This window comes from Sander lucioperca, chromosome 3 (genome assembly GCF_008315115.2).
Source record: "Sander lucioperca isolate FBNREF2018 chromosome 3, SLUC_FBN_1.2, whole genome shotgun sequence".
Taxonomy (NCBI): domain Eukaryota; kingdom Metazoa; phylum Chordata; class Actinopteri; order Perciformes; family Percidae; genus Sander; species Sander lucioperca.
The window spans coordinates 31,411,890-31,556,068 of record NC_050175.1 but is presented as its reverse complement, the minus strand read 5'-3'; the positions used below and the strand labels follow the sequence as shown (position 1 = coordinate 31,556,068).

The 144,179-nt window shown below is 39.1% G+C and overlaps 1 protein-coding gene and 1 long non-coding RNA gene across 3 annotated transcripts; both read left to right on the top strand.

Annotated features, from left to right (window-relative positions):
- Nucleotides 1-38,455: 38,455 nt before the first annotated feature.
- pcdh17 (protocadherin 17) lies at nucleotides 38,456-106,979 on the top strand. 2 transcript variants are annotated; one of them, XM_035999650.1, is made up of 5 exons: nucleotides 38,456-39,174; nucleotides 39,961-42,544; nucleotides 66,352-66,410; nucleotides 66,882-67,054; nucleotides 102,166-106,979. In XM_035999650.1, exons 2-5 carry the CDS (start codon nucleotides 40,259-40,261, stop codon nucleotides 102,861-102,863), a joined length of 3,216 nt encoding a protein of 1,071 aa, XP_035855543.1. In that variant the 5' UTR covers nucleotides 38,456-39,174; nucleotides 39,961-40,258; the 3' UTR covers nucleotides 102,864-106,979. The 2 variants fall into 2 exon arrangements, with proteins under 2 accessions (XP_035855543.1, XP_031162086.1); XM_031306226.2 differs by having other exon boundaries at nucleotides 38,458-39,174; nucleotides 39,961-42,754.
- Nucleotides 79,908-80,910, top strand: LOC116054599. Its single transcript, XR_004106104.1, has 3 exons — nucleotides 79,908-80,028; nucleotides 80,163-80,164; nucleotides 80,900-80,910. It is a non-coding gene; the product is annotated as an uncharacterized LOC116054599 (long non-coding RNA).
- Nucleotides 106,980-144,179: the final 37,200 nt, after the last annotated feature.

Here is a 144,179-nt window from a genome sequence, read left to right as displayed (position 1 = left end):
ACCATCATCATTTCTATCCGTCTTCAAAACCAGCATTGATTTGCTCATATGCACTCATGCTACTTGTCATACAAATAAGGTTTTACCTCCATCTTTTTCCTCAGTCCTTGTGAAACCTCTCTCTAGTGTTCCATCCTTTTTAAATAGAAAGAAACAAATTAACTTAACATACAAATTTAATTAACAAACACAAAAGGAGAGATGGGGGAGTGGTATCTGTCACTGGCCATCAAATATGTCACCACTCATCAATAATTCTCAAAATGTCGCTCTCCTTCGCTACTTTAATCAGATCCTGCAGTAACACCACTCAATTTGTCTCTCAGTTTGTAGTCTATATCATTGACGTTCCACTTCCGGGATTGCTCCGGTGCTGCAGGAAATTCCGTCCGATGCATGTATTTTCCGTTTCCTTCCACTTTCTTTGTGTTGGAATTTTAAATTATGTTGATTTATGAGGACTATTTTTGACTGCTCCTCAATTAAGACAACTAGCTAGACTATCTGTCCAATCTGAGTTTTCTCTCGCACGACTATTTCGCAGCGGCTCTTTGCGGAGCTTCGCGCCGCCCATCACAATTGTGATTGGTTTAAAGAAATGCCATTAAACCAGAGCACGTTTTAGTAGCCAGACCCCCCTTCAGTGCGCTTTGGAGGAGGGTCTGGCAAAGCGAGACTACTCAGTTTGTCTCATCAAGCTGGCATGCTGTGAGTCATGCAACAGACCCCATTTAAGAGCTGCGCAAACTAATATACATCCATCAAAACCAGATGATCAGTAGTAAATATATGTACCTGTGACCAAATGTCCTTCAGCAGGAACAAACAGACTAACACATATAGCTGAAAAATTGGGTCACATTTCACATTTTATCTGCAAAAAAAAATGACTGCGATGTTTATTCTTAACCATCTAGTTTGGGTTCTGTAATTAATTTGTGAATTATGCAAAATTCAACTCAGGGAACCCTGAAGCTGCACACAATATGATATTTACATTCTACGCAGTATAATGTGTGTGTACTGAATAGTGCCGAGAGAGAGAGAGAGAGAGAGAGAGAGAGAGAGAGAGAGAGCAAAGTTAATAACATAAATGAATCAGAGATCTACCATAAGCCCTTTAAGAGTTATTAAGTTATTGATGAGTGTGGCTATTGATTGACAAGTCCTTCTGTTTACTCCAGTTTGGCCAGCCTTCAGACCGCTGTTTATCAAACTAAGCCTAATCAAAATAGCAGCAAGTAGTGAGAAAATATTTTAATTCCTCCTTATATTTTCAGGAAAGTAGAGCTCCATAATTGAACAATATTAAAGTTTGAAGCAGACAACTGGAACCTTCTTTAGCTGCCACCGGTGTTACACAATTACAGTAATTCCTCAGCACTGTGAGAAGTTCTTACAAACACTTCTGTGTATTCAAAAGCCTGTTTCTGAAGTAAATTATTTTTGTGTCAGTTTCCTTTTTATTTGATTGTATCAAAATATTGTCCAAAGCTTGCATAAGCATAAGGAATATTCAACAAAGATTTCACATTTACATCCCATAAATGGTGTGAAAACACTGTGAAGACACAGCCTAGTAAATGCAAGGGATAATGAATAACAGGAATGTAAGATGAAAAAGATCTCTGGTTAAAAGGTCAATGCTAGCCTGACAAGCCAGACCCACATCAAGATGTTTCTCAAAGAAAAGCTTAACTCCAAGTCTCCCAGAGTCGCGGCCAAAGCCAATTCGAAAGGCCGCTGTTCCCAGCAGCAGCAGCAGTCATTAGCCCGCCCACCGACTCTATACACAATGCGACTGGCCCGGCCAGTTTGGTTTTTCCAGCCCGCAAGCCAACGGAGAGTTGCTAGACCCCCTGGCTGCAAATTACATTTGCTGCCGCTAGGGTGCGTCTAGATTTCTAGGCTAGGTCAATGCCTGAAGATAAAACTTTTAAGTAAGATGTTGTTTAAAACATAGAAAGGAAAGAGCACTCATTATCAAGAAACCCTAATTTAATCTTTTTGGAAGTGAGGGAAGAACAGGGATTGGGACGCATCTTTTGGCAAGTTTTGGGGTCTGATATGAGTATATAACTTATGCAGGATATCATCCCAGTTTCACAGCTTACTTCCAAAACAATCTATCTTCAAACAACAGACAATCCATCATGCGTTTTTAGGCTATTCTGTACACACATAAGTGGGGGAGTAACACATCAGAAGAAGAGATTAGAAAGATGTGATCTACATCTGTGCATCCAAACTATTAATCAAAGATTAATTTTCCCCTTCATCAAGAGGACTGTTAATTCCTTTAAAAGATGAGAGCATTACTACTAACTTGCCTCTGTAAGCTCTTCATTTCTGCAGATTTAAAACAGCATAGTGTCAAAGCTCACAACAGACCGGGAGCTCCACTTTGTTCTAAAAGCATTAGTCTCCTAATCTCCTCTTTTTTTATGTGTGGCAACAAGAGTGGTGCAACTAAGCCACAACCACTCGCAAAGTTAAGATGGTGAATAAATCAAATCTGCTCAAGCAGCTCATAGATGTGGCAAGATTGCAGGGAATGTTATTTCTGCAAGAGTCCACTTTTGCTTGTTAATCAAATGTGTGTTTCTTCAAGGATTCTGTTTTCTAGGTATTGTGCATAATGTGTTTTGAACAACACAAACAACTGTCAGTGTTTACTGATTGCTAAGCTGTTATTGTACTGATAAACCATTTTACACACACAGAACAACAGGTAGGACTCTTTTCCATCTCCACAATTAGAGAATAAAAGAAAACAAATTCTAAGAAGCTTTATTATTCTTATTGTTAAACCCATCTTAGCTGGACTAAATCTATGGACATAGCTGTGTTATATATACAATGCAGCAGTTTGTTTATAATGTTTGCGCCATTCTGTGTACTCAACCAATAATTGCAAATAGCACTATGTTGGTTGGGAGCATCTTGCAATTGATTGTTTTAGTCACAAACTCTGATATGACTGTTAACATGTCACTGTGACACACAAGGACAATTATTTATATTTGCCATGCACATATGGGGTAGTTAGTCAGCCAATTACAAGCGGGCGCCTCTGTCCTAGATCTTGAAGGATAATAGAGGCAGTAATTATGATGTGTTCATTTTAATGGGGTTTTATTGACAAGCATGGTAGCGGCTCAGCCTTATAGCCCCCAATTGTAACTGCTTGTGGAAACAGCTTTGCAACTCAATTAGATTTGACATTGTATTTGACTTCATGAAAACAGAAACAGGTAAACGACAACGAGAGCAGACATGCTGGAACGATGTGCAATTGAGCTGTTTAAAATTAGTCATAATGGGGGTGTTTAAAAAAATGTTAACACAACAGAAAACAGATACAATTTTGCTGCATGCGTACATTAAAAATATAACATTAACAGAATTAAGAGAGAGCACAAGAAGTGTCAAAGGATCATATGATATTAATTATTTTATTTTTGATTTATTCAATTATGTACGTGATTAAGGTCACAATGTTGTATTTTTTTAACTTGACAACATCCTAAAATAATCCTGTAGAGAAAAAACAATTGTCAATTGACTTTTCATTTACCTTTTCTTTTCCTATTCTCTCTCATGCTCTCTATTAACCTCTTTATATATTTTATCATCAATTTGACACCCTCTCTTTATCATTGTGGCTCATTCTGGACAGTATGTCTTTAACCTCCTTTTATATCACACTTTTTCACTCATCCTTTTCTTGTCCTGCATATCCTGTAGTATTCATTACTACAGGATTCTACTTCTCATTCCTTTCTTCCCGCTACACTCTTTGTTTTTGTTTTTTTTTGTTTAGGGTCATGGTCAGCCATTTATAACCATGTGCTTTAAATGCTGTTTAACCTTATCTCTGCATGCTTTATGGATGCTTCATGACTGATGGAATAAAAGCCTCAGTACTCTGCTGCAACAAGACAACAGCTCTCTCACTCTCCCCCCTCTCCTTCTGTCAGTCTATCTGGGTCTCTCATTGTCTTTCTGGACGGTATTTGTTATACTCAGCTCTCATGCATCAACCCCTCTTCTCAGTATACAGGTAGGCACGCTACAGCCGAGACTCTGACAAATGGAGATAGGGATGGCCGATCACATGATTCAGCTAGCCCACATCCTGTGTGCTCGCTGTCGAAGGACACTGACGTCATGGGTAGAACCAGAGCTGGTGCAATGACTGTGTCAATGTCACCTTATGTTCTGCTTAGCTGTTAGCATAGTGTGCTGGGCGCCGCTGCTCCTGTCGTTACTGGCCTGGCAGCCTTGAGTGTAGCAAGATGGAGGCACTAGAGTGAGTGACAAGTCATCCTAAACTGCCACTTTAAAACCTGCTGTGCCTAATGATGTGTATCTAAAAGTGGCATGTGTGTGCGAGTTTATGTGTGTGTGCGTGCACATGGTAAGTGCTTGTGCACCATTACATCAGTGAGTGTCGTTTTTAATGTGTTTTCATTTAGTTTAGCTATAAAGACATTGCCCATTAACCTCCTAATATAAATTTAATCTATTTTAACCCTTTGGTAAAGGTCAGAACGAAGAATAATCTAAATAATGGCCAAATAATGTTGTTTGGCATGCATTTCTTCTTCCATTTCATGAGCATACCACCCATTCATATTAGATTACATGTTCATGATGTTCTTTAGCCCGAAGGAGTAAGTGTTGTGTATGTTTAGGGACAATTATTCCTATAAACGTAAGATGTTTTAAAACTTCTCTTGTGAAGTGCAGAGTCCCATATTGGTTAGGGTTAGCTGCTCTCCATGCAAAACGGTTTACAAAAGCATGCACATTCAGAAGATAAATGCTAGGTGCTGGACGGAGATAAAATCTAAAAGATGTCAAAATAAAGTCTGTACTCTAGATAACCCTTCAATGAACATATATTTAATTATGACCGAAAGCGTGAGTTGCTCTCCACCCCATTGAACTAGATGTAGTGTTTATTGTTGTTAGTTACCAAATCATCTGTAAAATCAAAAAAGTAGTGGCCGGGTTAGTTCAGTTGGTAGAGCGGGTGCACATATATAGAGATTTACTCCTCGACGCAGCAGCCGCGGGTTTGACTCCGACCTGCGACCCTTTGCTGCATGTCATTCCCCCTCTCTCTCCCCTTTCATGTCTTCATCTGTCCTGTGGATATAAAGGCCTAAAATGCCCAAAAAATAATCTTACAAAAGTAAATAATAATTTATGAGTGTTTGTGCATGTGTTTTATTGTAATCTGAAAGCACATGTGTTTTCTAAACTTCTATCTGCACAGCAAAATGCAAATGGTATTGTAAATGGTGCAGCCTAATTGCACTTCATTGTCAGGGGCACACTCCACATCAAAAAGAGACCAATATCCTCCTCTGGAAAGCACAGAGAGATAATAGGTGGTGTGTCAGTGTGAGTCAAAGTATTGTGTTCATGAGTATTTGTGTGTGTGTGTGTGTGTGTGTGTGTGTGTGTGTGTGTGTGTGTGTGTGTGTGTGTGTGTGTTTGTGTGCGTGTGTGCGTGCGTGCGTGCGTGCGTGCGTGCGTGTGTGTGTGTGTGTGTGTGCACGTGAGCATGTCTGTGAAAGAGAGAAATAGAAAGAGGACTGCACATGCATGTTTGTGTGTATGTGGTGGGAATACTAAATAACAGTAGCGAAAAGCCCTCCAGCCACTGTCAAAATTATCTTCTATAGCAAGTCCCTGTAGCGCTGCTTGGCTCTATCAAGAGCCCGTGGGTTGGACTCACAGTTACGGCTCTGCTTGCAACGTGGACAAACCGCCAGTCTCAGTCTCACCACAAAGTTACACTATATGTCCTCACCAAATAAAAATAAGACACAAAATAAACAAGTAGATCAACAGTCATAAAGTCAAATTTAACAAATCAGTTATGGCAGTGTGTACAGGCCTCTCTCTCCCTGTCTCTTTCCATTTCTGCGTTGCCATACCCAGTTGCCAGGATACCACTTCTGTGATGCACAGTCCTAATTGTTTTGACTGACTAACAAGCTGTTTAATAAAGGCACCTTCTACAACGTTGTGATTCAAGTCATGCACAAGCTCAGTGGATTAATTTGACGATGGGGTGGTTGGTAGTGTCAGCTGGTAATGGTGTCTGTCAGGCTTTCCCCATTCACTGTTCGTACATATATGTACAAAATGCAATGCACAAAAAATTGCATATAACCCACACAGGCTGTTGTTATGAACCATTCATAATATAGTAAGCTAGGAAAAGTAATGCACTGTAATACGTATGTATTCCACATGTTTATTAATGTAGGCTCCACACATGACTGCCATTTTATGAGACCGTGAAGATCCTCATAGGCAGGAGGTCGGGGTGGATGACATGACATAACAGTCAACTTTTGCCGGCTAAACTTAACTGAAAAGGCCGCTGTCACGACCGTCACCTACGGTGCCTGATACCGGCTCACAGTCACCTTTTTGTCGGCTACACTTAATTGTAATGACTGCTAAAATGTCATGTGACCAGTGTGGCTTTGTCACATGAACGGCGGTCAACACTCGGCGGATGGCTTAATTTCGTAAAATATTATACAAATGGTTGTGCATCCGTTTTTGTACTCATGAGGATGCATTCACCCATACGTAATCATTAACTTTTAATTGAGTATTTTGATTTTCTCGTACTTTATACTTCTTAGTTGTTTTACTTAACTATTTCATTTATAGCTTACTTTGCTGATTCAGCTTAATATAAGACACAATATTATGAATATGAATAAAAAATGATGATGTATTAAACTGGATAAAGATGAGACTTTATTGATCCACTTGTTTATAGTATAGTTACTTACTTGTTTATAGTATAGTTACTTTCCACTGCTGATAAAATGTAATGCTAATATTTACGTGTAGCAAGCCTTATTGTATATATATATATATATATATATATATATATATATATATATATATATACATATATATATATATATATAACATGTTTATCTCTGTCAGTTGCTCAGACACACCGCTGTTACCTGTTGGGACACAGATGTTGTCTGTACCATCTCTGGTTCTGACTCTGACCACGGAAACAGTGACCGGACAGCACCTTGCTTCAATGTAGCGTAATAACTCCTGAAAATAATTGGAGTAGGCCCTATGTACATCTCACAAATGTAGGATCAGTCTCTGCAGTCATCCCAACCATTGAATTCCAGCAACAGGAAATAACGCTCACAGAAAAACAAATTTTGTGCCAAAATGTTTCGCAGTGGTTAATTCTTAAAAATAACAAAACACCACTTTATTTTGGGTTAAAATGCATTGTAACTCGCGTTACTGAGATTGTAACGGGTATAATATTACCAAAATTGTATTAGTAATGCGTTATATTACCGTGTTACAGAAAAAAGTAATCCATTACTGTAATTGCATTATTTTTTTTAACGCGTTACTCCCAACACTGTTAGGCAGCAACCTCTAGTGGCTGGAGTAATTATGACGGGAGCAATGGAGGAAGTCATGTGACGTAGTATAAGAGCGACAAGGTCCACATTGGGAGGAGGTTGTGGTGATGGATGGGTCTAAAAACCTAGGACTTTAACCTTAATGTGTCCCATGTGAATCCAAAAGTTAATTGTTGCAATTGCAAGTTGTTATTTTAAGTTTTGGTTCCTAAACGTAATGTCACGGTCACATAACAATGTAACAGTCGCCGTTTTAAAACATTAAATAGAACGGTCATATTTTGTAAGATTTACTAATCATTGTATGAGAACACGTTGGAGAATATGTGTCTGCATATGTTCCTCTAAGTCAAAACAAGTACATAAACAGGTACATCAATTATGTGAGACCCAGCATGAGTGTTCATGCGTGCTTCCTGTTTCTCTCTCATCGGCTCCAAATCTCTTGTTTTATTTCCGAAGGGAAGTAAGACACATTTTAAAGACATTTGCTTCAATTCTGTAATTTATTGTCAACAGTGAATACGAATAATCAGAAAGGATTAGCTTCAGCATGTTACAATTGTTTTGAGCTATCAGAACAAACAGATCAGCTGTTACAAATGGTACCTATAAAAAGGGTCAATCTCATTATAATGAACAATTTTTTTTTTTATAACCATGTGCTTTAAATGCTGTTTAACCTTATCTCTGCATGCTTTATGGATGCTTCATGACTGATGGAATAAAAGCCTCAGTACTCTGCTACAACAGCTCTCTCACTCTCCCCCCTCTCCTTCTGTCGGTCTATCTGTGTCTCTCATTGTCTTTCTGGACTGTATTTGTTATACCCAGCTCTCATGCATCAACCACTCTTCTCAGTATACAGGTAGGCACGCTACAGCCGAGACTCTGACAAATGGAGATAGGGATGGCCGATCACATGATTTTGTAGTATCTTCCACCTCAACCCATAATACCAGCTCTTTCCAAAAGCCCTGCAAACAAGTTCACATATACACTGAACTTACTATAGAAAAGCATACTGTTTTCAATTAAGCCCAATTTAAATTAGACTCAAGTGCCTTCAGGCCAACACATACACAACACAACATCATTAACCAGACAACAAATGACCCATTTTTATCAGTTTTACAATTTCCCGTCTGACAAATTGTATATAAAAATTGTATACTTGACAATTTGCTATTTCCATCCCAGGCACTTCCCACTGTTGTTCATACTTTGAATGGTTGTAAAATTAAACCTTATAGTGTTTTATATTGATTGATATATGGGAAATGCAGTTATTTGAGAAATAATATGACAGAATATCTTACATGGACATTAGTTTTATTTATTTTTTGCCTGAACTGAAACATTCTCCAATACAAATACCCACATATTGCTCATAATGATATCTTTTAATCTACTCATATTATGGAAAGCTACAGAAAAAGGAAACTTGATGGACCCTCTGTATGAACTGCTACTACTTTTAAATATATCTACACAGACTAAATGGTGCATAAGACAGTGGGTAACTTTGATCTTGTCATGATAAGTGGTCACCACGATCTAAGTTTCTAGTAGCGTCTATAAAAATGCTAATGACAACATATTTGTCATGTAAGCACATTATCATGATACACATAGCCTAAGCCACAAGGTAAAAAGGTGTGACTGTCATTAGTTATTTCTATTTATGCACTATACTGTCAGAGGAGCCCACTCCCACAGACCTGCAAGACAATCTGTACATCATGCTGTACTTATTAAACATAAAAATGATTTTAATAAAGTATCATTAAATGTTATCATTTCCCCAGGCTTTACAGATAAATTCCACCATCTGGATTTCAGCTTCTATAAAAATGTTTTAATTCTGTAAAACATTAAATGCATGTCTGCTCTTTAACTTTCTTAAATTAAATGAAGAAAAAACTGAGGTGGTTGTTTTTGGAGCAAAAAAGGAACGATTAAAAGTCAGCACTCAGCTTCAAACGACAATGTTAAAAACAACAGACAAAGCCAGAAATCTTGTGTAGTCATGGACTCAGACCTGAATTTCAACAGCCACATTAAGACGTACAGAGAATTACAAAGTCAGTTTATTATCACCTTAAGAATATATCAAGGGTTAAAGGATTTATGTCTCAGCAGGATTTGGAAAAACTTGTCCATGCTTTTATTTTCAGTAGACTTGACTACTGTAACGGTGTCTTTACAGGTCTCCCTAAAAAATCAATCAGACAGCTGCAGCTGATTCAGAACGCTGCTGCTCAAGTCCTCACTAAGACCAAGAAAGTGTACACATCACTCCAGTTCTGAAGTCTTTACACTGGCTTCCAGTGCCTAAAAGAATTGATTTCAAAATACTTTTGCTGGTTTATAAATCACTAAACGGTTTAGGTCCAAAATACATTTCTGATCTGCTACTACACTGTGAACCACCCAGACCTCTCAGGTCGTCTAGGACAGGCCTGCTTGCTGTCCTCAGAGTCAGAACTAAAATGGGGAAGCAGCGTTCAGTTTTTATACTCCGCATATCTGGAACAAACTCCCAGAAAACTGCAGGTCTGCCGCAACTCTCAGTTCTTTTGAATCAAGGCTGAAGACCTTTCTTTTTGATGTTGCCTTTCTTTAAATAATTGTTAATTTTTTTATACTGCCCTGTAACTTTTATTCTCATATTTTATCTGTTTTTAATCTTTTAATTGTTTTTAACAGCTCTTTAATGTTTTATGTAAAGCACTTTGAATTGCTCTGTTGCTTAAATGTGCTATACAAATAAAGCTGCCTTGCCTTGCCTTACTCTCATTATAAGAGACATCGGAAAATAATAATAATTTCATGGTTTTCTTTAACAACCAAACGTCTGTTACTTTTACTTTTCCAACAAATGGTGACGTACATAATGCATACATAATCTTTTTTTATTATTCAATTTCTTTTCATTTTACCTGTAATTGAGTAGACAGGGGTCTTTGGAAACTTAATAATATACATTTAAATATGTTTATTAGCAGAGAGATAGATGAGAGGACTGATGGCAAATGATGCACTTTAACTCTGAACCTGGACGAAAGACTGATCAAAATATACAGTTTATGTTCCAAATATAGAATATAAATTAATATTCTATAATACAGCATTTATAATATTGTCTATAAAAATGTATACTAACATGATGCAATCTTTATTGTTTACATACATCATTCAATTATGACATACATATTAGTGACACCAACTATCACTATCACCACTATCAATTAGTGTCAAGTGACCAGAGCAGCACTGCACCACACATCTGTTGTTGTTGTTGTTTTATAATAAGCGAAAATCCATTTGGTCTAATTGAAATTCTATTCAGGAATACAAGCCTTTAGAAATGTAATAGGTTTCAATGTCAATGGGATTTTAGTCAGAGTATGCTCAAGTCAGTTTACTTCATTAGCAAAAAAAGTAAATGAGCAGCATGTTTGTGTGGCCTATAAGAATGAAAACAATAATACATGAATATGTTGATTAACCTAACAGGTCAAGTAAGAGTTCAGTTTCAACCTTTTACAATTGAGCCTATTTATCATTACCCAGTGCCCAGTCTGGCCCACTGTCTCCTGGGCATAAAGCTGCATTAACCCTCGCTAAACACAGTCATCAATTAGCCTATTACAGTGTTCAGCAACTACGAGCTCTAAGATATTAAATGCAACATGCTCAAAAGAGTAATAAACCATTACACTTACATTGCACAAACACTGATCATTTTCTACTAATCATAATAAACATTTACAGGTAAAGGCAAATAGTACAAACAATTACAACAATGACCACAAAACCAAACACAGCAAAGCTGTCATGCTGTGCACTGGACACTAATTAGAAATTTAAGATAATTTTTTCCTTTATTCAATAGTGACAGTGGATAGACAGGAAAGAGGGGAGAGAAAGAGAGGGGATGACACGCAGCAAAGGGCTGCAGGTCGGATTCGAACCCCGGCCCTGCAAAGGACTCAGCACACTCTACTGGGTAAGCTAGAGACCGCCCCCAATTAATGCCAACTAATGCTATGTCACCACTCAATAAACAGCAGTTTGAGTGGCTTACATTATTTGCGGGAATTTGACCATGGTGGCTGGCATCAGTATAGGTCATATATCCCGCACCCTCCATGTTAGCGGATGGGATATAGGCCAAACTAAAAATCAAAGTACATGTCAAACAACTTTTTTCCAAATACGGTTTCTGTCATTTTAGGTAGTTGTTATCATGCTGATGTTTGTTCAAGTTTTTTTTTAAGTTAAGTATTTGTATTAGTTATTTGATGGTATAAAAACAGGATGAAATGTCATTATTGTCAGCTGTGATTGACTCGCGATTGGTCAGGCGTGTGTACGGGTGGGACTTTGATACTGCGCAGACTCTGGCTCCAAAATTACTTAATTAATTAAGATGGCAGCGCCTGTATCCGGGATATTTTGGCTTTACTTTTGTACAGTGGGAGGAAGTGGAGACGCGTCGTCCATCTTTATTTACCATCTATGGTCTGAACACACTTTTACTGTGTGTGTTATTTATTTATTTAGTCGTTCTTAAAGGGCACTTGAGCCAATAGCTGGCAGCAGGGCTGTGCTTACAGGGCTTCAGGCCCGAATGTTTTCAGCAAAGCCCTGAATCTTTACTGTTCATCACACATTTTTGTACTAAACCCAGATCATAGCAGCATACTGTAGGAATCATTGTGTTTTGAACTGAATGTTCAGGCTGAAGCGCCCTTTCTATCCTCCATGTAGCCTAGTCTTTTCATTTAGCTTCTGTCACGAGAGCACCAGCGGAGATAGTTTTCCAGTGGACAGCATTTATGACAGGCAGACACATTCATAAATGAGTTTGTGACAGTAATGATGTCGTAAGGAGCATTGCCTTGCTGGGCAACCAGTAGAAGTGCACTGTGTGAAATGTTTACTTCAACGCAGGACACAAAGTTGTTTATTAAACTGCTCTAGCTAATGGTTCTGAGTGCTGTGGGCTACCTAAAGATAGAGTCACTGAAGAGACTTGAAGTCAATCTGTATACAGTGTTGTCCCAATGGAAAATAACTTCCTGTTTATATTTGTCAGTCAGTTTGAGCAAGTGCGAGTGCTGCATGCAAATGACCAGGATGTCTTTGCCTGGGCTCCACGGGGGATGCTAATGTGAGCATCGAGCTTTCTTTAAAATGCAACTCAGACTCAAGTGGAGTTCACACAAACATGAACCCATACCTGATGAGGTGAGCCCTGTCATTCAAATGCAGCTGAACCAATCAGCATGTGACAAGATTACCAACTTTGCCCTCTGTGTCTGAGGTAGCTTTTGAGAACCACACAATTGTCTCAGTTGTCATTGGATTCTAAAAAACAGCTCATATGTATTCATTATATGTTAGCATAGAAGTGTTTTCCTTCATAACAGTTCTTAATAATATTGTTTTAAACCCTGTCCAGTTTGCATTAATGGGTTATGGATTTGGATGACCATTGGATATTTCATTGACTGGATTCCTTTTATCTTAAAGCAAAATACTTCTATGAGCATTGTTGGTTTCGAATCAGAAATATCAGACATAAAGCAATAAAGATTGTATGCAGTAATGTAAATAGCTGTAATACTACAAGTATTTTTGTTGAAACACATTACTTGTTTAATTAACCAAATATTCATGAAGAGGAATGACATTTTCATGTTATCAATTGCATACTTTACAAACCTCATTTAACATTGATCATTGCTGTAATTGGTGATGATGAAAGTGATGTTACACAGATTAGTGTAGTTTTAGATTCTTCAAATGTTCCCTGTCAATGTTCAAATGACAGTTTTGGAGCCATAGTTAATTCAAGCAGGGTGACATGACAGAATGCTTTACTATTAGATATGCTCTGGGGATGACATTTCTGTGTCGTAATTGTCAGTATTCTTTCTTTCTAATAAAATGTCTGTTAAATGTAGAAGTAATAGTATGTGAGTCCCATTACATGTGTGACTGTGCTGCAAGCTGCTTGTCAGACATTACAGTACTTTTTCTTTTCAAATCAAATCCTATTCCTTTAGCTGTTGATGGTGAGATGAAATGTTGGACTGAGACCAAACTAAAATTATTTTCTGATTTTGTTTATTGATCATTAAAGATAATTATAACACTTGACGTTTTCTAGTACAACCCGCAGCTGGCATAAATTTCCAAAAAACCTTACTCCAAATGTGCTATCATGAGTGTTGAAATGGCTATTGTATTCTATCCCAACATCCACAAAGCCAGCCACTTAGATGAAGGGTGACAAATAGCCTACAGTAAGAGGGCTCCACCTGTGCTTATAGAACTAAGGTGTTTCAATGCTCAAACTCAACTTCTACTCTATTTTATACAGATGCCAGATGCCTGCACATCTCAGAATAGACCATAAACCTGGGTCATAAAAATTCCCAGTTCCAATGAACATTAAGGAAAAAAAATATTAAGCCATGACCTTTGACCATTAAGAAAAGGGACCACCATGCATCTATGGCAGTCTCTAGGACACATACAAGGATGATGGTGCACTTTCATGTAACTTGGAGAAACATAAACTGTCAAAAGTCAAGTTTCCATCCAAATGTAGCACAAATAATTTTAACTGAACGTAACAAAATGTTGTAATAGATTAAAAAATATATATTTCATTTGCTGCTATTTTCCCTTTCTTCAGTAGAGCAGGAGCGTCAGCGGACGTCTAAATCACTTGCTTCATGCACATCATGAGTTATTCACTGAGTCTGTTTACACTGCACCTTGTCTAATTCTGTTTTGTTGTATGCATACATCAGTGTTTCTACCTCTGCCAAGCATTTATTGCTTTTGTTTTATTTCCAGAATTTCCACTCAGCTTCTTTTATGAGCAAATATAAAATACACATAAAAAATACGTGGATGAAAATACACTCTAAGAGAGTGAGTAGTACTCTCCTTATGCATTTCTTCAAATATCACCACATCATTGCAGAACGTGGTGGTGGCACATTGTGGTCCATTGTAGCAAACATTTTTACAGTGTGTTGTTCTGACATCGATAAAGTAGTTCATCTGTGGGGAGAGGGTGGGCCACAATAAAGACTTCACTAAAATCAGATTATATTGATGTTACTACTCACTTAGGAAACAACTAACATTTCTGTGACCTCAAGTCACATGGTGAGATAATATTTGGACACATTGTTTGTTTGTTATTTTTTTCAAAAGTGTCTGAATTTAATTGGTTTACTTAAAATAATCAATACTGCAGAATCCCTAGAAAAAAATCTTTATTTTTTGTTCTTTGCTGGATTCGGGTTGAACAGCAGCATAAACAGCAGAGGAGCTGCATTTCCACACCATCTTGCTTTTTACTTTCTATTACTGGAATAATATTCTGAGTTGTCCCAGCCACAAGAGGACCTTGTTTACTGTTAACTGCAGTCCTTTTGCAGTAGAAAATACAAAAACAATGTGTGCAGACATAATACCCAGATGAAAATCAGCTTGAATCAACTACTCCTCTTAAAGAATCTGGATATTTTATAGTGAGTGTGCTTACTTGTATGAGGTCCATTTCCTAAAACAATGTCCAGACAGGCTTTCCCAACATGAGCACTGGCAATATTGTCACAATGATGGATAACTTCAATTGAAATTCCTCTATTAACTTTGAATTCTATTTTCTGAAAATCTCTGTGGAGTATTTTAGTATTTTGTGTCAACCTACATTCTGACAACACTGGATTCCGTGAAGCAAGTCAATTTCAGTTCAGAGTTTCTGGTAAGACAATGGATAGAGCTAAAGTTGTCACAAGTACAAGAAAACAAATCACTAACCAACATGGGCACAAAACTCGATAACACCATTAATTCTTTTTGAAAGCAAAGATAATCCAATAGAGACCTGGGTGGGCTAAGAGGCCATCTTTGCAGCAGAGCTCCTCTGCTTTTGGCTGATAAAGAGACAGAGAGACAAGGATTACTGCCATCAAAACACCTGGCTTCTCATCGTGTAAAGAGAAGCTATAAATCAGCTGAGGTCCCATTTTCGCTGCTCTCTTGTTTTCATCCATGTCATATACACCCATTCAGTTTAGATTGGTGTATTGAGTTTGCACTTGTATTGGACCTGTTAAGTATAGACAGGTACTGAAGTTTGTGTGTGTGTGTGTGTGTGTGTGTGTGTGTGTGTGTGTGTGTTCAATTTTCTTCTATTGTGGACCTACTACATGCTTAGACACTGTGGTAATAAAGATTTACACGCCGTAAACATAAAACTTAAGATTAAGTTTTTTAACCAAAAAACATTTAAAGAGCTGTCTTTATAACAATCAACAAACAGGAATTCCCAAGCTTGGAAAGTGAGTTGAAGAATATTAATTGGAAAAATGTACTACAAATTGAAGTTTTAAGTGACTGATGCAATACTCTGAGGGATACCTGATGGAGACCTGCAGAGCAGCCTCCCCACACTAAACTCCTATATCAGCCTACATTAGTCTCATGTTTTATCTGTAAGGCCCATTTTTTTGAATGCCCTTGTTCATCATTTGTAATGAGAAAATATCAGATTTCCACACAGTCGGAGAAATGAAAAGTTGCAGCGTCCTGATCTTTGTTCACTTATAAAAAAAAAAACAGAATGTCAGCTGGATAGAGTGTGGCTAAAATCTCTGCACAAAAGTCCAAAGATTGGCAACTGGCAGACATGTGGGTTTGAGTCGAGAATTACGTAAATGCTCTACTTTCCTACATCCAATATTAATACTGAAACTGATAGTTGAAGATTTTAAGGTGGATTGTCTCACAAGCGATACAGGTCTTGTGTGGCGGGCCACATTTACAAGAGGCGATACAGCTGAAGCGCAAGCACCAATGGTGGTGATATCTTCAGCAGTTATTTTAGATATTAATAGTACATACTTAAAGAAAACATGATTATACTCGAGAAATTCCATTGTTTTAATGCCAATTTTGTTTACTTTTTTTGAGCCAGATTCTCAAGCATCTAGTGTTTATTAAAATAATGATATGTGTGAAGCAGTGGTTCCCAATGTTTTTTGTTTGAAACCCCTTCAAAGGAAGTTTTTTGACTGCTCTCACAGGTTGTGATTGAGTGATTTTTCCTTATCAAATTAAAGTTTTTAGGGGCCAGATGTAAACATATCCATCAATTCGCAAGCAAACAGCGAGGCCTACAAATAGGTTTAAAAACATCAATACATTTCGAAATAACACAAATACTGTGTGTTTCGTCCGATTTCCTTTCTATCAATTGTCTCTGGACCCCTCAGATTTATCTTGTGACCCTTTGGGTTGTCCTGACCCTCATTTGGGAAAATATGCTCAAATGAATGGAGGACCAGATTCAGAAATTTGCAAAACTGGGCATCATGGTCATGCAGCCTCACATCAATAGGTTTTACCCAATACATGTTAAAATTATAAATGTAATGTGTTTTTGGTCAATTAATCAAATCAAATTCATATGTAGCATATTTATGTAGGAGACTGTGAATTATGAATTATTTTAGTTTAGGTTTACATACAGGTAGCTGACTCACTAGTGGAACGTATTTACCTTGCGCTGTATGATGTTAGTAATGTCTTTGGCAGCAACCTGAAGGTTTTTCTGTGATTGTTTTTCAGACCATCTGTGCAGAGATTTGTGTTCAAAAGCATCTGTGGTATCTCTGATTCAACCAGCAGGGTACTTTCACACAAAAGGCACATTGAATACTTGTTTTTAACCCAGATCTTGATCTAATTCAATACTGGAGTTGTATTTAAGACAGGCTCTTATCTTCTCTATCTATAGGTGCTGTTTTTCAAATAAAACTTGCTAGTTTCGTTTCAGGAATATCAATCTGAAAAGATGAATAGAGGAAAAGAGAAGACATAATGAATGCAGCGTTAATAAGCCAAACCTTGTAGCCATAGACTCTGAGGGACTGACACACTCTAATGGGAAGTGTCCTTTAGTGAGAAGTGCTAGTGATTGTAGGTGGGAGTGCAAAGGGGGACTGAAAAGTCAGGGGTAGCACCCGCTCACCTCCTTGGGCTTTGTTCTCCATTACCACTATGGTATACATTGTTCATTGCGCCACTTGCATTACACTTCGACATCAAAGAGCTGACTTTGCAGCCGAAGGCCTGGGGAAACAGAGATGCTGAAGAGGTGCATGCTCATGTTTTTGTGAGGACCGGGGTGGGAGTGTGAAGGGAAGTTGCTATTGAGGGATAATATGTGTTTTCCGTTGCTGAGGAACTGTCTGGCAGACCATCAGAATAGACCGAAGCAGAGAGAAATATCAACATTTAAACAAAACTTGTTCCAAAAGAAAGTAGTTGAACATGAGAGAAGGGAGTAAGAATATAATAATAATAATAATAATAATAATAATAATAATCCCCACAGCCTGCAGAGGACACACAAAAAGACTGTTTTAAAAGAATGGCATTCAGAATATTAGTCTTAGTTCTAGTTGGTAGTTAGTGTAGTGCAAATGCTTATGTGAGAGCCTTTGTTGTGGGTTCATTGTTTATAATGAGAGGTTAAACCTTCAGGACTTGGTTCCTTCTTTTATGTAGCACAAATTACAGCACTGAGCCATTTAAGAAACCACAAATCCTCTCTGTCTGTTTTTTCTCCCTCCAATTTTCATTCTTCCTCTGTACAGCTGGTGTAATATCAATTAATAGCTTACCTTATTAATTTCATCCTATCAATATTCATAATGACTTCAGGTTTTAATGAACAGATAGGGAACATAAACTCAAATGAATGCATGAGTTATATTTTCAATGGTGGCTTTTTGAAAATTAAATACAGATATATAAAGAAAGAATATAAAAGAAATATATACATATAAAAGAAATGTATATATTTCCAGCTGTGCTCACCATGAGAGGGCCCTATACTGTAGAATGTTACTGTAAACCCCAGGGAACAATGTTCTCTCATTGCTGGACATAGAATAGATGTTGGCATGTGGGAACATAAAATTTGAAAAATTAACGTAAACTAACATTCCCTTTAAAAATCACACATTTTTTACGTGAAAAATTGCTATAACTGCCCTTTTTTTTGTCAGTTAGGTAATATACTGTAAGATTTTAGTGTTAATTGTATTGACATATGAACTACACATTTAGAACTTAAAGGAGCCCTCTGAAGTTTTCAAAAAATGTTCTGTTCACATTCAGTGCTTCTCACCCAAATGAAGCTCAGCGTAAATTCTTTCAGGAAGACGTCATTAACCCTATCACTACTCTTTCTTCTTAAATCAAATCAGCTGTTTAGAACCGATACTTTCAGTTAAACCAATCAGACATGGCCACGAAATTCAAGGGCCAATCACAGCATTACAGCTCTGCTTTAAATCTGTTCTCCCTGTGCTGTCAGCTGTCGTTTCAGGCAAAGTGCTCAACCCTCCACCTCCCCTGCCGCCTCCGGTCATCGTGTTTCTTTGAATTTAAAATCCTTTTCCTGATCTACAAAGCTCTACATGGTCAAGCACCATCATATCTAGAAGAGCTCATAGTACCTTATTGTCCCACTAGAGCACTACGCTCGCAAAATTCAGAGTTACTTGTGGTTCCTATAGTCTCTAAAAGTAGGATGGGAGCCAGAGCCTTCAGCTACCAGGCTCCTCTCCCGTGGAACCAGCTCCCAGTCTGGGTTCGGGGGGCAGACACTGTCACCACATTTAAGAATAAACTGGAAACCCTCCTCTTTGATAAAGCATATAGTTAGGAAGTGAGGAGATCCAGAAATGCTTGGTACTAACCTAGCTCCTCGAGTCCTTGTGTTTCTTTTTCCCAGCATATTTCGTTGGATTAGGACGGTACCAAGATCTTGGTTGCAGCTGTCGCCGTGGTCCTGCTTACTACACCCTGCTACGCTCTGCGGTGCCCTGCTGCGTCCTGCTGAACCTGCTACGTCCAGCCATGCCCTGCTGTGCCACGCTACATACTGTAACGCCTGGAGTGCCCTGCTATGACTATCATTTTCTAGTCACTGTTCCATTATCTTTATTGTGACTGTTATTGCCACTGTTCATCAGATCCCCAACCGGCACCGTCAGACACCGCCTACCAAGAGCCTGGGTCTGGGTCTGGCCGAGGTTTCTTCCTAAAAGGGAGGGAGTGTCACACTAAATGCTTGCTCTTGGGGAAATTACTAGAATTGTTGGGACTTTATAAATTTAAAAGTGTGGTCTACAGCTACTCTATCTGTAAAGTGTCTCAATATAACTCTTGTTATAATTTGATACTATAAATAAATTTAATTGAATTGAAATCTCCTTCTCCGCCGCCACCAGTGTCTAGACTCCATCGGGGGGTTATGTTCCTGTTCTCTACCCCTTTAAAAATATCATTAATTCAATAGAGTCTAATCTCCAAAAGACATTGTACATTTTATCATACAGTTGTACAATAAATATTTTTGCATATATGCAAACGAAGTCTCTCCTGATTGAAATGCATTGTGTGTGTCCTTAAGCAGGGACGTGCACAGACATTTTGTGCAGCAGGGTCTCAAGATAATAGTTAATGTTATTTATTATTTTAATTATTTATTTGAAATTTAAACAAAACATTAAATATATTAACACAACTCTCAACATATTATTAGCAAACATAAATCCCCACTGCTAAGTAGCCCATAGGTAAGGTAGTCACTAAGGCCATTCACATACACAGTTCGTCCTAAGGGTTCACTGTGCTACATGTATGTTTAACATTTAAACATGATTTATAAAATCATGACAACAATTTGGAGGCTTAGTATTCTATGCAAAAAGGTATAAAGGCTTTACACATTGTTGTAGGCCCAGTTTCTTATGCAACTAATATCTTATACAAAATATGTAGTAGGGGGTCCCTGCTCCAGCTCTCTTTTAGTTAAGGGGTCCTTGGCTTAAAAAATGTTGAAGACCCCTGATCTAATGGAAGTAAAACTTCTAAAATACACATTTAGATGGTGTTTGTTTTAGGCTGCATCTGTAGATTTCTTCTAAATTAATCTAAACTAGGGCTGTCAATCGATTAAAAAATGTAATCTAATTATTTACATACTCTATGATTAATTAATCGAAATTAATCACATACATAATTAACGGTGCTTGGACCGATACTTTTTAAGATAGTAAAAAAAAAACAAGAAAAGGGTACTAAACAACAATTGGCGACATTAAAGAAGGCTTGTTTATTGCTAGGCCATATGCTCAAAATGAAATGATTTAATAATAATGTATAACAATAACAATAACTTATTTCACTAATAAATTGCTGTTGAACAACAAAAACAACCACCAGATGGGAAAAGGACATTTAACAATAACTTTGAATGCACCACAAGGCTGTAGTTTACCAGTTTCATTGAACATACTGTCTGTGTTGTTTTTCCGACAACGGCAGTTGCAGATTGTTACATCATGTTACATCAACATGTGTTGGAATCCTCTACAGTAAAACACAGTCAAACTTTACACCGTTTAGCATTAGCTGTCAGCATTTTAACCGTTTTTAATCCAGCTACTAGCTAGCGGTAGGCTAACGTTAGCTGCTGTTGAGTATAGTGTTAACTAGCGCCACGTGCAGCGGTGTTTGTGTTGCCTGTATTGCCTGTTTCAGAGCATCCGAAAGAAGCGCAGACATATCAGTGGCACCAGATTTCAGTAGCCAACCCTATTCAGGAAGAAGATTTACAAGTAAATGTTCCAATCAATGATCCAGGCAGCGCATTCTCGTCTTCCTCCTTCATTTTACAGTCGAATGGTGGCTAGAACGGCTCCGGGTCAAACGTCAATATGGAATGGATTAATCTGCGTTATTTTGACAGCCCTAATCTAAACCTAACATTTAAGGGGGAAAGACTCTTAACTCATTAACTGGGGAAGTTCTGTTGTAACATGTTTATGTTATTTTGTTTATCCTGTTCACCTGCAGTGCCTTGTCAAATGAATACAAATTAGCGCATTTTAATTAGTTAACGCCTAATTTGCATATCGATGTTGCGATTGTAATGACGTTATTAGACACAAATTTTACTGTAGCTGTTCACCTGGAGTATCTCCGTTAAGTACAGTACATTAGCCTGTAGGGCCATGATGCCTCAGCTAAACATTAGCTAACTTATTACATAAGCTAGCTCATGCATGTTAGCAAGACAGAAGTTAACTATTTGTTTTGTCTTTTGTCTAAAAAAGTTGTGTGCGTGTGTGTGTGTGTATGTATGTGTGTATGTGTGTATGTGTGTGTGTGTATGTGTCTGTGGTAAGATGAGACCATAGACCAGAGGCGGCGCCAGGGAGGGGCTAGGGGGTGCTGTAGCTACCCCTAGGATTGCCATAGCACCCCCTTAACACCCCCAAGAAATTGCTGTGGTTGATTTATAAATAAATAAAAAATCGTTAATGTGTAAATAGTATAATTTATATTTGAAAAACGAATAAATACATTAATAAAACAAACCGATTATTTTTAGGCTAAAAAACACAGGTGATCGTATTCGGCCAAAGGGTGCAGCACACAGTGGCTTATTTAGATATATTAAGTCCCTACAGATATGACTACATTCTTTTGACCATACGTGCAAGTGTGAAAACTGTGTGAGGATACATGCGCGTGTGTGTTTATGTGTGTGCTTGGCTATGGGTGGTGTATTTGGCCGGCTGCATTAATCTTCTGAGCCACTGTATGAGAGTTGCAGTAATGATTGTTTGAACCCGGCTTGTTGGCTGTCTATTTGAAATATGTTTGGTGGGCTAATCAGAGTTCTATGGTGCTGTTGTATCGGCAACTTTAAATCAATCTCTCTCGTTCGCTTGCTTAGTAAACCGCGGCGGAGGTGGGTGGGCATCTGCGCGAGTGTGTGTAACGTTAGCCTATTTGTGTCAAGGGAAACTCAAAATTTCAGAGCACCCTCACTGAAACGTCCAGCAACCCCAAAGCACCAGCAAAAGAACATCTCTGGCACCGCCACTGCCATAGACTGTTAATATTAATGGACAACGCATCCGGTTCGGCGAAGTGCTGCAAATGCAGATCTGAATTCCAGCAGGGGGAGACACGTGCGGTTGCAAAAGGAGGTCGGTTTCTGTAGAAGTCTATGAGAAAGTGATCCACTTCTCACTTGATTTATTACCTCAGTAAACATTTTCATAATGAGTTTATGGTCTCAATCGCTAGTTTTAAGTCTTCTGCAATACAGAATGATGTTCATTTTTTGAATTATGGTCTCGTTGATTTTAAAATCGGCAATAAAGCAGGGGGTGTTTTAGGGTGTGGCTATGATGTGATTGCCAGTGAAAGTGTGTAACGTAACGTAGAGTGTAAGCAGCTCCTCCCTCACTCCTCCCTCTTGTCTAAAATCGTCACATCCACAACCAGGATGGCTGCGCCCGTAACGGATAGCAGATCTCCACAAACCAATGGGTGACGTCACACATGCGCTGTCCATTAATATACAGTCTATGGAGGAGACATCGTGGAGGGAGAGAGAGAGAGAGAGAGAGCACCCTAGCCGGTCCCAGCCACAAGATCAGCACCATGGAGAGCGCTACAGTGCACAGTCTTTTTGCACGTTTTTGTAAACCAACTAAGCTGTAAACCAAGAGACTAAGATAATATATTAGATTTAATAAATACATAAATAAATAGCCAGAATGAATCATACAATTTCCTGAAATGTAGGTGTCATTCTGTGGATGTGGTGGCTAATACAGACTTTTTATAATGCACTTGAAGCTACTTCAAAGGTGGTGGTTTTTCATTCTCTGTCACATTTTTGCACTCTTTTTTTGAGAGAGAGAGGGATCGACAAAATCTCATCTCCCGATCTGATATTTTGATTTATTAATTCAAGAAATATATTTGTTTGACAGGGAAGCTGTGTGCAAACAGGAATATATAGGCTATATTTATTAATAAAAAAGGGGCACTTTCTCTCTCAAGGAGAAAAAAGGACAAGTTCTCACGCCCCTTTTGATGTCAATGTGTGCACGTGCCTGTCCTTGAGGTCTTAACAGACATGTTGAATGTGTTTTTGCAAAGCCTACATTTCTTAAAGGTTTAAAATCTGCATTGTTCACATCCATTTTCCCTTGCTTCTTTCTTCTTCCCTGCCTCTGTTGGTGCATTACTGCCACCTGTACAACAGTGGGATGGTTTGAAACCATTGGCTGGAATGCGTATTTCATTACCAGCATACACGTGCATGTGAATCTGTGTCCTTGTGCACATGCACGAGATCAAATGAAAAGGAAACCAACATTAAACATTGCCCCATGGAGTTTCTAATGGGCAAAAACTATACAGGTACCTTTAAGTAAAAGAACAAATAAGTTAGGGATAACAAGATGGCTATTGTTTGATAGTCATTATCATTATGAGCGAAACGCATATAATACCAGTTTGTCAACCAGTGTTCATACCAAAAGACAAAAAAGATTGTCACTGACCCATATGAGCATTTTCTGTGCTGGCGGTCCCATCGGTTGTATGAGTTACCCAACAAGTCCTTATACTTAAAAGAAAGTTTCTCAGTGGCTTCCAAAATAACTCATTAAGCCCTTTCAGATCTGCCAACTCATGGTTCAACAAGTCCTACAAACCATATGATGATACAGGTAATTTATTCCTACCCTCTAATACAACCCACAGGAGCATTTCATAAATTAGCGCCCCTTGCAGTGGCAGGAAATACGACCCACTGGAGCGTTTTCTGTCCTCATATCTAAACTTAACAGTCATTGTTTGAAACACATGGCTATGTTAAGGCACCACAATTAGTTAAGTTAAAAAAAAGATTATGGTTTTGGGTTAGAATTATAACTTTCTGTTAAGCATGTGACGCAGAGCGTGATGCAGTTCAGTTTGTTTCGTAAGTAACTAAATATTTACTTTTATTTTTAAACGGGACACAAACCCCGGTCTCCTGGTGAAACTCCTGTTTGTTTGACCTCTCCCTCCTTATGTGGAATTTGGCGCTCTTATACTTTGTCACCTTAATTCCAGCTTTGCTCCCATGATAAATACGGGAGGCCACTGGAAGGCGCCGCCACTATAAGCGTAAATATGAGTCATAATTGCTGCTTGAACAAACAACTTATGGGAGAGTTTTTAATGGGGAGGACAGTCTCCTATGGTTAGGATTAGGTTAAGTTAACGCTACTAAAAGTACTTGATTAAGGTTAAGGTAGGATCTTAGTTAGGATTAAAAGAAACCAACTGCAAACTACAGTCTGTTATGTCAAATTCTGACAGTTTTCTAGTATCTACCCTGACCTCCTCTCTAAGAGTTTTTGTGGGGTTATAACAACATTACACCACTTCTTCTGAGAGAGAACAATCATTATTCACATGCAAAAATGTAAACATGTTGTTTAATGTGTTTGAACAAACTACCAATGCTATAAGGATGGTGTTGACTAAAACTTCTTATTAGATAAATCAGTATAATTTTTCTGATATGTATGCAGTAAGGACCAGAGTGCAGATAAAGGCAGGAGACTAAAGACGTGTTTAACAAATGTACTATCCTGGCAAAACAAAAACACTACAACCAAAGATGCTAATTAACTACAGAGCAGCCAGGATAGCACCCTAGCCGGTCCCAGTCACAAGATCAGAACCATGGTGAGCGCTACAGTGTCTTTTTGCACATTTTTGTAAACCAACTAAGCTGTAAACCAAGAGACTAAGATAATATATTAGTTTTAAAAAATACATAAATAAATAGCCAGAGTGAATCACAAAATGTCCTGAAATGTAGGTGTCATTCTGTGGATGTGGTGGCTAATACAGACTTTTTATAATGCACTTGGAGCTACTTCAAAGGTGGTGGTTTTTCATTCTCTGTCACATTTTTGATGCAGTTTCAAAAATGTATTTGAAGGTTGTTTTTGAAGGTTGTTTTTGTTTCTAATCCAGCAGAACATGTGATTTATTGCTTCTGCTTCACGTTGCAGGCTGTAATGGAGGCTGAACCTAAAAGAAAGGGAAAGACAGAAGCTACAGCGTAATTGATTTTCAGCTATTTATACCAAAACCTGTCCAGAAGAAAATGTCTTGTAAATTTAAATTAAATACAAAAGTAATCTTGAATCTCAAGCAGTACTCAACATACTAACATTACTTAGATGATTTAAATAAGAAAAGAAAATATGGCAAACATGCACTGTGAATACTAGTTCAATAGAATATTATGTTTTAGCGTGACAAATTCACTGTAATGTAAACTGTGTCAGGGTCTACTTGTTCTTTCTCTTTCTCTCTCTCTTCCTCTTAGTATCCTACTGTGTCCACGTTTGTCTATAATAAGACCCCAAAAAATATCAGGTTGTGATTTCATGCCTCTTTCTTCCTTGTTTCCTAGCAGAAGACTACAATTACACACAGTGTCCATAAATTACTATGGTTACTCATGCCTCATGTGGCCTTCAGCACAGGCATTAGAGCACTGGGGATGGAAAAAAGGGTTGATTTGGGATAATTTTACTGGTACTTTATCAAGTGTTTCAAAGAAATCGTTAACTCCAACCCAATTTCCTATGAATTACATATTCAATAATTCTGTATTAGTGATTCCATTTTGGGAGGACATTTTGCCCACAAATTTGTCATTATATTAAAATAAATTTGCAGTGATTGCATGACCTTGGAGTTACAGTTAGATGTTGTTTGGGATACCTTTTTGCCTTTGGTAAGGTATAATAACAGTAACATTTGTGCTTATACAAAATAATTATTGGTGTATGTTGGATTTTGCAATCATTCCACTTCCACTTCATTTCCATATTTTCATAAAACACAGTCAACCTCAGAATATTTGTCAGCAGGTTCAGCAGATCTTTGGCACTGCTTTAGCTTCTAAAATCTTACAGTATAATGTATTTATTTTCATTTTGTTGCTTGGAAAAGTGAAGAAAAAAACAGAAGTATGACAAATATATCTATTATTATTTACAGTTACTGGCCTGATGAGAATTTAATGTGTTACAAATCAAATCTTTACATAATTATACGAGGGATCATTGAATTCAAATTTATGTCATACTTTATCTGTCAAAGGACGTTTTTTGCTTTGGCTGATCGCTACTTCTGCGGTCAGAATGCACCGGTGTGCAGGGAAAAAAATGAAGTATGATATATAAATATATGGAGATTCTGCCATTACATTAATTTCTGTCATGTTTAGATTATATTATCACAGTAAAGTGTTACAACCAAGTCAGATTCACAGCAAAAATCATCTGTGGAAACACTGGGATGCTGATGTAAAATCTGGTGGCAGAAGACCTCTGTCACTTTCCTACTTCTAATACCAGTATGACTACATAACAGGTATTCAATGTAATCAGATGTGCAGTATATACAGTATTTACCTGATATCTTGAATAACATCAGGAACAATGGCTTGTCCTTGTACAGACAAATGTGGACAAATTTGACCTTCAAAGTTACCAAGCTATAAAAGGCACCTGTAGCATCACACATACCGTTACAACAAATCTCTCATTGGGAAAGACTGTACTGTACCTGAGTATTCTACCAGTTAGAATCATAACAATACTCTGACCATATAATCAACTCTTCTCTACAGATAAATAACAATTTAGTTATGCAATTTGGACTTCAAACATTTAGATTTGACATGAAGTGTTATACATGAATTAACTAAGGTGCATGTTAAATAATTAAATACGTATGCCACAAAGCCAAATACATCCCAAAGAGACTGAGACAGTGGTAACATTAGCCCAGACTGATTTAATATTGACCTTACTGAACTTCAGCCTTATGTTACTGGTCCTGCTCTCACAGAGACACAACCAAATTATAACCAAATACAAAATAAATAAATAGAAACGTACAAGAAAGTAAATGGACCTCTCAAATGGAATTACCCCCCCCCCCCCCCCCCACCAGCACCACCTTCATTTTAGACATAGAAACAAACATCCAGACTATTATGAGTGACACACATCTGAAAATCCCTACAAATCACATGAGAATACCGTGGCATGTGTGCAGAAGGCTGGTTATGTGCATTGACATCTTTGATTTAGTTGGTTTGGAGATGGGATTGTGACATCCATGAGCAAGGCTTGATATTATTCTCTAAATGATCTGGCCAATGGTTTGATCTATTACATACAACATAAGGCACTGGCACTTTCAAACAGGTAAAGAGGGTTTTGAAAAAGGACACATTTGGAGATAATCACAAGAACAAACTGGAAGTGAATTCATAATTGACTTGAAATTCAGAATTCTTTTATCTGGTTAATTGGCTCTAGTTTGAGATTTCTCGTAATCAGAACACTGCAAGGCATGATGTGTGTCAGTATATAGCTACAATTTACTGCATTTTCCAGGAAGTAAACACATGTAGATAGATAGATAGATAGATAGATAGATAGATAGATAGATAGATAGATAGATAGATAGATAACGATATGTAAAACATGATGGCATACAAACTCATGTGTTTAGGTGTCTACAATGATATGCTAAAAATTGCAGTGATGAGTCCACACATGACAAAAAAAGATGTAGTAGAGAGACAGGCTCTTTTAAACTCACCACTAGATGGTGCTAATGTGTTTCCCACCCCATTCCTGTCAGCAGATGGATGTTCTCTTTGCAACACTTGAACAATTTAAGGTTAAATTAAACATATTCATTTGAAAGGTCTTAGATGAATTTCCTACTATGGTAAACAGAAGAGAAGGACATTTCAAAGATTCAGTTTAGTATGAGCTGTGTGCATCTTCTGTAACCACAGAAGGAGAGCAAAAAAAGTGTGTGGTTGCCATGGACAACCAGACATTAAAGTATGGTGTAAAGTATAGAGGGTACTTTTTTCTTATATATGGATATAATGGATAATGGAAACAGTGTAAATTGAATACAACATATCACTGTAAATTACTTCTCATCCCATTAATCTTCTGGCAGTGCAATGCAGCTTTGGCTCTAACAGATGCCGTGAATAACTCTGATGCTTGTGGGAAATGTACTGAACGTAAGTGCCACAACCCATGTTATTTTGCATGTCAAACATCATTGTGAGTAACACCTGTAGGCACATCATAGAGTAAAAAGGTTGTCTCCTGCTGTTCTGTACATCTACTGATGATGCACACAACCCATATACATACTTCAAGGCCTTGAGAGTCTATGAAGACTTGCAGCAGCTCTGAGGGAATCAGGTGCTGCACTCTCACTTCAGCACGATTCACATCTAAGTGCAGGCATCGCACTGCTCTATGGGGCTGGGTTGGAGTCTTTGTCTTGCTTTCAACCCCTTTGATATCTCCTGGTGGTAAGGTTGGGGGGCAGGCATTTGCAAGTAAAAGACGAGGGGGCAAATGCTGAAGTGAGAGAGAAAAAAGAGGGAAGGAGACAAGGAAGGTGGAGAGGGTGAGATCATTCCTCTGTTGATGGCAAGCCAAACATTTCCATCCTGTTTCACCTGTGCTGCCCAGGATCAGAGCAGGGAGTCTCCATGGATTACTCAGTACATATGTTAGCTTGCTGTTATTTATACTGTGAAAAGGAAACAGTGAAGGGTAACACCATTAATAATGAGAAGAAGATACAGTCTCCCTGTTACAGTAAATATAGAATATTGAACTCAGCCAGTGAAACCACGTTGTGAACCTTGAGACTTTGTAATAGCATATTGTGATCCTGATCCCTGTATCACAGTACTGTGCTCTGTGCCACATTATCAACTGTATGTCTATCTTTTTGCTTGCATCTACAGTACTTATTTTTCCATTAGTTATAGTGTCATGATTTTTTTAATATATTACATATTTACATTGTTTTGCTTTAAAGCTGCTACAGTAAATATTTTCATATTAACAAAGGATCAAATGGTATGTGAAAGGGGTCGCTTGTATTGTTTAATCCACAAACATTATCAGCCAACTCTGTATTTCCCCTCAGCTCTATGGAGTATTTCAGCATGTTGCAACTCAATGTTTAGGTTTACAGGCCCTCAACTTACCTTGTTTAGGTTCACTAATTCCCTAATATTAAAGCTTTTGACTTTTAAACCTGGGATATGATGGTATACTTTTTAGGAGTGAGTGGAGAATTCTGTCGCTTAGCTGCTGTATATATAATGGAATTCTTTCTGATTACTCTCGAGAGCAAGGCAGTTTGATGTGTTGAAGGAACCAAGCTGAGTCACTCTGCATTAATCTCCATACCTGTTGCTGAGAGAAAAAGGAAAGATTTCTAGAAATGTTCCCTAGGTCTGGAAAGCTGGTCACCGTTGTACCACATGGCAGTGTCACTCCCATCACCTTTAATGGTTACTCTGTGTGGGAGTCTGTCTGTCTATCTGTGTGTCTACTCCCTGACATACAAGCTGACCGAAGTGACTGTGGACCAGATGGACCCTGATGTGGATGGCTTGATCAAGTGCAGCGTTATCAGACCACCCACTCTGACTGACATAAGCTGTGAGGGCTAAGCGTATTAGGAGGCAGGGGGTCCACGGGGACCATGGAGACACTTCAGAGTAATAAACTCATCAGGAGAGAGACAGATACACCTGTTCGCTACAGGGTGACTGAGACAGAGGGCACGGAGAGGGAAGGAGACGAGGAAGATAGAAGGAGTGATTGGTAAAGTTCACAGAAAGAAAGGAGATAGCAGCTGAGGAGTGGGGAGAGAGAGATAAAGACGAAGAGACAGGGATGCTGAGCTACAGAGGATGAAACCGTGACCATCCCTAGAGTCAAAATTGCCTTTGACAAGACAAACTGAGCTGGCCTAGTTGAGTCCAAGTCAAGCCAAACACCAAAGAAGAAATCTCAAATCCTGTTTTCAAATTCCCAATCTCTTGATATCAAAATGACAATGCTACTCACATGTGTTGTTGAGTGAAATAGAACATTTAAGATGCACATTTTATGCACATTCATTCATTTTAAGATTAGTTGTTTAATATCAGGCATGATTGAGACTCGTTCCAATTCTCTTAAACAAGACCTTGGCATATTACAGGGGTGGCGAACCTGTGGCTCTTGAGCCATTTGCGGCTCTTTGCCTGCTGCTTTGAGGCTCTTACTGTGTGGCTGGGGGCTGTGTTATTGGTGGATTTATTTATTTTATTTTTTTTTTACTTTTTGAAACATTTCAGATAAGTAAAAAAAAAAGAAATGGAATGCACTTGCCAATACATTTGCCAATTATTTTAAAATAAAAAATAATGCAGCAGAGTTTTGAGGACAAATTCTGCAACCCGAGGAAAAAAAAGCTGCCACAGATCACCTTCCTCGTTAACCCTTTCACTGCTGAATCAGATTGTTTGAAAACCCCTCTAGTGACAAACGAGTGAAAGAGTCTTTTCGAGTGGCACAACCTAATTCTAGCAAGACCTGAAAAGGATTGTGGATAACAAAGACTGTCAGGTTTCCCACTGAGTCAGTCTAAGTAAGAAAACAAAACTATGAAAACTGCTATGTATTATGACTGTCATCAGATCTGGAAGTCACTGTTGCTGTTGTAGTGTGGACGTGCATGTGTTGTGTGGCTTTTTGCTATGGTGCGTGTTTTTTTGTGGCTCTTAATGCTGAACTGGTTGGCCACCCCTGGCATATTATATGAAAATCTGAGACAAGTTAATGGCTTTTAAAAAAGCAAATGTATAGTGGTTTTGTAGTAGTCTATAGCCTTGACAGACACGGGCAGCTAACACAGACAGGCAGCCATGTAGAGAAAAAGAGCGAAGACGATAAAGTCCAGATAAAGTGAGAGGAGATGTAAAAAAAGGAGAGAGGGAGGGAGAGACACACAAATCCACTCCCTCCACATACGATAAGCCCAATGAAAGACAAATATAGACACTCTACTAGGTCACCTATATAAAATTGGTTGGTAATTTTCAACAATCCTACAACACTTGTTCTTTCTGAATTTCCAGAAATAATGCAGTGACCCATATGATTCTATCTCCTCTGTATAAAATCACTTTGACCTATTTCGATGTAATGTAGTCCATGTTCTTATTTCTGCCTTTTTATGATATGAACGAATAAATTAGATAAAACAAAAGAACAAGTTTAGACATACGCTTGTTAAGTCTAGACATTATTCAGTGCCATTCAAAAAATATTATATTCATCTCTCTGCAAGAGTCTCTGGTGAACTGATGTGTATGTGTATGTATTAGGTAGGTGGAGCTTTAAGCTTAAGAAAAGGCAACTTCCTTCTCTTTTCAGAAGGTGTATTAAAGTGTTGAATCATGAATTTCAGTCTATTGTTTCTGTAATTTATCAGTCAAGTTCTACAAACAACAGACCACACGCTTGTGTCAGTTGGGTTTGTGGTGTGGCCGATCAGCTGCATATTCAGTGATATTAAAAACAGGTGTGCATTATTGTATCCTAACGGGGCAGTTAGGAAGGTTGAGGAATTCTAAGTAATGACAAACAAAACTGTGGCATGTCCACATGATTGCGCACACACCACCACCCCTCCTCCGCGCAGTTGCTAGTAGCCAAGGAGGACACGGAGGATTAAAAAAACATAATGGACTCTTCCGAAGAGGTCATTATTTTCACTCGAGCTTCTGCACAGGAAAGTCACCAGACGACACAATCTTCTGAACATAGCCAGACTGAGAAATACAGAGAGAGTTGTGTGGAGCTGATAGTCTTAATTAGCTTTGTAGCAACTCATTTGGCAATGGCGTGAATGTAACGGACATTTATTAATATCAAAAAGTTAATAAAGCTAAACTTAAAGCTTTAAGTGTAACTTAATTCTTTTGGTTTTTGTTTAGTATTCTTGGATGCTTGGATTTGTTGAGCTCACCCCTGTGCTCACCTGTGCAGATGGTAGGTTCCAGATTGAGATGACAAATGCCAGTCATTGTCTGTAGCGAGGGATAAGGTGGCAGTTCACGGTTGCTTTCATTAGTAGATTTTATTTCAGCTCAAAGTTTTCTTCGTTGAGCTGCTCATCATTTTTGTTAATAAAACGGCACCTTTTTGCATCGACTTCTGCCCTGACATGTTGCATTGCTCATCATCCCATTCAGAGGTTTTCAGTTTCAAACACTATTTCTTCTCTCTTCTGTTGTCAGCTCATCATAAAACCAGAAATGAATAAATCTTTTTTTTTTTTCAAAGTAAAATGAGTTTTGGAAACAAGTAGCAGAACGTACAATACAACATAAAAAATGTGGTTAAAGAGAGTAAAGCTTGTGCATATTTGAAATCAGATATTTCAGATGTGTCTTTCAACCGCTTTAACTTTAGACAGGTTTAGGCCAGTATGACCAAGACCCTACCTTGGAGTATTTCATATATTTGTATACACTTGAATCAAGCTTGTTAAAGGTGCTCTAAGCGATGTCACGCGTTTTTTAGGCTACAACATTTTTTGTCACATACAGCAAACATCTCTTCACTATCCACTAGCTGCCTGTTCCCTCAACACACTGTAAAAAAAGTGGTCTTTGTAGACAGCCCAGGCTCCACAAATGGCAACAAAAACAAACTGCGCCAACCTGCACCACGAAACATTAACAGTGTTCCAGCCAATAACCGACAAGAAGGATTTGGGGGTGGGGGTTGGGGGGTTAGTGCGCGGAAGGGAGGGGGAGGGAGAGGGGACGGGATGAGGAGGAGGGAGGGGCGAGCTAGCCTCCGTTTTGTTTGACAATACTTTGAACGTCATCAAGAAGTGACATCACCCAACATCGCTTAGAGCACCTTTAATATCACTATCATCCTTAGTGTCATTCAATACCTTAATTTGCATAACTCAAATGAAAATGGAAAAATTAACCTTTATTGGACTGAGTACTCTTACATTGCCTGGCCTGGAAAAAAAAGGAATCGAATCATATCCTGCTAATAAGTGTTGATGAAAAGTTATTGTTTCTCAGGGGGCCTCCTCTATCACTTTGATAAGCTCTTTATGCTTTCTAGTAAACACCTCTGTGGGTTGCTTTAATTAATCTCTCTAGTATTAATAAGCAAAACAAAATCATTGCAGGAAAAGATGTAAGTGGTCGGTGCTAATACTAAAGACGGCCCAGCTTGATTTCTTCCACAGGTTTTTAAACTTTTGTATGAAAAGGGTTTTGGCACTTTCTTTGTCACCTGTTCAAGCGAAGAAATGATGTTGGAAACCCAAGAGATCAAGATGCAGCACTTTTAAAGTGTTTCTGACTGAAGCGATCCAGAAGAGAACATATGGTTGATGGACATTTTTAATGCAGGTGTTGGTGTATCGTTTGACGCTAGGCTAACATTTAAAGGCTCACCTACAGTATGCCAAAGGGAGCTGTTGGTCTCATCTCCTTGCGTGACACCTGGCAGTGCAGGGGAGAGGAGAGGTAATTATTAGCACCTCAGGGTGAAAACAAGACATACTATAAGCATAAACATGAGCATGACTCCCGTACTGCACCTATTTTCCTGTCCAGTCTCAGCTGGCCAAATGTGATTTGGCACTTTAGGAGCACTATGCTAAAAAGCTATAGGAGATGATTACAATTTATCTCTCACTCATGTTCTTTCCAAGGAGAAAAGTGTTCCACTAAGAGCATGCTGAGAGCATTAATTTATGCATCCGATTCCAACTCATCACCTTTTTTAAGGAGTCAGTGTAGAAGTACAGGTTGTCCAGCAATTTGATGAAAAAACACGCCTGATGAAAAGCAATCTTAGTTTCCCTACAAAGCAGATCAACTTATAAACATTTCACTGAAGATTTCACAAAAATAAACTAAAGCCTTTTCACTGTGGTAATCCGTGATCCAGCCCTCCACCTGCTGAGACCTATTACGGCTCACAGTGCTGTGAGCCGTAACTGTGAGGATTGTGATAAGGCAGAATTAGTTAAACAGTGAGCACTGATCAGGACATATTTCTTGGAGACATTTGGTTGATGAACAGAAACAAGCACACAAACAGATTGTGCTTGACCATTAAACACATTCATCCTGTCCAATACGCTCAAAAGAAGCATTCATTACCTGCATCCCATGTAAAGATGAATTAGAAATCAACATATAGACATGTTTACGGAACGACACAACGTCATGTAGAATAGCATTTTTTCTATCAACCTCTTTGAATAAACCATTGTTTTTCTTGAGGCTTGATGACACTGCTAAACCAGATCATGGATTTAAGCTGCTCTGTTGCAAAGACAGCAAAGAGCTGAAAGAGAAGAAAAAAAGACAGGCTGCATATTAAACATATATCTAGATTCCCATGGCTCAAATTGTAAACTGTGACTGTGCTCATCAGTATATACCCCTATTATACCTTCTTCAGACCAACACAGTGAAGCGGGTTAAACAAGGGTCTTGGTAGTCCATCTGAATGGATCAATGCATTTACATCTGACTTGGCTTCCCAACTGTCCTCCTGACCTAGTTGTGGTTTGGACACTATTCAGCTTTGATTAACAGTCATCTCTATTAGGAATGGCCATTTTTATGTAACCCTCCTCCCCTTCCACCTCTGGTCATCGTCAACCACAGCACCCTGAGTCCCCTTCCGGCAGACAGCTCCTTCGTTCGGTCTTCAGGTTTTTTCTCCACCATCACCAGTGTCTAGGCTCCATCGGGGGGATATTTCTTGGCTTCTCTACCCATTTAAAAAAATATTTTACAACGATGGAGTCTAATCTCCAAAGACTGTACATTTCATATTATGCATATGTACAATAAATCTTTGCGTATCTGCAACAAAGTCTCTCCTGATTGAATTAACGTAACCCATCTGCGAGAGAGTGTGTCATTTGGTAGGCGTGTCCTGTAGTACTGTGGACCCACAGTGAATCCTACTTGGTTTTGTCTGGTTCCCAGGCTAGTAAAATGGAATGTAAAGAAACAGAAAAGAGACTCCAATAAGCAAGAAACAGAGAGCAAGTATGTGCAATTCTTTGCAATTCAGTTTAGGTCTATGGTTTGGAATTAAATTGTAGGGAATTACAGCCTCAACAGTCTCTTTTAGCCGCTCACGGATTATGCTTTAATAATATTCAGTATATCTATGGGGTCAAATGCAGGTTGAACTAACTTTCAGTAAAGCGTGTCATATGCGGGTCACCTGTAGGAACAAGTATTAATATTAATAGCTTAGTGCAGTCAGGCTGCATTATACATGGCTGCTGTAACTAATGTACAGTACAGAGGGCTTATGTCTTTGAAGAATGAAAGAGACACCTCTACTTAAAAATATCATCAGTGCTGTTGTCTGAGCTATATATTTATACTATCATAGGCAAAGACAACGAGTTACTCAAACTGTGGTGGAAACCAGCTTTTCTCTACTGCTGAACCACAGCAAAGTGAAGTCAACAATAAGGTGGTACTCATTATTACATTACATGTCATTAGCTGACGCTCTTATCCAAAGCGACTTACAGTTGCTACATATGTCAGAGGTTGCACGCCTCCAGAGCAACTATGGGTTAAGTGTCTTGCTTAGGGACACATTGGTTGAGGGATCACAGTGGGAATTGAACCCAGATCTCCCACACCAAATGAATGTGGCATATCCACTGCGCCATCACCACCCACAACCCAGTCCCTCCAAAACAGAGAAGAGTTAAACAGCGTAAAGAAGAAGAGAGGCACAGATTCAGACGGCCACATGGAGAGATTTATGTGGGAGACAAACAACAGGCAGGTAAAAAGTAACAGTGAAGGAGGTGACAGTTTGCTCCTGGAAAAACTCTCCATGTGTAAAAAGTCAGCTCTGATTCTTTCATTTTTTTTCTTTTCTTTTTTCCTGACAGAGGTACAGTAGTAGACAAAAGCTCACACTCAGACTCCACATTGTCCGTCTTCAATTTCTTCTAACAGTGTAACTCGTAAACTAAACTGTATTGCTCGAGGGAAGAAGTGAAATCAGAGAGTGTAGGAAAGGGAGAAAAAGAGAATTCAAAAAAATGGGTTAAAGAGCATAGGCAGGATGAGGCCTTCTCTCTCTTATTACCACCTGAAGAAAGGCCATTGCCATTAGATTGAAATTGAATTTACGAAATAGTGTTTTAATGCAGCTGTTCACCAGCAGCCCATTCCAAATACGCTTTCTGGCAGTGCATTTCCTGAGGGCCATTTAATTGGGCTAATGAAGAAAGCTGCTAATGGCTGGGTTTATCTCTGGCAGCACTGGTGACATTTCATCAAAGCAGGTGGTTTTCCAGGCATTGTTTAAGCTCAGTGTGTAGCAAACATATTATTTGAACACATTATAAAAAAAACGTGGTGGGAACAATGTGCTCTTGCGGAAAATGGATAATTCAACTTCATTCAAGAACAGATTGAATTATTTTCTCATTATTTTCCACACAAGCTGCACACACACACACACACACACACATGCACACACACACACACACACACACACACACACACACACACACACACACACACACACACACACACACACACAAACTGTATGCAGATAGAGACAGTGATGTGACATTTACCTTCATCAGTTATCAACATCTTGACATTAGTACATCAAACCTGCTGTTTAATAATGAGCTTTGGTCGCCTTCTGACTAACGAATGGTTCTGTCATGTCAGTCCCTCCTGTCAGAGTGAAAGGTCAGTGGGAAAGTCAAAGAGGTTGAGACCCATGTTTATACATGGATCGACTACAAGATTATTCTGAACAAAGCTGACATGTTGAAATTGCAATACCAAATGAAGGGCATGGTTAAACTCTGACAAAACTGCAACTCTATGACAACAGTCAAAAGACGACTACAAGTCTGCAGGGCTTTGATCTGACATTTCTATGGATGTGTAATGAGTTATGATATATTTAAAATGCTAAATAATAATTATATTATACAAATTAAAAATATTACGATTTCCTCAAATCTAAGGTGACATCTTCACATTCCTTGTTTTGTCTGAGAAAGCATTGAAAAACATATATATTCAATTTACATCACAAAAGATTTAAAAAAAGCTTCAAATCCCCACCACTGAGAAGTGAGAAACGGGTAATGTCACCAATTTTGTATTTTTGCTTGAAAAATTACATTTAATCAATCAGTAATTTTCTGACAATCACCAAATCATTTCAGCTTTACTTCCAAAGAAAAAACGTTAATGGCCAGTTTTTTAATGTTTCTTCTCTTTAGAATAATCAAATACCTGCTGCAATCGTCAAATCTAAATCTGTCATTAATTCTCATCATAATCCCAGGTAGCATAGTTAATACTTTTAATTACCTACAATAATGTTTAACAATTTGTGCTGCTTCTCGTGGGGCATAGCGCCATTAAACTACCCTGCATAACAATGCAGGGTAGTTTAATAGATACTGTATCCAGGCACTGGTACAGGGAAGTTATGTTTAATATAAAACTTAAAATTTTATTCCAAACACAAGTCTCAAAAGTAGATGGCTGCAAAATGCCAAACACACCCTAAATGAAGAATGACAATGAAAACTGGAGAGATATGTGGCTCTTAAAAACACACACAATCCAATCGTAATCCTTAAATTAAACTACAATTATACTGTAGTAGCTTTATCTAAGAATACAAGCATATTTAATCTGTGCTCCTCTTTTACATTAGACTAAACATTGTATCTCTGCTCTGAATGCATTTAAGGTGTGGTTCTCAACGTTTTATTGTGGAATACATTTAAATCAATTTCATTAAAATGAATTAATTTCCACTGAATTCAAATCCTATTGTCTGTTTTTGATAAACGACCTAACCGAAATTTCAATTTCACTTCAGCCTGGCTCCTGCAAGTCTCTTGGCAAAGCTGTCCAACTCACGGTTTCCTTTATTGTAAACAACAATGAAGTGTGATATTTGAAAAAACACAGATGCACCACCGGTGAACTACGAGCCACCAATCATTTGTAGTCTGTACCCAAAGCGGCGTTTGAATCCCTCCTTCTCTTCCCACCTCTTCAAATTCATTGGCTGCCAGAGGAGTAGCGACAATGTTTAATGCACCATGCGGTGTCCGGACTTCAGTCAGTGAGAGGAAGCGTTCTATGTGCTTATGGTTGTGTTACGTGCAGACAATACTAAGTAACGACTGTGCGCAGATATTAAAGAACATCACCATTTTTTCTGTCAGCTACAGCTAAAAAAGCTAAAGAGACTTGTGGCAGAATGTGGGGCTGTTGCTGACCACCTCCTAAGCAGCAGCTGTCTCTCTGTGTGGACTTTTACGGGGACGGCGGACAAGGACAAAATGCCACTACGGGAATCAGTCACTCAACGCTGTTTCGGACGGGGGGGAAAAACACTGATCACCTTTTAAATATCTACTTTGGATCTACCATACCACATGTCTGTTTTTTTATTAATCTCATCATAGAGTATTTCTCCGAACAGTTTTCTCCGAACAGTTTTCCTTTACTGAAGAACGGTGACTCACTGCAGGCAGAAGGCGAGCCGCTGCATCCTAATCAGACAGCGGAGAGGACTTCAGCTCATTGACATTACAGTCATACTTTTCTGGAGCACTTTTTTCACCCCACTGCGCTGCACTGTAGCCTGCGTGTGCAGCGGAGGCTTGTGGCTTTTCTTTCTGCACAGAGGAGGGAAAGAGGATACGGGTGGTACCTACTGAAGTGGTTAGGTGATGAAACTCCCTGAACCCTGCTGGAACTGACTGTTTTGATTTTTACAGTAATCATTTTTTGGGGGTACTATTGCAGTGGTTTCTTTCGGTAAGTTTACGTTTTGTCTTTTATGTTCTTTAGGGCTCTTCTGCTGTGTAATTCCCCACTGGAAACCCTGTCTGTTGCTCATTTCCCAAACGGTTATTTCACAACCATCCCTATGCATGCGGATGCAACAGCTTCTTCCAAGGACCGTTGAATCTTGCAGAGAGCGAGTGAGAGAGAGAGAAAGAGACGCACACAGACAGAGGGCATCAGTGGAGAGAATTACACGGCTGTGCTGAGATGTTGACAACTCATTACCGAATTTTTATAAGGCTCATTGTAAATATTCGGATTATACGGATTTGTTAATGCGTGTAAGAGGCTCATTTTATTCACATTTATTCGAATAGCCACAATAGGCCATCTTCTGCTGTACGCCTGCAGTGTTACCATATTATTAAAGTTGCCTATTAGGCTACAGTTTAGTCAGCATTCTCATAATGTGTGAATGTGCCTTCATCAGGCTAAGGTCAAGATGTGCATTGCATTTTAGAGATAGATTTAAAAACTACATTCTGTTTATAATGATACACGCTACAAGGGGAATCATTATTTCCCTGTGTATCTGGGCTGCGCCGAGTGTCTTCCCAAGGTTAACTAATTGACAAGCTTCCCCCATAATTGTTGAGATGAATTACACATGAGCCTTGTTTCAGTTTTGGCTCAGCGGTGGATCTGATTTCTTACTGGCAGAATGGCTAGTGTAGCCTAGTCTGTTTTTATTTGGGTGACTAATTGACACATATACATTATTAACAAATATATATTTTTTTCTGTTTTCCTTCTTAGGTGGTTTGAGTGAACACTTACAATGACTATTCAGTTTGGCGACTGGATCGTGATTATTGCTCAGATGAGTCTGGGCGCTCAGCTGAATATAAATTAGGTGTTCAGCACCACAGATTGCTGGAAGAGGAAGAGAGAGATAGAGCAAAGACAATCCACAAAGACAAATGCCAAGGCCTCAGATGATGAACAGAACTCTTTATTTGATCCTGAATAATAGAAACGCCACATTTGAACAAAATACCAACAGGTCGAAGGAAGTGTAAACACGACAGATTATAGCAGCTTTTACGGAGTGGGGATGTATCTTTCTATTTTCTTTTTCCTCCTCTTATGGGCTCAAGCCCTGACATTGAAAAACTTGAATTACTCTGTCCCGGAGGAACAGGGTCCGGGTACAGTGATTGGGAACATTGCCAAAGATGCTAGACTCGGACTCGAACAGGTTGGGCAGGGAGGACAGGGTAAGAAAGCCAACTTCAGGGTGCTGGAGAACTCGGCTCCGCATCTCATCGATGTGGACCCCCAAAGCGGACTGCTGTACACAAAGCAGCGCATTGACAGGGAAACCTTGTGTAAGAGAAACCCCAAGTGCCAGCTCTCCATGGAGGTGTTTGCCAATGACAAGGAGATCTGCATGATCAAAATAGATATTCAGGACATTAACGACAACTCACCCATTTTCCCCTCGGATCAGATTGATATTGACATTTCTGAAAACGCATTGCCAGGGACACGCTTTCCCCTGACCAGCGCGCATGACCCAGATGCAGGGGAGAACGGCCTGAAAACCTATCAATTAACACGCGATGACTACAATCTCTTTTCCTTGGAGGTAAAATCCCGTGGGGACGGGACTAAATTCCCAGAATTAGTTATTCAACGGCCATTGGATCGAGAAGAACGAAGCCATCACACCCTTATTTTGTCAGCCACAGATGGGGGGGAATATCCTAGGTCAGGTACCATGCAGATAAATGTTAAAGTTATTGATTCCAATGATAACAGCCCTGTCTTTGATCAGCCCTCCTATGTTGTGGAAATTCCTGAAAATTCACCTCCTGGTAAAGTGCTGATTGATTTAAACGCCACTGATCCTGATGAGGGCAACAATGGACAAGTAGTCTATTCTTTTAGTGGATATGCCCCAGAGAGAATCCGGGAGCTCTTTTCTATAGATTCCAGAACAGGGGTCATAAAGATTCAGGGAGAAATTGACTACGAAGAGAGCCCAGTTATTGAGATTGACGTCCAGGCAAAGGATCTAGGTCCCAATCCAATCCCAGGCCATTGTAAAGTCACTGTTAAAGTGCTTGACAGGAATGATAACTGGCCATCTATAGGCTTTGTGTCTGTGAGACAGGGAGCGATCAGCGAGGCAGCACCTCCAGGCACTGTCATTGCTCTCGTCCGTGTCACAGACAAGGACTCAGGCAGGAATGGGCAGCTTCAGTGCAGAGTGCTAGGTAATGTCCCTTTTAAACTTGAGGAGAACTATGATAACTTCTATACTGTGGTGACAGACAGGCCCTTGGACAGAGAGGTGCAGGATGAGTTCAATGTCACCATTGTGGCCAAAGACAATGGCATTCCTCCTCTAAACTCCACAAAGTCATTCACCGTAAAGATTCTGGATGAGAATGACAATGTTCCTCGCTTTACCAAGTCAGTTTACCTTCTTCAAATACCTGAGAACAACATTCCTGGGGAGTACCTAGGTTCAGTTCTGGCACATGACCCAGACCTTGGCCAGAATGGCACAGTGTATTACAGCATAATCAACTCTAATGTGAGTGGGGGTGATGTCAACACCTATGTTAATGTGAACGCTGCTAATGGAGCCATCTATGCAGTGAGATCTTTTAACTATGAGCAAATAAAGTATTTTGACTTTAAGGTTCTTGCTAGAGATGCAGGATCTCCACACCTAGAGAGCAATGCTACAGTGCGCATCAGTGTTCTGGATGTCAATGACAACATCCCTGTCATAGTTCTGCCCCTACTCCTAAACGACACGGCTGAGATACATGTGCCGCGTAATGTTGGTGTTGGCTACATTGTGACCACAGTGAGGGCGGTGGATAATGACTATGGTGAGAGCGGGAGGCTCACATATGAGATCTCGGATGGAAATGAGGAGCACCTCTTTGAGATTGATCCGGTGACTGGGGAGGTGCGAACAGCCCACCCATTCTGGGACGATGTGAACCCCATTGTGGAGCTGATCATCCGAGTATCGGACCATGGCAAGCCAACTCTCACTGCTGCTGCCAGGCTCATCGTCAAGGCCTCCAACGGCCGTCCTCCTGATGGACTGCCACGCACGAAGGACACTCAGAACTGGGACATATCCCTGCCTCTTATTGTAACTCTTAGCATCATATCTATCATGCTTCTGGCTGCCATGGTGACCATAGCGATCAAGTGCAAGCAAGAAAACAAGGAGATCCGTACCTATAATTGTCGCATTGCAGAGTACTCGCACCCTCAGCTGGGAAAAGGCAAGAAGAAGAAGATTAACAAGAACGACATCATGCTGGTGCAGAGCGAGGTGGAGGAGCGGGATGCCATGAATGTGATGAATGTGGTAAGCAGCCCTTCCTTGGCCACCTCTCCCATGTACTTTGACTACCAGACACGCCTGCCACTCAGCTCACCAAGGTCAGAGGTTATGTACCTCAAACCCACTGCCAATAACCTCAGCGTGCCCCAAGGCCACGTTGGATGCCACAGCAGCTTCACAGGCCCAGTCACCAGCACTACAGACACACCTACTAACCGCATGTCCATCATACAGGTAAGAGAAATTGCACTCCTCTCCTTCACTGTTATGCCACCATTTTCACATCACAACCCTCAGGAAGCTCCCATTTCCTATATCCACATTTGCCTCCTTGTTTTGTAAAGTGAAAGAAAAAAAGATGAGAGAGAGAGAGAGAGAGAGAGAGCGAGAGAGAGAGAGAGATTAGGAGGATTAAACAGTCATTCTGGTGCTCTCATAGAACAGAACCAGTGACATCGACACAAATCAGTTGTGCTTGAAATACGTCATGGCAGGCTTTTGAAATCAGTTTACATGTCATTTCATTCCCGTGGAATAAAGCGGACCAATTCCATTTTATACTATGTATCCCACAGATATTTGCATGTCCAAATCCGATAACTAATTCTTATTGAAAATACATAAAACATAATTGTATATTATGTTAATATACCTGTACACGGATATCTAATATTGTATCATTAGAGTAAAGTTACACCAGTGACAGATGCGTGTTCACTGTTTCAAGCCACTGTTTAACATCATATCAGTCATCAAATTCTATAGCTCCATGTGGTTAATTGTAGCGATTTTAATTCCTAGAGATTATCAGATTGTACTTATTTTCACGGCTACTTTATACGTCTTTGGGTGGAGTACTTGGGTGTATAAGCCTCTAACATGATAACTTCTCTGTGTCTTTGGCCTTAAGCCCATTAAAAGTCTGTCGTGTCAGACGGGGATTAAGGCCTGCTTAAGACAGTAATATGTAACACTGGAGATATAGGCAGTTGTAGAAAAGCCTTTTTCTGATGTTTACCTATTGTTCACAAATTAAAAAAAACCCTCATTTGATAGAAATAATAAATAGTCCTTAATGAGTTTTATTATTATTTTATTATTATTATGTTCTGCCTATTATTCTATTGGGCACAATTGGAGAATTACATTCCTTCTAGTTACATCCTGATGGACTGTAACTATTAGTCTCTCCATTAGGCTCTCTGCTGTATTTTCTATCCCACTATTCGCACTAGATGTAGATGTGACAATGACTGTGATCAGATGTGATGTGTCCCCACCAGGGAGGAAGGCCACTGTCTGTTGTTCCCACTCTCAGTCTCAGCCCTGCTTCTATTATGAGCCAGCTGCATAGGGCAAGGGTCAGCACAAAGACCGTTAAGTCTTCCTAATCAGAGGGACAGAATAATTGCTGGTCCTTTCTGCAGGCTGTTTCTCTGCTAATGTAGTGATGATGAATTAGACTGTGAGGCTGTTGCACATCTTTACTTTTCTTTCCCCTTTCAGACTGTCAAAGGGAAAACACGCATGAGCAGCAACAACACATTCCTTAGTGTCTTGTTTACAGAGGGTCCCCTTGACAATTTAGGCGTGCAGGGTGCTCTATTGTATTATTCAACAGAAACCTGTGTAGAGGGAGATGGCCTGAGGCATTACGTTTCTTCAGGATCTGTACAGAAGCGTATCACTTTTCTCCCTCCTCCCCTGCTTCTGCCTCCTCTCTCCGTTCGTGTGGACAGTAAGTAACCTGAGTCCGAGGAGAGTGGCTATGGGAAAAATGTCAGGAAACAAAGACAGAATTCCCCTTCCATCGATCCCAAGGCCTCTCAACCCATCTGTCACTATAGTTGCCACGGGAGGACAGGCTAAATAGGAAAAATAAATAAAGAGATGGATAAAACGGGAGAGCACATATCGCCTGCTCAGTCGGTTTCACAAGGGCACCTTAGTGCTGCTCTCCTCATCTGCACCTAGTGTGGCTACTGTAGCTGCCTGCAACTCCCAGTCTCTCTCCACACTACTGCTGGCCTCTAATTATGTTTTATAGTGCTGCACTGGCAGACAGGCTGGGCTTGGTCTCTAGCTGGGAGAAGGGAATAATATGAACATATCAGCAGAGCTCTGCTGGTCTTATCATTGTCACCACCGTGCCAGCAACTGGCCCAGTGGAGAGATTCATTTAATTTCTAAAGAGAATTCCTGGGATAAGGAGATGGATGATACGTAATGATGCCTAATTCCGCTTAAGGCGTTGAAGGGAATTACTTAGTGTGGAATCAAGGTTAAAACCAATCTGCTGCAAAATTCCTCAATTCTCAGGAAGAAGGGATTTCAGTAAATTGCTCCAAAGAGTGAGCCGTCTCCCACTCTGTCTTGAATACGTTTTAGGATTTTGTCCCGCATTCTGTTTAGCTTCAGCAGCTGTGCCAAGCTGTGGCTCACCGACTGGTTCATAAGTTTCTCTGCTGCTTTCTTTACACCTTTTCGGGAACATTGTTACCAAACATTTAAAGACTCCTGTGTCATTACTTTCAAATGGCCCATAATTTATCATATTGATTTGTTTTGATAAGTTTTGAGTGTAGTAATTTGATTCACCATGAAACTGTAATTAAACTGAATCCTGTCTCGGTGGGAGACCATCCATGTTAATAAGGTGCAGGTGGTACAGAGGGGGAGTCTGAAAGGCAATAAAAGCTGCCTTTAGGTGGCGGCATTCTGCCTTGTGATGGGGTGGCATTGAGATGAGGGTGTCAAGGAGAAAAGGTGCTTTTAGTCTCTGCTGACTTTACATTGTCACTTGTCACTTGGTAGGGAGGCTCCTGCTGCTCTAATGAAAAATGTCAGACATGAATACATAACAAACACGTGGGATATAGAATATTTTTTTCTGGAATTGCCTGACAGTTTGGTACAATTTTTTAAAATGGCAATTACTGAATTTACCAAGCAGACACCTAATCATAAAATCACAATAATAATCATAATATGTAAAATGTGCACACAGTTCTTTCTGCATATACATTAGAAAAGCAGGGCAGATACTTTTTGTAGCAATTGATAATAAACCAAGGTCTTTAAATGGATTCTAAAAATTACTGGTAGCCATAAACCTATTGAGGGAATTTAAAGCATGCTAAAAAAAAGCAGTTAAGAGGTGTGGCTGTGATCATTTAAGCGGCACATATACAATATAGAAGATACAACGTTCACTCCTTTGATCTGTTTAGGTTGAGCATGTGCATGCCAACAATGTAGCTGGAGCAGATGTGGAAAATGGGTGCTTCCAGGAATGGTCTTACTCTGCATAATTTAGTGAGATTGTGTGTGTGTGAGTCTGTGGGTGTAGCGTCATTGTGTATTCCAGGCATGTGATTTAAGCCTTTAGCTGGCAGGCTCCGTGACAGAGCCCCTCTCTTTTATGAGCGGGACAATCTTGCATTTGTCCGAACCTTGAAACACCCTTCCTCCAAGAAACGCACACACACACACACACACACACACACACACACACACACATACACATACACACACACACACACACACACACACACACACACACACACACACACACACACACACACACACACACACACGCACACACAGATGCACATGTAACCGGGCTTCGACTGTTTTTAAGGATTCTACCGAAGTCTTATCAAAGCCTCCGCTGTATATTGTATTGAAATTGCTCCCACACTTCAGTGGCCACTGAGGCAATGAATAGAAAAACACTCTTTATTTCATTTCTCTCCCTCTCCCTTCATCTTTAGATAACTGCTTTCCTCTGGAGCTTTCTATGGAATGAGTTTGGTAAACCTGTATGTACTGAAGCCCACTTGCTGACAGGATTGAGCAGCTCAGCAACTAGATGCAGTCTCAACAGTCATTTATAGAAATGAGAGAAGGTTCGAGAAGCCATTTGTAATTTGTGTACTTTTGTCCCCCAGTTGAGCTCTTCTGGGCCACTAGGCCAGATTTGTTTTGAGTTTGCCAGTTCAAAAAAGAAAGAAAATTATCGGCTCGCCTTCGGGTGTGTCCTCATATTTCCTCAAATAAACCTTCTGCTACTGTACATACCACTACATGCTGAAATTCTGAATTATTTATAGGCAGTATTATTTTTCCTCATCTTCCCCAAGCTCATACTGTAGATACAACTGAGAGGAAGTGCAGTCAGACCACAGAATGTTGCCTTGGGGAACAACAGTAAATTATGTTATCTCTATATAACCAAAATATATAATTGTTGTCATTGAATGTTTGGTTTATTAGCTGCCATTAGTGGTATTTCAGTTTGCAGAGGAGCTTGTTTCAGTGCAGATGCGTCAGTATGTGTTGAAGCCTTAGCAGAAGTATAATGCACAGCACAAAACGGCAGCTATATTTGCATCCTCTTTCATTAATAAATCATATGTTTAACAAATCGGAGGGAAGCGGAAGATGTCACGATAAGCATCAGGTCTCTGGCTACACATTTGTGAACATGATACAAGCAGAATTTGAGTTTGAATTAATTTACTTTTCCTGGGTCTGTTAGCAAAATTTGAGACAGCATGAGAGAAAAGTGGGGATGACTGTAGTAATCTGTCACGTAGCCGATTCTTGTCCTCTCAACACCTCTGTGGTAATGACGAAGAAAAAGGTGATAAACACACACCAATGTCTTTATCTTTAACTTGCCACTATTTCCATTAAAACCTTTTAAAGCGACGCAGGTTGAAGATTCTTCAAGAAGATTGAAGATTTACCAAATTAATAGTTCATTTGCAGAAACGTATTACGAGTACCCAGAACATTTGTTTGAGATCGGAGCCAGCTGTGGAAGTGAATTTTTTATTTATCGCAAGTTTTCAAAAATCCAAGTAACCCTGCTAAATAATTGAATGTATATGTAGCCCCCTGACTATGCCCACCACTAACCCTAACTTGAGCAGAGTCAAACTGTAGATAGATAGATAGATATATTATGAATACATCATATTGGTCTAATTGGTCAGCCATTATAAAACCTCTCAGGCAGCTGTTGCGCATTCATTTGGACACAGCACTTATCTGTGCTGCATAGCGCATAATTTCATTATTGTAACAGACCTCCCGACCTGGCAATGCAGGGAAACAAAGAGATTTTTGTTTTTTTTCCAAGTGTAGAGAAAGAGACAGGATATGAGAGCACAAGTTGACCTCCGTGATAGCCAGATTGCCCGGACACATTAAACCAATTTGCCTGGTTCAATAGGAAGCGGCCTATTGGAGATGACATGGGCACGATAATAAGACTGGAAGACTGACTGGATTGTCAGTGGACATTCGCTCTCGAGTTTTTGTGCGCATGAGTGTGTTTGTGATAAAGAGGAAGTGGGTGATCAGAACTCTGCCTTATTCACTGACACTGGATGACAGACTGTCATGTCATTTTGTTGAGAAGTAAGAGCCATTATTTAGCTTGGTTTAGCTTCCATAGACAGACTGGCATTTTAAGTTGTTTCAGATCAAGTCCTATCACACTTAGTAATTACTTTTCTATTCTGTTCTAACAAGTCTACCAAGAGCCTGACTTGTTTATTTGTCATTCATGTTTGTTTTCTCATGTGACAGTGTCTCTTGTTTTCTTGACCCTGCTGATACTGCGAGCTTTCCATATTTCATGCATTGCATTTCAACTGCACGCCTACACTAGATGCATATGTGCATTTTATACCTGACAATCATTTTACTGCAAGATTTTCTTTTTATTTTAAACTCCTCCAATACAAACTAGAAGAAAGATAAGATTGTGACAAAAAAAATCTGTGCATGCCCCCAGTAGATTTTGAAACATTTTCCTTAGTGCTTCTGGCATTGTGCTCAAAAATCTCTGGCACAAGGAGCCAACCTAGCCTCAACAGAGGTCACAAAAACAAGAGAACAAAATGTAACTTTCACAGTGGAGGAATCTAACATTCAGCTGCCATGTGTGCAGAGATGGCAAAAGTACTCACTTCCCGTACTCAAGTAGAAGTACAGATACTTGTGTTAAAAAATACTCTGGTAAAAGTAGAAGTACTGATTTAACTTCTTTACTCAAGTAAAAGTAACAAAGTACAGGCTTTTTTATGCAAAGCTACCTGGACCACACAAATGTTACTAGAGTACAAGCTGAGAAACATCAGTGGACATGGAAAAAAGGCTCTTTATATGCCATTGCCTACATTTTAAATGGATGTCTGCCAATACGCCTAACACATCACATATACAGTATGATTATTGTGACAGAGACTGGGACTCCAGGTTAATACGATTCTGACCGAGTAGCAAGACATGAATTAAATTGTGATTCTGTGAGAATTCACAGATCCAGTTTCTCTTTTTTAATCTTCCCCTTAACATTTAAAGAAATCTACATGTATGTGTGTGTGCTCAAATATGGCTTCTGGAAAGAAAATAAAGGATACAATATGAATTACTAAACAGACATTAATTAAGAAGTTCCCCATACTTTTAGAGCACATTCACCAGGAGTCATTCTTGATGCCTACTATCTCAAACATCTCTCTCAGATAAGGTCAAGGATGATTGGGAATGTCTTAATGCTTGTCTGCCGAATCTCTGGGATCTCCGTTTTTTTCATTTTCAATCATGTCGCCGTCCATACTACTATGTGCTAACGTTTCCGCCATCAAGCCGCAATGATTTGCCGCGAATGAATGCTGCCGAATCTGTCGAGTCGTCTTGTAGCAGTGCGTCAATTGCAACGTATATTCCCATCCAATTAGATTGAATTCGGTATTGATGATGCAAAAAATAATAATGGTAACTCCACTGAAATTATTTGAAACTAAAGTAACGAGCCAATTTTGTAAAATGTAAGGAGTAGAAAGTACCGATATTCGTGTTAAAAATGTAAGGAGTAAAAGTAAAAAGTTGGCACAAAAATAAGTAGTAAAGTAAAAATATCTGAAAAATCTACTTGAGTACAGTAACAAAGTATTTGTACTTTGTTACTTCCCATCTCTGCATTTGTATGTGTGTGTGTGTATGTACATGCACATGCACCTGTGCAACTACCAGCTGTGCTCTGAAGCACTGGCCTTGCTGGTTTGCTCAGATTGAAATGGGCTTCCCTGTAGGGACCGCCTGCCCCCTGAGGGCTCTTAGATCCCTCCTGGGGTCTTTAGACTTAACAGTTTGAGCAGCAGGGTGCTGGAGCTGCAGCAATAGGTGGATATATAGGAGTGACCTCACAGTAATGTGTGCTGAGATGCACAGCTCACAGAGGGCTGCATTGGCGTACATGACATGGCGATGTATTCTTTGAACTGCCAGCAGCTGGGTCTCCTTGCTGTAAATCAAACACTTTCAAAGTCAAACAAAGTGAAACTCGCTCTGTTGTGTCTTGGAACCAGTCCAACCTGAGAGAGCTTTTATTTCTGCCACATCTTCCTTCACTGTGCCCCCTAGGCATGTGCTGTAGAAACAACACGCAGCTCAAAGAATGAGTTATGGGAATCTGTTCTCACCTTCTATTTCATTAGTATAAGAGAAATGATTTATCCCTTTCTCCCTGAATCTCTCTCTCCTTGTCCTTGCCTTCTACAGTTCAGCACTTCTTCAGCTTCTTCAGTAATGTGATTAATTGATTGGAGGGATATACCATGAATACCATCTAATTTTCTCTAATTTGACCTAAGTACATGTCAAAACAAAGCACTATAAAACGGGCTTCTTCTCCCACATACAACCACTGGAGTACATTACAGTTGCCCAATCCGGAAATGACTGTTTGCTTTGCAATTTGAGGAGTATTTTTGTAAACAGTGTAAAATCTAATCTAATCTAGTGTTAAAATCTAATCTAATCCTGCCAGTTTATGTTTGCATGTTTGTGTGTGTGCGTGTGTGTGTGTGTGTGTGTCTGAGAAGGTCCTAATAGGAGAGATCCCACGGTCTCCTCTGTTTCTGCTTATATTTGTAGCACAGTTTGAAATCTGACTCCCATGTCTACAGCCCTGTGTGTGTCTGAAGGGAATTGACAGCCACTGTGTTTTGCAGTGGCTGTTGTGTGTTTGTGGCAACAGAGGCGAATGAGTCGGCACTCTCAGATGTTATTGCCTACACAAAAGGCCCACTAAATGGCAGGCACACAAGATTTGTCATCAAACGTTTGACTGTGTCTTCTCTTCAGGGTAGCAGTGGCGATGCTGAGTGCTAATGGCGTATTGAAAATGGTATATTTGGCCGGTCTCATGTTTTTCTATTGTAGTCCACAGATGTACTCAATTGGCCCCTCACTGGGTTCATGTCTTAGACAGAAATCTTTTTAGGGCCTTTAGCATACAGATCAATTTCTGGTTTGCTCCGTTTCTTATGGATTTTTCCTCTGTTTGGTACTAAAATACTGTACTTCATTATCTATCGCTCTGAGCATTGTTTAGTTAAAAAAAAAAAATTGGACTAGTTCTCACTCTCTCTTCCTTGCGTCCCCCTGGTCTTGCTCTGACTCTCCTCCTTTTCGGATTCCCTTTCTTTCTCTCTGCTCTTGTCATCTCAGATAAGCGATGCAATTGCTCATGTTACTGACGACCCAAGCCAAATTCATAATGATGAGATTATCTTGTCAACAGTACAGAGTGTATATGTCTGCTGTATTGATCTTCGCACAGTCTTAATAAATGAAGTACCACGATGGAAGCGTTGGCTCAATGATAACTCTGAACAGATCTTGCTATTCATACACTCAACACTGCTGAAATGATGAATGGAACTTGTGTATTCTGCCCTTCTCCTCTCTTTTGCTCCTGTCTTTCCTACTCTCCTCTCCTATTTCCAGATTGATGGGGTAAAACAGCTCCGCTCCCCACACACATTGTCTGAAATGTGTCCTCTTTGAGGTCACGTTGACCTGCGGAGTCGATATAGAGACATGGGTGCTGCTGTGGGATAGACCACAGGGGAGGGAGAGCGGGGAGAAAGAAATTACTAGCGCTGGAGCTTGGGCCTGTGTGTGTCTTTAGATCACAGTGGTTTGAAGGGGGGTTTATCTGTGCATTTGAAGAGAAGGTCAGCAGGGTTTAGAGTTTGAGATTATGTGTGATTGTTTCTTCTGCGTGCTAGCTGATTAATGCTAAAGCTGGTCTGACAGATACTTAATGCACCATAGATGCACTTAAAAGAGACTCTGAGGAACTGGCGTCCAACACTTTGACAAGGGAGCATTATTCTAAAGCCTTTTCTGTCAGTTTTTACCCAGGTGTATGGACAGTATCCTTCCTGTCTTCTGTTCCCCCTTTTCCCGGCCCCTCCTTTGCTCAGATTCCTCTGACTTGATACATATACCACAACTAGTCAATCGTGTGTGTGTGTGTGTGTGTGTGTGTGTGTGTGTGTTTGTGTGTGTGTGTGTGTGTGTGTGTGTGTGTGTGTGTGTGTGTGTGTGTGTGTATGTGTGTGCATAGAGAGACAGAGAGGGAGAACCCAGGTGTGTGTATATGCACTTGTGCATGTATTGACATTAGACATATGTGTTCCTGCATTCTGTGTTTGTGTGTTTATATATCTGCGTCTGGCCTCGGTTTTAGGCTTTGGGGAAATATCTAAAATCCTTTCATCCTCCATCCATTCAAATGGAATAATTTTGTTCTTTTAATGTTTTTGTTCACTAGCCCTCAGCTTCTGTCTTGTTAACCCGCAAACTAGACCACATTTTGTGGATGGTTTATTTCAACACTAAATTATAAAAGGCTTGTTTCTTTAGTCAAATTTAATACAAATATCGGATAGGAGGGCTTAATAATATCAGTTTAAAAGCGTATTAGAGGTGTGCTTTTAGTCCTTTTAGATTGTAAGGCTGCAATCACTCTGATTTTCAAGAAGAACTCAATTTTGAATGCTGACTTACTGTAAACAATGAGCATGCTTATTTAGCTAATACTCTAAACACTGAAGGATACAGACTTTTTTTCAATTTTTTTTGTGAATGCATTTTTGTATTGCAGTTTGTTAGATCATCTCATCCATTCCCTATCCTTCTCACACTCATTGGCCTGCCACAGATTCCAGATTCATTGACACGCCCCTTCCACATTTAACATGTAAAAAAAACCCAGCAAAGTTACTGGTCGTACATATGCGACTGGATGTAAAATTCAGTCGCACACTCTCAAATTTTGGTCCCAAATTCGACCATTTGGTCGCAGTCTGAAGCCCTGCGGCCCCATATAAGATACAGTTGTGATTGCCGCGGACAGGGTGTGATCGGCTAGAAGTCTGTCTGAATGGGAGGGGGACCAGACAGTTCTGCTTTTAAGTGTTGTTAAATGATTCTTGATCAACAAGTACATGCGCTTGTTTGGTAACATTCATGCATGCATGTCTTTAGAATCAGTTTAAATGGCTAACTAAATGTGAACACATACAGGGAATTTGTCTAAAAATGTATGTTGGAGTGGGCCTGTTACCTCTGTAACAGCTTTGGGAATTTGGGCTGAGTTGGCTTTGGATTAATGAGCAAGGTCAGTGTTTACTCAAGACTTCAGTTAACAGCAAAGCTGTTGTAACTATTGATGAGCAAGTACTGAATGATTAGTAGCTTACCCACCAAGATCATATACTGCACCCTTTTCTTTCTTTTGACTGCTTTCCTCAAAGTTTGAAGGTTGTATAAATAATTCAGCATCAAGTAAAGTTCTCCGTCTCCCACTCCTCTTTCATTTTTTCCCCCAACATTGAAAGATTTTCCTTTATCAATAATCATAAGACTGGTCCCAGCTGTAAGCTACTGCTGGTTAAATGTGTCTACACAAAACGTCTCAAGTAGTGAGGGAAAACAACACTGCTATTTTAGGAGAGAAGGGAAACTGCTGTGTTAGGGGTTTTTTGTGTGTTGGAATAAATATCTATGCCAAAAGCTACATTTATCATTTACTCCTGGGGCTAAACTGCCACAGATGTGGATTGTGTTGGTAGGAGTACAAACGTGCCGTCTTGTGTCGCCCTTCCTCTTCAGAGTAGAAAGGTTTCCTCTGAGATGGCAGCTGAGACGGAATTGACTGCCGGAGTGTTTTTAAAAGATAATCTCGGTTGGAACTGCAGGCATACAGAAGTCATATTGTAGAAGATAATTGCAAATGTAACTGGGCCTATAATACTTGAGTAAGATTAGAATGAGGAGTGCTTTTGCCCTTTTCAACTGGAGACCAAAAAAATAGGTGGGAATAGAGACAGGGTCACAACCTGTTCCATTTAGACTCTTTTTTTTGTCTAGTGGACAGTTATTTAGAAAGTTTTTTTTTTTTTTCTTTTTCATGTCCAGGTCCTATTTTATGATTTTTTTCTTTTATGGCTGCTGTAGTGTCGACTGTCAACACCTGAACAAGCTGCCCTTATTTTATTGCACTGCACACAGGTGTGACTACACCTCATAATGGCTCAGGAATAACACATATACATACACACACACCAATGATTCATGTACTGTATGTTTATTTCAAATGTGTGTGCTGTGCTCCACTTTATTCCACTAGTGAAAATGTTTGTTCTTAATTGTTTTTGTTTCTTATTTAAAAAGGAAAGGAAAAATTGTTTTTATGTATATTTTTGTGGAAACATTTGAAGAGAAAATCTAATTATAAAGATGTAATTTGCCAACAAAAACCCTTCCGTACTGTTGGGAGATATGTCAAAATTGACCTGTTATCCACTGTCACCCCTAATTTAAATATATTTAGAACTAGTGTAGATAGGCAAAGTGAAGCTCACAAAGCCACAAGCACCACAGCCCTATTACTAAGTCCAAAAGTGAAGTATACAGGACAATAGAACAGCATTACAACTAGGATTGGGTACCGAAACGCGGTGCCAATAGGGCACCAGTTCCGACATAAACAGTAGTAACGAGACCGAAATAAGAACGAACATTTCGGGGCCTTATTCTGCCTTTTTTTTTTTTTTCAGAAGAATCGCTGCACGGGACGCTACGTTACCGTTAGCTAGTAGCTGGATTAAACACAGTGGTTAAAATGCTGACAGCTTACGTTAAGCGGTGTAAAGTGTGACTGTATTTCCCTGTAGAGGATTCCAACACCGTGACGTAACAGTCTAACTGCAGCTGCCGTTGTCGGAAAAACCACACTTTATTTGAAGTTCGCCAGCCTTGTGGTGCATTCAAAGTTATTGTAAAATACCCTTTTCCCATCTGGTGCTTGTTTTTGTCGTTTACCAGCAATTTACTAGTGAACTAAGTCATTGTTATAAGTTATTGTTATTACATTATTAATCAATCATTTCATTTTGACCATATGTCCTTAGCAATAAACAAGCCGTTCTTTAATGTCGCCAACTGTCGTTTTGTGCTCCTTTTTCATATTTTATATTATATACATTATAAATATATTATATATATTTCGGTTCAGGCACCGTTTAGACACCAGCACCGTTTTAAAAGTATCGTTTTAGCACCGGTATCAGAAAAAAACCCACGATACCCAACCCTAATTACAACACATCGTAACCACTGGATGTCTCAAACTTAGTGACATAATATAATGTTTGATGTAGTTTTGGGGGATTGTAGCATGTACCCATTAGATCATTTGCATTCTCTCTCCATTCTGGTGAAACTATGTTTAAATCTGGTGAAGATCTTCAATGAGTCTTGAATTCTAGCACAAAGATATGGGTTCCTCGACTGAAACACTTGGAATTCAATTAATATGATTTCAAACTGCAGGTCCATTGTTAAATAGGCCACAGTCAAATTGGTGTTATTTTCTTCCATTTAGTGGAAAAAAAAGATCCAGTTTACTGTAGTATAGAGCCTTAGTTTTGTGTTTCCAATGTGGCAGCTTATTGTAATCTTTACACGAGGGGATGTTGGTCAACATCATAACGGTTTATGGGTAATGTTGTCCTTTTTTAGTTAGATAAGGATGATTCATTCAATAATAGCCTAATCAGCCCATTAATGAATCTATTACATTCATATGAGTTAATAAAACAGATTACTATATATTGTTTTGTAATTTGTGGTAAACAGATTATTCTTTATTACTATTTGCTTATTAAGACAAGCCTTCTGAGCCATTTTGTGTATGCAGGATTTAGTTTAGCCCATCATTTGATTTTTTCCATGCATCATAAAATAGGCTAGACTGTAAGATCTCTAGCACCTGTAATGGTATGTGCGTGTGTGTGGACTGTGTAAGTGAAAGAGAAAAACAAGGATCAAGGATATGCACACTCTCAGGAGGTTTGATTTTTAATATTTTCTATGTGAGTTGATTCTTAAGATGATAATGAAAGGCTAAGGAATATGGTTTAACAACGCTTTGTTGACCATCTCTCAGACTGTTTATCCCTCTTTTCATGCCCTTTTAAAAGTAATTTAGTCTCCAACATTAAATGACAGACATTATTACAAAGGAAGAATGTACTCTACAAAAGTAGCTCAAGCAAACCAAAAAAGAATCCACATTTAAGAATTATTTAATAGCTGTTACTCTTGCAAATGCAAATGCAGCTATCCTGCTTGTACATAAGAGAACTACCTTAGAAATTTGACCAAAGTAGTCATTTGCAGACAGAAGAGAAAATTATATCTATGCTCGCTTGGGCTCTTCCTCAAAAGGAATAATAAAGTAGCAGTAACTGCACAGGTTGAAGGAAATCATCTTTCAAATAGTGTTTTTGTCTCGCCTCTCTTGATGAAAAGAGGCAAGTCCAACCACCTCAGCCCTCCCTCTGCCCTGTGCACCCTTTCTTTTCTGCCTTTACTTTTTTTACTTTTCAACTATCCATGATTTCAGTTACTCAGTGTGCGGTTACAATAACAGGTCAACTCTTTCATTTGCATGCCCTTTTCTCACTATATGAAGTGGTTTTGTTGAGACTGAGGATGGAAAAAAAGAAAAATAGTGCCACTAAGACGACTTGATGCTTTCCACTGGGCTTCTTAATAGGCACCTCTAATGACACTGTATGGTCAACCAAAATAATAGGCAATCAATGTGAGTGGTTGCATATTAATTATGAATATTGTGTCTTTGCTGGTGAGCAGTGAATATGCAAGGGAGAGGTCATGCTGTTTATACAATTGAATATAAAAGCCTCCAAAGTGCTACTTAGCCCGATTTAATGACGGGGAAAAAATAGCCCTATTCCCTAACAAATGAACTCAAATACACAAAAAATGAGAAGGAATGTGGTTATGTTATGAATTATGGCAAACCATGATTAACACAATGAGACTATTGAGTTGGATTAGATCTGCCTGAGTCACCAGCTTCATTATGAACCAGCGATTCTTACAGAATGCTCCATTATATTTCTCCAAGAAACACAATATTTCAAAGCAGCGGCAACCTTAACACATGCAGATGTGGGCGACTTTATTCAGCTTGAGTTGTATTAGATTTGTGGTACTGAAGTTGAATTCAGTAAAATTAGAGATGGGGAAGAGAGGAGAGACTTGTCAGTAAGATATATATTTTAAATGACTGATCACTAGGGGTGAGATAAATAATCAACATATTCTGATACAGTCTCTAGTGATATGTTATCGTTACACTGGCACTAATTCCAGAGCATGTTTTCTTGTGTTACTGAGGTATGTCCTTCTTTTCCTGCAGACATTTTTTTCTATCCAGAAAAATAACCTGAAACCTTTTTGATAATGCCTGAAATTGCACATGCATCAAGTCCATTTAGAGTTTACGCTGCTTTATATCAAACCAACGCAGAGCTTTAAACATCAGTCACATGGAGAGTCCACTCACTCATTCCTTTGACAGTTATGGTTACCTGTCATCCTGTGACAAACATTGTGGTACAGAGGAAAATTAACATAGCTTAAATGCAGGTGACTCACTGTATAAATCATTCTACACAAAACCCTGCGGCAAGGGCTTTTTCATCTTCTGTTGTGGTCCGACCAGCATATGAAGTCATTCAAGACTGCAATTGGGCTTTATACCTCATAGATACCAAGCAACAGGAGATGATATTCAGTTAATCAGGGCTGTAACTTTACACAAAACTCACAGTTGTATACGCAGCATTGTTTTGGGGTCAGGGTTCATTATGTTATCAGTACAGCCAGGAAAACAAAACACAGAATTCCTTTTAATTTGTTTTTTGAAAAACCACAACACTAAACATTGGCCCATGGTCCATAAATCCTGCTGTCAAAATGTAAAATAAATGGATAGATCTCCAGCTGAAACTAGCAGAACTAAAATATTCCAGTAAAAGCTATGTGTGATGACTAACCCAACAAACGAGGTGAATACTCCCTTACTAGCGTTTCTTTGCACTGTCTTTTTCATAACTTCGTCCAGAGGTTTGCTGAGCATGCATGCTCAATGTCAGCTGTGCCTCATGCCATTCATACAGCTGCACTTGTTCACCCTCGGGAGATGCCAGTTTAACTACTGTTTTGTACCGTTGTGCACAAAACTCACCGAGCCTCCTTGGAATTATACAAGAGGTTGTGTTTGAGTGTTGCTGACATCTGGCAGAATTGCAACTAGCAGTAGAATATTACAAAGCTCGTTTTTCTTTTTAGTTTGTCATTAATAGAGATGGCCCGATACCATTTTTTGTTTCCCGATACCGATTCTGATACCTGAACTTGCGTATCTGCCGATACCGAGTACCGATCCGATACCAGTGTGTCATATATTTTATTATGTTTCAACAACTGTATACTACCATCCCTGTATGGATGTGATATGATTTCTATCTTTGTTGTCGGTCTGGCTCAGGTTAAACTCTTTGTGAAACATGAACAAACACAAACAATGAACGCCCCAGAACTTTCTTTTATTCTCCAGTTTGACAGTCAGTTATAACAGAAAAAGAACATAAATAAACTACTTTAACGTAGATTTTCTTTAGGGCTTTATTACGTGGTATCGGATCGGTGCATTAACTCCAGTACTTCCCGATACCGTTACCAGCATTTTAAGCAGTATCGGGGCTGATACTGGTATCGGTATCGGCTCATCTCTAGTTATTAGGGGTGCACCGATCTGACTTTTTCAGTCCCGATAGCGATGCCTGGGCTTTGTGTATCTGTCGATATTCAATACCGATCCGATACCGTTGTTGAATTAATAATACACTGTATACCCTCCACCTTATACCTTCCTTCCACCATGTGGAAGAGACTAAAGGCACCAGACTTTCCTAACTAAACATTACTTTCCTAACTAAGACAAAATAACATGGATGTAATGTATTGAATTCTTATTTATTTGTACACTCAACTCTTCCAGCATGCGACACACGTGTGACAGAGGGAAAAAAGCTAACAAAACTATTGATAAAATAGCTGGATCGGGGATCGGAAAAATTAACAGATCCAGCTATTTTATCAATATCGGAACCGATATCCGATCTTAATATCGGATCGGTGCACCCCTATTTGTTATTCTTAGTTGGACATTTGTTGGAAGAATTGGCGCACAGACAGGGTGCATCATTTGTACCTGTTTTAACAAATCTTTCTTTGCAGGATAATTTGCAAATAGTGTACACATTCTGTGGTACAGATGCAAATGATCAAAAATCAGCCACATATATTTATACTCTCAATAAGTGGCTTTTTTTTAATGGCTTTTTTTCTCAGCATTTTTGGTGAAGTAAACAAAATGTAATCAAAATGACTAAAAGGGATGTTATTTTTTCCCCACAGAGAAACCACTTCCTCCTACCATGAATATGGATAAGGCATTCTAAAATACTATGATTACATAAACAATGTCCAAACAATCGTATGTCACCTTGAAATCCAAATGCCTCATAATATGTGTGAGATATCTTCTTTCAAAGTCTGCTTTATGATTAAGCACTGTCCAAAATCATTAGCAATGTGTCCATCTGGACTGATGGTTGAAATCTCCATTTACCGGCACCAGCGGCACTTCCTTATTTCTCAGAAATTCATATGGACCTGACCTCTTGTAAGTTATTTGGAAGATAGTGGAAGATATTTAGCAGGCAGTAGACTGCGATGGCTTTAAGTTCACTTAAGCCCATTGATTGATTGCTCTGTTATCTCCAGGAAGATGTATAGGACCAGCTAATTAGATTTGATCACTTACAATTGCTCCTCAGCCACTAGGTAATCAATGCAGTCTAATTATTGTCTAGATCTCCGCCCCTTTTTCCTTACTTCCTTTATCATCCTCTCACTTTGCTCACCTTTTTCGTTTTTTTTCCTTCTTTTATTTCCTGCTTTTACTGCATTCCCCTTTACCAGTGTTTTCTTTCCTTTAAAGTGCTGATATTATGCTCATTTTCAGGTTCATAATTGTATTTAGAGGTTATATCAGAATAGGTTTATATGGTTTAATTTTCAAAAAACACCATATTTTTGTTGTACTGCACATTGCTGCAGCTCCTCTTTTCACCCTGTTTGTTGAGCTCTCTGTTTTAGCTACAGAGTGAGACATCTCACTTCTGGTCCATCTTTGTTGGGAGTCGCACATGCGCAGTAGCTAGGTAAGGACTACTACCCAGTAGGGCTGAACGATTTTTGAAAATAATCTAATTGCGATTTTTTTCCCAAATATTGCGATTGCATTTCAATTATTTTTTTAAGCTCTCGTGTGCATGACACAGAACGTTGCACTTGCTCAGAGAGGCTATCGTTACGTTAGCATGTTGCTGGTGTTCTTGCCATGGGATTAACTATACTAATAAAACTGTTGAAACACCGCGGCCACGCTGCTGTGAAAGCTCCCCGAACGTCATTAATCAGTCTGATTGTTACCCCTCTCAGTGGCAGATCCTCCACTCATATCTTTATAACGGAGCTAACCGCTAACCGGAGCTAACCGCTAATCCAAGCTAATCGTTGCCAACCGAGCCTTCAGTTCTGCGTTCCTGTATCCATTAACTGCATGGATAGACTCGAGCCAGAATAAAACCCTTCATTTTATTAAAATGGCTGTAAACGTTTTAAACTACAACTCAGAGTCTTTTGAATGACAGAAATCAGCTCAAGGTACGGCGTAGCGAGCGTGCTAAGTTGATGCTTTTTCTGCGGAGTGCAGACTGATTAGCTCTTGCGAGTCACGTGACCAAATCCCAGCCTTTGCGATTAGGAAATCGCGTTTTAACATATCGCGATATTATCGCAAATGCAATTAATCGTTCAGCCCTACTACCCAGTCAGAAGCAGAGTATGAGGCCGCTAGCAGCTAGGTGAGCATTTTAACGTGTGTTACAAAGTGACGCACATTCGTCACGGAAGTAAAGGCTGGACTAAATAGAGCTGTTTGGAGCAGTTTGTGAACAGTGTTTTCTGTTGGAGATGGTAAGTCCCTTTTGAGGTGGACTTTGGGCTTTTTCACTTTGTTAAACCTATAACGTGCACAAAAAAGATATATAACGCAATAAAGTAAAGGGAAAAAGCCAAAAAGCATAATATGAGCACTTTAAGCTCAATTCCCCTCTGTTTTATCTTTAACCCACCCGTCCTTCCCATTTGGCTGTTGCTGTGTTACTTTGACAGTTTTCCAAGAGGAATAAAGTAGAGTTCCCTTGGTGGTAACTTGACATGCACACTTACACCCCAGAGACATAGTTTATCAAATGAAAAACTGTGATCCAGATCTTTTTGGATTACTGACAAGGTTATGGTGGATTTGGAACCACTCACATCTTCTGACATAAATAAACACACACTTACACGCATACACACAGAGTGAGTACGTGTGTTTTGGAAGTCAGCAAAGGACAAATGCATGTATCATACCTAGCAGGGTAGGTAGAGGGAGGGGGTGTACTCTTGTTCCTGTAAATAAAAGAGAGCTGTCTCATGATGTGTGAAAGAGAAGCTGCAATTTGTCCTCTTTCACCACCCCTATCTATGATATAAAACGCACATGTACACACACGTAGACAGATACACACCCCATAGAAATGAACAGTGCCCCAAAATGCACCAACAAGGCCTGAGAGTAGAATAGCACTCCAATATGCTCGTCCCATTTGTCTCAATCGGCCCGCTGTCTGCTCGGTCAGTCTTAGGGTCTCAATGGGAATACAGAATAGAGTGCAGCTTTTTACACTTGCTCAGCCTCACTGTACTCAGTATCTCTCTGACCTTTGTGGCCTTGCTGCATGGACTTGATACAACATATCATTCAGTACAATTCAACAACAGGCTTTTGCCATTCTCATCCACACTACCATTGAAACTAACCTCTCCGGATTTCTAGTACATTGACCCAGAACCGCTGGATTGATCCTGCGTTGAACAGGTTTTGTGCTTCTCTGAACCTTTTGTATGAGGTCAAAGTCTCATATTTTAGGTCCATAAGCAAGTCAGGGTTCAAAGTCTCATATTTTAGGTCCATAAGTAAGTCAGGGTTCAAAGTCTCATATTTTAGGTCCATAAGCAAGTCAGGGTTTGAAAACTAAAGGCCAACTATACAGATGCTGCAGTTTGGGTCCATTCAATTAGGGTCACTTTAGTTCAATTCAGTTCATTTCATTTCAAGAAGTCCCACAAGGCAATATTAGGAGGCAAGCAGTGCAAGCATGCAACATGAAATACTCAATGATACTTGCAGTGCTAAATGAATTTATGTACTGTATAATTCAGTGTCTAATAATGATACAACTACTGGACATCTAGCCAGTATGTGTCATTCCCCCCTCAAATTATCTTGTATTCATAGTGGGCTCTGACTGGCTAAGTACAAAGCAGCCCATACTGGCCATTATCGATCCATTAATTGGAAAGCAGCCCATTGTAGTGAAGGGGCTGGGCAGTTATAGACAGACAGGAAGAGATGGAGGCTTAAGATCAGCCTGGACTCTAATTGGCAGGAAAGAGGTTTCTATGAAGTGGCGTAATGTGCTTTTTATTGGCTTGTAGGGGGGGGTAGGCGGTAGATGGATGTAGATCACATGCGACATGTTTTTGGCATGTTTTTTGTTGTGAATACCATGCTACAGGATTTAGTGGTATATTTCCATTTAAGACACAATCAAAGTACAGTAGACCATTAATGCTAAACACTACAGTGGGTAAACTTTTTAAGACTGTTATATATATGTAATATACAAAAATGTTCAATGCAGAAGGATATCATTATGATATTTGCTCTATTGGCACAGGTGTGGAAAGTAAATTAAATCTTATAACATCCTTTAATCCTGATCAGATTCAGTGCCAACCGAGCTGAGTTGATTGTAAAGCATGTCCAAGGATGAGTCCCTGGTCATAAAAGTACAGAAGGAGAGCATCAATATAAAGACTTCCATCACCCCTTTTTGAGAAACTCAGAGGCTATCATTTCAATGCCAAACGATTTCAAACATTTATTCTTCTCTTACTCTGTGGTCCGATTCTAGCCTTTGATATATTCTGTGGGTGTTTTCTTTTAATCTTGGCGAAGGCTGAGGTGGAATAGTGTGTTTAGGTAGAGATAAAGGTGTTGGCAAAAGCATGGAAGGTCAAAGTACTGAGGTGGCCTGTCTGACCTTCACACACCGTTTTTTTCATACTGAGCCACCGCAGAGCACGGATGACATTGAAATACTCTATCGACTGTGAGTCAAGCTGTGCATGTGAAAAAGCCGGGCACACGGAGACATTACTCACTAAACATGACATTTTACTGCTATCAATTCAGGACAGAGAGTTGTGCACTACATAGGGTAATCATTTGTGTTACTGTGATGAATACACCTACAACAGTATGAAAGCTATTTTTCTTGAAGCCATTTGTTTCCACCCTCCCTACCACTACCCAACAGGGACTTTGAAATATCCCTGTAATAATTTAAACAACATATAAACACATTAGTTTCTTTCTACCTGTGAGTTCTCTTGCCTTACAGCACGTCTATACACCTGATTACGTATACATTCGTTGTTTCCATTATTAGGAAGGTTGACAGGCACTTCTGTAAATGCCAGAAATAAACTGTGAGCTTTTGTGACCTTTTAGATCAATTGACATGATTAAAAACCTTCATATAACGTACTTTGATATTATTAACAAGAAAGAGAGAGACAGTACTTTCCAGTGCCAATGTGATTGATCCAGTCTGTAATGCACTGCTGCATACAGTGCTGAAGACTGAAGAGTGTTTGTGCCGTTTATGCAGTATGGGCTTTGTACCAGCATTCTATTATACTGCTGTATTTTATCATACATGCAATACTGTTTCTTTGTTTGACTGTATACATAAGATTGTACTGTGTTAGTGTGTCTTTGTGTGACTGTATACAGTATGTAAGACTGTACTGCATTAGTGTGTTTGAGTATAAAAGTGCACAAGCATGTACAGTATGAGTTTTTTCTATCGTTCCACATAGCATGAAGCCCCATATCTATATACTGTGTGTGTCTGTGTGTGTGTGTGTGTGTGTGTGTGTGTGTGTGTGTGTGTGTATGTGTGTATATATATATATATATATATATATATATATATGCGTTCCATCCAGGCTGCTTAGAACGCTACATAGCTATATATAAGCTATATATAAGGGATTCAAAGCATTGCAGCTAACGGGACGTAAATGATTACGTAAACCTATTACCACAAGTTTGGCAAACAAACGCTCATTCATCTTTTCATAACATTTAGTGAAATACAGTTGGAGTTAACCTGCTGTAGGTCGTGGCTAAAGCAAGAAGCAAGCTAATGTTAGATGGCCAATGCTGAGCTAATCATGTTTGCTAACCTATCAGGGTGCGTTTTTAAAGTGCCTGATAAAATGAGATGTGGTTGAGCCAGAATCCTTTATCTTGATACCACATATTTTGTATTCAGCTCTTCTTTTGTCTGGGCCTTGTTGTCTGAAGTTTTTAAAGCCAAAGCCTCTGATGAATGGACAGCAGCTGCCTGTGCGGTCGACATGTTCGATGTCCTCTCTCACGTGTGGTCGCGCGCAGCAGATACATTACGTATTCCGTGTTACTTAGGTAGGTTATAGGTTATGCAGGGAGAGGAATAACATTCAGCAATCTGACGTTTTCCTGAAAATAAGAGTTCCACACCTCAAGTTAAAGTTAAGTCTGAAGTCTTTTGAGGATGAGTCTTGAGTCAAGTCTGAAGTCACTGTGTGTGCGACTTAAGTGTGACTCGAGCCCGAGTCTCAAATAGGGATGCACCAATCCGACTTTTTCAGTCCCGATACCGATGCCAGGGCTTTGTGTATCTGTCGATACCCGATACCGATCCGATACTGTTGTTGAATTAATAATAAATTGTATACCTTTTCCACCTTATACCTTCCTTCCACCATGTGGAAGAGACTAAAGGCACCAGACTTTCCTAACTAAACATTACTTTCCTAACTAAGACAAAATAACATAGATGTAATGTATTGAATTCTTATTTATTTGTTATTTAAAGAACAATTGTGCATTAAAATATAACAAAAATATAATGTAATCAAACTTCTTAAAATTTATTTAAATAAATAACAATAATGGGCCTTTATATAGGTTTATAATGGCTTATTCTACTGTCAGGAGTACATAGAATATCACAAAAACATTTTAATGTCATCATGTTTACTAAAAGCTTTGATTACTAAAGGGTTTGCTTGGCTCATCAACATTATATAACATTATATGAAGGAGAATCCATGAAACAGTTACAGAATCTAAACTATTTTTTTTCTGCAAAGTAGTAAAATAAACTCAAATCACACATTGTTTCCCTTTCAAAACAAAATAGTTGTAAGCTAGGTGTATAAACACTACCTTGGCCACAGGTAAGTTAGATTGTAGTGTGTGACTGAACGTAGCTCCGCTGTCAGCCTCCTTCGCTGCTTGAATAATGTTAGTAGCGGTTGTTGGCGGACGTATTTCAGCGAGGCAAGGCATCTTAAATCCAGTGTTTTAATCATTGCTCTGAACCCGTCTTTCTCAACGGTCTGTAGCGGGACCGTAGTTGGATTGCGTTCTTAATGTTGCTCTGCTGCATGCTTGAAGTGACATGTCTTTAACGTTAGCACTGTAACGTTAGCATGGTAACGTTAGCACGGCAGAGTAACGTTAGAGCGATGGGCAACAACAGTGGCTAAATGATGTCCGATTTTTTAGAAACAAAAAACCTTGCAACAACAGACGGCTCCTCTCTTGAGCATACGTTGTTCTGGGGTCCTTTTAAAGAAAGTTAGTTGTGGGTTATTAATTGTTGTGTTATAAAGTTACTACCATGAGTGAGAAGGGTACGCAGTTAACAGGGGTCCCAGTGCTGCGACGGAGGAAAAAACAAAACAAAAAAACAAACCGCTATTTTGTCAATATCGGGGCCGATATCCGATCTTAATATCGGATCGGTGCACCCCTAGTCTCAAACTTGAGTCCCCATCTCTGGTTCAATACAGCCCCAGCTCCTCACGAACACTTTTTTCAGTTTCTTGAGAAAAACAAAGTGTTGAGGTTTAGAGAGTCAATGGTTTCTGACAGAAATGTTGTGAAAGGAACTCACACATTTAATTTTAATTCCTGTACAAATAGTGCTGTAATTTGGTTATGAGATGTTTAGCTGACACATTTTCTATGCTCATCAAGACCTAGCAGTTATTGATCATATTGTCCTAGCAGTTATTGATTATGTCTGCCAGATTTGATGTTCAGCTCTGCGGTTTACTCTTGAAAGGCTAATTAGCCTGCTTTATTTGATTAATGAAATGCTCAAACCTAAACAATATAGAGCCAACATCCACAGTATTTTATTTGCCCCTACTCTGTCCTCCAGCTCATATTTTTCTGAATAATTTATCATACAGTATGTCACTGGGAGATCTTGTTTCAAAGCTCACACTCATTCCTGTAGAGCCCACTACATACTTTTTTTCTCTTTCTCTCTTCTCCACAGACGGACAATTTCCCCACTGAGCCTAATTATATGGGTAGCAGACAACAGTTTGTTCAAAGGTAAGAGTTGGGATCTATACAAGTCACTACATCGCAGACCTTATCTTTTCTTTTCTCCAATAGCCGCAACACAGTACTACAGCAACAGTAACTAAGCTGAAAATTAATTGTACAGTGTCATAGCAGGGAGAGGAAGGCCATGCACATTTAGTTAGGTTTAAAAATGGTCACTAACAGTATTCTCTATAATACATCAAATATAATCACACACGAGATGCTCTGTTTTATTGTTTCATCTGTAGTTTCCTTTAGCGGACACTACTGCTGGTACAGTATTTTTTAGAAGCATTTTATTACATCCTAAATCTTGTTATTATATTTTTGCTTGTTCTACTTAAGCATTCAGGATTGCTCATCAATGTTTTATGCTCGCTTTAAACTTCCTATGAGGGTTAAAAAAAAAAGCCTTGACTAATTCTAATCCAAACACTGTGTACTAACACTCTTTTCTTTTTTTATTTATGTGTCTAGTAGTTCAACATTCAAAGACCCAGAGCGAGCCAGCCTCAGAGACAGTGGCCATGGTGACAGTGACCAGGCTGACAGCGACCAGGACACCAACAAAGGCTCCTGCTGCGATATGTCTGCAAAAGAAGCCCTAAAGTTGAAGGCTACAGGCGTGAAACCACCACCTTTGGAGCAAGGTAAGCCCTCATTCGCAAATTTGACTGCATGAGAAATGAAAGATCCCGCTCAAGCCTGACACACTTGAACCAAATGACTATCAATCTGGGGATCTGGGTTATTTGTATTAACACTTGAGCTACTGACTTTATACTTGGCTACTTTATTCTTTCCTACTTTGTTCTCTGCACTTTTCTCATTTTGTGTGTGTGTATGTGTGTGTGTGTGTGTGTGTGTGTGTGTGTGTGTGTGTGTGTGTGTGTGTGTGTGTGTGTGTGTGTGTGTGTGTGTGTGTGTGTGTGTGTCTTTGAGGGTGTGAGTGAGTGTGCATTCTATACACGTCCTCAGTTTATCAAAGCAGACAAGCCCATTATGTTTTTATAAGCCCAACTACTTCAGCCTCTCCATTTAGTCCCCCTTCCCTGAGCACCCATCTCTGAAACTTTGATAATGGAACATGGAAAATGACTTAGTGAGCGGTAGAAGATGTAGCTTCATAGTGTGGTGATTAAATATGAATAATTGTTATAAGCGCTGTGGGTCGGGCAGATTACACATGACATGTGTAGAACAATAACTCCCCAGATATGAGTTGTTGCAGCTGTCCCCACCCCAGCCACGTCACATGATAAGTGCAGGGTTAGGGGAAGCAAGAAAGCCAACATTATACTGTACATGAGGTATAGAAAGAAGTAATCGGACAGGAGGTGGTATGGTACATTTTTCACTGCAGCTTCATCCACTCATGTACCTCAGTGTAGGCCATTACCTGCTTGGAAAAACAGAAATTCTCACAGAAATACAAATTCAATGAAGTCTCGACACCAAGAAGTATGTATCTCACTGAATGGATCCAGAAGTACAGTGTGGCATACTGAACATGGATTTTGTGTAATGGTGCTATTAATCCAGGGAACAGAAGGGCTGTTTTACTCTTCGCGGAAGGACAATGACAATTTGTGCACAAACACTCTGTGCTGCAATATGCATGTCTGACTAGATAGCATTTCCTCTCCCCCTTTCTATTGGTTTTTAAAATGAAAAAAGCCACACACGTTGGCAAGAAAAATTGGCCAATTAAATAACCCCATATGTTTCTCATTTTGAAAATGTTCCTATTTAATTGTCCATGAGGGACTAAAAGTATCACATTTATACACACGAAACGAAACACACGACAACCAGAGCGGTGTGTTGGGCAGCAGTCAGTCAGTAAAAACTGTCCCAATACAACATTGTTGGTGGATGTGTACTTCTACTGCAGTGCCAACCACAACCTGTCCATCCACCTTTATGTTTTCTGTGTCTTCGATCAGTATCGTTTTGATGGTCTCGAACAAGAGATTGTCGCACCCATACACAGCCCGGTGGTGCTGGAAATTCAGGCTGCAACCTGCCTTTGCCTGTTTCTCACACTCTGCTGTATTTTCATCACTGCTCCACGACTTTTGTTCCACTTCTCCACCTCTCCTTGTTTGGGGAAATCGATTGATGTGAGATTAGACAGTTAACTGGCTGAAGCTGGCTGTGTTTAGCCAATGACATGCAGGCTTAGCTAAGCTGTGGGGGAAGGCAGGGGTGCAAGCATGGTGCAAGAGCAATGATGAGTGAGGGGTGGTGAACATCGCTCTGACAGTGTTCGACTTCATCTTTATTAAGTTGCAAAGAAACCAGTTGAATGTTTCAAAGCAGAAAATTATGCCTCACTTTGAGTGAATATTTACACGAGAAACCAATATTATGGTGTGATCTTCTGCCTCTCAAATTACAATTTGACAACATTCAAACATCTGCTTCGAAAGGTCTGTTTGTATGTTTTATGTCCTGCCGTTTAAGATAAATCGCAAGATGGTCACCTTTTGTCTGGTGAGCTCAAGACTAGTCCCATCTGCTACTTTGTTTTCAACAAAACAGCTCATGTACAGGTAATTTATTATAAATTAAAGTAATTTCATGGCTAATTAATGAGGCTTAGTAAAAGAGAAATAGAGAATCGGGGGAACTGAATCATGAGCTATTAAAGGAAATATGCTGTATTGTGCTGCTCGGCTTTCAGATACTGACATTTGTGGTTTTAATAAAGCCTCCTGCGTGCACACGCATGAACTGTACACATGAAAGCACACAGGTATGTCTGTTATCAGATCGGGGGAAAAAAAGGAAACGGGAGCTTGTCATTGGTCACTGTCCCTGGGTTTGTTTTTTCTGCAGGCTTATTTTCTTCACATCTCAGCACTTAGCATCTACTTCATAGGTCTCTCTCTGTTCCCCCCATCCTTTCCTCCTTTATCCCATCCTAAGTCCTCTGTTGCTCTCCGAGCATAGCCCTCCCAATTACTCTCTGTAGCTCTCTCTACTTTCCTGCCAGAACTCTGCGGCTCAGTATAACAGAACTACAAGTGCACAAAGCATGTAGTTCAAGTCCCAATTAATCCCTTAACCGGTTCTAGTTCTTAGCCCTTATGGTCACTAGCTTACAGTGTACACACAATTGTGTACCTTTCTCATTTTTTTTGTTTTTGACTTTGCCATCCCTTTTGGCCCTTTCTTACTTCTACTTATTTCCCCCTCAATCCCTTTATTTATGCTGTCCTGTGGTAATTGGCGTTGGTAGAACGAACATACAACTCCCCCGTTTCCAGAGATGAAGTACAAATACTTTGTTTCTGTACTCAAGTAGATTTTTCCGAATTTTTTACTTTACTATTTATTTTTGTGCCGACTTTTTACTTTTACTCCTTACATTTTTAACACGAATATCGGTACTTTCTACTCCTTACAAAATTGGCTCGTTACTTTAGTTTCAAATAATTTCAGTGGAGTTACCGTTATTATTTTTCGCGTCATCAATACCGAATTCAATCTAATTGGATGAGAACATACGTTGCAGTTGACGCACCACTACAAGACGACTCGACAGATTTGGCGGCATTCATTCGCAGCAAATCATTGCGGCTTTATGGCGGTAACGTTAGCACATAGTAGTATGGACAGCGACATGATTGAAAATGAAAAAAACGGAGATCCCAGAGATTCGGCAGACAAGCATTAAGACATTCCCAATCATACTTGGCCTTATCTGAGAGAGATGTTTGAGATAGTAGGCATCAAGAATGACTCCTGGCGAATGTGCTGCAAATTGTGCCAACCAAAACATCATGAACTGCTGGCTTTCAAGAATTCACCATTGAATTTGAAAAAACACATAGAGGTAAATGCATATTTTTGTTGTTATCAAAAGCTATTTGTTGTTTGTTTCAGTAACTTTAAGTTTACATTAATGGTCAGTTACATTTGTTCTCCTGGAATCTTATTAACCTGGAGTTCCATTCTCTGTCACAATAATCACATATGTGATGTTTTAGGCCTATTGGCAGACATCAATTTAAAATGTAGGCAATGGCATATAAAGAGCCTTTTTCCATGTCCACTGAAGTTTCTCAACTTGTACTCTAGTAACATTTGTGTGGTCCAGGTAGCTTTGCATAAAAAATGGTTGTCATTCGCAAGGCTACTTTTACTTTTATACTTTAAGTAAATTTCCAAACCTGTACTTTGTTACTTTTACTTGAGTAAATAAGTTAAATCAGTACTTCTACTTTTACTAGAGTATTTTTTAACACAAGTATCTGTACTTCTACTTGAGTACGGGAAGTGAGTACTTTTGCCATCTCTGCCCGTTTTCTATGCGTAATTCATCTTCTCTGATGTTCAGTACGTTTTCCTTCCAGACAACATAATCTGTACATCGTCACACTAGGGATCAGTCTCAAATTGATTAATTAGCCCTGCAAAATTGGTAGCAACGTATTAATTAAGCTTAAGCATATCAAATGCATTTTTTTGCCAGTTTTAAACGGCGATTAATTGATGCTCCAACGCGCCTGCAGCAGACGTTGATATGGGCTTCTCTGGCTCCGGCGGAGTGGTTGGCAGCACATCGCTCGCCTCTGTGGAGATGACTGCTATAGTCGCAATCATGAACAGACAGGCAGCAGTGGTGTAGGGAGATGTTACCCGCTGATAGGGCTGTCTGAGAAAATTGAGAGAAAGGGATGATGGAAGAGGAGGAGGAAGAGCGTGGAGGACACTGTTTGACAGGGATACTGTTTGACTGTACCAGCTGACCTGTCCTCATTAGCTGTGATTGGAGTGTGATAAGCAAGCCGCCTGCTTTTTTTAAAAGGGAGGCATGAGTGGGAAAGAGGAGGGAGGAGGTGGGAGGAGATTGTGATACTACAAGCACAGTGTGGATACAGTGAAGAAGGCATGAGATGTGTTCCTATATGGCAGCGCAGTAGAAGGCAATGAAATTGACTTTACCCCTATATTTGTGGCAGGGTGAAAGACAGCCCCTCCCCCACATCAACCCTCAGCTTGTGAATAGCTTAAATAAGGGAAGTGAAATGCTTTGTCAATTGCTGTCACACATGCAAACTCTTGGCACATAAACTCTACACCCAAACAATGCTGTACATGCACGCAGAGACATACTGTATATACTGTACACAAATAATAGATGATGTTGTATATTTAATTGTTTTTCACCAAACCTTATATTTATATGAAACCTGTCTTCTCTTAACTTCTCTGAACTTGAATGCATGCATGTACATTTTTTTGTGGGGGATATCTTAAAATGTAAATGACATTGGTAAGTTAATGTGTCATTGACTTGTGTTGCACAATGTGGACCTTCATGTCTTTAATGCGGCCCTTGCAGACTCATAACGTATTTTCATACAATCTCAAAAGCCTAAAAAAACTGAAGTCTCTATATGAATCTTTCAGTTAACGTTAAGTTGTATGTAATAGGATTCTGCCAGTGCAGATTTTTTTGGTTAATCCTCCATTGGCATTTCTTTCTGCAGCCTATATGTTGACATTTTAGCTATTAAGTATTATACAATACTGTCATCCTTAATCCCGCAAGAACGTGTCATGTCAAATATGGAAGTCCCGTTGACATAACAATATCACAGTATATCTTACTGTAAGTTTTTCATATGAATATGCCTCTGGGAACAACAAGCACCCATGAGAGCCCAGTTATTCCTTTAGATATAAGGCTACTTTCACCACTATTATTATTCTCATCCGTAGCATGTTTCAATTATATACAGCAGCCAAAACAATAAGCACAACATATCTTTTAAATAGCAATTTCATGTAATGTATTTTACATCATTGTTGGCATTGTGTCACTTCCAAGCAAGAAGAGGTATTGTCTTTACATTTGTCTGTAAAATCATGAGAAAATAAAATATGTATATGTTGTTTTGTTTAATAATAGGTTTTCTCTACAAGTCCACACTGAGACCAAGCAAACAAAATATTCAGACTTTAATCTATCTTAAATATTCACCCATCTTCCCTTGTGGCAGTCTTAATCTTAAGACTCTAGCATTACTGTACTTTTCCAAAGGGTTTTAAGTCCCCATAATCACAGTCTTTCTTTTGTTTTTTTATTCACAGCAATTAATTTTAAATCATAAGTGAACCTTTGATAAAAAAAATGCAATTCCAAGATTAATTGACTGGTCAGAAGTCAGATCAGATGCCCTTTTCACACTTGCAGCCATGGCAACCGCTATCGTGCTCACTTTGGCCTTCAATAAACCTTTATCTGACTGTTGGAAAAGGGCAATCTATTCGACATCCTTCATATTTCATGGACAGATAAATGCAGACACAATTTTATAGGCTGGGTAGATGTGTATTACTCTTATAATTCAAATAATTCTAAATTTGTATTCAAAATGTATCATGATCAGCCCTTTATGAGTTCAATGTTTACATGCATGACCTTTTTGTTACAAATAGTGCATTTAGGCCAGTCGAGTAAATATATTTTAAACTTCTGTTTGCAATTGATAATGGCTTTATATGTCATTTGGTGATATTTATATTTATAATGTAATTTATAATACGAAGTGCTTTTGTTATGGCTGACCAAGTGTACCTTTTTATAGGCAAAACTGAGACAAGACAATTTAGTTTATTATTAGTCCATGAAAGATGTATTCATATTTAAGTCACTCACAAGTCACACATTTAAGTCACAGTTTAAGTTGTTTCAGAGCGTTCTAAAAATAACAGTGATGGCTGTTGTAATTGTGACAATGATGGTTTATTACAGTCCAATGGATAAGCTTATATCTTTTGTTGTTTTAAAAATATCGTTTTTTTTGTGGGTTTCCTTTAAGGGGTAAATTATTATATAGTTTATCATGTACAGTTTTTAGTTAAAGCACGAAAAGGACAGAGACAGGCAGAGAGAAAAAAAGAGAGAAACATACAGTTCAGACACAATTGAACCTCAAAAACAAATGAAAAAAGCGACACAAAATCTGCCTGCTGAAAGACGGGCTGCTTGAAATCTCACTACAGTTTTCCATTGGGCATCAGATCCAAAGTGGACATGTGATGGAGACACGGCCAGCAATTTGACTCAATACTGAAACTGACTTTTAGACATTTCTTTATCAGATGAAAACTTAAAAAAACGGTTACTGCAGTTATAGTCAATATCGACGAGGTTTCATTTACGGGATAGTTCCGGTGCCACCGGAGATTCTGCCGGATGTCCCTTGTTTTCGGCTGGATGTCCCTCACCTTCAGCTTTTGTTGTGTTGGCATTCTAAACTCCGGTCGATTCGGGAAACATCCTCCAAGCTTGAACCGAAAATAAAATTTATATTTCTTTTTTTTTTTTTTTTGTAAAATTCCAATCTTTCTTTACCATGAATTGATTATTAATTAGCTGTGAAATTTGTATGTATGAGTGTTATTATGATGTATGTTATTCATACATGCATGCGGCCAACATTTATACCCGTTGGCCGTGTTATCAAGAGGCTATGTTGCCCTATTGCATAAATAACTTTCAGTCCTTGGTAAATGTATATATCATTGGTGACACGAACAAATATAACACAATAATTTCTCATTGATGTATTTTCTCCATAAATAAGTACAGCAAGAACTTAGTTTTTCAAAGTTAAAAGCAGAGGCTGTTCTATTTATTATATAACGCCCCCTATTAGCAAGTTAGTGGGATAAACTAACGTCTCCCTCAGGGAGTACTCTTCAGTGCAGAGAGGGCATTGTTAATGTACGATTCTTCACACGATGTTGAAGTAATTGTTCTGCAGGTTAATGCACAAACATCTGCCGAGAAAGAGGCTTCATTTGAGAGCATTGTAATTAGTTGGTTTACAAACATTACTCGAAACAGGTAGCATATGGAGAAGCCAGGGTTTCATGTGATGCTATCACATCTGTCTGTTTAAACATGATTAATTAAGGCCATCAGAGTGTGTTTACAACCGTTGTTCCAGTGGAGACATGTACGTGCATCATTCCAGTGAATTCGCTCACAGCAGCATGTCAGGACTTAATGTGTTACATGGGCCCTCTTTGCCACCCTCAACATTAGTAAAAATAAATTTGATATTTGTTGGCTTCTCTTTATGAGGTGTCTGTCGTGTTTTAATATCAAACCTTAAAGAAATGATATAAAGTATGTAGCATAACCTTGGGCAGTAGATTAGAAAAACAAGCAACATCTAAAAACAGCCGCCAGATGCTCATGTTTCTTCTTATGATTTGTGTGGGCCATTGGACAGAGCGGATTTGTCTCTGAGCCTTTCATCTTTTCCTGCTCCTCATCTTCTCAGCTCTCCGTGGCCTGTCCCTGGCTGGGCTGATAGCCTGATTCATGGCAACATCACCAGCTACTTTCCTGGTGTGGAAAATGAGAACCATCAGCAATCTGGACCTCTCCAGGATACATCACTCAAAGTCAAATACGATTTGTGAGTGTGTGTGCCCACACATGTGCCAGCCTGTGTGTTCACCCCATTCTTAGCGGATATGGCAGTATCGCACAGCAGTGAGGCGATTTGCAGCTAAGCTAGTGGAATCCTGTGGAAAGCCTAAAATCTTGTGGGGTGAAGGGAGGGGAAATATCACAGTCTTAGGATTTCTTCTCTCTCATTATGGAAGATTTATAGGGATTAGTCTATTTTCTTTAATACACAAAGTTTTATTAAATTCCATTGTTATGATTGTGGTTCATGAAGGGTACTGTCCATTCTTGTGTCCTTTCTCTTATGCTTAGTGTGTGTGATATTGGGCTGGGCTGGCTGTTGGGTGTTATTTCCACCTCTAAACCTCAGCCCGCCTGCATGCGGCTCACCCCCTGATCCTCATTCAGCCAGTGAAGCCCATCTCAAGCACTGTGGCACCACAGCGTTGGAGAGGATTGATGAATATCTCAGACTCTTACCACTTGGGCTATAAATCTCTGGCATTATCCCTTCACCCTGGTAGCTGCAGTGAATAATTATGGCATGTTTATGGAAGCAACGGGTACAAAATATGTATTATTTCACTCTGGGTATCATTACAACCTCTCATCATACCGTGATTGGACTTCTCATCTTCAAAAAAAAAACTGGGTTAGAGAGTGTGTTCATTTCCTGCACATTCCAATGCTTATGGCTGACCAGCCCTCACTCCAAACACCGCTCTGTAATGAGAACATTACAGGGTATTAATCCAAGTGTGTGTTCACTCATATTAGACATTGAAAAAACACACAGCCGTTAAATGCTATGGGAATGTTATTCAAGGCCCATTAAAAAAATGTAGGCGCACAGAGTATGAGGATTAGTCCAGAGACTTGGAGATTAAAAGGTAATCACTCTTCAACCATATTGTTAAAGTTTCATCCACTGTTGGGTTCAGTAAACCCTCAGTGAAATTATTATTCTTTTTTGTCAGTCTCTAGAAAACAGATTTTACATGTGCAGCATTAAACACGTTTTCATGCTGAGCTGTAGATTAAGCAGGAGATGCTTTTTGTCATTGTTCTTGTCAGAAGCCTCACCTGCAGATAAATTTGAATGTGTTTGCTTTAATGCCTTATTTGGGTATAATAGAATTCAGTAAGTGAGGCTAGGCAGTTTGATGAGTTCTCATGTTTACAGTTTATACATGCACACAGACTTGCTTGCTGTAAACACACTAGTATCCTGCATTATCGATTAAGTTCACTGCAAAAAAAAGATACCCTGCCGAACTTGCTCTACCACACGTGTAAAATATATTCCCCATAGCAACAGCAAGATAGAAAATCCAGTGTATTTATCAGCCCTATCATCACAAAAGACATGTTTCTGCTCCCAGTTGTTCTTTTTGTAATCACATGAACAACAACCTTGTAGATGTGGCGTCTGTGCTATAAATGAATTTAATTAACAGTGTGTGGCTGAGCCCCATGGCAGTGCAGCCTACTTTTTTTTTCTTTTTCTTTTTTCCAGGCATGAACCTCTCATTGAAAAGCTTAGTTAAATTTGTGATTACAGCAGACACAATTAGGCCGTTATCATAACTTTTGATGCTAAGATATTCTAAGATAGAAGCTCTGGCACTGGATTCAGAGTGTGGAGTTTTTCAGCTTATGGGTGGTACTAAGTTTTACTGAAAACAACAAACTCAGAATCAGTGCTGTGCAGCCTCGTGGTTGTGTCTTTGTGTCGGTTACATACACAGACTGACTGACATAAATAACTCCTGTGCACGATCCAAGACTGATTGGATGGGGTATAGAACAGGCTGCTGCTGTACATTTGCACTCTCCTTGTGTACATTTCTTTGCTGCATCAAGTAAATCCTGGTGGTTTTGTGCTGTGAAATGACCAACTTTCTATCTGTTAAATGAAGGAGCACTCATAATACAAGTTAGTCTGTTGTCACAGTCACAGCACCACTCTAAAAGTATGTGTGACAGAGCAGCAGAAGAGCTGTTCCAGTGTCTGCTCTCAGTGGGTGAAACATGTTGTCCAGCACAGCAGTAGGGAGGATTCTACGGAGTAGATTATAATGATACAGAGCATCGTCACTTCCTGGAACAGAGCCACTCCACGGCCATCTGTCCTCTGTCCATGGACAGCCGGGCGCATGTGCGTGTACGTGTGCGTGCGTGAGTGTACATGCGCGTGTGTTGGATGTAATTCTAGACATTAACCACATTCTTGCACATATGCTTTTATAGCCTCTTTTACTTCTACCTATCATTTTTCAGTCATATACATCATCATTCCTAACTTTCAGCACTGATTTACGTGCTTTGACAATGTCATTGGTACCAAATTTGATGATTGTTTAAGCAATTTTTCAAGTAAAAATACCAAACCGTTACTGCTGACGAGTTGCAACATTTAAATTAGAATACATTTGTTGGTTAATTGGTATTTGTCCTTGTTTGCAATATTTTATTGGCAAAAGATTAGTTGATTAATGGTGAATAAAAAAATTAGCTCACAGTATTGTAACAGTCAAAGCAGTGGGGCCATCTGTAGTTTTTGTCTCTTGAGTTGGATCTCTTTCAGACCACAAGAAACTAATCTGCCAAGAGTCATAAAATAAATGAAACATTAGAAAGACTACAGATAATCACATGCAGCGGTGGAATGTAACTAAGTACATTTACTCAAGTAATGTATTTAAGTACAAATTTCAGCTACTTGCACTTTACTTAAGTCTTTTCTTGTCATGCCACTTTCTGCTTCTACTCCACTACATTAATCTGACATCTTAGTTACTAGTTACTTTACACATTACGTATTTTGCACACAAAACACATGTAGTATTGTATGTATTTCCAGTTTCTAAAATGTGAAGATTTTTCTGTATTGAGTACATTTACTTTTAATACATTAAGTACATTTTCCTGATGATACTTACATACTTTATGTAAGTAACATTTTCAATGCAGGACTTTTACTTGTAACAGAGTATTTTTACAGTCACATGTAACAGTTTAGAGTTTAGTTTGTATGTTTTCGGGGGTTGAAATAAAGATTAAAGCTCTGTGAATTGTACTTCTTTACAGTATTTTTACATGTTCTTGTTTGCAGTCAAAAGCTGTGGAAGTGGAACTGGTGATTTTCATGCAGTGCCACAACAAGTATTCTCCATGCCTTCACTGGCTGGGGTGCATTTTGTATTTTTTATGGGCTGAGGGTTATTTCATGCTTCTATACACTATGAACCAGCCAGACCTCTCAGGTCGTCTGGGACAGGTCTGCTTGCTGTCCCTAGAGTCTGAACTAAACAGGGGGAAGCAGCGTTCAGTTTTTATGCTCCACATATCTGGAACAAACTCCGAGAAAACTACAGGTCCGCCACAACTGTAGTTGCCATTCTTTAAATAATTGTTAATTTCTTATACTGCACTGTCAATTTTATTCTCGTCTTTTATCTAGTGGTATTTTTGAACAGATAACAGACATATTTTTTGAGAATTTCTCCAACGTGGGTGTGACATAGATTTTATAATAAAATCTAAAGGAAAACTGTTTAGGATTTTGCAAAGTTTGCCTGATTAAACTAAGCCTTATAGCGACGGCTATATTGTAGGTAAAGAGAAGTACTTCCACCCTTGTTATGGGTAACAAGAGTACAAAGTCACATGTTCCTGCGGGACCCGTGGTGGATGAGATGGTAAAGAAATATGGTCCTGCCTGTTTCTATTTTTTAATTGTTTTTAACTGCTCTTTAATGTTTTATGTAAAGCACTTTGAATTGCCCTGTTGCTGAAATGTGCTATACAAATAAAGCTGCCTTGTCTTGCCTTCTCTCTCACCTATCTAGATTATAATATCAAATCAAACACCTTCAACATTAGACTTTATTATCAAGAGACAGATGGAGAGACTTTCTAACAGTGATGTATTACATATGACAAATTCACACCTGTAGGCTGTTCTCACAATTAGAGGACTTGATTATCTAATCAGCTGTTAACAATATTGTGGGAGGTGAAATCACAGAGGGCACAGATCTTTTATTCACACAACTTTGTCTGATCTCACCAAACACATTTCACTTGCAATTTCACTGCTTGCTTAATGGATTCTTGGACTCTTGTCGTGTGTGTGTGTGTGTGTGTGGGTGTGTGTGTGTGTGTGTGTGTGTATAAATGTTACTGCCATTTTTCAATACTGGAACAGTTACTTTAAATTAACAAACTGGTTGGCACACTTTTCATATTTTGTGTACCATTCTCTACCGTCTGTGCTCAGTACAAGTGGAAACCTTGCTACTGACAATGTATAATTTACAAACGTAGATCCAATGGAAACATGGAATCTGTAAGCGTGCAGTTATACAGTATATATTTTTGTATCGTTTGTTGGGACAGCCACAATAAGCTGATTCTTTCTAATTATTTTCTTGAGGTTTGGATCACTCAATGCTGTGGTTTGACAAATGTTGTACCCAGTAGGCCTGTCACGATAACAAATTTTGCTGGACGATAAATTGTCCCAGAAATTATTGCGATAAGCGATAATATTTTCGTTGAGAGACCGGAGACTGTTTTCATCTAATATAATGATAATGGCATAATAATGCAGGTACACCTTTTCAAAGATCAATAAACTTTTATTACCAAAGAATATTTAACACTGGATCTGGAAGACATTTTAAATATCCACAATAAATGAACAAAACAACCAAAACAATAAATAAAATGGACTCTCAGTCTCTGTTAACAAAAAATGCACTGGAATAAAAACCAAACACAATCAAAACGTTAACGTTACCTAAAAACAGCGTGTAGTTTCTTTTTAGCATCTCACATCACACTTTCAGTCACTATGACCACTACTACCGTCAGAAAAATTGTGCCAAAATATGAACAATAATGTCGCTGTCAACAGGCTAACGTTAGCGTGTCGGAGGAATACAGCGTTCTCCTGCACAGGAGTCAGAGGCAGAGGGACCGTCACTGCAGTGTTCGCTAACGTTAGCTAACGTTAGCTTCTTGTCTCATCTGGGGTCTGATAAACAGTAAATTCCACAATGCTATTTTCCAATAAACTGTAGCTGTCATATTTCACGGGACCCGCGTGAGTGCGGATTTCATGTCGCGGCTTTCGTCGCTGTTTGTCACTTTGCCTTAGATTGAGTGACAAGTGTACTCGTCCTGTTGTTTATTTGGTTGCCATGACTTCGCGAGTGATGACGTCCTGTCCATGTTCCAGTTGCTCACCCTAAAGGGAAGAGAGAGCGGATGACCGTTCGCTTGAGTTCAGTAGAGCAGACGGCTCTGCAGAGTCGTGTAGTTACGACTTTATGACTTTTCATAAACAACTGAAGGAGCGACGGTGTGTGGTGTACATAGCGGAAACCCTGTTGTGCATCTGCCCTATTTCTGATACCGTGGCGGCAGAGGAAAACAAACAAGCATGCAAATGGTAATTATCCCGGCCGGAAAATGTATCAAGCTCATTTTTATTTATCATGCGATTAATTAATTTATTGACTATCGTGACAGGCCTAGTGCCCAGTAATGCTATAGTGGATGCAGCAACATTATTAATTAAAGCTGCAAGCAGCGTTGGACGGGCCCTCGCTCCTCTGTGCGTGTCAGGGTTACTGACAGATCCTTGTGACCGTGCATTTGCACGGCACTCAGACACTGCAAATCATCACCAATGAAAAGGGAACTCCCTGCTGAGTTCAATGATACCTCTGATGATACACAAGACTCTACGTCATACAGTTCATTAGCTGTGAAAGGGGGCATGGCTTAAACATAGGGGGCGGGTCAAACCATCACCAATCAAAAAGGAACTCTCTGCTGAGTTCAATGATACCTCACACAAGACTCTACCTTAAACGGTTCAAAAGCCATAAAAGGGGGCGTGGTCTGAGTACATGGGCGTGGTTAAAGTATAGGGGCGGCTCAGTATCACATGTAGACCACACATTATAAGTTTCCTGTAAATCAGATGATGTTTGTCATATAAGGCGGATTTCCTGTTGCCAGTGGGGGGTGCTATGACCAAAAGTCAATTTTAGCCTGTAGATGTCCTCAGGCCTGGACACTTGTCAAACCTGAGAAATTTCGGGTAGATATGACAGTGTACACTAAAGTTACAACAACTTCTTCGTTCATCGATAAATGCTCAAAATGGCCGCCACGCCCACACCGTTTGACGGAATTTTTTTCATTTAATAACTTAATAACTTCATCTTTAAGGGATTTAGATGACACAGACCGTATTTGAAGTCCATCGGATGATATCTTTAAGAGAGTTCGTTAAAGTTTCCCTAAACACTGAATTCAGCACAACTTCCACTGACTCGTAAGATACAAGCGAAGGGCTGCTTTGTCCAGCCTGTTTCCTTTGCTGATGTGAGTGAATATTTGTGGTGCCCTGGGGCATTGTTTCCCCATGTTACACTGCATCAGGAACCAGAGAGATAAATGGGCCTGGCCTGTCCAAGGCATCAGGACTTCTTCTCTGCTCAACCATAACTAGTAATGTCCTTTCATCCACTGCCTGCAGTGCTATAGATAATGGAGTATTTGAAGAAGAGGAAATAAAACCAAGAGAGGAGATGTGGTTTATGCGATTGCAGTGGATAGGGGGATCACAAATGTCAGAAAAGAAGACAGATTTGATATCTGAAAGGGTATTAAGGGCAATAGTAGTAGGGCTTACACATGCATTAAATAAATAAACTCAAATAAGTGGATTGAAAGAATAAAAATCTAAAAGAAAACAGGGCCCAGGGCTCCAGACTGCGACCAAATGGTTTGCGACTATTTTTTGAGACAGTGCGCAAACTACTCGCACATGAGCGACCTGCAAATGTATTTCATGTTGAAAAAACGAGGAGGGAGCGAGTCTGCCAATGTGTGTGAGAGGGGGAGGGTCCGTGAGGGATTAGTCAACTGGGTGGGTAACATCATCTACACTCGTGTCTCGCATTCGCGGTGTCACACTCATCATACGTAAAAGTAAGCCATGGTGAAAGATGCACATGCTGTTGCACGACACTGTTGTCACTGTGTTTGGAAATTGTGATGTTTAAGTCCAGAATTCAGTTATGAGTGGTGATCTCATAGAGCTGCAGTTCAATTATTTTGTTTGCTAAAGAGCGTACGTTGGCGAGGTAAATGCTGCGTAGGGATAGCCGATAAGGAGTTAGCCTTAGCTTAAAGGGGTGATAGAATGCAAAACCGATTTTACCTTGTCATAGTTGAATAACGACAGTTCGGTGGGTAAATAGGACATACATAGAACCTCAAAATCCCATTGACACCTCTTTCCTCTGCAAATCTTACAACTTTGAACTTTTGAAACTGCCTCTGAAAACTGGCAAATCTCAACGAAGCTCATAGTTGACGTCAACTATGTGGCTGTACCTAATTTGGCTCTGGTCTCTATCTTTGTCACGCCCCAACATTTACATAGGCTACACCACTGATCTGAGATCAGGTAGTCTTCTGAATAGGTTGCGCACATCTCAGAAATTGTATACATTGTTCATCTGCTATTTTATCACTAAATTCACTTCTGAGACTTTTTTATGCGAGAAATCAACTATGTAGAGGTCAAATATGGGCCGTAAATTGATGGCTACTTGCAAATTTTGTCCGACTGTGTATCAGCGGCCGGTGCTGCCTGGGTGCTTTTTGTTACAGTGCTCCAACTTCATGGAATGAGTTACAAAATCAGCTAAAATTGCAGGTTTTAATTTCACATACTGAATTCAAGTCCCGCTTACATCAAATATATCAACATGTTTGCGCTTGTTTTTAAAATGTGATTTTCTGTTTTTATTTTCTTATTTATTATTGCTGTCCATCCCTGTCTGTTATTTATTGTATGTTAAAGTGTATTTTTATGTGCTGCCTTCTTGGCCAGGGCTCAGTTGTAAAAGAGATTTTAATCTCAATGTGATTTTTCCCTGGTAAAATAAAGGTTAAAAAAAAAATTTTAAAAAATTGAAATCGGACAAAAGTGTAGCTGTGATATGCATGCCGTGACGAAATTCAAACTTTAAATATACGATAGTCCAGTAACCCAGAAACGGTGACTTTGCCCTGGGTATGGAGCCCAGCAGGCTGCCGCTTTCTCGTCAGACTGTGTGGAGCTCCTGAAGTCCGACACGTCTTACCAAATTTGCAATTAGCCATCAATTTTTGTAAAACAGCCCATATTTGAGCTTTATATAGTTGATTTCCCACATAAAAAAGTCTCAGAAGTGAATTTAATAACGAAATAGCAGACAAACAATGTATAACATTGCAGTGTCTGAAATATTGGCGTTTTTCCATTACATGGTACCTGCTCGACTCGCCTCGACTCTACTCGCCTCGCCTCGACTCGGCACACTGTGCGTCCGTTTTCCATTGCAGATTTTAGTACCGCCTCAGCGTGGCTGGTCGTATGCCGGCTCGACGCACACACCAGCGCACAAGTATAAACATCAGGCCACTTGAGCTTGTTTTACAGCTTTTTCTGCGGAGGCTCCACGCAGAGCTTTCGCCATAACCTATGTAATATGTGGCCTGATGTATACATTTGTCAGCTGGTGTGTGCGTCGAGCCAGCATGTGTGTGTATGTAGGATACAGCGAAAGCTCTGCCTGGACTGGAGCCTCCGCAGAACTGAAACAAGCGGCTCCGCAGTAAACTGCCGTGACCTAACACAGAACGTGGAAGGTGTGTTGTTATTGCCACAGCCAGAAGACACATTTTGTTTCAGAAGAAGCTGGAGGCAGCAACAAAAAACACAGCTGGCTAAACTGTAAACTGTAAAAATAGCGGGTTTGTTCAGGACACCCCGTCTGTCGCTTTCACGTCACCTTTTCGGCTCGCCTCAGCTCGCTTGGAACCTCGACTGAGGAGGTACTAAAAAAAGTACCAGGTACCAGGTACTTTTTTTCGTAATGGAAAACCAAAAAAGGCGAGTAGAGTCGAGGCGAGTCGAGCAGGTACCGTGTAATGGAAAAGCGCCATATGAGACCTGCTGTCTCGTCTCCAATGTATGTGTATGTGGTTCGCTCAACCAATCAGCGCGCAGCTCATCTAAACATTCATGAGCACACCATATTTGGAAGAAAAGCTCTTGTTCGAAATAGGGCCATATTCACAGGGTAGTTAAGGGCCCATAGAATAGCACTCGGGCCAATCAATGTTACATACCCTATTAGGAAACCTTAAGGAATAGTGTGAAATACCCTAAATAATCATTATATCACCCCTTTAACGTTAGCCCTTCTCTCTTCCCCTGACTCTGTTTATGGTCTCAACCCCCGTCTGCGAGCATTTCCGGTCACTGGGGCCAGGTATGTAGCCCTCGCCAGTGTTGTAGTACTCAGTCTCGTCATAAAATTGGCCGCATTTTTACTCAGTGTTATCTCGGTCTAAGAGAAAAAGGACAGAATTTGATTTCAACACCACAGCTGCAGGGATATCACTTAATTCCCTGTGCAATCACTGATTTATTTGCATTTTTACATCAATGCTAATGTTAGCTGTGACATTTGCCACCCGCCGTGGTACAGCTTCCTCACCTGGGTGCGATAGGTAGAGATGTGACAGCAGAGACTGCAGACCACTTCTATGACAAAAAAACAACAACACATATAGGCTGCTTTGCCTGGCCATTAGCAAAAGGCACGTTACTTTATTTTTTAGTTTGAATACGCAGTTGCTGATCAAATATATAACGAATTACTTCGTCAAAACAAATAGTGCTTGTGTGTTTTGAGTTTTGTAAGCTCCTCTGTCTCTGGCTCACTCATCACTCAATCTTTTCCACACTAGGTGTTAGATACTCCCCTTTCCTTGGAAGTTGAATCACCTTAGATATGATTACTATTTTAGTTTTAACAAAAAAAAGAGAGGGAGGGACAGTAATAATACTTTGTTTGTTAATTGTGCATTTGTTAAGGACCATTCAATTAAAATGGGGCTGTGAACTAAAATATAAAATAAAAATAAAAAAAAAATTCAGTTATGGGCTACAGTGCTTCTAGTAAAAAAAAATTGTCTGGAGCCCTGGGGCCACAATAGAGGAAGGAAGAAACATGGCAACCAGTTGTGGTGATAAGATAATGAGAAGAAAGAGCTCATCATAGATGGATGGATGGATGAAGAGAGGCGGGACAGCAGGCAGGCTCAATGGGAGCTTGGCTTAAGTAGCATGGTGCCTGGCTTCCTGCACTTAGTAAGCTACTAGTTCAAATTCAATCGAAAAACCTGTCAACGTGAACACATACCCTAGTAAGACATGCCTGAACCCAGTCACATGTACACACACTCACCACAGTGTGGGCAAGTATGTCCCCGTCATCAGGCCGACCCCTGCAACTGTAATAAATATGCATTGAAGCATTTGCACCATTAATAGCGCTTTGTGGTATCTGTGTGGATTGCAATTAAAGCTAGCTGTATGAATTCATCAAATATTTCTGTTACACATGTGGCACTGTATCATAACTTTCTCACAGTGACGGAGATTGAGAGAGAGAGAGAATGTGTGCATGTGTGTGTCTTGGCAAGTGTATGCAAGGATGGCGACTGGGAGTGTTTTTCTCAGATAACCTCAGTGTGTTACTTTTTGATCCTGCTAAATTAAGATAAGGGGCTTGGTTAATTAAACTGTCACATGGCAATACCTTGAGGAATTGCGAGGCCAACACAGCTTTAATTGGGTGGCTGCTATTGTCCCTGCTCTACCTCCCTTCCCCGGGAAGCAGCCCCATAGAAGGGGAAAAACACCCTTGTGGCTACAACTGTCAAAGGATGGAAGAGGTGAAGGAGTGACGAGCTAGAACATTTAAATGAAGAGGGGTGTGGCAAAGACAGTGTGATTTGATCTAAATGTGTAAAAAGCTATGGGCCCACTCAAACTAAATATAATTTAACCCATTAAATACATGATATACTGAACACGTGATGCTTACAATGGCTCCATGACAGGCTGAGAACCAGGTTAGACTTAAGATGAGGAGCTTTAATTGTTGCTTCAGTAGGCATGAATGAGAGTTTTGTGTACATTGCAGTAATCTCTGCGGTGCATTAGTTGCAAGGCAGGTCTCAAAAGCCCCACGGACAATGTCAGCAAGCTTAAGATGCATCTGTAATTACCAGCAGCCAATTAACAACTGACCTCAACATCCCACCTCAAACCACAACAAAGATCTATTATGGAGATTTCGAAGGCTTGCAGTGTAAACAATAAGTATGATGGATCTTCATACAGAGCTTATGGGTGTCTGTTTGCCCCTCCTCTTTTGGTTTACTCACACACTTCATTGAAATTCAGACCACGGTGAGGTAGATGGTTGGATGTGTTGTGGATGTAATAGGTTCTGAAGAGAACACCACTCAACCTATATATTTTACTCCCGCCAGTTAGCGCCAGATTAACATGCGTTTTCATTTTTTATTGTTTGACTTAGTTGTAGCAAGTTGACATACTTATTAAAGCATCCTAGAGGGTAGCAGTACATTGTTTTAACTGAATCTCATTACTCTTTAGATGAAATGCAGCACATACATTTGTTCTAAGGCACCACACAATGCATCATATCAATTGAAATATCTGCAGCTGTATCTGATATAGTTTTAGAAAATAAGCATTACTGAGATTAATATGGAATCTTAGAAACATTGACTACCTTTACATGCATATAATATTCTGGTTTTTGCCCTTATTTAGAAAAAGATGATATTCAGACTAAGCTGTTTACATGGCTAAAGAAAGTAAAAATTCCACTAATATTCCCGTTTACATGTAGCTGTGCCAAATACGGGATTTTTTCAAGTTCAAGTTTACCAGCGATGGCGGACTTGTTGGACTGTGTGAACACAGCGTCCTTCTTTCATTCCTTCAACCAGCTTCTTGAAAAGGTCGGTGTAGCGATGTGTGTGCATGTCCAAAAACCTGTTGATATCCAAGTCTTTGATAATGTTTAAAAGTAGCTGTGTTTCTCCTTCTTCTCGGGTCTGCAGCCTTGCAAACTGTTGGCTAGTTGGTTTATGTACAGCAACCATAGCAACGCACAGAGCTGACCATAAGCTGTAAACAGGCAAGAGACCTAGAACTGGGCGTAAACTGTGGTAAAAAAACAGGTTGAGACACATATTCCGAATGCGCTGTATACATGTCCAAAGAATGCTTCTAAAACCCGAATAATACCGGAATATCCCACGTCTTAATCGAAAAATGCTATATTCGGAAAAAGGCCTTATTCAGAATATCCAACCGGAATATGCTGTTTACATGACCTGTATCAAATTCGGAATATTGTCATATTCTGAATAATAGTGGAATATTGGTGTGCATGTAAACATACTCACTGTGAAGGTTGATACTTCTGGAAAGTATCTTCGATAGCATAATGCCCATTCTAGGGCGATGTTTTGAAAACAGTTGTCCATCTGTCCCTGAAGGTGATCAAAATCTGCCTTGATTAACAAGTAGGAAATCTGGTTGATGGTCCCCTGTGCTGCTTCTCATCCCCTCCCAAGTGGGGATCAAAGAGGATGAAGTTTTGAGCCTAGGGATAATCAAGTTCCCTAGATTGTGATAATGCTGCTCAGGATGATCATGTGGATGAGAGCTGGTTCGGGTGTGCACATGGCTGTGGATCTGTGCTTGCGCACACTTGTGTGCCTGCGTGCTTGTGCTCAAAAGTGAAGAAGCAGACAATAGCAGAGCGAGCCAGTGAATTAGTACACAGAGACTGATGGAGAACATGCACTCTTGCTGTTGCTGTATCCAGGCAACCACATCAGGATTTAAGACATATCGAACAACAGGTGATTACCACCATCTTACTTTTTCACCTTTTGAGCTACTAAATTATGACCACTTCTACTCAAATATGAATTGGAATTTCAAGTTTTCCAATTTCACCAATTTCAAGTGACAGTAAAATCAGACAAATCCTACAGTATACAGAAGCTTATTTCATTTTGTACACCTTGTTTACTAGAAAACACATTTGCAGTGTGAAATGTAATCCAAACATTTAAATGTAGTGAATTTCTCGCAAATAACTGTGATTTAGCTAGGTTTGTGTTCTTTGCAATTTTTTCTTTTCTTTGCAACTCACAGTTTGTGAAATGACAGTGAGCTTAAGCTCTGCTTAATCTCATTTTAGTTTTAAGTTCCCTGTTGTTTCGCATGGTCTCTTCCCACCCTGATCTGTGTATGTTGTTGGTGTCCAGCTGTTCCATCGGCACGACAAGTGGTTCAGGAAACTCCCTCATTGTTCAATGACCAATCGCAAACACACCAGAATGCTGTCAATGAGCATTTTCCACCCAGTGGTTTGCATTTGCCTGCACCTGTGGTTTTAGCCCAGAGGGCAGGGGATGCAGGAGGGGGGTGGCAGAATGGGGAGAGTCTGGGCATTGGGGTGGAAATGCAGTCAGGGTTGGGATTAGGCTGTCTTTCTTTCTGTCGAGATTAAACAAAATAGATTCATTGTGAGTTTTTCCCCATTTTGTCGTGTTTTCCTCAAAATGCATCAGAGGACAGCTGAGCCTTACCACCAGTATTTGCATTTTTGTAATTTGCATGAACTCATTGGAGCTTGGAGGCAACTTACGGTTGTGTATGCATGGATCTGTGTGTGTGTGTGTGTGTGTGTGTGTGTGTGTTGTGTGTGTTTTTCTGGGCATGTGCTTTGTAATTTGACTAGCAAAATAAAGAACTTGTCCAAACCATCTAATAGACATGACTGGAAAGAGCCTGTGCTGCATTCATGGAAATCTTGCACTCGAACCAACTAGACAGTTGAAGCATTTTGCTGTCCAGCATTTACTGGAATGTTAAGGAATTACACCAACTGCCTTTACGGACTTACAACATGTTGTAACACAGTGTCATGCTTTAGTAGAGAGTCTACTGTGGAGAGTTACTAGAATAGATATACTCTGCGCTGCAGTGCTTTGCTAGCCTGGGTTGTGAATCTTATCAGGCGGAGTTGTGCTAGTGGATTTTGTGTGTGTGTGTGTGTGTGTGGGGGTGTGTACACGTGTTTGTGCGTGTGCCTGCATGTGTGTCCAGGCCCCTCTGGAGTCCATTAATCCCAAATCTAACAGACTTACTGCAGAGGCATCCTGTGATGCGTGCTGAATGCCTCCCTGGAATATTGGATGCTGTTTCCATAATATTCACTTCCCCTTTTTCTCATCAGAAATACATTGTTTTGTTCCCCCAACCCCCCCATGATGCCAGGATTGTCTACTAGGACAGGTGGCTGCTGTGTGATGAGTTTGTTTACAATTCAGGTGTGTTTTCACCACTTCTCTGATCTGTAATTTTACATCTCTGAGCTCTTTTAATCCTATTCTTATCTTGTGTAAGCCCTCTAATCTTTGACCCTAATCTTAAACCCCCACATAGAATGAGGCAACATGGATGGAGGAGAGTTGTTTTTCTCACCTTCAAATTCAATGCATACATCTGTCAAATATAGCTGGGGTCCTCTAACCTTTGGGTTTCCTTTTTCACGAGCCGAGTCTGAGAGGTATTTATTGCTAAATATTTCTATTTATTTGTGTTTTATTGCAGCGGCCTGGACTTGAACCCTGCCTATTTTAAAGCCTTGTGCTCATAACCTACCAGTCTCAGGAGTGAAACAGATGGAGAGGCAAAGAAAGTAGAAATTAGATAGTGAGATGAAAAACACATTTCTATTTGAAATGATTATCCCCCCTGAAGGGTCGACTAATAGACCGTTATTGCAGTTCCGTCAGTTTCTTTTAATCTAATCATACTTATAAACAGACGAGTGAGAGTGTTAGTGTGTGCGCATGTTTATCCATACAGAGACGCAAGCAACCAGTGTCTAGACTGCAAACACCAATTTGGCTGGGGCACGGTGGAACATCAATGCTAAAGCAATGTTACTGAAACACTAGGCATGTTCCTTAGTCTTGCATGGAGAGGAGATTGTAGTGACAGACAGACGGCGATAGAAGGAGGAGGAGGTGGTGTAGCAGAAATAGAGGAGAGGTTGGCAGGGCTCACTGTGGCTAATACATCCAAAGTGTGTCAGTTAGCTCTCTAAATGTGTTAGGCCCCGGGGCTGAGAAAGCCAACACCATCGACTCAACCTACCTCTTTCCACCTTTCCACTTAGCCTCTGTTCAACACCCGCCAATATCCTTAGGGGAGCTACACTGCTGTTCATTGGCACAATTGATCAAATGCCTACATGCTAAAGTGTACAGTTTTCTTATTGCACGTATTAGTCTCATGAGTGCATGTGCTGGAGGATTAATTAGAATGGTGCGCTGCTATGTGGCATGGCAGGTAGCATTACAGGTGGTGTGTCTTCACACTTCTTTCCCTCTCTTAGCAGATGTAGCACCCAGGCAGTCAGTCTTAGGGCAATCCCATTTTATCACAGTCTGTGATGATACGATTACTTGATAGTTTGATACTTCACACAGTATCAGTGTCATGTACAGTACAAAGAAAAAATTCAGTGATTTGACCTTACTGTATACATTTTCTGTAGAGATGATGGTGTACATTATTAATTAGCCAAACATTTGTTCCAGCAGTGACATTCCCCATTTTTTGCCAAATGGAATATTTACATATTTCTATGTTATTTACACACAAATAATACACATGGTGAAAATGCCTGACTCTATGCGTTCCAGTGAGTGGAAGAAATTTTTAGGCTGTTTGAAACCATCTGTCTGGTGTAACATCAGGTATGTGCGTAAACTTACAGCCTTTTTACACATTTAAATATACAGTCAGTATACAACAGATCTTCACAAGTGTCACAGCTGTTCTCCTGAGAAATACTGGAGGTTCTGGTGGCGGTACAGTATGTATCCCAATCTGCATAATTGAATCTGAAAGATAACATTTCAAATCACCTGCATGTTGATCAATCTGTTTGTACTTTGTACCACGATTTCCAATATTTCACTTTGTTGATGTCTGAAGCATTTTACGCAACCCTAAGTCAGCACCCGCCTTGACTAATTAATTCTTCAATGTTTTGGCCCCTTCTTTGATTGCATTAGGCTCAATTGTCAAGCCTCTTGACATGTTTCACCTACCTACCGTTGTTATTGAGTTTGTCCTGATTCGGCCACTAAGAGGAAGCTATTGCTAGTGGCAGCAAGCTATCAGATAAGCATATGGCTTACAGAATTTTCCTTTTTCTGCTTTTTTGCATGATTTTGATGAATTTATATATGTCTTAAAGCTTAGCTTCATTCTACATAAACAAACTCAACACTCAAAATTGGTCAAGGTCATTTGATACCACAGAACCTTAATGCAATGGTAAGAACAATGCTACTGTATACTGTATGTGTTGTATCACAGTAATGGTTCTGTTGAGACAGAGAATCAGAAGCAATGCTAATCCCGCTAAACCAGTACACATGGGAATGATTACTTGCACAAAGCCATGACACCCTGAGTTGTTCAAATCCCTTTTGTTCAAAAGAGAGCGACAAACAGAGAGGCAGACACACAGAGAGAGACAATAAAAGAAAGTGATTTGATTCAGCAAATGTAACAGAATTGGTGTCTGGTAGATCTTTTTGTTATTGTATGGATCATCTGAATTAAGCCTCCACAATGCTAGATGTGTTTATCCTTGTTTTAGGCCAGTTGTAAGGACAGGGCCACGGCGCCTCATTTTAGGCACTAAATCAGTAATCTAAAGTGTTGGAAATAGCATCCGTGAAGCAGTATGGTTAGAATGTAAAAAAATTGTTGGAGCAAAACACTTCAAAAGACGACCCTCTGTGAATTAGCAACAAAAGGTTTCCCTTCATTCTTTCCTTAATAGGGTGTTTTAAACCTGTTTTCTCCATGGATGGAAACAGGATTTCTGTAATGAGCTGGTGAGTCATAGATTCTCTCGGCTGAATTTTTTTTTTATTCCCTGCCCCCTCCCTTCTCTCTCTCACTCTCTCTCTCTCTCTCTCTCTCTCTCTCTCTCTCTCTCTCACTTTATTTCCTGCGCTCTCTGTCTCTCTAAATGGGCCAAGGCAACTTTCCTCGCTGTCTACTGGGGCAAGGAAGTAGATTAAGGCTATTAACATGCACAAGGATGCTGATCAGCCTTTCTGGTCTCATGTCTGGTCCATACTCTCTCCTCATGCTCTTCAATTATAGGAACCCTTCAAATACCGTGTGTTTGTATTTTTTGGTGTGTGTGTGTGGTGGAGGAAGGGTTTTTTGACTGAAAGAGCTCATTTGATTCCAGCAAATATGCCCAAATACAATCTAAGGGTGTCATGTAGCGATGAAAGCAGCAAAAAAGGAGTGCACTTTCATTCACATCTGCAAACAGTAAGTAGTAGTGAGTCAAAAGAAAACATGGTGCAGGCATGCTGTGTCTGTTTATGTTGCTTATGAGTGAACATGCGGCGATGCACACACAGTAGAGATAAGACACACACATGCATGCTATATTTAGATGACAAACTCCCATAAACCCAGGCTAAAGAGGGAAGAAATAAACAAAAGAGATGAAAAAAAAAGCAAGGCGGTCCAGAAGCATCCCCTGTCACGGTGCATTCCCCCATGTCCTAATTACACAGGCTTAGAGGAAACGGAGGATTAGCCACTGATTCACCACACTGCTCGCCTCATCTTCTACTAAGTCCCCTTCTTGTCTTTTTGCCACCCTTTGTGCCACCCTCCATGTATCTCTCCAGGTAAAGGTAGCAATATACTATTGACCTGTCGCTGTCTGTGTCTCTTTGTTCCTTCTTGCTAACATGTCTGCCTCAGACAACACAACCTAATCCCATTTTAAAAGTAGGCTGTGCAGCAGGCTTATTTTGTTAGCTTTTGTCATTATTTTATGTTCAATAATTTGGACACTGTTTACATCAGTAATATATAGGATCACATTCTTGTGTGCATGCTTTGTTTTGTATGTATGTAGTGCACGTGTTGGCAATGTGTGCCTGTTTATTATGGGGTAAATATGTGATTGTTAGCTTTAGCCAAATGTACCACCTGGAGTCTGTCTATTCATCGGTGAATACACTGAGTGGGTTTTGTTTACATCATTTGTATCATGTAGAGACGAGCTGGGAATACCAGTTAAAATTGCTGATACTGGGCTTTCACACATCTCACTCGTCTGTCGACCATATATTTAACTAAGGCCCAATACACGTTGGGATCAAATCTTTTAACATGTAAATAGACTATATTATAGTTGTATTTCTTTTTGATTTTTTTTTCTGTATTTATAATATATATAAATAGTAAAACAAGATTTTCTATAACCTTGAATTTATATATTATATATGTATACATAATATTGTGAGTGATTATCTGTAAAGATTTGTACATTTTATATAGGTGCTTGTGTCATTCATCTTCTATTTTGGGTTCCTGGCAGCTTTTTAAACACCCAAATTAACCTGGATTTAACATGCAGGTTTAGTTCAGCTTTTGATATATTTATGGCAAAATTTAGTATATGGTATATAGATACGGTAGAATTGTATTAGCTGACAGTTATGTGTCAGTCATACATTATATGCATAAATTAAAGTATATCACTATTTTTATTTTCTTCCAGGTTATAGCTTTTCCATGTTAAGTGTTAGATAGGTATACATATGTTGACTTTAGCAGGAATGATCTAAGGGTTGTTCCTTTCTCCTTTTTGCTGCTCTGCTGCAATTGCTCCACCATTCGAACACTTAAGGAGTGAGAGAAAGAGGGGTTAAAAAGTAAGCTGTAGCCAGAGGAAATGTGAATTATACAAGTTCTTAATTTGCAGGTTGGAAAGATGCTCAGGTTTTTTGATTGGCTGAATCAAGGATCTTTCTTGGCTGACCTTGCAATATTTGAGTGTCTCTGACCGCTGTGAACAGTGAATGCTCGGAATTGTATATGAACAACAACAACAACAAAAGAACACAGTTTTTCTGTCCAGCAATGAAAGCAGCTAAATGAAGAGCACTTAAAACTTTGAACATTGAATAAGCTGCCCTAACACAGCGGTGGGAACCTTCTGAAGAGTGTTGTCACACATCACAGATGTGGTTACATATAAACATCAGTTTGCCTGTTGTCATTGTTTTTTGGCCTTGAATAATTTCCCATGGCCGTTCATTACTGTTGAACCTGTTTGTTGAGGTTGCTAGTTTTGTTTCTAGTCTGAAGTGTGATAGTCAACAGATAATAGAGAACACCATTCCTATGTAGTGGAAACGTGTAATGCGAGGAAAGTTTACTTATATTATAATGGATTTTTATATAAATCCATGTATCTTTAAATTAAAGATTAAAACTATCAATATGCCCTTAAGTTGCACTCGCATTGACTCTGGCAAAGTTTACATTACGTTTTGCACTGTTCAGACACAAACAGGCAAAAAAACACACACACACACACACGCGCGCGCATGCCCGCGTACACACGTCCACACATGCGGCAGCCTTTATATAACCAGGTAGGTCACTTGCAAACTAATTTGTATTTATAAGGACCTCATCCTGCATTTTATGGCCCTCATTGCTGCTTTTTGTTAAAATGAAAGTGCTGTTTGAGAACACCAACATGGCTGTCCAGATGCCCCTCATCTCTACAACCCACAGACCTTTCTCGTCACCCACAGCACACAGCACACAGCCCTGCTTGCTCATCATCGATTAGGCTTTGTGTGTTTGTTTGAATATGAGCTTATGCTCCTCCTCCTCCTGCTCTTGGGTTTTTATCCCTCTCTCTCCTATGCATAAATACTCTCTCCTCAGGGTGTTCTTTGAACAACTTAGCCAGGCATTAGCTGACGGAGGGGCCTGCAGTTTGTGAAGGAACGCCTGAAGAGAGGACATGTTTGATCCTGAGATACATGTCCTTGATTCAGTCTCTGCATTGCCAGCCACCGGGCACCCCCCACCGCTGCTGCCAAGCTTTTCCTGCTATGCATCGGTATTCTCTTGCCTCCCACTGTGATAAAAGCTATTACACTGGAGAGAAGTATCCTTCTCTTTGTGCTAAGCCACCCACTGCACAAAACAATCCAGACCTATTCCCTCAACACACAGCCATACTTGAATCAATAATTGGACGCTAAAGAACAATTTATTATATAATATAGAAAATACAGCTACTATTTCGATACATTTTATTGGTCGTGTGCTGTGATGCCATGGATGGAGAGCTTCACTAGAAAAATGGCATAAATGTATTTTAAACTGCACTTTACTTTACTCTTTAAATTAGCATTTTAAATCACATCATGGGCACCATATAGTGTTGCTAATAGATTTTAATTAGGCCAGTATAAAATGCAGGTCCCACAGCAAACTATGTTGAATACACCAAAACAGCATTTTCATTGAGAAACTATTGTATTGCAATCTCTTAAAATAAAGTTGACAATACAGACTTGCAACTGTAGAGAACAACCTGCTTTCCTAGCACCACTCTGCTTTAGAATCATGACAATATCAGATTCAGTAATACACTTGAGTAATGTTCTCATTTTCACCACAGCAATGCAGTGTAAGGAGAAAGGAATATAAAACAACCTGCTCTATATCCGAAGTGATGAGAAATATAACATTTTGATTCCTTTGGGTCTGTGTCATTGTAAAACCAAATTTACAGCAGAATAAATAACAGAGCAGAGTTTCATAATAAAACGGCAGTTCTTTTATAATGTCATTTCCACAAATTCAAAAACTGGAAACCGTAAGATCTACCTCAACAGTGAATACCATATTCATTGAAAGCTTTTTTTGTATAAAGCCCTAGGACAAATCGGTCCTCCTGCCCACCGCTTAAACTGTTTCAGGCGTACACCACACGTCTTTTCACCCAGACCCAAAGTTTGTTTGGTAGACTGGCAGCCTAAGAAGTCATAAGATATTTACTCAACATTAGGCTCAGGCAGAGTGGAGACTCTCTCATCTGTGCAGTTCAAATATTTAGTCATCATGATTGGCTGAGAATGTGGGGAGGGGGGGTTGCATGGATCAGCTGGGCTAGATAACAGTAGGCGAGGAGATTAAAAACACCATAACACTCCGCATGCACACACAAACACACACTGTGAGCTCCCTCAGGTGAACAGGTGCAGTCATGGTCTGTCACAGATGCTCTGCGCAATTCGTCAGCTGCCTTTCCTCCTGTCCACTTTGGGTGGGTTGGGGGATATTCACCACATACAACCTCAACACACAAGTGTACACACACACACACACACACACACACACACATTATCTTGGATCATTCTCCATTCTCATAGGCTACTTTAGGAGCTCATAGAGCTGTCTAATGACAAGCCAGGTGTGCATGATAGTAAAATGATTCACCACTACTGTGATGGATGCTAAATTGTTATGTTTGCAGCTTTTTACTTTCTTGCACCTTCTTTTTGAACTTAATGAGTACTCTATCACACTACGTTTGTGTGTTCAGCTTGCTGCTGCTGCTGCTGCTGCTTTGCTAGCAATAGCCTGTGTTTGTACAGCTCGCTCCTGTTTCCTCTCTCCCTCCCACCAGAGGATCTGCGGTGTGTGACAGAGGGACATTAATCACAGGGCTGGGTAATAAAGCGAGGAGGGATGGGCATGTAGGGCCAGGGGGGCAGGCGTCTGGAGGGAGAAAAGGGTGTTTAGGGAAATCACACCATGCTTTATGACACACACACACTGATACACAGGCACATTTTTACACTCACAGGTTTAGGTGCACATCGTTCACGCAGCATAATGAAAGCTTCCCCCCTGAAAGTTTAAAAAATGTAATTGAGGTGAGGCAAAATTCCAACTCCGGATTTCAGGAATGGTGACCAGAGAGCCTTGTGCCTTCTTGCCCACCTGTGTGTTATTTTACATGGCCCGTGGCCCTCATTAATTAAGTGTTAATTTAGTAAAATACTTTTTCTGGAAGGGAAACAGAGGGGCATTTTTTTTTAAATTTGGAAAGCAATGAGAGGCATTGTACGGCTCTGTAGAAGAAGCACCTTCACAGTTGCTGTAATGCTGAAACGGCAGAGGGAGCTTTCATGATACTGATAACTCTTATGATATGAGATGGTGATTAAAAAGTGGCTGTTTATTGATGATTTTTATATTATGATTACTAGCTAAATGACAGCAGAACACACTTTAAAAAAAGTCCACTGGGTATAACTGTATTATGTTTGTTTTTTGTCCTTCAGTATTTATTCCTCACCCCGTTGGGTTATTGGAGTTTTTTAATATCAACCTCATTCCATCTTGACATTTTACAGTGAACACTGGGTTGTGAATCATGTCATGTGGAGTTGTGATAGTGGATGTGGGTGTGGGTGTGGGGATGTTTAGGCTATATGTAAGATATGTGTCCGACTTGATCCTGACTTGCTCTGACGTCATGCACACGTGGGCAACGATAACCTCACGAGATCAAGGCGGCCGCAGTTTTTAGAGCTAGGCTCCGCAGTTGCTCTCCACTGACTGCAAGACCCAGGGCATGACGGGAAATGCCTGGCTCTCAGCTGATCTAAAAGCTGATTGGTTCAGAATTGACCCAACACTATGACGTTTTGTATAAACTTTCATTGTTTTTTAATTGGAGATATTTTGATTGATATTTGTCTGATTTGAAGGCTTATTCTGTTAGCAGAATACATGTTGTGTGGCTGATGGTGACGTTTAATAGTCAGAGAGACACAATACGTTCAGATTACATCTACAGTCTGTTGTATATTTACATCAGCAACAGAGCGCATGTAGAGCATTTTAACAGGCTACTCTGTCAGAATCTATACAATTTGAGACTGGGTACAAGCTGATATATAGTATGGGTCTGATAACATTTTAATAAATCTGAATCTTTTTTTTTTGACTTCCTGTTCAGACTGAATGCTGCTTGAAACGGCTGTAAACTGTCAACTTGACACGGCTTTTTGTCACCCCCCCCTTGCTGCTGCCTCATGCGCCTATCCTCTTTACAGTCAAGGCGCAGCTCATCTTGAACGAGCCTAGTAGCTCGACTGCAGCGCTGTAAGATGACGTAGCGAGTAGTATGAAAGACTGAAAACTGTGGAAAGAGACTTTTTGCGTCAGTAACAAATGCCAAAGGCGTCTGACCAAGCAACCTTTTTTGACGCGTTGGGAGTGAGAATGTGTTGCACATTCACTGTCATGCTTACAGACACATATAGGTACAGGACATATGCAATTTCAATGCGCAATAGATGTAGTTCTCTGTTGTTATTATTATAATTATTCATTCAAATAATTCATTATTTATTCTACAAGAACTGCCTCTAAAAATGTCCCAGTCACTTTAAAGAGATACACGTAAGGACGGATTTTTGCATTTTAAATAAGGCACCTCGGTTCACCATTGGTCCAGAAAGTAATTAACCATAACCATAACCATTGCCTAATCCTAGTGCTTTCCACGCAGTGCTGCCTGGAAGGAGACTTTGGGGGCTTAAAACACCGATAAACATCTAACTTATTGTTACCCAGTCTTGCTATTCTGCCCTAAAGCAAGGCAATTAACCCTGCCAGAGGTAGTAAGATACCTCTGGCTTCTCGCTGTTAAAAAAGCAGCCACAAGTACAAAAGAGTGTGTGGAGTTAATTAAACTTTTTTGTTGGCAATAGAGGTGTAATAAATATCTGATTTCAATCAGGGATTCAGGTCAAGTGTCTACAATAGGGCTGCAAAGACACAAAATCAACTGTCAGCCTCCTGACCGGGCAATTCGATCAGTTTCAATAACACTTTCCTTGTAAATGATGCTGAAGCTTGCCTCTTCTCTCTGATGTCTAAGATGTTTTGGTCACGCTTTATACTGAGTAATCTAAAATTCTCTCTGCATATCATTCTCATCGTCCACTGTCATTTTCATTTGTTCCAATTTAGTTCAGGGCCAATGTGGTTATAAGACGTACTGTCCTTTTCAAGCCTTGTTTGTTAGATGAGATTTAAGGACACATTTTCCTTTAGCCCTACAATATCAATGGCCAGGATTGCAAACTTGATAAAAGAGTGAACACGAAAGATAAAAAAAAAAAAAAACTGCTGTAAACACAGATTGATATCTAGAGGTTTAAGCTATCTTGAGGTTTTGATTTTACAACAAATACCTACAAATCATTTTAGCTGAAAAATGAAAGCAATGATGCTTGCAAAAAAAGAAAAAATAACCCCATGATAAATTGAGGACATCTACTAACAGGATATCAACGTACAACATAACAGTGAGTCTCTAGTGATGGAGAAATAGTAAAGCTTATATGGTGATAGGTAATATGACTATTTTTCTTAATGATTTATTGCATATTCAAAAATAATGAATAAAGCTTCTTATTAGTGTGCTTCATCATTGTACCATATCAAATCATTGACCAAGAGGTGAATGAAATTGTGACAAATGATTGCATGTTTAAGTGTATCTATCAGTGTAATTCATCTTGGACCAGAGCAGAGAGGGAAACTGGAGAGAGAGCGACTGAGCACACCTCTGGTAGCCAAATCATCACAGGCAAATGTGTCTTTGTTGCCCATCCCAGAGAGCTGGTGAAGCCATGGTGAAGAGAGAGAGAGAGAGAGAGGGAGAGAGGCAGATGAATGTCACCCTTGCTCTCATATGTTATATTGTTAAGCATAGATATGAGGAGAACGCCTCAAGGTTGAACGTGCAGCTGAGACATAAATAATCTATCAGAGGTTTCCTCCAACTAAATAGAGGGAAATATGTCTGCATGGATTATTTATGCTTTAATATGCACACGGTGAACGGACAATCACCTCTAAGAGCATGAAGACATTGTAAGGGCCAAGTTAATTGTCTGTGTCTGGAATGCATGCAAGGTGGGTGAGTGGAAGCCAGTTGCTGTCCAGTTGTTAAGCTTGGTTACACGTAGGGTCTATATTTTGTGGCTTGGTGATGGATTACAATAATGGCGTGTTCTGGTTGGAAAGTGTATTCAGGTTTGTATTATTTATGTTCAAGCTTTCGTCCAAATCATCAATCTTTGTGCTTTGACATGTTGTTTGTATTTTCTCACTCAAATCTCGAATCACTCACGCATAAACCCAGGCACACGCAAGCAAATGCTTCTCAGTGTGTGCAGAGGAATTCATTCACCCCCACACCATTTAAATGTAGTCCATCTCAAAGTGGTCTGGCCTCAGCTTTCCAGCTCACCTTCTTTCCTCTTCAGATGACTGCCTCGACATGGGAAATGTCAGGCTCCCTTTGCCAGCGCTGTTTGGCTTCTTCAAACATTTGTGAAGTGTTAAGCTCATCTCTACAGCTTAGGAGGGCAGTCTCTCAGGAATCTAGGCTGCTGACCCGCAACACAGCAAAGACAGCCTAACCAAGTGCACTCAAGCACATCCACTCTGTCCGCTCATTTGCATCAGTGAAAGATTGTATTAGTCCCCATTTTGTGGTCTTTACAGCAGCACTCTCGCCATACTGTAAAGGACCATGCATCGCATAATGGAATTGATGGGGTGGTTTTACAGCTCCTAGCAGTCATGTTGTTGTCTTCTCACATTTAGTTGGCAATAGTTTTCACCTACTGACTTTGTTTTCAGACTTCAAACCACCAACAGGCGTGTTACAGGAGGACAAATTACATTGATTTAAAATGTGGTTTTGGTCCCACACTGAACGAGGACAAAGATTCATCATGAGGAATCAAGGTTAAACCATTAAAATTCAGCAGGGGAGTTGAAAGGTGACAACAAGCTGTTTACTACTCATTATAAAAGCATGCAATTGCTTAGTCTATGACTATGTTTTTGCTAAAATATTGCTGTCTGCGACTAGTACAAGTGACAATTTCATTGGGCTATACAAACATCAACAATGCTGAAATTAAGCTCCTATGAATAGACTTGCCTAATTCCCCTTAACAAAGAAAGCTGCCTCAGTTTTGTTGCAGTTTGTTTTGTTCCAAGAAGTGTATTTTAGCAAAAAATCAAGTGTTTCATTGCTATAAAAAAAATTGGAATTGTTGTGTTTGTAAAGCCAAACACGGCAGCCGAGCAGGCAGAGATGCATTTCATATCTCAAAACCAATATGCAAATTGGCCTGAGCTGCTGCATTTGTTTGGAAGCCTGTGCAAGCAACCTTTGGATTTTACTGGAGAGCAGTGTTAAATGCTGCTGTTTTATTGCATTCCCTGTGTTTGTCTAGCCTGCACCTTGTTGAGTGTATACTTTTTTAACTAGTGGAATGATTGGTGGGGGTTTGCAAAGGCAGTATACTGAAATGTGTCAAGTAGCATGTGCAAGTTGTCTGTTTTCACATGCTAAAGCCGTGCCAAACATGACACACAATCAGTGTTTTAATATCTTTCATATCTTGTTATCATTCAACTGACCACTTACTGTACAGTATATTGCGCACTGGCTGATGTGTTGATGACAAACAAGGAACTAGTTGTACCAATTTCATTCGTATATTGTCTTCTTTTGGTTTCATCCCACCCGGCCAATGGAAATATTCCATTTATGGGACAACAGATGCTTCTTTTTTCACTTCACGCCCAAGAGGAGAAAAAAATAGGCTCCTCTTTTATTTTATTATTATTTATTATTATTTTTTTAACCGAGTTCTGGATCTGTTTGACACAGGCATGAACACTCCAATAATCAGCCAGAGTGTGTGCATCCCTCTGAATAGAGATGAAAGAGGGGAACACACGCACACACTAATACACACATGCGCACACATACAACAGCATCAACAACGAGTACACAAATAAACAGGCACAAACACACAGGGAGGAAGCACAAGCCATTTGGCACAGCCTCTCTGTCTAGGGAGGGCTTCAAAGCCCACTGACATGAATTTATGATAACGGCACTATGCCTTTGCCAAACCTCAACTGTTGTTGTTTTTCTCTCGCTTTCTCCCCAACCCTTCTGTATGCTCTGCCATCCCCTTGATCAGAGCTTTGGAAAATGCTAGCAGGTGTCCCCCAGTCTCTTGGAAAGGTGTGTGTGTGTGTGTGTGTGTGTGTGTGTGTGTGTGTGTGTGTGTGTGTGTGTTTGGATGTCCCATTACAAACACACATGGCTCCTCCTTTTTTACATAATTTCATTAGGTTCAGCGCTAGTTCTCTTAACTTTGGGCTCTAGCTCTTTGTACAGTTTAGTTTTATAATGGTACTATGATTCTATTACCCTCATGCTGTGTGGCTTTCCTTTAATGGTACTATGATTCTATTACCCTCACACTGTGTGGCTTTCCTTGATTCTATGCACACTACTGACACAAATATCACTTTCTTCTCCATCCATCCCCTTCCTTTCTTTCTATCTGCAGATGAGGATTGTGTGAATTGTACAGAGGAGTGCAGAGTACTGGGTCATTCTGACCGCTGCTGGATGCCCCAGTTCCCCGCTGGAGGAAACCAGGCAGAGGGTGTCGACTACCGCAACAATATGTTCGTGCCAGCAGGGATGGAGACTGTGCCAGAGACAGAGACCTACGAGACTGTAAACCCCAATGGCAAGAAGACGTTCTGTACCTTTGGAAAAGAGAGGCGTGACCACACCATCCTAGTAGCCAATGTCAAGCCCTACTTAAAAGCAAAACGTACCCTCAGTCCACTGCTCCAAGAGGTACCCTCAGCCTCTGGCAGTCCTACCAAGGGCTGCTCCACCATGTCCCCCTGCTCTTCAGTCAAAAGCCCAGCTGACGGAGCTGAAGGCAAACCTCCTCCTGCCACCTGCTCCGGCCACTACGGGCCTCCCGATGGCCAGTACCTGTCACCAACCAAACAAACCAGAGACCAGGGGGTCTATCCACCTTTGCCTCCCTCAGATCCAGTGGCCAAGGTGCTCGCAGAGGCCCGTTCCAGGATCAGCCAAGAGGCAACTGGCGAAATGGAGTGTGTTCTGGAGCAGGTGGAGCCCGATGTGAACCGTGACAGAATGGACGCTGACCAGGTGGTGAGAGACATCGACAAACTATTGCAGGACTGCAGAGGAAGTGAGGCCACTGGCACACTCAGGAAGTAACACAAATGACTGCAACAAAAAGAAGTATAGAGGTAGAGAGAGGAATGTAATGCTATTCCAAAAACTCTCATGCCAAAACTGTCACCAAAACAAATCAAAACGGTTAAATGGCTCTTATGATGGGAGCTTTTTTCACTGTATTTGTTGTTGAAAATACCGACACTGGACAGATAATGGGAACATTTATTATGTCAGTCATTTGGCACCAGTTTAGGTGCTAGGATCCCTACCAACAAAAAAAGGAACTGGGTAACAAACATCTGAATTCTGCTGAATTTATTAACTCTTTTTGTTTTGGATTCTTAAGCAAATTGTAGAGGCTTATGCCTCTGGCACCTCGCAAGCTATTATCTAAGTGCCCACCAGCTCATAAGTGTGTTGTTCATGGTCTCTTGTGAAATCCTACATATCTAAGTGTGTGTAGGTGGATTTCTGTTATGTGTGACGGCCATAGAAACTGAATGAAAAAGGACTATTTATGGTCAGACATGACAATCGATGTGGAAACAGTGAAACAAATTTTAATCTATTTGGGACAGTGAAAGACCGAAATACACAAAATAACCTTATCTTTCTTGACTTTAATATAGGTGTTTAATGTGTGATGGATCTTGTATCTGAACATGAAGAGATTGGTTAATCAGGTGTGTGTTTGCAGGGGTTGGCTATGGACTTCGGGACGGAGGGGCTTAATTGCTACGCTGAAAGATAATTATTAACAGTGTAACCATGTTTCACCTGTCATTTGTAGCCACATGTGTAAACTGTGTCTGTCTCGCGCCTCTATTTAAACATTCATGTTGCTGACTGGTGTAGTTGCATGCACCACTTTTACACGTGCACTACACTTTGCGCATACACATGCTGACACACTAACATGCACTGATGCCCCTACACACACGCAAACACACACACGTGCACACTAATGCTTACACACAAATGGCCATTCGTGTAATTGTCTTATACATGAACATCATCAGCTTTCAGTCCCTTGTGTACAGTGAATTATCATGTGTGTGACTATGCCTTAAGGCAATCACAAGTTGTATAAAAAGGGACATTTTTTTCCTCAACTGTGAAAAGATGATATCTATATCATTATATAGATGACTATGTAAGAATCCATGTATAGTGTCCAAATATTAACAAAATATTTATACATTTTATAAGAAAAAAAGAAATGAGGAATCTCAGCAAAAAGTGTCCTTGAGTTAAGGTCAAGTGTGGGGTATTAACTCAAAGAACTGCAAAGGACACTGCCATTGTTTCGAAGACAAATATCCAAAAATATAAATAAACAAGAAAATGTCCCTTCACATTATCACTATACATAATATCATTATATGTGTAAATGTATCCAATTTAGATGTGTTTACATCAAACTGACATTTTTATTGATTTTACTGCAATTTCTGTGCATTTGAGCCAAATTGTTATGTGTACAAAAGCTATATTGTGTATTTTATTAAATTAATATATAGTTGTGTTGCAATATACATGGGCTTATATTGTATTTGGCAAAGTTGCCTTAGTAGCTGTCGAACTCTGTGAGTTTGCTTTAGTTTGGGTTTTTGTTGATGTTTTTTTTCCTCTCTATTCTGCGTCTTTGCAGGCTGGCTTCAGTGCTTTTGAGATGTCGCCTCTTTTTACCCGAAGGTCCAGCTGGATCAAATACAATAACTGTTGAAAGCTTAATGAGCCAGCTGATCTAGAATACAAATCAAACCAACAACAAAAAGCAACAACCACAAGATAACAGTTTGAATATTTTTACTGAGCAGATTTTTACAGGGCAGCTATTTTCTTTAACAATAACTAGTATGCGTATCTTGTGTTCATTATGTTTTTACTTTCTTTCCAAAAAAGAAACCTGCCATTTGGAAAATGGAGTGGTTTCCTTGGTGATCATAAAACTGCCTTACTGTCTCTGCAGAGAGCTTGTTGTATCTGTGGAGCTTGTGACTGCTTATAAAGCCCTGGTCCACCAGAATGTGCATTTTCTATTAAGGACCAACAGAGGTTCTTTTTCAGCAGTCTGTGTTTATGTATGTACTCCTTCTCGATACATGTTAGAATTCTCATACTTTGCAGAGAAACTTGACATCTAAAATTCTATCTGAAGTTACTTTGGATTTGATGTCTTAGCTGTTTAGGTACATGGTTTATATAACCAAGTGTCTTCACATTCAGGCTTTCTTAAAAAAAATTATACAGACATTTATTTTTGAAGATTTTGGCACATTTCGGCCACTCTCTGAAATAAGGGAGGTGCTTTTTCTAATATACTCTGACAGTAAAATAAGCAGATCAGTAGGCTATTAGACTAGATGTGTTTTGGAAAATATGACCACAATAACCACATCTATGTAAGATGCAGCCATGAGAGGGAACAGTGACTTGCATTCATATGGCTCCTGGTGTGTTTACTTTAAAGCGTTTGTGAGCTAAGTTGGAATTTTGACAGCAGATAAAACACATTTTATCCTGCAGACATGGAACATCTGAGTATTTTGGTATTTCTGTTTTTGTTTCTTTTTTTTAATCGAGAAACATGTATGGACATCCTCCTGTCATTCTGCCATTTTTCTGTATCTTTTGCCTACTTGCCATCTTTTTTTATATTTCACTATTCATTTGCTTACTTTTCTCCTCTTCAGCTGTTTGCTTTCTCGCCTCTAAGGAGCAAAGCAACTGTTAGCTTTTCTCCTCTCTTTCTTCTGTAAAATATTTGGTTTCAGTTTACCCTTGCTCTTTTACTGGGAGATGGCAGAGGCTGTTTTTAGAGAGGGCTTGAAAGATTTGATGGAGGAAAATATTGATGGTTATTTTTAAATGTGATTTTATTTGTTATCTCTTTCAAATACCTAGGTAAATCAAGCAAGCCTGACATTCACATCATACAAACAGTTAAAATGTGCTGTTCAAAGTGCGCACTGCAGCTATGATCCTGACAAATGCTGTTACACATGCGTGCATGCACACAACTAGACACACACACACACACACACACACACACAAGCACCCAGGCACTTAAACAACACACTGCTTTTCTAAATGCATAGCCCCTTAATGTTAATGTGAAGGCTGAAAGAGAGGGCAAAACACTACCCAGACAAATGTGACACTTCCACACTTGTCTTCGTGGTTTATTTTCTTTTTATCTCATTGTGCTCAGTCTTCATGCTGGATCAAGCATTTTCTACTGTGTCTGTGTGCATGTGCTTGATTCGCTTTCATGCCCCTCATTGTTTTACAAAACAATTCCGTTCTTCTTATTTAATATATGTTACCTGTGTTCTAAAGATTCAATTCCAACTCACACAAAACCTATACTGCTGTGGTCTCTTCTTTTATTTGTGTATTAATTAAAACAACGTGCAGAGGTCACCCCGAGATTCTGTTTTTTGCTCGGTCTGGCTGCCACAAACAGTCACTGTCATACTCCAGGCACATTAAAAGTGCTGTCCCCTTGAATGGTGTTCCCCTGGCCTGGCCACTGTCTGGACACTCACAAACTGTGGGCAGGAAATGAGCTGTGTGCAGTGGATGGAAGGTATTCTTTAAAGCCATGGCCCCTCTCACAGGCTATATGCTGTCTTAATAGAGCAGAAGCTGCTGCTGAGGTCAACACATAATTGGAGACTAAGCATAATGCGAGGCCTCTCATTATTGTCTAATTACACACTGTTTGCATCATACACTGTTGGCAGTGCATTACTCAAATCTAGGTATTGAGTGGGTTATTTTTGCCCACTTGAGACTTGGTTTTAGGAAGTGATTAGAACAGGGCCTTGTTGAATGTGGCTATCCGCCTCTGGTCTCTGACTCACACTGATGCAGGTGCATACAGACTCCAGCCACTGGTTCACACACATAGAGACAAAATGCCATTTTGGTTAGTTAAAACAAGCACCCAGTGTTTGTCAGTGTAGTTCCCTCACCCTTAAGCCCACACTGATAGCATAGGGCTCCACGCTACAATGGGCAACTGGTGAAAAGACCAGAGACATTCATTTGTATGGATTATTTCAACTGCTATTGTCTAAAGGCTGTGTTCATTGTGATCTATCTGAAAAAAAGATGAAAAGATCAAATAAATAAAACAATTACTAATAATGTTTGCTCTTGTCCTTGTATGAGTCGATAAAGGAATGGCTAGTCGTAATTTCTCTTCTCCCAAGAGATAACCTCGAGCACTCGATTTTTGTTTTGTTTTTTTGTTCTCTCAAAATCTCAATTTTGCCTTGTCAAATAGGATTGCACTGTTTATTTTCACAGTGCCAGCTTGCTTTGGATTAGATAACAATTGGCTTTTTCAATTAGCGTTCTTTGTTTTTAAATGCATGCACCTCGTACCCAAGCACACACACACACACACTGAAAAAATGTTGCTTTGGCAAATGATTCTTCATTCATTACAAGTTCACATTTTCGCCACACAAAAGATTACTGCTCATGCTGTTTTTTTTCTTTTTCTTTTAATTGCTCAGAGGCAAATAAATTGCTGCTTGAAATTATGTGTAATAATGCTACTCAGAAAAGATGTTGCACTCCACCCTTCAGCTAGATTCGCATTCAGAAGCCAATTTGAAGTCTCTTCATCATCGGCCTGTGGTTAGGGAGATGTACTGTACTGTATGCTTCCCATTTACTCAGTGAAATCTGGTTTGCTTAATTCAGAATGAATTGCTATTAGGTGTAAGATGCTAAGAGTGGAACACATACACTGGCAGATGTGATCTCCCTTGTGGTGTTTAGTTCCCCAATAAGAATGGTGAACAAACTTTTTGGAGCTGACTGCTTAAAGTATTAGTGCTTTGGAATTGGTTTTTAATGTCCTTTTTCAATGTTTTCCAAAACAAAATGACAGACCATGGAAGCTAATGATACACCATTACATTTATCTCAGGAAACTCTTCCATCATCACTGTTTAATTGCAGAAGTACATATGGTTTTATGCTCTTGTGATTCCACACATCAATCGGCATACTGCTGTCTAAGGATTTAAGTTATTAGTCATTTTCCAGACTGCAGTCCTTCTAAATGTTCATTCAGGACTATCACATCCTAATTACACAAATAATTTCCACAACCTGCCAGTTCATATTTTTTAATGCTCGTGAAGAGATTCAATATTAGGAAAAAAATTCTTCAAACTTAACGTCTGTCGTGTTTGTAGTTGTCTCAAGATCCATCTTAATACACTTGGATTTTCAGAATCAACTGGGATGTTAAAAAACTCATTTAAATACATCAAGATCAATTATTTGTGGAATTATTCATTATTTGAACAGGACTCGATCAAATAAATTTTCATTTTGACCACAGAGGGAATATTTTACTCCATACTGGATTTGCAGGCCATTGGTATGCAGCAAGGCTATTTTCTGTTTGTATCTAACTAGTCGCCTCAAGGCAGATATTAATTAAAAAGATAGCAGAGGTACTCCTTTAAAAACACCATTTCTAGGACTGGAGCTGCTTCATGCTACACTGTCTCATTTGGCCAAGTGGTAAGAGTTTCCATTAAACCCACAGCATATCTTCAAAAAAAATAACAGCCCGTCCTTTTGTGTGTGTCAATCACCTTAAATCATAGTCAGAACTTTACAGATCACACAACTTTGAAACTGTTACAAAGTGGGAATTATGAATGGTATGGTTGACTGTCATAGAGATGCATAATGGTACCAAACACAACCTAAAACACAACCTGAACATAATAACGAAGTTGATTTTTATGTCTGATAAAACATGACACACTGACAACATGCATCAATCAGCAAATGATGCATGCAATATAACCAAATGTGATTTATCATGACATCATATACGTTTATTAGTTTATTACCTAAAGGAAGACAATTGGCATACAGTTCTGGTGGATACATTAATCCACTATTCATTTAGTTGTTTAGTCACAGGCAAATTGAGTTAGAGATTTCAGAGTAACACTACATAGTAAAATTATATTTCTGCATTTCAATCAAGGTCTTTGATTAAAATATCTGTGCTAATGGGATTTAATCAAGTACTGTTCCGTATTGAGCTGGCTTAAAGGGCAAATGGAGAGAATATCCTTTCAACACAAAGAAGAGAAGGTATTCATCATATTCTAGTTAAAGGACAAGGGTTCTCCTTTCATTTGTGGCAGTGTTCAAGAAGGTAGGCAATATTAAAAAATTGTGTGTGTGTGTGTGTGTGTGTGTGTGTGTGTGTGTGTGTGTGTGTGTGTGTGTGTGTGTGTGTGTGTGTGAAAGGGAGACTGTGTGCGTGTATGGTTGCGTAAAATAGATGTAAGAGATGCTGAGGTTGGAAATATGAATGTTTGTATTGTTTCACAACAGGAACAGTCATGCGTGACGACTTCGATTTGATGCCAACCCCCCACCACCAACACAGTAGGTATCTATAGCCACAGTGCCTGAGTGGGTGTTTAAGAGAATCACTTTTCATCAAACAGAAGAAAAGGTGATGGAACATGCAATCATGGAAAACGTCACACACCTAAATAACAATGCATGCCACTATGAATGTTCCATGGTGATAAGAGCTTTTGTGACACTTTATGTAAATGTTCATTCAGACTCTATTGAAAGGGAGCCATCCTTTAAGCCTGTATCAACTCTAAACTGTTATTGTATCGCTTTTGAGGACATTTCTCAATTTTTATTACAAAAATACATTGAGCACTGGTACAAAATGAAGACACAAACACAGTGGTTAACATGCAAGAAAAGTGTGACTGCACCCAACACCGTAGACTGCCGGTTCCCTTTCACATTCAAACCCTTCTGCAGTCATCTCGAACAGAAGCAGTGTGTTAACTGTTCAAGTGTTTCCTACCGGAAGCAGAATAGAAAGCAGCAAAATAATGGCTTTAGACAGCTTGTGTGAAGGAGCCAGCTCACATCAGTGTGGGAATATGCTAGATGAAAAGGTCAATAAGCAACACGGAAAACTTAATATGAAGTAGATGTGAATTCCATCACATGGATTAGTGCCCCTGGCAAAGTGCAAGAGTGACTGGCACTGCTGAATCAATTCATAAATATCAAATGTCTGGTATGTAAGACAGTCAAGAGCTAAGAGGACCTTTCGCTAAAGGCCATCTGTACTTTTTAACCAATTATATTCACCTATTTTGTTCCCTGCTACTGGTCAATTTTTCACTTGCGGTGCTTCTAGTAAAATTGGATACAGTCTCTGAGTTTCTTTCTATTGTAAAGCTGAGGTTACTTCCTCAGATATTCCAGGGAATTAGTCATATATTTTATCTTATTTATACAGGCATTAGCTAGTTCATTACTGAATACAACAGTTCCCTATTATAAATGCTTGGAAATGTCATTTTTTTTATATCTGTTCACATAAACGAATGTTAATTGAAAGCAATACACCCAAAACTATGTTGAACACCTGCATTATAATTTGTAAATATGTAGGCAAAATGAGAATGTCTATTTGTTTCCCAACATAATTGATCAGTTATTTAAATAATCAAGTGATTTTATTGTTAGACTTTGATAACTTGCCACAAAGGCCATCTCAGAGAGGATGTATTGGATGAAAGAGAAGACAGATACCTAAATGGCTGTACGATAATGACAGGATGTGATTTAGACAGAATGTCAGGAGGGAACAGGAAGGTCAATATTACAGTAACCGAATATGACCTTGGGGACAAACGTCTTACTATTGAAGCTGTTCTCCTTTGGCAGAGCTGCAGCATTGATCCATTGCTCTAATATCAATTAGCTATGCCATCATTAACTGAGCTATACCACAATGTCATTTTGGCAATGTTCTTAGGGATATATCCTGAGCTACCTATTTTGTCTACTCTATATTTAAACATTATGCAAAAAGGAAAGCTTGTGGAAGTTTGAGCTTTGAAAGGCATGTTGAGGTTAGGGCTAAAAGCAGAGTTAGGAAACTTTGCATGACATAATCTCTTTTTTAAAAGCATCATTATCCGGTCTGATATCAATGCAATCCAATAAACAGAACATGTACAGTGTTGAGTTAAATTCCACTCATATAAGTAGGCCTATGCATGTAGAAATGTGAACACACACACACACACACACACACACACACACACACACACACGCACACTGTACAGACATCCCCCACACTCACCAATTCCTTTGCTGCATGATAAATCTCATGATACGAAAAATAAATTAGAGGGGCAGATAATTGAATTTACCTTAATAGCTTGTGCTCTTTATCTGCCATATTGACTCTCTTTGTTAAAATAAAAAACATAAATGACATTTCCAAGCAATTATGTGATTCAGCGCCAGGAATTCTGTCTGTTTGGTATTTCTCATCATTAGCGCTGCTGTCGCCAGACAGGTTGTGTCCAATGAGGTAGAGAACAGCATTAGAAAAGGATATATTCTATCATGGATTAATACATTTGTTGATTATTTCTATTACCCTACCCAACAAGTACATGTTTTTCTAATAAAAGCTAGCATTGCTATTACTGTAAAACAGAACGAACATGCTTTATAATCTCAATGAACTCAAACACAACAATGTATTTTCATTTTTTTCAATTATTTATAAAACTAAAGCATTAAGAATTATTTTGATACTTCCTACGCTAAATGCACAATTGTAGCTTTAGTTCCATGGCTCATCAGAGGTTAACATTTTTGAGATGGTTTTAAACAAAACATTGTGTTTAAGGTAAAAGACATTTCCTGTTGTCAGCTGTACTGTAGTGAAGTTATGACGGCTCACACAGAGTCTACTTGAAGGAAGAATGCTTCTAACAGAATAATACTTCACTTTGGTGGCTGAATACTTCAGTCTTGAGAGTCAATTGACCACAATGAAAATCTCACATTTGTCTGTTGGCGCCTTTTCAATGACTCAGTCTTGGTCAGACCAAACTTTTGTAGGGTATAGAATGCAACTGGCAGCTTTTGGTCGGATCAAAGCCTCGTGCCTTTGCCTTCCTCCCTTTGTTTTCAAAGTTTATGTATCTCCAGTATGAACGCAGCAGTGGGTGTCACGGCCCCTCTCTGAACTCAGAGACAAGGCCGACAAAGGCGATTAAAGGCTCTGACAGCATGCCTGCATGTGATTATACCATCCTTTAGAGCTTTGAACCCCCACCCATGCTCCCAACCATTCCCCAAACTTATACACTGAAACGCTAGCAAAAAAGTAATACACAGTCCGCATCAATGAGGAGTGAGGAATGAAACGATCAAATGGGAATCAGCAAGGGAATAACAAACAAAGAGTTGCTAAATAAGCTGGGCGACATACAGAGGCCTTTTCCTCGGCTAATGGCTAGTGCAAATAGAATGGGCCTTGAGGGATTTAAAGGGCTGCGGCTGACAGTTAAAGCAGTCTAATGCTGATCCACAACAAAGTGAGAATGTGATGCATCCGCACAGCACCAACCTAGTCAGGATGAGAGGGTGTAAATAACAGGCACTCCCCAGAGATGTGTGCCACATAACACAAAGACTCCCTGGTTTGGGTGTTTGATTTGTTTGAATGCTATCTGACATTTACTAAACCAGCTGCAAGGAAAATTATCTTTAAGGATTCTCAATTTGGCTCAACAATGGTACAAACTGCTGTCTGTCTTTCTCCATTTGAGGTGTCACTTCACAAATCTATACTAAATATATTACATTAGAATATACTGCTTATAATGTTTTGCATGTGTTCTATATGGAGCAGTAATGCAACTTTATATAGAAATCTAACCTTATCACTGAAGCACTGCTGCGAGATGAGTGTCTGGAGTCATCGTGAAATCATGCCAGCCTTAGGCTATCCAGGGGGAAAAAAGCGTTCCATTTCCACTTATGTCTCTTTCTTTCTTATCTGGTCCAACATTCCTGCCATCACATCTCTGCTACCTTAATGGAAAACATAAGAGATGCCCTTCTAATGTTTCTCCCTTTAGATATACTGCTATTTTTCTGCCTCTCTCTGTCTGTCTCTTCCCCTGGACCACCCAGACTATCACAGGAAGTGACGTGAGTGTGAGTGAGTGTGTAACTGTGTGTGTGTTATGCATCTGGGCTAGTGTTACAGCTCAGATGACAGCCCAGTGCACATCTGAACACCCTGTTTTGAAGTGTCAGTTGAGTGGCATAAGGACAGTGACAGTGCTGTCTAAGATCTGCTGTCCGTGTGACACAATGTGCCTGACACCAGTTTACAATAAAGGTGTCACATTGTACATCAAAGGATATGACTGCAGGCAAATCAGTCATGTCGAATGGCTTATTTTGTTTCTAAAAATCATGTGTAGCTCTTATTTGATTAATTTATCAATGCATTGATCAACTGACTGCTCAACAGATTAAGCTATTGATAAAATAATTGATTCACTTCGCACCAGCTTCATGCACCAAAGTTGTCCAGCCCACATGGGCTAAAGAGACATATTCATATTTCATGTCAATATTTGCACATAACAAACATATTCCCAAAGAACTGGGATGTACGTTCATTCAAAAAGGAGACTGGAAACGCTTAGAATAAACTGTAATGTGACATTAGTATTCTGCCCCAAAATATCTGGGAAGGTCTGGTGGGTGGTTTGGATGAACAAGCACAGAACAAACCACTGATTAAAGGTCATCACATTAAAATCGACAAAAAAAAATGCATATTTTGCACTCATCAGGTTGTCCATTTCATCACCTCCAAAGTCATTTTTACATGCAAAACCTCTTTGGAGGGCCAGATGGTTCAGCCCTGACGTACATGAACCGTTAAATTTCAAAAGATTGAGATGGTGCCATGGGTGGCAAAGCTGCATCTGGCATGGTATTGAGAGGCCTGTGTGGTATCTAGACCACATCCATTCCTGATGGCATCATTCAGGACCACTGGGGCACAAACTGATGCCCGCTGATGACTGGCAGGGTCATATGAAGAACTACCCCATGCCTACAAAATGTCAAATAGAGGAAATAGTGAATATATATTCATAAAATAACCATAATTTGGCTTAATTGTATGTCTAAATGCTCTATTTTAGGCAAGTTATTTGGGTATGCAAAATTGGTGTATGGTGTATGTATTTGTAAAGCTCTTTAGATTGACTTTCACTGTGATGAGGGCTATCTGGCCAACATTATTATAGCATTGTATGACACAATCTCACAATTATTGATATTTGAGCCTTGTTTTTTGCAAGGAGCAACCTATTATGGGTTATTATATTATGTGTGAGTACATACACATATTTACATAATTACTGAGTTATGGAAAAGGGGTAGGATTAAATAAAACTTCTTCCTACTCCTTTTCAGACATGTCTATGTTGGCTAATGTTTCTTATTGTGTATTGAATGTTTTGCTTTATTAACTTATTAGTACATTTCTTTGATGTTTTGTTTGGTTTATTTTTGATATGTCTGAAATAAATTTCTTCATTCATTCATTCATTCATTCAAACCCAGAACACTGTTTGGCATAGTTTTTTTTTCATTACTGAGATATTTATTATCAACTGATTGCTATAAGCGTACGTGCAGGTCAAATGCAAAAAAATCTTACTACTGGATAACTCAGTAGATCCAAAAATCTTAAGGAAATATATAAAAAACATTTGGTCTCCCCAGAATTTTACTTACCAAAATGTGTTGACCTAAATTCAGTCTGAAGTATGTTTTGGATCAAGAGACACTGATGCCATTACTCCTTCTGTTATAGCCCAGTGGACCACACTCATATGTTCCATGGCAGTTGGTCATGGGGTGAACAGATTCCTTTTTTATGTTTGAAATAGTGTAATCACAAAATGCTGTATATTGATTTCTTTTTACAGACAGAATAGTCTAAAAGAGGAACGATTTGGCAAAACATGCACCGTCTTAGTAGTATCCTTGAAAATATAAAAAGCATTAAAAAGTATAAATGAAAACAATTCTAAAGAAATGTCAGACACCATCCCTGCTATTAGGAAAAATATGCTGTCTGGAAAGGCATGCAGATGTTTAATTTTTATAATTCTTTGCGCACAATACAATTCCACTATCCCTCATTTTATTAGGGTGGCAGCATAATTCTTACTGGCAGACTCTCAAAACCTTGGCAAATACAGTACAACCATAACTATCTGCATGGCTAGATACCACTTGGAGAAGCTTGGAAAATATGTTTATTTGTGATGTGGGAGAATCAACATGAGTTGCAGCTTCCACTGTGCACCTGTATTCTAATGAATCAATTGTTTGACACATTAAACCAAGTGCAAGGTGCTGTGAGGAAAACAAGACTTTCCCTTGGAGAGCAGACAGCACTCAACAGACGACTGCTTGTTGTCACACAGGTTATGTGGGTCAGGATATGTAGACTGGCGAGTACAAAGGAGAGCACTCAGAACCACCCCTCTAAAAATTGTTCATGAATACTGCAGGGTGAAGCTTTGTCTTTCTGCTGCACTGAACCCACCCTCACTTACAAGACAGCTGTGCTTTGGCAATGTGCTTCCCAGCCGTACACAACATACAACCTGACAGGCCCTATATATTCTGATGTATTGTTAATGTTTAAATGCCTTTACTGCCATGCCAAACACAGTAATGTACTTCCCCACAAGCTGGAGAAATAAAAAATGGGTGTGTGAAGCTTATTTGGAGATATATGTTGGAATATGATTGACCAGACTGCACAGACCTCCAAATCAGACGTCTTTACTTGTGGAATTGCAGCGTTTACTGACATTATTTATCTAGTTTGCACAGCTGACAGCGTAAAGCTTTGCATATACAGTAAGGCTGTACGGTGGAAGTGGTGATGTTGTGCTAAGCTCTTTAAGGTCACAGGAGTCTCAAATAGCAGAGCAGGTGAATCACTCACCAGACACACCTGATTAAAATTAAACCTCTCTGCAGGAGATGTTGCTTCACTAGAAAAGGTGTAATTTAAAAAAAAAAAGTCTGCTTTTGACAGGTGAATGTTGGGGAGGTTTGCATTTCAGCACGAAGCCTGACACTTGTTTACATAGTAAGTTCAAAGCTGTCCAGCTTACAACCTGATATAGCTGCTTATTTGGATGAAAAGTAAGACCCTGTAAAAACCTGTATTTGCATAAAACCTTTGATTTAACACAGATGAATGCACAGGAGAACGCAACAGCCGCTTTTTTAAGATTAGAAGAGTTCATTTGTCACATTAGTCAGAATTACCTGTGTTGGTGTCAGCTGTGTGGAATAGGAACAGAAAGGGAGGCATGGTGATAGGAAAGGTGAAAGAAGCACAGCGAGGGAGAAACACCGTAGGGTATAGGTACAAGGAAAAAGACGAAAGAATGAAAGGAAGAAAGAGATGCATTCATTCGGCACCTTGTTGCCTCATAAGGTGCTCCTTCACCTCCTCCTACTGATAATAACTAGCTTTGCACACTGAGCCACAGGAGAGATGAAAAGCTCCCTTTGCTCTCGCTTCCTTCTTCCTAGGAGGGCTTGAGTCAGAGAGGAACCCAAGCAGCTCTGTTGGACTCAACCTCTTCTCCCCTCAGTGTGGTGGCTGGACAGATGTCTACTATGACAGCTGGAGGTCTGTTGTGAGTTAGATAAACTGCCAACTGATGTCCGCTTTAGCGGGGACTGGGATTTGTGATACAGGCACTCATGCAAAAAGACTAAACTAGACTGAGACAGATGCAAAGGAAGAGATGAAAGAGGAGAAATGTATGCTCATGGTGACCACATGCCTTCTTACACCGTCTTGTGTGACCTGCCTGTCCCTATTGATTATCATAGAGGTCACTTTATCATAAATCCACCATGTAAACAAAACGTAGCAGGAGGGAGAGAGAGGGCAGATAATCAACCAGTCTTCCTCACAAGTCCTAATGCTTGTTTCTCTCGCTGGCGTTTAGCTCACAAACAGATGCTACAACAGATGAACAACATGACATTGAAAAGGGTCAAGTTATGTTGGCCTCTCTGTAAAAAACTGGGATAACCTTTGACCAACATGGCTAACTACCAATGCAGTGATTATGATGGTATGTTTCGGTCTGTTGACTAATTTATTTTTGTCAGGGAATAACAGGAAAAATAATCTCTAGATGTGTAGCAAATCAGCTTCCTCTTTGTGCCACTAAAGTCCAATTTTCCTTACCTGGTACTCACTGCTGAGCCAGTCATCACTTACTTCCCAATTCTTACAGACAAAACCTTATCTTGCACCTGGTTTTGTTTACCCTTCTTTTCATCAGGGTCAATTGGGCAGCCAAGCTCTGCTGGCACTTTCATGAGCGTTTTCTGCTCCTGCTTTTGCTGGACATGTTTTTGTTTGCCTCGGTCTAGACCTCTGCCTGCTACTGTTTAAAATTAGACGTAGTGTAGGTCCTACACTAGTAAGCTAATAAAGTTATGAACTACACTGCTGATGCTACAAGCTCATGCTATATTATTTTAGCTCCCCTTTTTGTTAGTTTGTTTTTTCGGTGCTCCTCTTGACTTCACACTCTTGCTAACTTTTTACTCCTCTCTCGTTTCTGTGCCCTCCCTCTCCCTTTATATCCCCTATCTTCACACAACTACATAATCACGTCTTGCTATGCTTCATGGATTGCAGTGTTTTCCTGAAATTAGAGTCACATGCTGCCTCTTATCCAAATTTAAGTATGAGGAAAGCCTCTGCATTTAGTTGTCAGTCAAAACTACAAGCCTCCACTCATCACAGTGTCATAGGTGTTGATGAAAAAAAGACTGTAACCTCTATTCTCATACAAGCATTCGGCAACAGCTCAGCGGCCCCATCAATCCCGCCTCCACCAGCCTGACAGAGTCATAATAACACAAATCGCTGCGATTTTCAAATGCAAAATGAAGGTAAATCAGTAGTCAGCTCACATCCTCTGCCATTCTCCCAATGACACAAAACATGAGAAGGTGATGCAATGAATAATAAAATTTGCTTTCATGGTTACAGTATATTTTCCAAGACAGTCTTCCAAGGAAGGCTAATGTTTTTTTGTTTTTTTTTATACAATACAACTGATTTCATAATGTTGACTTAAGAAGACGAGTTGATGTAGAAGATAGTTTTACTAAAAGCACACAGCTACGGCAGTTGGAGAGTCTGACACCCACTACAGGTTTTACGCTCACACTTGCCCAGTTCCATTATGTTTTTTTGTTGGCAACTATGCAGCTCTCCTGGAACAACTGATAGTTCGGTGCCTTGCTCAACTGCACTTAGATGGAAGCTGTTGAGGGGTATCTACTCAGCCTTTTGTAGTCAGTCCAGAACTGGCAAATTTTCAGTCAGAATGCTGTTTCTCTAACCTCCAGGCTACTACTGGAGTCAAATGTGCAGACCCTAGAATACTATCAAAAAAGGTTGTACTTTGTTTAGTGGCAGGATGCCGAGTGAAGCCAGATTAGGTTACCCACTAGTGCCGGGTACCCTTGACAATACAGACCTTTTAGTTTGCATTGTATTGTTGTTTTATTGGATCTCTTTTTTTCTTTTGTGCTTCTATTCCTGTCTCGTTTTTTTTTCCACTGCAACATCCTTTCAGACTGTCTTGTTTGTGATGTAGGGCTATTTAAATCACTGAACTTGAACAAGCTGCACCCATCGGCAGTTTTCTAATGGTTTGCCCATCAATTCTAGAAACAGGCTATGAGAATATGCTACACAGATCCTGCCAAGGGGCTGTCCTTAGGTTATATTATCACTTGTGGCTATCATAAGCCCACTCTGTCACTGCACTAGAAGCAACAACAGGCCCATGTGGTTTCTAATGTTTCAGCAGCACTGGCTATTACTACGGCTATGCTGCAGTGTCTCTAAACATTTGTGAGTTCTTATGTTTCCTGCTGTAAGAGGACAATAACCATAGCAGTGTACAGGAAATGGGCAGCTTTTTGTATACTTCCTGTAATAGACAGTGATAAGATCTTTAAGGAAAACATGCAGAAGAGCTGCTGATTTTGCTTCAGGTCAAATGCTACATGGTTAATTTTTATAATAAAATCATCTTGTAATAATCTTAACATTTTAGAATGTAATATTACACTACTTACTCATCATCTGATTTTCTGTGTCTGTGTCTGTGTATTTGTTCATTTGTTTTTTTAGAGGAAAAGGGCGGGGATCCTAAAATTGGTCCATTGTTTCCAAGCTTACAACAGACCATGACTCACCAAAGTGACTGCATGAGTATGCAGGGACTACTACAATCACTGCCAGACTGTTCCATTCCTTAACTGCAGTAATTAATCCATCTCTCATTTTTATAGCATAATAATGCCACACACTGCAAGGCTACGGCTGGTCAGGAATGATCCCACAAACATGACAAACTCAACATCCTGCTGCCTTCCCTGTCAGTAGATCCCATTAAATAAGCAGTAGGCTGATGTAAGCAGGGACAGCACCCTTCAACTGGAAGGCCTGAAAGCATCCAACTTGTTTAAATATCTTTGAGCAAGATAGTACCCATAGTCCATACTGGCTCCAGAGGAGCTGCTCAATAGCAGAACCTCTCTGACCTCCCTGTGCAGGCACTAGAACAGAAAAAAAGACTTTCCCTTTTTGAACATTCGTAAAAATATGGCAAAAATTAAGATGGGATTGGGCTGAATGAATGTTTTACTATTGAGATCAAATTTCAAATTGTCAACCTAACAGCATTCGGCCAGTCCTCTTTTTCAGTAAAAAGGCCCACATATTTGGAATAACTTACCATCTGATATAAAAACATTAACTGATCACAAAGGCAAAACTATGGCTTAAAAAGATGCAAATTTGCAACCACTAAGTCACATGTTTGATACAGCACAGTATCATTTACGCTCCTCCTTTTGTTTATTCTTAGTTGTTATTTCCGTAAATGTCTTTACTTCTTATGCTTAGTTACATAAGTCTGCCTGTCTGTGTTTGTTTTACTGTTTTTATGTATTTATGTGACTGTTTGCTTTAATTTTCAGCTTTTAACCATCTAGGTTGCTGCCTCAGTCTGCTGTATCGTTCGTCTTTATGCATGTAGTGTATGTGGCTGCTGGTCCATGTTTGCTTTACTGTTAGTTTTTATGCATCTGTGACTGCCTGTTTGTCACAATTGTTAGTTTGTATATCTATTTTATAGTGTTTTACCATATGTGTCATTTCTAAAAGCCTAACCAGGGACAAGGACGGCTAGAAGTCCCACATACATTGCATCGGTTGCACTTTAGATGTAACAGTGCCTATATGCATTGTCCCTGACAAATAAACAGATAAAATAAAATAAATAAAAAATAATAACATGACCACTAATTAACATGTCTGTTCAACATTTTCATCACCTCTTACCATCTGCACAGCAGTTAACTAAGCCTGTTTTCAAGGGCAAAACAAAGTGCAAGTGTCAAAAGATTAACCACAAATTTTGTACCTTTCGAATATATTACGCATGTTGAATAATAAGACATCTGCCAGTAATACCAAGATAATCACTGATGCTGAATATAGTTAGAGCCGTGCTGCCAGTCTCTACCAGAAGAGAGCTATTAGGGGAAAGAGGTGTAAAGAGGGAAGCTTGCCAAATGTGATTTCAGACAGAAATTCCCCAGGGCAACTGTTTGGGTAGAAACACTAAACTGACCTCCATTTTGCAATGTTTATCTTCATTTGACATTTTGTGTTTTTAAATATATTATTGATATACTGTACCTACTGTGTGCCACAGTGCCTCTGTTTGGTACCAGAATAACAGGATTGTCTCCGTTTCTCCATGCATGACACAAGAAAAGAAAAATAAACTAGCCATGTCAACAAGGACAGTGGTATAGAAATATTAATGAGGAGGATAGTTTCAGTACTGCAATAATACGAGAAGAAAAAGTGTGGCCTTCTTTTCCTAAAACCTGTTCTTTAAAACAATTTCAGCAACCTTGGATTCTTTTTCTATTATAGTGATTATTGAATTTGCTATGTTTTTAGTATAACCAACCCATCTCCCCTGTGAATCTGTATTTCTTTCCTTTGTTGTTGAGTCTTATTCCCAGTGTTCCTGTGTTCTACATTTAGTATGAATGTACAGTACAGTACTAACAGTGTGTTTTTATATAGCAAAAGGACAATGTTGCAGGTCTCTGTGGGAAAACACTGCAAGTGACATAGTTGTGTTAAGTAAAACCAAACCGTGCTGAAATATGCGACAACCTTGTTAGGATGATGGGAAACAACTTGTTTTCTTCCTTCCGTTCCATCTCACTTTAAAATGTTACAACAGGTAGCTGAAACAAGTCTTAAATATATACATTTTCACTGTTTATCCAATCTAAATAATCCATGCATAATTACACACTCAACATGAAATGAGATATTGCATGTTTGCCTGGTTTATGACAGAACACAGTCTGCAAATCTAATCTAATTTGAATTTTTATTAATTTTATTTTGGTCAGAAGATTTTGCACATACAATGATAGTCCATCACCATATAAATGTTGCAGTTCTTTCAGATAAAGAAATCTTCCTTTATTCTGTTGGGCGAGCAGATAAGCAGCTGTTAGAAAGATTGCCCAAATTTGGGCAGTCATTCTTTGGCTTCCCAATCACCCCTCTGGCTTTAGACGATGTGTTAATGTTCAAAGGGTGCATTTGCCAAACTCCTGAGCAAGAACAGCTGTAAGCAGTTTCAAAGTAATAGTTTTTTGGCATTAGATGGGTAAAGGGGGATGTGGTGCAGGTGATGCACATTTTGAAAACAAATTCTTCTCATATTTACCGGCAAGTGCTGCAGAAAGACAATGGCAAATTAGGGGATTTCTACTTTAATTCTATGAAGAACAGATAACAAACAGCACAGTACAAGTTAATATTTACTTAATAAACATTGAACTGTTAATTTTTATTAATTCATAGAATAATACTTCACACTGACTTTGAATATTTTAAACCCATAAATAGCAACAAACTCAGTAGTGAGGTTTGTTTTCCACTTTAATGCACTTCATTTGAGGTATAAGATACGATTCCTTTATTGTCATTTCTCAGCACTCACATACATTGAAACAAAATGTGTCCTCTGCCTTTAACCCATCCTATACAGGGCCAAGGGCACTGGCAGGAGCACTGACCTAACACAGCCTACATATTTTTGGTGGTGGGATTAAACCTTCTTGCTGTTAGGCGACAGTACTAACCACTGAGTCACCATGCCTCTGTATGCTAGTTTAGGCAGAGGTTAATGTTAATCAGGAAAAAAAAATATGTATTATTAAATAGTTGTTTTTTATTACACATACAATGAAACTCTTGTAAATGTACTGTATCAGAGACCCTGATATTTATAATTCTAGAATCAGTGTATCCATATAACGAGTAATGGAATTCTACAATAAAGCGGCATGAGACAAAGTTAATATGCAACCTACCACTTGTGGCTTTTGTTTTTTAAGCAGCACTTACCATGCCAGGGTAAACACCAACACCTTCCTCAACTGAGAGCATCCAGCAGCTGTTCGTAGATCCCTGATGCACATGATTGGCTGAAAAATATCAACCCCAGGCTTACAGGCAAAAAAAACAACAGAATACAACGTTTACATGAATTTTACACAGGGAATAAATGTAATACAAGATTGTATTTACATGAATACAAAACCCTGTAGATAATTTGATTTAAAAAAACACCTCCCTTTAGTGCAGAGATTATCTGCAAAAATGACTCGTAGAAGTATTAATTTCCTTATACATGTAGTGCTTCTTCCATACCATGCAATCAATATTGAGTGCAGAGTAACATACAGTATATGGATCAGTGGCAGGTAAAGGAGCTCTTGGTGTCTGTTACACTATACAGTGAACATTCAATTTTGCGATAGCTGAATACACAGTTAAAAACATGACCAGTGTGAAAATCAAGTAGATCAAGCATTCAGAAATACATGGCAGTAAATCCTCACCGTTTGAAAGAGGCAACATATGTCAGGTTTAACCTCATCACTCCCCAGCCTAACTGCAGCCAAACATGTCATACTCTGCTTCATCAATCCAAGTCATCTTAGCCTGGTCCAGCTCAGTAATCTAATATATCAGTGTGTTGCAGCTGGCCAATTCCCATGGTCACCTGAACAGATCATTACTTTGGTATAAATTGTAAGTGTGAACTGTTTAGTAATAATCCTTGCATCTGTTTTCTAAAAAAAACTATTTAGCCATTGCAGCCCTCAACAGGCCTCCTCACACATTAACCATCCTCTACATGCCAACAGGCTGCATTCACTGTACAGTAGAGGGCTTAAAATCAACAGGCCATCTGTGAATAGATGGAGGGGAGGGCTGGGATGGGGCGGCAATAATTCTCCATTCCAGATGTGACCCTATGCCAAGCTTGGCAGGATGAGAGCAGTGATCCAGGGGGGAGGGATGGAGGGAAGGTTACAGGGTAGGAGGGTGACTGGGCTTTTATTGAGTGGAGAAGGACAAATTGGTTGTGTGCACATGACAATGAAGAAGAGGGCATGATAGAACAGTTGGCTTTGGGTGCGATGCGGCAACACAATAAGGACTCAGACGCAGCCAGTCACTGGTTGGAAAAACTAACTTTGGGGACTGAGGTGGGAAGGCAGATGGGGCAGGAGCCAGGGCCAGGCAAGGACAGCCATATGTGAGAGGCAGCTGATGTGTGAAGTATTATGCCCAGCAGTCACCCTCTCTACACACTGCTGTGTGTGAGGGCACCTTGGCCCCCTCAGTGCCACGTAGATAAACATTATCCAAACCTCCTCAGTTATAGCTTCTCATTAGTTAGAGTGGGGAGGAGGAGGGGAAAGAGTGCGAGCCTGCCCGTAACACTGGCACTCCTGTTAGAATGAATTAGAATGTTTTATATTGTGTTGTGTTTTAAGGTAATATTTTATTTCAGGGATTCCTTGACCTCTAGATTTTCATGGACAGGTGCAGAGGGTTTTCAGACTGACTTTTTTAATGCCCATCAATCAGCCTTACTGTAATTCATACTGAACGTTACTGAGGAACATGCCATTTGTTTGCTCTTTTTAAATCGTCCTTGCGACTCCTCTGTTCTCAAAACTGCCTCTTTGAGGCTTTTTTGTTGCCCTCCATTTTAGTTCTATATTTAATAGCCATTAAAACAGCACTTTAGAAAATTGTTTATCTTTACTTTGTGGGACCATATGTTAGCAACGGGCACTCACCATTTTAAGAAAGCCTTCTGATTTGGTAAAGATGTGTGGTAAAAACCAAACATCAGATTTTACACATTCAGAGTGATTCAGGAGAAACATGGCATCTAAGAGATCTTAAGAATACTTGGAACAGATTTTATGGTTTTTATGCTTAAGATTTATACACTCACTCTTTGTCAGAAGTTCGGCGTTGAGGAAATGTATTGCCTGGAAGAGTAATAAAATGTTGAAGCTATTGCAGTTTTGTAACCAGCAGTTTAATTATACAGAATGACGGTGTTTCAGAGCAATTTCCCAGATTTAAGTTGCTGATCAACAGTTATGTTTACTAATTCCCCAGGTGATGTCAAGACAGGAAGACAGCTGATGTCACTCTCAACCTTTGTAAAGAAAAAAAAAACAGGCTATTGTAGGATTGCTGGATGTTTTTCAATCCGTTCCCATTATAAGAGGTGTTTTCAGCTGATCCTTGATTTACGAAACTCACACCAGTGTTTTCAAGATTCCAGCAGCATTAAACATCTTGTTTGATTCTGCACTTGCCCCCTTTATAAATGTGCCTTTTGAATACTGATGTACATTTTAAATTTAAAATTATACTTTTACTCTGTGTGGGATAACCAAAATCCTAAAAGTTAACACAGAAATAGTTTGGATTTTTATGCTTATATAGAGACTGAAGAAAAATAACAGAATATTTATACCTACAGCAACTCTCCTGATTTTGAAGTAGCAGTGTGTGTGGATTTATCACTCCAATCACATTTTAGGATTGGATTAGACTAATTATAATCATCAAGAGGAATGAGTAATGATGCAATTTATGTAATATCTGAAGAGTTCTTCAGGGCCATAGTGTTCTTTTTAATTATATTTGTGTTGTGATGTTTTGTATGATACAAATAATCAATTTAACACACTTTTGCATTCATGTAAGGCTTATATACAGAAACACAAAGATTATTATTACTTTAGTATTTGTCTTGCACTTTAGGAGAGACCAAAATAAAAAAACAAATAGATTTCTTCTGAGATTTGTGTTTTATTGTTCACCATATCTACACTGTATGCACATACAGTATACTGTATGCTATTTGATATTTTTGTCTGTTTAAGAGATTGATACCGAGGTCACAAAACTAACCCTGACCTCATTGACTAAATCATGTTTTGTTCCTGGGCTCAATGTCCCTCACCAGAATGTCACAGACTAATACTGATAGAGACTAATAATATTTGAGGTTTAACCTTAAAGGGTAACTAAGGGTAACTCAACCTGGATTTCCCCATGCATTTGTGTCTAATAGACCAAAAATCTTTGAATTTGGTCCAGTATTGAGCCAGATCGCAGTGATGAGCCGGTGCGAACCGAGCTGCAATGTAACCTAATGGGGCAATTGTGCGGCCTTGCTTTTTGTCCACTAAAAGTGATTTTTTTTGTTCAGATTGTTACTAAAGTGTCTGACAACATTATCGATCTCAGGACATGATTTCTTGTCCGAAGACAGCAGTGTGGAGAGTGGAATGCGAGTCAAGAAAAGGCGTTTAGGGAGTCTGTTGTTTCGGGTTAGGCTACAGAAATTATAGGTTTGTGTAATCCAAATGATTAACAATGCCATGGCTCAATATTTAAAAGATTTCAGCAATGTGGATGAGGTCATATAATTGGATCGTATTCATTTGAGCCAGAATGGATGCCAGAGTATGGATGCTATGGATGAAGTATAGGCTACGGATAAAGAGCGGACGAGGGGAGAGAGAGAGAGAGAGAGAGAGAGAGAGAGAGAGAGAGAGAGAGAGGCTGCAGCTGCGCAGTGTTTCGTGTGGTCAATAGACTATAATACATCCATGGTTTTGTGTTTTCTAAAAGATTTTCAATAAAAACAATGGTTCGTACTTGCTCATGTCTCACAGCCCTGTTGATTAGAGGGGGAAATCCTCTGACGTGGTGACACAGCGTTGTGTCCGAGGTATATCACTGGACACATCCAGACCACAGATATCTGGCAGCAACAGGTCTCACTCCTGACAACATATTCTTTGGGCATATAGGGGCACAGCACCCACGGGAGCACTACCAATATCCCAAGCCTCGCAGCCCTTCAGCCGCTGCTTCACCCTGAGATCGATAATGTTGTCAGACGCTTTTAGTAACAATCTGAGCCTGTCAGTAGCAAACAATTCACGTTTACTTGACAAAAAGCAAGGCTGCACAATTGCCCCATTAGGTTACATTGCAGCTTGGTTTGCGCCGGCTCGTCACTGCGATCACACTCAATACTGGACCAAATTCAAAGATTTTTGGTCACACCAGTCTATTAGACACACATGCATGAGGAAATGGGGGTTGAAGGTCCAGGTTGAAAAAAACGGTAGTTGGCCAGGTAAAGTCTTGTTTTGTAGTATGAAGAGTAGTGACTTCATGATGAACCATTGCACATAGACGATCTTTAGGATACTGTGCTCCGCACCTTGGGCAGTTTATAATAATCTTTATAATAATAATCTTTATTTATATTTTGGTCCCTTGCCATGAACTCGACTGCGGTTTGGTCTCATGTAGTGACAAAGTGTCTTTGCATCAACCCTCATTCACTTCCACTTTGGGCTAGTGCTGATAGTTAGTGCAACTTTACTACTGTAAACTGTTTCCTGAATTAAGAAAGGATCACCTTCGACCATATAAACAAAAAAAACCCAAATGTGATTCCCTACCAAGCTCATTATTAAGATGCAGTATATTCACTCAGGTCATGTCTGCATGTGTTAAGACAAACGTGTAATGGAACTGCTCTGATGAGTGTACTGCTTTTATTGGGAATGGAAAAAGGTGAATTAATAGGTGAAGGCTCATGTCAATTCCTTCCACACCCACTGATTATGTTTCACTTCTAATCCCACCCAGTGTTAAACTCTGCCTCCGGTCATGGAACTAGCACAAACACAGCCTGTGTGCTCTTGCCTGTACAATTTATTCAGAGCAACAGAGCACTGAGATGTTCGTTTCTGTGGACAGGTGCACATTCAAACCAGCCTTTCCCTCATTTCACAAGGTCACTTTTCTGACCTTATCTGAGTACAGTTCTGAAAAATGTCAGGTTGTTTGAAGGATGGACTATTTCAAAGCACAAGCAACCTGTACTGAAACTAATGAGACTACCTATTACCTCATTATTGTTTTTAGCTAAAGCCATGGGTGTGTAGGTGTCTTTTTGTTGTGGGAGTTCAGCCTTTCAGGCCTGGATCTATTTGAAATTAGAAGGGCCCTCTCTCTGCAAATAAAGGCTCACTTGGCCATGACAAGAGACTTTTGGTAATTTCATGACCAGATCCATGGCAGCACAGAGGTGCAATGGCACAGTCGTAAAAGGGGTTGGATTTAAAGACATAAATTATCTTTAAGTGTGGTAGGGGCTATCATCAATCATGGCCAATTAAATCAACTCATTGCCTTCTCTTAAAGAGCAGTACACCAACACTGCAGTGGATCAACATTTTTGTAATGAAGAGTAGAGTTTAGACAGGCATCTCCTTGAGAGAAACTTATGAAAGCAACTAAAAGTATAAAGTGTAGAACTGCAAGGTGCAAAAATGTGCAGTTACAACTAACAATGAGGATCCACTGCTAGAATATTTAAGAGTGACTCAAGGTGATGATGTTACAAGCCTAAACTGCTAGCAAGATAGAACATTAATACATTTTAACTCCCAATGCTCTCAAAATCTTTTTTCAGTAGCAGAAAGATTAATCGTGATCCTAAAATATGGATCCATCTGCCACTCATTGCAAAAACTGCAGAACAAATCCTAAAGAGATCTTTGAGTTGAGGTCATCAAGTAGAATTCAACTCAACCGGACTCACTGGTCGATTACACTGCATGCTCTTGGCTGTGAGCCTGTCTCTCCTCCCCCCTTTATTTCCCATACATTCATTTTGTTATGTAAAATAAACCTATTAATTAACTTCTAACTCTTGTGGGGTCTCCCCTCCTTTATCCAACCCTGGATCATGGCAGTAAAAAATTAAAACATCTAAATGATATTATGAAAATTATGTTGACCTAGAACAAGTTGGATACAATTCATAACAAAACCACAACAAACAGAAATTAATGATCAAAAAGTTGATTAAAAAAAGCTTCAAACAGCAAATATGCCTATTTTTCTTTTAAAGTAACTACTCAAAACAATTTTTTTAAAATACAACTTTTACCTAAACGCGTGTATGCTAGAAATAGAACCGACGCCTATTTTTCACGCGACACGCAAGCGCGTTGGAAGCGTTTCCAGGCAAAATAGAATAGGAAATGATGTTTATATCTCATTTTGACACAAATACATATTAATAAATGACATGTTGATGTTTGAAAGTCTCTAGGTTTTGATATAAATGCAGATAGGAATGTAATTAAAAAAAAATTGATTTTCTAATATTGCACCTGTCAATACAGAATGAAATATTCTGTAGCCTATTTTGCCGTCAATACTGCCGACGTTCTCTTTGCTGTAATCAAATCAGTATATATTTATGTTTAACATTTCATTTTATCAATGGGAAACATACATGTGTACAGACAAGGCTAGCAGCAGCAGATATGTTTCTGGTGTGTAAAGACATAGAAAAATCCACGCAGCTGACACACAACAGAAACGCCAAGCTCACGCCACACAGGCAGTGTGTAGCCGGCCTTGACCTACTACTCTTTGGCCGGCTCGCAAGACCAAACAAGTATGTGCGGCATGCCTGTTGTTTTGTTTCTGGTCTAGCTAGATCCGATGTGGTGTTGTAGTTTTTGTAACGCTACTAGTTGTTGCAACAGCATGTGAAAAAAACTACAAAGTTTGCTAGGCCAAAAAGAACATTAATCTCGCGATAAAAAAATCCAATCCTGCTTCCAAGCAGATTCTGGTGCAGATTGTTTGGATTCAGTAGTGCTGCATGACTTAATGTTGGTTTTCGGAAACGTTTTTACCAACATGAGTCCATGTAGTGCTGATGATGCAGGATGACAGTCACCAAAACTGAATGAATGAGTTGCCTGTCAGTCCCCGTTTTGTTTATCTCTGGTTTATCTCTGGTGCGTGCACACACACACACACACACACACACACACACACACACACACACACACACACACACACATATACATATACATATATATATATATATATATATATATATATATATATTTCACATACATATATATTTCACATACAGATATATTTCACATACAGATTGCAATATCAGAGTCTTTCCTTCTGGAACTGTACCCACAGATTATCCATGTTGCAACAGTATTCCCAGAACTATGCTGCTGATTGCACCACACAGACAGCTGGGCCTAGATGTACGTGCGGATGCATTTTAAACAGAGTCGATAAATCTATATCAGCTGCTTTCTGGGGCTCTCAAGTGTGTCTTAAAAAACATATACAGTATGTATCTCCTCTTGTCAGTGCCTTGGGTAATCTGCTTTGGTCCAGTCGAGCAACTGAGCGCAACGTGTCATGTCACAGAGAAAGCAGTGCTTGGTTATTTTTCCTGTGAATGCACCTGATATGTTGTTTTCTTTTTGAGAAACATATTATGCAGATCCATCTGTTTATCAAATTAAGCTAATTCCACAAACACCCTTGAAGTCATGTCTTTAGCTTAGCGTGACAGTGATTTTGCATTCATGTGAAGTGTCTTGATTCTCTTAAACAATCATTTGGCATGCAGCTGATCTGTTAAATATAAAATGGTATGGATGTAACATGTTTTTGGCTAGTAGACTAAAAGGTTTTTAAGAATACTGTTGAAAACTAAACATTGGATTATGCATCTCAAGTAGGTCATTGATTTGTAACTGCAAGGGAACTAAAGTAAAACAATGCTGTGTGGCCTGAACCACAGACAGAATTTAATCACTTTGTTTTTCAAAAATAATATCCAGATGGCCACTATTCAGACACTAGAAATGATTTGTTATTATTAAAGGTTTATAACAATTTGTCAGTACTATCATTAAGTTAGGATAACCAATCCAGTATTTTGGTTTAGTATTCACAATGAGAAGGTCTCAAAACCCTACGTAGTTGCACAATACATGTCTTCAGCATTTTGTCCTGACACACACACACACACACACACACACACACACACACACACACACACATACACACACACACACACACACACACACACACACACAGTGAAGAGTGGACAGCTGCATTATTTTCCCTTCACTTCATCTTGTTGTTCCACCTCAGTAAAGGTTTTGTAGAGCTCATGAACGCTTCCATCAGTTTCATCATAGCCCTTTTTCACCTCCTGTCGTTTAAGCCTTGCTCCTAAATGATTAATCTCAGATCATTCACACCTGCAAATAATCATGGCCAACATCATTAACCTGGTTGACCCCTTTTTCCCCGTCCAGCTCATTTTTCCCTACTGCTGAGCCTGTTTTTCTGCCATTCATCACTCCATCCTGAAATGATCTCCAAACACCATGAGAGGAGAACAGCATGTCTTATTGATCTCCTGTCAATGCTTGGAATAGGCCAAGGGTAAAGTGATCTAATACTCTCAGTTTGGTATTTTAAGTGTAAAAGAGGAAAAAGGGAGACAGCACTCTGTTACTGAATGTATGTTTATCTTTACCTGGAGTGCTTAAAGCTTTGGTGCATCACTTTTTTATAATAACGGACGTCTTATTATTAAATTAAACTAATTATTAAATGCCCGACCAGAGAGGAGAACATTCTGGATCACTGTTACACCACAGTCAGGGATGCTTATCACGCCGTCCCCCGTGCTGCACTGGGGCACTCTGACCACGTCATGGTCCACCTGATCCCCGCCTACAGGCAGAAACTAAAGCTCTGCAAACCTGTAGCGAGGACATCAAGGAAGTGGACCAGTGAGGCTGTGGAGGATCTCCAGTCGTGTTTGGATTGTACTGACTGGGATGTGTTCAGGACTGCTACCAACAGTCTGGATGAGTACACAAAGGCTGTGACGTCATACATCAGCTTCTGTGAGGACTGCTGTGTTCCATCAAGCACCAGGGTGAGTTACAACAATGACAAACCCTGGTTCACAGCCAAACTCAGAAGGTTAAGGCTGGCTAAGGAAGACTCGTTCAGGAGTGGGGACTAAGACAGATTTAAAGAGTCAAAGTACAAGTTTAACAAGGCAGTGAAGGAGGCTAAACGACGGTACTCTGAGAAGCTCCAACGCCAGTTCTCAGCTAATGACTCTGCGACTGTCTGGAAAGGACTTAGGCAGATCACCAACTACAAGCCTAAAACCCTCCACTCCTTCAATGACCGACACCTAGCCAACGACCTGAACGAGTTCTACTGTCGATTTGAAAGACAAAAGGACAGTCCTGACACCATCCCCCACGACACCTCCCTACAGCTACAGCCACTGTGCATCACCTCCACCTCTCCCACCTCAGCAGGGGCCTGGGCCCCCCCACCAATGCCCTCCTTAAAGGTCCCCTCCACCTCCACCCCCCCTCCCACCTCAGTGACGACTCTCTCCATTCACGAGAGGGACGTCAACAGACTTTTTAGGAGACAGAATCCCAGGAAAGCTGCTGGACCGGATGCTGTCTCCCCATCCAGCTTGAAGCACTGCACTGATCAGCTGTCTCCAGTGTTCACAGACATTTTAACACCTCACTGGAGACATGTCACGTGCCAGCCTGCTTCAAGACCTCAACCATAATCCCTGTCCCCAAGAAGCCAAGGACCACAGGACTTAATGACTTCAGACCCGTCGCCCTGACCTCTGTGGTTATGAAGTCCTTTGAGCGCCTTGTGCTTTCACACCTCAAAGCCATCACCGACCCCCTCCTGGACCCCCTGCAGTTTGCCTACAGAGCCAATAGGTCTGTAGATGATGCAGTCAACCTGGCCCTCCACTACATCCTCCGGCACCTGGACTCCGCAGGAACCTACGCCAGGATCCTGTTTGTGGACTTCAGCTCTGCCTTCAATACCATCATCCCGGCTCTGCTTCAGGAGAAACTCTCCCAGCTTGGTGTGCCTTACTCCACCTGCAGGTGGATCACTGACTCCCTGTCTGACAGGATGCAGCATGTGAAGCTGGGGAAACACGTCTCCGACTCACAGACCATCAGCACCGGATCCCCCCAGGGCTGTGTTCTTTCTCCTCTGCTCTTCTCCCTGTACGCCAACAGCTGCACCTCCAGTCACCAGTCCGTCAAGCTTCTGAAGTTTGCGGACAACACCTCCCTCATCGGACTCATCTCTGATGGAGACGAGTCCGCCTACAGGTGGGAGGCTGACCACCTGGTGACCTGGTGCAAGCAAAACAACCTAGAGCTCAACGCTCTAAACACAGTGGAGATGGTTGTGGACTTCAGAAAGAACCCAGCCCCACCTGCCCCCATCACCCTCTGTGGCTCCACAATTGACACTGTGGAGTCTTTCCGCTTCCTGAGAACTACCATCTCCCAGGACCTCAAGTGGGAGCTGAACATCAGCTCCCTCGTCAAGAAAGCACAACAGAGGATGTACTTCCTCCGGCAGCTGAAGAAATTCAACCTGCCAAAGACAATGATGGTGCACTTCTACACAGCCATCATTGAGTCCATCCTCACATCCTCCATCACCATCTGGTACGCTGCTGCCACTGCCAAGGACAAGGGCAGGCTGCAGCGTGTCATTCGGTCAGCTGAGAAGGTGATTGGCTGCAATCTTCCGCCGCTCCAGGACCTATACGCCACCAGGACTCTGAAGCGTGCTGGAAAGATTGTGGCTGACCCCTCCCACCCCGGACACAAGCTTTTTGAGCCACTCCCCTCTGGCAGGAGGCTGAGGTCCATCAGGACCAAAACCTCACGCCACATAAACAGTTTTTTCCCCTCCGCCACTAGCCTTATTAACAAGGCCCGGAATCCATCCTGACTCTCTCCACACCCCACTGTAAATACTCTGTACCTACTGTACCTACTCTGTACCTACTCTGCTGTAGCGTTCCTTTTTACTACTGTTTAACTTATTTTACTATTTATTTAATTTTATTTTATCGTTATTAATACATACTGTGTGTATATGTTTATACTTATATTGTTTATATTCTTTTTATCCTTCTTATATTTGTATGTGTGACATGCTCCAACAACACCATGACAAATTCCTCGTATGTGCAACGTACTTGGCAATAAAGCCCTTTCTGATTCTGATTCTGATTCTGATTCTGATTCTGGTCTGCACTTCAGCTTTAAAATACCGCATGGCCCATTTCAATTTTAGATTTGTTACATCTCTTGGAAGTCTTTTTGATTACTTACTGTCATCTTTTCTAATATTTTTTATGCAATCATCATATGACTATATGTTACTGGTTACTAATAAGACCATACCATAATTACCTATTAAAGTAGTTACATTTGGAAAGATTGTGTACAGTGGAATGAGCGGGGTCGAGGAGAGGGATGAAAAAGAGGCCGTAGATGGCCAGGGGATTGAACAGGGTCGAACAGAGTCGTGATGTGGCTGGAACGTGTAGGAACCCGGGGGTTGAGAATCAGGTTGGGGGTACGCCTCTATGAGCTTCTGGCTACATCATCCCGCAGGGTTTAAGTCCAGGATCTTCTTGTTGTAAGGCGAGGTGTTAACAGCCAAGCTGCCATGGGTTTGGGGGCGAGGATTGTGTGGACTGAGACAAATAGGAGAGGGAGGGTTAGACATGCAAATATAGGTCTGGACTAGTCATATTCATGAGTGAGTCACAGGTGGGTAAATTAGAGAGATACAGGTGATTTGAATTAGTGGGAGAGAAGTGTGGTCTTGTTCCTGAACCTCAGTTATACTATTGATATTGCACAGACATCATTGCCATCTAAAAAAATTACAGTTTTTGCCGATTGCTTACACACTGAAATCAAAAGTATTACACATTTATCAAAACCTTACACTCAAGGAGCAAAACATTGGCCCAGATGTGCACCACTATAAGCACAATGTCAGCTTCACAATTTTGCAAAACAATACACACAGTGATTTGCAAAACACTAAACACACTTCTATACATTAGACACAGAAGTATATCATGATGTCACTTCCTTGCAATTCCAAAGCACTCAAATTACCACACCTATGAGCCAACCTGTGAAAAACAGCCATCAGGTACGCAAACACATGATTGCTTAATTGTAGACACACCAATCAGGTTTAAGCACTGTAAAAATGCTTAGTCTAGTATTTTCTGTACTGTATTTTCAGTTTTTTTTCAGATCTTTCTTTTTGTTTGTTGTTGTTTTTTTACTGTAATTGTAACCTGTACTGGATACAGTATATTATGTTTGTCTGTTTTTTCCTGAGCTAAGAGTGTTACGCACACTACTGTAGTAGCATGAAAACAGGGACATGTTTTGTTGTGATTCTCCATGTTGACATGTTGACTGATTTGGGTATATGGAGAGAGATAAATTATATATTCCTCAGTCTGCAGCATTGGTCTTGTGTAGTGTTTGGTGAACTTTGTATATTTAAAATATATATAATATAAAATTGTATATTTGCACTTTCTCTGTGTACTTCATTTACAGTACTCTAATCACTCAGATGTAGAATTTCTAAAAGTGTTTTAGGTCAGCAACAGCAGTGTGTAACTGGTTCAAACAGAATTAAGTCATATGGAACGTGTGTGTTTTATTTGGTAACAAAATATGTTTTTTATAAAGAGAGTTAGTGTGTTTTAATTCTGCTTTAAAGGGGACTCCATCTGTTCCTGGCAGCATATATTATTAGTTGTGTCTTTATGCTTGTTTGTTTACTTTTCTTTCACAAGAAGCTGGCCTAGACTTTTCTTAACGCTCATTAGAAAATTACCTGCTGCTTTTAAAGTGAATAACATGAGCTGATGTGATGGGCCATTACTGAACTTCTTCAACTCCATGATAATGTATTCCCACCATGAAGCTATTGTGCCATCCTGAGCCAATCTAGTCACACCCACAGTTACTTGTAAATCTAATTAAAAATTAAACTATTTATCAGGTTATCTTGAAACAGGTGTAAGCAATCTAACTATAATACTCAAGAGTTGTACATTCCCAACAGCTGCAAGCGATTAGATTAGCTTAGCATAGCATAAAAAACTTGGAAACAAGTAAACAGTTTTTTTTACTTTAGACAACTCCAGGTTAGCTTGTCCCCTTTCAGTATGTATGCAAAACGTTGTGCCTACTAAATGTATCTTTATCATACAGAAATTAAGGCATGTCTACAAAGAAAGCGTTTCAGCCACATTTTTCAGTCATCATTTTCATGTACATTTGATGGAACAGATACTTGTGATATACACACATAGGTACAACACTTCCATAACATATATGTAGTTGAGGAGCAAAGAAAATGAGCAAAATAAAATGTTCTTCCAAGGTTTTTGTTTCAGACACATCTCAGTTTAAATATATTTTTCAAATTCTTGTCATGAGTACCAAAAGGCCAATTCTCTTTGCAAAAGTGCTTCAAGAGGTACAGTACATCTTTCAAAACTTTACAAAAGTTAACCACTTGTCCAACACGTAATTTCTCAACGATTTATTTTGTGAACAGGAAAGTATTGTGCAAATCCAGATGTTAATTGTGATAGCAAAAATAAATTTATATCTGAGCCTTTCAGTAAAGGTTGAAAAACAACAATGTGCTTTTGTTTCAATGTCGTATAATACTAAAAAAATCTGTCGCCTTCTGTCACAATTTACATCGTATTTTCAGTTTCTCTTTTCCTCATAAAGCCTTGTCTCAAGTCTCCAGACAAAACCTGTGTGGGAGTGATTGTTTCATACTGGGGGCTGAAGATGCTGTCATCAAGACATCAGACTGGGTACCGAGCACCACACTGCAAGACATCAGTATCTTGGGCTTAATCAAAATGGATTTGGGCATTGAGTGACACTGTTCTATCAATTGACACTTACTTGTTGCAGCCATCTCGGTCGTGCACTTATGGCACACTTATGTAAAACTCTTTTGAGTACTGCTTGTCAATATTCTGTCCAAAACAGCTTTTCCTCCTCCCGTACATGCAATGTTTTTCCAGAATTACCATTTATTTAAACCTAACAAAGTAGTTTTGGTGCCTAAACGTGACCAAATTGCGACCGTTTTACAACGTTACCGACATGTTTAAAACCGCGACCGTTACCTTCTGGTTTAAATATGAGGTCGTATTTCCTGCCACCGCTAATTTGTTAAAATGCTTCTGTGGGTCGTATAAGGGGGGGAAGCCACCCCTATCCTTGCATGGTTTGGAGTACTGGTTGATAAAACAAATACACATTTGTGTTTAGTTGTCTCTTCAAACACTCACCACGCCACACAAAAGAAATGACAAACTGTGTGTAAACTTTGTTTGATGAACGTGACATTTGTTCTTGATCATCCTCGGAGATGGTATAGTGGTGTAAGACGCCGTGAGGACTTCAGGAGACACAGGTTCGATCCCCGCCTCAGTTAAGCCATACTGGAATGTTTGTGATGAATTAATCTGTTTATTTGCAATCATGCGTCCGTCATTTCACATCGATACAAATTTCAATTAACAAATTTTAATTTGGGAATATCCAACTTTGACTGGCATTTAAAAAAATATATATTTGTTTATGCTTTTTTATATATAGTTTTAATATGTTAAATGGATATTTTTATGCGTTTGTTATCACAGTTCAAATGAGTATGTCCAAAGAAGTCATAGTATAGTATGTCGAAAAAAGTAAAAAAGTAATAGTATGTCGAAAAAAGTCGTAGTATAGTATGTCCAAAAAAGTCATGGTATAGTATGTCGAAGAAAGTCATAGTATAGTATGTCAAAAAAAGTAAAAAAGTCATAGTATAGCATGTCGAAGAAAGTCATAATATAGTATGTCAAAAAAAGTAAAAACTGCCATAGTATAGCATTTCGAAGAAAGTCATAGTATAGTATGCCGAAAAATGTCACAGTACACTATGTTGAAAAAAGTAATAGTACAGTATGTCAAAAAAAAGTCATAGTATAGGATGTTGAAAAAAGTCATAGTATACTATGTCGAAAAAAGTAAGAGTCATAGTATAGCACGTCAAAAAAGTCATAGAAGTCATAGTACAATATGTCGAAGAAAGCCATTTAAAAAAAGTCATACAAAGTTTGTGTTTAGTTGTCTCTTCAAGCACTCAACACCACAAACAAAAGAAAAGACAAACTGTGTGTAAACTTTGTTTGATGAACGTGACGTTTAGTTGTTGATCATCTCAGAGATGGTCCAGTGGTGAAAGATGCATTTAGGACTTCAGGTGACACAGGTTTGAACCCCACCTCAGGTAAGCCGCACTGCAATGTTTGTATTGAATGAATGTGTACATTTGTGATCATCTGTCCATTATTTCACATCCAGTGGTGAAAGACGGCATTTAAAAAGAAATTGCTCATGCTTTCTTTATATAGTTTTAATGTTAAAAGGCTATTTTTATGTGTTTGTTATCCCAGTTCAACTGAGTATGTCCAAAGAAGTCAAAGTATAGTATGTCAAAAAAGAAAATAAAAAAGGCATAGTATAGTATGTAGAAAAAGTCATAGTATAGAATGTGAAAAATGTCATAAAAAGTCATGAAAAGTCATAGTATGGTATGTCGAAAAAAGCCAAAAACAAATCATTGTATAGTATGTCGAAAAAAGTTATAGTATGTAGTAAAAAGTCATAGTATATTTTTGACAATGTTGTATTGAATAGCTCTGAACAACAATCTTTTCTTCAAGACAACAATGCCTAAACCAACAGGAATTAGTTTAATTGGTCAAAAACACAGAAGAATCCAAAGTCCTCTGGAGAATGCAGGTATCGAACATACAACATCTGGTTCCCTTCCTTTGAGCAGCAAGCACTCTACCATTTGAGCTAATTTCCCTGTGTTGAATATGGATTAAAAGTCAAAAAAGTCATAAAAAAGTCATAGTATAGTATGTCGAAAAAAGTCATGAAAAAGTCATAGTATAGTATGTCAAAAAAGTCATGGTATAGTATGTTGAAAAAAGTCATGAAAAAGTCATAGTATAGTATGTCAAAAAAGTCATAATATAGTATGTTGAAAAAAGTCATGAAAAAGTCATTGTATAGGATGTCAAAAAAAGTCATAGTATAGCATGTCGAAAAAAGTCACAAAAAGGTAATAGTATAGTATGTCGAAAAAAGTCATGAAAAAGTCATAGTATAGTATGTCAAAAAGTCATAGTATAGCATGTCGAAAAAAGTAAAAAAAAAAGTCATAGTATAGTATGTTGAAAAAAGTCATGAAAAAGCCATAGTATAGTTTGTCAAAAAAAGTCACGAAAAAGTCATAGTATAGTATGTCAAAAAAGTTATGAAAAAGTGATAGTATAGTATGTCGAAAAAAAGTCATGAAATAGTCATTGTATAGTATGCCAAATAAGTAAAAAAAAAAGTCATAGTATTTCGAAAAAACTCAAAAAATCATAGTATAGAATGTCGAAAAAAAGTCATAGTATAGTATGTCGAAAAAAGTCATAAAAAAGTCATAATTTGTAAATTCAGTTGTAAAGCAACAATAAACAAACACAAGTCAAAAACAAAGAAGATTCTAAAGTCCTCTGGAGAACACGGGCATCAATCCCGCTACCTCTCACATGCTAAGCGAGCGCTCAACAATTTGAGCTAATTTCCCTGTGTAAAATATGGATTAAAAGTCAAAAAAGTCATAGTATAGCATGTTGAAAAAAGTCATAAAAAAGTCATTATATAGTATGTCGAAAAAAGTCATAAAAAAGGCAAAGTACAGAATATCGAAGAAAGTCATAGTATAGTATGTCAAAAAAGTCATATAAAAGTCATAGTATGTATATGTCGAAAAAAGTCATGAAAAAGTCATAGTATAGTATGTCGAAAAAAAGTCATATAAAAGTCATAGTATGGTATGTTGAAAAAAGTCATTGTATGTCGAAAAAAGTCATGAAAAAGTCATAGTATAGTATGTTAAACAAAGTCATGAAAAAGTCATAGTACAGTATGTCGAAAAAAGTCATAGTGTAGTATGTCGAAATAAGTAAAAAAAGTCATAGTATAGTATGTCGAAAAAAGTAAAAAAATCATAGTATAGAATGTCTAAAAAAGTCATAGTATAGTATGTCAAAAAAGTAAAGAAAAGTCATAGGATAGTATGTCTAAAAAAGTCATAGTATAGTAGGTCAAAAAAGTAAAGAAAAGTCATAGTATAGAATGTTGAAAAAAGTCATAGTATAGTATGTTGAAAAAAGTCATGAAAAAGTCATAGTATTGTATGTCAAAAAAGTCATGAAAAAGTAATAGTATAGTATGTCAAAAAAGTCATAGTATAGTATGTTGAAAAAAGTCATGAAAAAGTCATAGTATAGTACATCGAAAAAAGTCATGAAAAAGTCATATTATAGTTTGTTAAAAAAAGTCAAGAAAAAGTCATAGAATAACATTACAAAAAATGTCATATAAAAGCCATAGTATAGTTTGTCAAAAAAAGTCACGAAAAAGTCATAGTATAGTATGTTGAAAAAAGTCATGAAAAAGTCATAGTATAGTACATCGAAAAAAGTCATGAAAAAGTCATAGTATAGTTTGTTAAAAAAAAGTCAATAAAAAGTCATAGAATAACATTACAAAAAATGTCATATAAAAGCCATAGTATAGTTTGTCAAAAAAAGTCACGAAAAAGTCATAGTATAGTGTGTCAAAAAAGTCATGAAAAAGTCATAGTATAGTATGTCGAAAAAAAGTCATGAAATAGTCATTGTATAGTATGCCAAATAAGTTAAAAAAAAGTCATAGTATTTTGAAAAAACTCAAAAAATCATAGTATAGAATGTCGAAAAAAAGTCATAGTATAGTATGTTGAAAAAAGTCATAAAAAAGTCATAATTTGTAAATTCAGTTGTAAAGCAGCAATAAACAAACACAAGTCAAAAACAGGGAAGATTCTAAAGTCCTATGGAGAACACGGGCATCAATCCCGCTACCTCTCACATGCTAAGCGAGCGCTCAACAATTTGAGCTAATTTCCCTGTGTAAAATATGCATTAAAAGTCAAAAAAGTCATAGTATAGCATGTTGAAAAAAGTCATAAAAAAGTCATTATGTAGTATGTCGAAAAAAGTCATAAAAAAGGCAAAGTACAGAATGTCGAAGAAAGTCATAGTATAGTATGTCGAAAAAGTCATATAAAAGTCATAGTATGTATATGTCGAAAAAAGTCATGAAAAAGTCATAGTATAGTATGTCGAAAAAAAGTCATATAAAAGTCATAGTATGGTATGTCGAAAAAAGTAAAGAAAAGTCATAGGATAGTATGTCTAAAAAAGTCATAGTATAGTATGTCAAAAAAGTAAAGAAAAGTCATAGTATTGTATGTCAAAAAAGTCATGAAAAAGTAATAGTATAGTATGTCAAAAAAGTCATAGTATAGAATGTTGAAAAAAGTCATAGTATAGTATGTTGAAAAAAGTCATGAAAAAGTCATAGTATTGTATGTCAAAAAAGTCATGAAAAAGTAATAGTATAGTATGTCAAAAAAGTCATAGTATAGTATGTTGAAAAAAGTCATGAAAAAGTCATAGTATAGTACATCGAAAAAAGTCATGAAAAAGTCATAGTATAGTTTGTTAAAAAAAAAGTCAAGAAAAAGTCATAGTATAGTGTGTCAAAAAAGTCATGAAAAAGTCATAGTATAGTATGTCGAAAAAAATCATAGAATAACATGTCGAAAAAAGTAAAGAAAAGTTATAGTATAGTATGTCTAAAAAAGTCATAGTATAGTATGTCAAAAAAGTAAAGAAAAGTTATAGTATAGTATGTCTAAAAAAGTCATAGTATAGTATGTCAAAAAAGTAAAGAAAAGTCATAGTATAGAATATTGAAAAAAGTCATAGTATAGTATGTCGAAAAAAGTCATGAAAAAGTCATAGTATAGTATGTCAAAAAAGTCATAAAAGTCATAGTATAGAATGTCGAAAAAAGTCATGAAAAAAAAGTCATGTTATAGTACAGGGGTGGCGAACCTGTGGCTCTTGAGCCGTATGCGGCTCTTTGCCTGCTCCTGTGAGGCTCATACTGTGTGGCTGGGGGCTGTGTCATTGGTTGATTGTTGTTTTTAACTTTTCTGAAACATACAGTATTTCAGATAAGTAAAAAAAACACATTTGAATGCATCTGCCAATACTGCCAATACATTTGCCAGTTATTTAAAAATGGAAAATAATGCAGCAGAGTTTTGAGGACAGATTCTGCAACCTGAGGAAAAATAGCGGCCACAGATCACCTTCCTCGTTAACCCTTTCACTGCTGAATCCGACTGTTTGAAAGCCCCTTTAGTGACAAATGATTGAGAGAGTTGCTTCGAGAGGCCACAACCGAGTTCAAGCAAGACCTGAAAAGGACTGTGGATAACAAAGACTGTCAGGTTTCCCACTGAGTCAATCTAAGTGAGAAAAAAAACTATGAAAACTGCTATGTATTATGACTGTCATCAGATCTGGAAGACACTGTTGCTGTTGTAGTGTGGATGTGCCTGTGTTGTGTGGCTTTTTGCTATGGTGCGTTTTTTTTTGTGGCTCTTTATACCTAACTGGTTGGCCACCCCTGTTATAGTATGTCGAAAAAATTCATAAAAAAAGTCTTTGTATAGTATGTCGAATAAATTCATAAAAAAGTCATAGTATAGTATGTCGAAAAAAGTCATAGAATAACATGTCGAAAATTGGTGTAAAAAAAAGTCATAGTATAGTATGTCGAAAAAAGTCATATAAAAGTAATAGTATAGTTTGTCAAAACAGTCATGAAAAAGTCATAGTATAGTGTGTTGAAAAAAGTCAAAAGAAATCATAGTATAGCATGTTGAAAAAGTCATAAAGAAGTTCTAATGTCCTCTGGGGAATGTGGGCATCAATCCCGTTACTTCTCAAATACTAAGCGACCATGAGCGCTCATCCATTTAAGCTAATTCCCCTGTGTAAAATATGGATTAAAAGTCAAAAAAGTCATAGTATAGCATGTTGAAAAAAGTCATAAAAAAGTCATAGTATAGTATGTCGAAAAAGGTAATGAAAAAGTGATAGTTTAGTATGTCAAAAAAGTAAAGAAAAGTCATAGTATATCATGTCGAAAAAAGTCATAAAAAGACATAGTATAGTATGTCGAAAAAAGTCATATAAAAGTCATAGTATAGTAGGTCGAAAAAAAAGTCAAAAAGTTATAGTATGTATGTCAAAAGAATTCATAAAAAAAGTCTTAGTATAGTATGTCGAATAAATTCATAAAAAAAGTCATAGTATAGTATGTCGAAAAAAAGTCATAAAAAAGTCATAGTATAGTATGTCGGAAAAAGTCATAGAATAACATGTCGAAAATTGGCATAAAAAAGTCATATTATAGTATGTTGAAAAAAGTCATAAAGAAGTCATTGTATAGTATGTCAAAAAAAGTCATGAAAAAGTCATAGTATAGTATTCGAAAAAAGTCATGAAAAAGTCATAGTATAGTATGTCAAAAAACCAACAAAAAAAGTCATAGTATAGTATGTCGAAAAAAGTCAACAAAGTCTTAGTATAGTATGTCGAAAAAAATCATAAAAAAAAGTCATAGTATAGTATGTCGAAAAAAATCATAAAAAAAAGTCATAGTATAGTATGTCGAAAAAAAGTCATAAAAAAGTCATAGTATAGTATGTCGGAAAAAGTCATAGAATAACATGTCGAAAATTGGCATAAAAAAGTCATGAAAAAAAAGTCATATTATAGTATGTCGAAAAAATTCATAAAAAAAGTCTTTGTATAGTATGTCGAATAAATTCATAAAAAAGTCAGAGTATAGTATGTCGAAAAAAGTCATAGAATGACATGTCGAAAATTGGTGTAAAAAAAAGTCATAGTATAGTATGTCGAAAAAAGTCATATAAAAGTAATAGTATAGTTTGTCAAAACAGTCATGAAAAAGTCATAGTATAGTGTGTCGAAAAAAGTCAAAAGAAATCATAGTATAGCATGTTGAAAAAGTCATAAAGAAGTTCTAATGTCCTCTGGGGAATGTGGGCATCAATCCCGCTACTTCTCAAATACTAAGCGACCATGAGCGCTCAACCATTTAAGCTAATTCCCCTGTGTAAAATATGCATTAAAAGTAAAGAAAAGTCATAGTATATCATGTCGAAAAAAGTCATAGTATAGTATGTCGAAAAAAATCATATAAAAGTCATAGTATAGTAGGTCGAAAAAAAAGTCAAAAAGTTATAGTATGTATGTCAAAAAAATTCATAAAAAAAAGTCATAGTATAGTATGTCAAAAAAGTAAAGAAAAGTCATAGTATAGAATATTGAAAAAAGTCATAGTATAGTATGCCGAAAAAAGTCATGAAAAAGTCATAGTATAGTATGTCAAAAAAGTCATAAAAGTCATAGTATAGAATGTCGAAAAAAGTCATGAAAAAAAAGTCATATTATAGTATGTTGAAAAAATTCATAAAAAAGTCTTTGTATAGTATGTCGAATAAATTCATAAAAAAGTCATAGTATAGTATGTCGAAAAAAGTCATAGAATAACATGTCGAAAATTGGTGTAAAAAAAAGTCATAGTATAGTATGTCGAAAAAAGTCATATAAAAGTAATAGTATAGTTTGTCAAAACAGTCATGAAAAAGTCATAGTATAGTGTGTCGAAAAAAGTCAAAAGAAATCATAGTATAGCATGTTGAAAAAGTCATAAAGAAGTTCTAATGTCCTCTGGGGAATGTGGGCATCAATCCCGTTACTTCTCAAATACTAAGCGACCATGAGCGCTCATCCATTTAAGCTAATTCCCCTGTGTAAAATATGGATTAAAAGTCAAAAAAGTCATAGTATAGCATGTTGAAAAAAGTCATAAAAAAGTCATAGTATAGTATGTCGAAAAAGGTAATGAAAAAGTGATAGTTTAGTATGTCAAAAAAGTAAAGAAAAGTCATAGTATATCATGTCGAAAAAAGTCATAAAAAGTCATAGTATAGTATGTCGAAAAAAGTCATATAAAAGTCATAGTATAGTAGGTTGAAAAAAAAGTCAAAAAGTTATAGTATGTATGTCAAAAAAATTCATAAAAAAAGTCTTAGTATAGTATGTCGAATAAATTCATAAAAAAAGTCATAGTATA

Coding starts and splice junctions, on each gene's coding strand:
- pcdh17 (XM_031306226.2), top strand. CDS start 40,259: ATGTATCTTTCTATTTTCTTTTTCCTCCTCTTATGGGCTCAAGCCCTG. Junction 42,755..66,351: donor ACCGCATGTCCATCATACAG/GTAAGAGAAATT, acceptor TCTTCTCCACAG/ACGGACAATTTCCCCACTGA. Junction 66,411..66,881: donor AGACAACAGTTTGTTCAAAG/GTAAGAGTTGGG, acceptor TTATGTGTCTAG/TAGTTCAACATTCAAAGACC.